We start from the raw sequence: 131,635 nt of genomic DNA on the forward strand, positions 1-131,635 counted from the left end.
TTAAATCACCGGTTTGGATCCTGCTCACTTCCGGTTTAATTCTATCATTTTATTTATACGGGAGTCAAATTTCAATGAGCAATAATAGGTCAATTAAATTAGGGTACTAGGAAACACGTGCAAACCCCATTAGGATGTTTTGCTGCCACGTAGTAAATAATCTTAAAATGACAAATTACATAACTGTGGAAAAAGCGGCTTTCTGTCGGTGTTTAATGGCGCCACCACCTGGTCGTTAACCTCAACTACAACGTGAGGTTTGTTAAAACAGGAATGAAACTCGGGTTTTTTCCTTCAAAGTTGATGTGTGTGCGTAAAAAAAAAGGAAGCAAAAATAGAACGTCGTGTAAATTCAGTTTTTAATCAACATTTGAAAACAACTTGGGCAAATGAAACAGTTTTTGCCTTTATATGTGGGGTTTTTGAGGTTCATTCAATAAATCACATTTTCTCAGAATAAAAAAAAAAAAATGAGACATTGACGCCAAGAAAGCAGGTGTAAGAAAGTAGTAAAATCCTAAAATATCAGGAATAAACCGGTCAGCAACCTCTGGTAAAGTGAAATCAGCCTGACAGATACGTGGTCCTCGGAGTCATGTGACCATGGTGGAGATGAGCAAAAAAAGCTGATTTTTTTTTTAAAAATTGCTTTTGGGTTATTACCTTCTTCTCAGGTATCAGGTATGAAGTCACCAGTGTGGAACCGCTTCCAGTCTGAAGTACGACATGAGTCGTGGCTATTATTCATGTGTTTATTTGGTCTTGTCAAAGTGAGATGCTCCATCAAAAAACAACAAAAATAAAATCCAACACATCTAACAATCCAAATCTACTGAAAAACAAGAGTAATGAGAGTGAGCCGTGAACGTAGAGACGCCTTTCTGTGAGGGGGGCCAACCCAATTCCTCTTTGCAAATTAGCGGGATATTAAGGCTTTTGGTAAGGAAGAGTGGAAACCACCAAGAACCAGACCAATGAAACGAATCGGCATTTATTTCATCCCCCACCTGAAACCACGGCGGGCCTCGACCGTTAAAAGCTGCGCACGGCGCCGTGTCGGGGAAGAGAGAAAGAAATTAAGAGACATCCAACATAGTTTGTGTTATTCTGTGGCCTGGATACAGAGTGAGATTACAGCTGAAGTCTGAAACTACACACAGTATTGGAACGATTACAGTTAACATTCATATAGAGTCGGATGAAAATGATGATAGAAGGAGAAAAAAAGAAAAAGAGGAAAGACAGTCTTTCTAACGAGGGCACGACTGAAGGGGGTGTTACGGCTACTCAGACGGCTGAAAACAGAAGAATAATTCAATCATCTTTTCCTCCAAAACCTCACTCCAGGGTTCCATCCTTCCCCACCCAAATAGTCCAGTTAGATCCCCACCGAGGCTCCGTCCCACTAAAACAGGCTCCCTCCGTTTAAATACAACCCTTTAGAGTGTGGCGCCCCCCCCCCTCCCCGCTCAAAATGACATCCTGGTCTCACAGAGTATAAAAAAATGGTTGACCCCGACCTGGCCCTAGAATTACACACATTAGTCAAAATTCTTAACACCCCATCCCGCCCCAATGCCCCCCTCCCCCCCACTGGACCCCCCCACCCCCATTTCACATGATAACTTAACCAGATCTACTTGAAATAATCAATGGGGGCTGATCTGGACCTCATCCTAAGCTGCTCCCCCCCCTCCCCCCCTCTTCTTTTTCTCCTTTACCAGAAGTCCCGGCGGTGATACGCGTCTGGGTCGCAGTACTTGGTCACCACCACCCTGTTGGCGAACTTCCTCCCCGTCAGGCCCTGCATGGCCTTCTGGGAGTCGAAGACGGACATGAACTCCACAAAGATCTGAAAGGGGATTAAAACAAACAAGCGCGTTACTCGGCGTGCTCCTCCCCGCCGCCGTTCCCCCCCCCCCGGGAGCGGCGCTCGGTACCTTCCCGGTGCCGGGCACCTCCAGGCCGTCCACGGGCCGGGGGATCTCGATGCTCTTCACTTGGCCGTATTTGCCGCACTCGTCCCGGACGTCCTCCACGATCTCCTCGTACTCCTCGTCGTCGAGGAGCTCCTCCGGCGCCACCATGTTCATCAGGCACAGCACCTCAGTGGGAACGCCGCCCATCTGGGTGACGGAGCTGTTCAGACCCGGGACCTGCAGCGTCACCGGGGTCTGGTTTATACTCGTCTGGAAGGACGGACAGAAGGGCTCAGAGCAGCAAGCGTGTTACATGGAAACAGATATCAAGTGAAACATCGGAGCCACGTGTTTATACTGTCGGTAAATTAAGGGCTTATGTGATTTCAGAGCCGCGCTGTGAATGTTTGTGTTGCCAGAACCACGGTCCAACACGCGGGGAAGTGGTGACAGTTCCCGACCCACGAGGCGAGAAGCTCAGCCGTGATCGTCTTACAGGAGACATTGTTGGAAATGGATGAAGTGAAGATGCTTTTGATGTGCTGATGAGATCATCCGAGCTGTAACGTTAGCAAACACGTGCGTCTCGGGAGCGGGACCGAGCGTTGAGAGATTAGCAGATAAATAGTTGGTCGGGAACGCCGTCAGCGTGTCTTTCTTCTTAGCAGCTCTGCAGCAGGATCAGAGACGGTGTCCGGGCCCCCGCCGCCGTCCCCGGGCCCCCCCCTCACTCACCAGGGTGGCGTTCTTGGATCCCACGCTGGCTCTCTGCACCAGCAGCTTCTTGTCTCCCAGCTGCATTCCGTTCAGCCCGGCGATGGCCTGGAACAACACCGGGATCGTGTTTACCTCCAACAACAACGTCACCGTCAGAGTAAACGTCGAGACTCACCTGGTCGTTGAGGTTGACGTCCACGTACTCGCAGAAGGCGTAACCCTTGGACAGGCCCGTGGCGCTGTCCTTCACCAGGTTGAAGGCCTTGAGGGGCCCGAAAGAGGTCAGCAGCTCTTTCACCTGCCACACAAAACAAAAGAATGACACGACTCTCCAAACATCCCACCCGACGACCGAGGCCCCCCATTCTTCTCAGCCGTAGGAAGCAGCCGTTTACAGCGGGGGAGGGGGGGGAAACGTCAAGGTTAAACAGCCTCAGAGCAACAGAGCGCCGCCGCTCATTAATGCAGGAATATCAACCTGGTCATCGTTCAGGTAATTCGGCAAACCGCCGATGAAGAGCTTGTGAGCCGAGTCCGGCACCACCGTGGACACCACCCCTACAGAAGCAGCACAGAGAAGATCACACATGGTGGAGAAGGGAAACAGGTTAATGGAGCGGCTGATTGACAAATGAAGTCTTGTGAATGATGTCACAAGTACTAAAAAAAGTTAAAAACCATGAACTGTCGTTGTACCAGGCACATAGACACTGGGATTCTCGCTCATGCCAGGCAGCGGCTGGTAATCGTGGGGACGGCGGATCTTCAGGCTCTGGCCTTGAAAGATGATGCCGTCAAATGCCATTGCCTGTGTTGTTTCATCCACTGAACGAAACTGCACACACACACACACACGCGCGCACACACACACACACACGTGTAAATGACGCACGTTCCTCTAACGGGGGCAGAAAGGACGACGCGTTCTCACCTCAAGGAAGGCAAAGTTCTTGTCCTGGTTGATCTGAACTGCAAGAACAGGGTTCCCAGGTGCCTGCGTGAGCCCCCCCAGACGCATCTGGGCATTGAAGAAGTCCATCATGGACTCCTGCGCACGAGAGAAGCGTGAGTTGTGGCGAAGATCACCGCCGACGCGTCCCACCGACCCCCCAGGTTGATGCTGCTCACCTCTGTGATGCCAAAGGGGATGTTGCCCACGTAGAGGCGACGGGCCTGGCGGGTCATCTGGCTCCCCACCACGGGCACGGGGGTGGGGGTCACCGCTAGGCCGTCTGGAGTCATGGTGGGGAGGAGGGCTGTGGCTGGGATCTGGCCTGCAGCTGGAGACGCACCACAACAGGAGTCAGCATTCGTTTAAAGGCGGACGAGCTCGTGATCGGGGGGGCGACGCGGTGTCGGAGAAGAACGTTCAAATAACCAGAGCGCGCCCCGAGAGGGAAGCCTACGCTGCCCCCTGCTGGGCGCGTCACTAATGGACGACGACGCCGGAGTCACGTGACACTCGCGGAGGTTTGGCCTCAGCAACACCGAAGGCGCCACGACCCGACACGCGTGCGTCTCTAGATGGTAACCGGGTTCCGCCGGTGCTGTGAAACCACTTGGTCGCGTATTTAAACCCGCTTTGGTACCTTGCATGGCTTTGTACTGCATTGGAGTGATGTGTTCAAAGCCTGGTGGGGGGACGTCCCAGTACTTCTTCACCTTCTTCTTCTTCTCACGGTGAGGAGAGCGACTGTGGGGGGGGACAAACAGATGTAACACACCGCATCAAAGCTTCCTTCATATTCAAAAGTAAACAACTAAATACACATTAGGGGTCACAAAAACAGATTAATATTACGTTTCTCGTACTTTGTTGTGTATTTAAATGTTAAAAAAGGGGGAATCTGTGGAGCCGTGGATGTAAAAACAGCCCGTTTCTTTGGCTGCGTGTGAATATTTCAGGTCTTCTGAAGAGAGAGCAGAGCAGCCCTGGTTTAGCCTCAGCCAGGATAGCGAGCGTGCACATCTGGGCCAAACGGCACACAAACTCTTCCCAGTACCGATGCGCCAATGCAATACTTTCATCTCTTTTCTCGAGGGTTGTTACAGCTACACACGACTGCGTCACTCGGCTCGACTTTGTGTCCGTTTGCTTCATTACCTTCCGGCGTTGTCCTGGGGGTAGTTGGATGGCGAGCTGAAACGACATTGGCAGGGGTTCACTCTCCAAAATCAGCCACATTTACCAACATTTCCAGTTCACACGTTTAGCAGATGATTCTACATCATTTCTGTGGCGCCCTGAGGAGTCACGCCAGAGCTACACGGAGGCGTTTAGCTGTGGCCATTTGAAACAGAAGGTCTGATAACATTGTTCGAGTGAGGGACAGGCTAAATTTAGGCGGCAGGTTCGACGTGCGTCTTCGCCGTGTCACATGACGACGCGGCCGTGCACGTAAAGACCCACCTGCGTCTGTGTCGGCGCTCCTTGCTGTCCCCACGGCGATCTCTGCTGCGTCTGTCTCGGTCTCTGCTCCTCCTCTTCCTCTCTCTGCTCCGGCTGCGAGAGGAGGAACGGCGGTGGTGGCGGTTCTCTTTGTCCCTTTCCGCTGCAACAATTGGAACCATTAATAACTTAAAGGGAAACGGTGAATGGAAATGTGAAATAACGACTGGCCTTCAAAATTTGCAAATGTGGGTGAAACTACTGGAAACGCTGCTTTGAATAAAGATAAAAAAATCAGGATTTGATCAACTTTATAAATTAAAAAACCCAGTCAGTGTGGCTTGAAATCAGGTACAAATACTGGTCGTGTTCAGATTCACTTTTGTGATTGTTCACATAAAGAGGAGAATAAAATGATGAGAATTGTTGCAACTTAAGGAGAGAATGATATTGAATCAGTGGCATCATTCTTGCTACATTTAAATAGATTTTATTGTTAAAATTAACGCTATGATAAAATCAACATGATAAAATCAATCATCGTGGCTTGAAATCTGTCTGAACAGATACTGTGTGCAAGAGTTAAGTCTCCCCAATTAAAGTATACATTTAGGAGCATATATTCATGAAGGGCTAATGCCAATGAGAGCTAGGTGTCACGGCTATTGCATTAACTTCATTTAGGGTGTCATTTAATTGTGCAAAGGAGCAATTAAAAGCGTGGATCTCACAGAAACGACACGCTGCAATCACGCAAATCGCCCAGCTTAATGGACGTGGTCGAGCACTTCGACACGATTGCATGACAAACGCCGCCGACTTAAACCACAGCGTCCTGATTAGCACAAGCCCGTGGGCTACGGACGTAGCATGCGCCAGTAAATAGACGTATCCCAACCTAACTTAGGAATTGCGACAATTTATACAAGCGTACACTGAACGTTTTTGGCGTCGGTTCATTTACCTTGTTTGTTTTCAGATAGTTGTCTCTCGAATTCGTCATAATCCGACATCTTTGTGAGTAGAGGAGTGCTACTCTTTCAGCGACGGCGTTGTTCAGGAGGCGACGGCTAGCTTAAGCTAGCTGAAAGTGAACAGTTTTCAAAAACAATTGCTTCGATGCGGAACCTCAAATACTTTTGCGCAAAGCAGCTCCGAATTTCACGAAACAATGACTAAATAATTAAAACGTGGACATGGATCGGTTGTGGGGTGTTCATTTACACCGAAACAGAAATTCACTGGAAAAAAGAAAACGTGTTCGCATGTGTTAGCCTGCTAACATTAGCTAACTAGCATGTAGCAAAGTCCAGAAGAATGGGCCCGCTTCTCCACACACTGGTATGGAGCTTGGTAGCTAACGCTAGTTAGCTACTGCAAAATCCTAATGAATTAAGACTTTTTTCGAAAACCAAATGAAAATACCAAAAGGCCGCCCTTCCGTAACGCCCGATCACTCGACTACATAGGTCAAACGTACACGTTATAATATTTTAAGGACGAGCGAAAACAACGATTTCGGTGTGCCCGCTTTTTTGCTCGGTCTCCCAGGTTTCCCGTGACACCGGAAGTTGATATGCAACAAGCTTCCGGTCTGCTTCACGGGCGAAGGATGGGGAAATAAAGCCAATAAAAGAATAAAATAATTAAATAATTAAAATGAAATTGAATGTTTATTGTCTTTGCACCGCGCGTATTTTAAATGGCACATTCTGTCTCAGCGTATAAATGTGTCCTTTATATTCTCTAGGTTTCACCTAAAATACTCTAAAAAGCTCCAAATTATGTTTTTACTTTTCTGTAGAACAAAAAAAAACGTTTTAATTTTGTCATTGTTACCTTTTATCCTAAAAGGGGATAAAAAGTGATTTTTTTCTGTCAGGAAAACAAATGGCGGTTTCATCGCGAATGATCTTTGACATAAAAACAATGATTCTGCTCAACAACAGATGTTTTTGGCTCCATTTACAACATAAATAGCTCTACTATGTTTTAACCAGGAAGGTTGTTACCTGGTTAAATACCTGGTTAAGGCTATATTAAGGATAATATAGCTGATTTAAATCTGAAATGCAGAACATAAACCGGTGATTGGGTTAATTCACTTATTTTCCCGACTTACATTACTCGGTTTTTATATTGCAAAATTAGTGACAGTTTTTTTGTGGACGCTTTTAAACGGTTGGTTATGATTAACCAGTTTATATACCTGAGGCGCGTTTTTCTCTTTCCAAACTGCGGATCTAGTTTGCATGTGTGAAATAGTGAATATGGAAATAGACAAATCTTCAAAACCAAGGTTACACGGCGAGTGAACCCTAGATGATGCAGTTTCAAATACTGCATAGTTTATTCATGCGGTAAAATAATAACGTAATTAATGCCCTATTTTAGAGGCTTCTTTGGTCTGAACACGTTTGACAAAGTTAGTTTAACGCGCGTGTTCGTGTGCAGAGTAAAAGTAAAGGAGTGGAAACGGAACTAAACTTTGGGACACGCAGGTGGTCAAACAGCGCCATCTTCTGGCAACACGTGGTACTGCAGCACCTTCCAGCGGCCGCGCTGTCTCATGCACAGTACGTGCACAGTACGTGCATGAGGTGCCGCGATGTCGATAGGAGCATCACAATGTTTAAGAGTGCAGAATTTCCTTGTAGATAAATGGACCAATGCGGTGTTCAGCCAGAACTGAGCTTCCCCTCTTCAGAACATCAGCAGGTTCCGTGTGCAAACATCAGGTGCATTTAATGATGCTGTTTTTCATAGAACCACAATATTTACAAAAATCCACATTACAAATACTAATGCCACGGCGACCCCTAGATTAGGTTGATTAGATGAGCGTGGAGACGAGAGGCGTCGACTCACCGACGTTAACTGCAGATATGCCACTTACAAATAGTTCATATTTATAAAATAAAACTGGTGCAACCTTTGGTGAAAGGATGCAAGACGCTTCAAGTCTCTGCCTGCCCCAGTTCAAACAGCAGAGACGGAAGGAAAACAAAAAGAATTCAAGTTATTGCACAAGAAAAGAACCCACAACTGCTGCTTGTCTCCCGCGTGGAGATTATAAACGGCAGTGAGGCGGGTGGAAAGTAAAAAAAATAAAAAGGGTTAAAACCCCAACAAAGTCAGTTCCGAGGGTTCTTTCTCAGCGTGTGGTCATGTGAGAGCTATAGGTTACAGAGTAATGCCAAAACACACTGGCTTGCTGCTCCAGCAGCACCAGTGATGTCAAACTTTCTCCCCGTTCTCCAGAATTCCTCCTCCAGCGTGTCGCCTGTGTTTGGGGGGGTTCGTGTGTTAAACTAGCAGCAGGATTCAACGTGACCGCCGAGGCGCCGGGGTTGAAACGTGACACTGTCCAGGACGGGGACGCTGCGCTGGAACGGCTCCTCCTCCATCTGGTCGGGGCTCATGGGTGACTTGAACAGAGACAGAACCCCCCCCCCCCCTCAGTGTCTGAACCTGTAGGAGATGGGCAGCAGCAGGTTGTTCTTCTTCAGCGCCTGCACCCTGCTGAGCGTCTCCTCGTCCAGAGCCGTGTAGCATCGCCGCGCGTAGTCCAGCAGCTTCTCCTTGGACGGGTCGAACTCCCCGACCTCCGCCACCTTCTCTGGGGCGACCAGCAGCAGCTCGGCGATGGGCGTGGTGGAGGCCACCGTGTTGCGGTCCACCCCGTGGATCTGAAAGGCCTTCGACATGTTTTTCAGGCGCTGGTACGTGAGGAGGATCTTCTTGTAGCGCAGCAGCACGCCAGCAGCATCTTTCACTGTGGAGACGGGGGGGAAATATCGTCACTACAGGGATGGTTGTTAAAAAAAACAAGCCACTTTAAACAGGTCCCACCTCTCTGTCGCTCCCTCGGGGCTCGATAGAGCCGCCGTCTCTTTCCTGGTGGTCTGTTGCTGTTAATGGTGACGTCGGACAGAACGTCTTCGCCTGATATCAGCTCCTCCTCATCGAGGTAGGCGTCCTGCTCCAGGTATTCCCCAGATTCTCCCACGAGCGACAGCGGTTCGGCTAAAAGGAAGGAAACGCGCGCTTCAGCTCCAGTTTTAGTGAAACGCAGCTGTGGGTGATCTGTGTTACCTGGACCCACGCTGCCATGTCCGCTCATCTCACTCATGGACGACCTCTGGCCGCCGCCGCCGCCGCCGGCCGAGGCGCTGGAGGCGCCGTGACCGTGGCCTTGCAAGAGGCTCTGGGACTGTGCAGAGTTGAACAGGGCATTAATAGAGACCAGCTGACTGGTTAGTTGACTGGGGACGTGGCTTTTGGGGGGGGTCATGGTCGGAGGGCCGGGCCGTCGCTGGATAAACGGACGGGACGGAAAATGCTGCGAGTTCGACTTCTGCTGCTCTATAAAGAGAAAAAAGACATTTATTGGAGGAGCTGTTATTTACGGGCTGAAAGGGGCGGTCAAACGGTTTTTACAGACCAGCAGGACGCTCATCCTCCCGTCTTGCCCTCCAAGTGAACCGTCTGGGCTCATAACCTACAGAGGGAAATACCAGCAGAGTTTCTTTGGCACTCTTCCACTTTAGAGAAAGGAAAATCTCTAAAGATGTGTTCTCCCTCCTCACCGTTACTGTACTGGCTCTGACCCGGCTCCTGTCCGTGGCTCTTGGTGGAGAAAATGAAACGGTCCAGCTGGCAGCGCAGGAAGTCCCTCTCCTCCTCCAAGTCCTCGATTCTTTTCTGCAGCCACGAGTTCTTCTCCAGAGAGATCTGCAGCTGGGTCCGCAGGTTGGTGATCACCATGTACGAGTTGTTGATAGGCGACGGGCCAGCAGATGAGGAGGCCTCTTTATGTGACGGGGTCATGTGGGCGACAATGAGGCAGAAAATGAAGAAAGTCTGCTCAAAAACACATTTTTTATGCGCTAAAGGCATTTTGGTTCCTCCAGTAATGTGAAAAACAACAACTCCAAAACAATCCTTGTGTCCCATCATAACATACTTTGATGCATTATGATTTATCATTATTTCTGCGAAGGCCTGCGTGAATAACGAGTTTTTACATTTATATTAAGACTTACCATCAAAATTCTGATCGTTCTGGGTAAAAAATCCCTGTTGCTCAAAACTGTTCTCTTCATAAGGGATGGCAATCTCATAGGTGTCCTCGTTTTTCAGACCTAGGTCAAAGCATTCCGTTACCTAGTTGTAGTTAACTAGTTGTAGTTAAACAGACAGGTGAAGCCATACTCTGCAGGTGGATGGAGCCGCCGTGGCTCTTGGATGTTGAGGCAGCATCGGTCCTATTCCCGTCCTCCATCTCACTCTCCAAACCACTTAAAGAATGCCAGTTTATAACACATGTGTAAGAATGTTTCCTTCCACGTTAAACAACTGACTCCAAAGATGGGCGTGCTGCATAAACGCTCATCTATACTCTATTACAGTCATCATGGGGGTCCATCGTATTTTATGGAAAACGTAAGCGACCCTATTGTGAATGTGTTGTTTATTAAAACAGAGCAACAAAACTGATTATGTTAGTCAAATGTTTAAGTTTGTAACGCCGTGGGGAAGGGTTATTATTAGTTAGCTCCGCCGCAATTAGCCTGGCATAATGTTAGCAAGAATTGAACTGCGACAAAAACATTAAACCTCAATCCTTTTTGTACGATCGGTGTTTATTGGCATTTTATGGACAATAGTCTACTTTGCGTCTACCGATAACTCGTAAATACAGATCTTTACATACCAGCTTGCGTTTGTAATAACTCAATCGGATACATGTAATAAGACGTTATTACTCTGTCATATCTCCATTCTTTAGTCCGACCGCTAGCTAACAAGCTAACAATAACAATTACGGTCTTATTTCCCCCACTGCTGACGTCATTTCCGGACGAGAGGAACTTCACGCTGTTAGAAAGAGAAATAAATTCTTAGCACCATTGTTTTATTTTATTTATAGCACCGTTTATTTCATTTTAAAAGAGTTTATTCATTGATATTGTCGTAGAGATGCGTTCATGCTAAGTTGTATGTATATATTTTTTAATTGACCACATTTGTAGGTTCCGTTCGTATATATAAATAATCTAAAATAAGGTTTATTAAAAATATGTTAATAAAAATTTAAAAAAATGTTTTCCATCCCAGTATTGACAAGCTTTGCCGCAGTCAGGCTGCAGGACAGGTGGAACGGGCCAAACAGGTGCGCAGGTGTCAAGTTTCAGTCTCGCTCGGTGACTTCATGAGGAGAATCTAAAAACCCGAAGTCTGTTTGACCACGTTTCAACTCTCCATACCCTGAAAAAACTAGATGGAATGGTAAGTACATGCAAACATGTTCCGTGTCCTGCTTTATTTCTCTCTTTGTGGGTATTTTCCTCTTTGAACATGTAGAAACGTACTGCAGGTGCGGCACTTTGGTTCAGACGGAAGACAGCAGCCACTCTTACACCTTAAATCACCTAGTGTGCTGCTTTGAATCTCACTGGTCCTATCTGATCACTTCCTGACATGATCTCTGATGCTTTCATGTGCAGCCATGGCGACTAAATACGACGGCCTGTCCCACTGTAAGCTGGCTCTGGTGTTTGCTGTGCTGATGGACCTGCTGGGGGTCATATCCCTGCTGCTGGGAGTCTTTGCCCCCCTGGAGATCCAAGGCCAGGACTTTGGAGATCTGTTGGTGTACTCAGGAGCCCTTCTGGTGCTCCTGTCCTTGGCAGGCTGGGTGATGTGGTACAGCGGTAACATCGAGGGTCTGACCTCCAGAAAGGAGTTGGGGGGAACGGTGGGTAATGCCGTGGACCGGCTTGCCCGCTCCCTGAGCCGCCGGATACGCGTCCCCAGGACTCACAGCAGCCCGACATAGATGGCAGGTCTCAATGAAAACAGCAAATAACTTGTTGAAAGACAGAGGACAACAGCCTGGGGGGAGATGGGGGGTGCAAGCTGTCATTCTCTTCATAATTCTGACGTGACCTTGCTCAAAAAGCATGACTGAAATGTTGTTTTCTTAAAGAGACAAAACGTGAACACAACGCTGTGTTTTATTAGGTTGCAGTAATACGATTTCACTACAAGTTGAAAACACCTTTAACAGTAAATCACATTGGCACAAGGTTGAATCACAACTCGTGTTTAAAGTACATTTGAAAGAAAAAAAAAATACTGATGTGCAATGAGTTCAACTTGTGTGCACAAGCTTGTAATTACACCCATGTAATTCAGAGAATACTGGACATAACCTCTCTCCTTATTTCACAAAAAGAATTGATTAAAAAAATAAATGATTGAGGAAATAAATAACATCTTGAAGGAAGCAGTGAAGGCGTTTATTTCATTCCCTGTCAAACGTGTAATTATCTGTAACAACAGTGTTTCTGAGGACGATTAAAATGAGCGAAAACCTAGAAAAAATTCAACAGGACGAGCAGAAAAAAGAGCGATTGTCTTCAAGGTCGAGAAAAGACATCAGTAGACTCCAGTTAATCAATGTGTACAGTTCCAAGAAAACAATTAACTTTAACTTTAGAATCATGGCAGAAAGAGCCGTAACCACTTTGGTAGAAAATGAGAAAACTAAGATATGACTAATGCAACATAAGACCAACCTTGAAAATCAACTGGATTACATATAATAGATCCACAATCAGGCGTTATGGATTCCTACTCTGACTTGGGTAAACATTTCATTTGGTGTTGAAGACCCCGACGTTGTCCCAGGTGTTCAGCTCATCTCTGCTCCACCTTTACCTCATCTGAGGAGGGGTCAGAGGGCACAGCTGGGCACGGCGGCGGACGGGTTCCGCCAGATGATCATGTGACTGCGTTCAAAGCGCTGAGGGGTAATTTGGGATAAATCGGACGATCCGTCGTTCGCGTCATCGCCTGGAAGCGTTGGTAGAACTTCAGAATTGGACAAACCGAGCCGAGTGAATGGTTGCTGGCCCTTAACTCACCGATCCGGAAGTTGATGTAGCCCTCTCCTCCGCTGAGAATGAGCTGAGACGGAGTGAGAGCGCTGCTGCCAGGAGAGGTGATTAAGCAATCTGTGGAGCAAACAGGATTATTCAAGTCAATCATTACATCAGAGGCACCTAATTGAATTAACAAGTGCATATATGTTTAGAATCTCTGAAGCCAACTCTTACCGGGAGCAGCAATGATGAACCTGACAGCTTGCCTGTGTCCATGGTAACACAGCTGGGCGGATCCAGCAGAACAGTACGGAATGGAAACCTCCTCTGAGGCTAAAGATGAAATAAGATCATCACTATGGTGACTACTGATCAGAGCAACCTTCATACGGGAGGAAACCCGCCCGCACGCCGGACTAGATGTAGCTTACTTATGGATAATGGGATGGAGAACAGGGCGCCCCCTCCAGTCCCCACCCACAGACGGCCAGAGATGACTGCGAGAGAAGAGATCTGCAGAGGTGACAGTTCCAGGAAGCCTGAGCCTACGGAGAGAGACGAAGCACGTGCAGCTCTTCTTCAATTTTGGGACAAATATTACCTATTTTTGAACTTTGGTTTGCAACGAATGAAAATACATTGAGATCATTTTAGCACCTAATGCTTTGGTGACCAAAGTACTGAGATCCAGTTCCTGCAGCGGCCGTCCTGTAGACCAGTCAAACAGTCTGAGCACCGGGTCAAGTCGACAGGACGCCCAGACGCCGCTCCCAGCGGCGCACAGGAACCGAACCTGCTGCTCGCCGCGCTCAGAGACTGTGAACGTTTGCTGTGAGGTGAGAAAAACGATCCGAGACAGGTAACCTACGAGGCCAGCGTCACACACGTTTTGAGTGGTTCTGTTCCTTTGTTTGATGGTTGGGTTTACCTGAGTCGTCTTGCTGTCCAGGTCGACCACGTGGACTTTGTTCCAATAGCCCACCCACAGACGGCTGCTTTTGAAGAGACAGCAGCGAATCGGCTGCACGGTGTACGATCCAAGAGACATCGCCAAGTGTGACTGTAGGTTCCAGCCAGCTGTCAATCACAAAGGCACAAAAGATTCACATATTGTGCAGTTTGGAAGTTTTTTGACCCGCATTATGCTGCGACCTTATAATAAAGAAAAAGAATCAATACAATATTCTCCCATCGATCCGCCCTCAGTGCCCCAGAACGACAAATTCAAAACATAAAATCTAGCATCATAGCAAAGGGTCTGAAAACCAAAAATCAACATTTCTATCAGAGTACTTTATTGATCCCTTTAGGGTCCATTAGGGAAATTAGCATCTCCAAAAAAACGTACAGCACTGTACAAAATTACCCACCACCATTACACACCATAAAAACCTATTAAAGATAATAAAAATAGAGTAAAATAAGAAATAAAATGGAATAAATTAAAAATAGAATATAAATATTAAATATAAAAATGTAAATAAATGAACTGAATGAATGGATGAAAAAAAGTTTCTAAAAGTCGGTTTTGACTTTTCAACATAAGGCTGCAACATAACACGTTTAAGGGTGTAAATACTTTCACCGTATATAAGCTGAGAACCAGCTGTCAAACACATTTGTAGAAGAGGAAACCGTCACCTGAACTGTGTTTGAAAAAGACCAGCGTCCCATCAGCTAAACCAGCGACGACCTGACCCTGAGAATATCTGCAGGAATGAGCCAACAGGAGATCAGCTTAAACACAAAGACTTGGGTTTCACATCAAAACAGACGTAAACGCTGAAATAAAAACCTACGACTTCGACTCACACGAGCGAATAAACACCTTCAGGGAAAGAAACGGACTGCAGACAGTTTTTTCTTCCAGCCGAAGCCGAGTGCACCAGTACGCTGCAAGAGGAGACAACAGAGGACGTGTCAAAGAGGAGCTCCGACAGAGCCGTGAAGTGACCCGTTCATCGGAAAGGCGCTACCTTCCTTCCTGAGTTCCGATCCACACAGTTCCTGCAGTGTTACCTGACCCAAAAAAAAAAACATTCCAGATGTTTCTCCTAAACAATGACTATGGAAGATCCAGAGAGCAGCGGAATACAGCGGCACTGACCTACTGGAGGCACAGCACAGATGCAGAGAGCTGGAGCTGTTGGAGGGAGGCTGAACTGGTCCAGTACTGCGTTGGGCCGTGCCGGATCGATCACCGTGATGCTGCTGTTGCAGGCGGGGCCGGAGACCACCCACACGGAACACTGAGAGGGGAGCACAGGTGTGCAGGGAGGAAAGCAAGTGGAGTGAAACCACGACCAGATGACAGGAAAAGGCCGGGAACGGCGGCGGACTCACTGTGCTCTCGCCGGAGATCTCAGGTGGGACCGCGACAGCACAGTTCAGCTGCAGAAAATCAAAAGCATATCAGAATTCCCCCCGTGACTGATCCAAAAGAGGGACGGCACGGCGGGGTCAGCGTGCGGCACCTTTGCTGTCGAGTCTCTGTGATCCAGCAGCCTGAGCTGCACCAGGACCGGTACGTCTTTAGGGGCTGGGACAGCTTCAGAGGACTCCTGCAACAATGAGGCGTAGTCAGGATGGGCGGAGTTTTAACCATCGGAGCTCAAAGTCAGATAACAGCAGTGCTGCGAATCAGTTACAGTCTCCACTTTTGATAAATGATTGTACTTCATTGGTGTTGGCCAGCGGGGTGCTCCAGCCGTGCATCTGCTGTTTCCCAAGGGATCCCCAAATGTGCGAGCGGATGTCACGGTACAGCTCTCTCCTCCTGATGCGAGGGGAGAGAGCAGCGGCGGAGCAGATCTAGAGGGAGTGGGGGGGGGGGATCAGCTCACTCGGCGGACTTTCAGGATTATTTCATTTTGTTGCGCGCGCGCCACAGGCTGGGACTTACTCAGCGTGGGTTTGGGTGACAGCTGGCACTTGTGGGGGGCCTAAAGAGGATAGATTAAACGATGCAGTGCTTGATGGGGGAAATGAAGGAGCGGGTGGGGGAATAAGGGGCTCCTTGCTTAGACCAAAGAAGAGGTTAAACCTTTGAACATACATTAAATATACATTAGGGATAACACGTAAACCTCATCTGGAACATGTGACAAACATAGGCGACTCAATAACTGAAGTTTAACACTTACTTCTTCCAAACGCTTAATCTCCTGTCCTCAGTTAGTCTCACCACCTTTGTGGCTCTATAAAAAGAATAAGTCAGTTAAAGAAACTTGAAAGCGATGATAAATGAGCAGCCACCTGAGCATCTCGCTGTGTCTCAACGCCTCCTGCAGCTCAAACAGTCGCTGTTTGTACTGGTTCTTTTCCATGACCACACGAGCCATTTCCGAACGGGAGAAGGAACCCGCGGAGGTGGCCCCCAAGCTCTGAATTGAGAGATACATACAAATTGAATAAAAGTCCCGATGCACTTCTCTGGAAGGATCGAATCTGTCTTCTTACATCAGGATCCTCAGGTTGGCAAGATTCCAGTTCTGTCTGAAGTCTGGAGAGACATTGCATAGAAATGTTTATTTTTAATCAGAAGTGTCATTTAGAAGAAGAAGGGAACGAACAGAAATAAATATATTTCAGACCTCTTGGTTTCCTCTTCCTTCTCCTTAATCCGTCCTTCTAATCTAGAAACACTTTCCTGTAGAGAGGACACTTCTAGTCGAAGGGTAAACCGGTCGTCCGTTAGCTCCACCACCCGCCATATCAAGGTCTTACGCGCAGTGTCAACTAACTCACTGAACCATAAAAAAGGAGAAAGAACGGGTGATTGTCTCATTTCTTATTACGGCTCAAAAGACAGTTAGAAATAAATAAGTTTGAAATCTTTTTGGAAAGTCCCCTGAACACAGTCTAAAGAGGACTCACAAGGTGGTTCTCAGTTCCTCATACTGAGCCAGGATCTCCTCAAACTGGTCTGTGCTGCCTGCAGAGAGCAAAGCAGACAAACGTCCACATTATTCTGATAGTTCACATCTGAGGAAATGTCGACAGAGAACGGTTCACTATTTATCAGAAGCCTTTCGCACCGAGGAAACACACATCCCACAACTCTGCTATGACATAAAGGGGTTAGGGGTTTACCTCTGACCCTGGCCCCTCGGTCGACGCTCTCCACGAAGTCGTGACTCAGCTCCGACAGCTCAGAGAACACAGAGTCAGTGTTGCGCTGCTCCAGCTCCAGGTCGCCCTCTTCCTCATCCTCTTCATCTTCTTGCCTCTCCCCTTCCTGCTCTCCGTCTTTCTTGTGTTTCTCTTCTCTTTCCTCCTCCTTCTCCACGTCCCCGATCTCATCCTTCCAGCTGGGATCCAGCTCTCCTCTGCCCGGTTCTTTAGCGTTCGCTCTGGAGACGGGTGTGCTGAGGGTAAAAGGGAGAGAGATGTGAGAATATGATGGATAAGATGTGTTTTCCTTTTAATGTCACAGAAACTAGCTTATTGGCTCATACCTTGAATCCATATAGCCTTCAAAATGTCCAAGCTCCGGGGTGGAGCTTATAATTTCTTGAATAAAGTGATTAGAGACGGGATCCATAAAGTCGTTTCTCTTTTCCCCGTTGGCTGATACGCCATCAAATCCAGATGGGAGAGAATTTGAATGAGGCCTTTTAATGATCTGTGGAGAAAATGAGCAAACTACTAGTCAAATCTGCAGTTCATCAGCAAATTCTTTCACCATAAATTCAGACGAGACTTTACATGTGCACCGGATGCAGGTAAGACTTGGTTTGATGTGAATTCAGCATGCTTGGGCCTCATGGGTGTCCTACATTCGACATGGAGACAAAATGCCAGAATCAGTATGTATACTTTTCTTTTTTTAAAACAAACTTGTTCTACCAAGTGAATATTGCGATTTGTCAGAGTTCTGCAGAAATATGCAGTTTATATATATTTAAGTGTTAATTAAAACACAGCAACTTGTAAATATAGTTGTCGATACAGTGTAACCTCCAATTTAAGGCAAAATAAAAGTGCTGAAATGAAACCACCTCAAAGATGAATCTCTTTCAGAGTCCTTTTTCTTGTCCAAAAGCTCCTGATACAGATGTGACAACTAAAGGAGAGGCCAAAAGTGATTTGCAACAGGCACAATTCTAACAAATACTATATCATGATATGAGTTTTACGTTGGAACGGGTGTCTGACCTTGTTGTGAGTGTGCCTCAGGGAGCTCAGCTCTTTACTCAGACTGGCCCTCTGCTCCTCCAAGGCCACCACTGGAAGAAAACAGAGCGTGCAGCTACAGATTGTAAAAGCAGCTTTACAAATAAAAAAAGCATCATTTAATGCAGAGCAAAGCCTTAGTAAATGTGACGCTTAAGCTATTAGGGCTGATATACTCACGCTGATCAGCCTGTTGTCTTGCCTTCTTCTCCAGTTCCTTCTCTCGCTGCCGTCTCTCCTTTTCCCTCCCCTTCACCGTTCTCCTCTCCTGTTCAATTTGATCATCCAGCTCCAGATATTTCTAAGACAACAGGAAGAAAAAGGGTTTTTTGCGCAGTTGATGAGCTTTCATAATCATGGATGAAAGAATTCCTTATGACAGCAGAGCCAAAACGTCCTCCCTTCCCACCTCCTGACATTCTTTCCGGAGAGTTCTTTCTGCCTGGTACCTCTCCAACAGATGTTCTCGCTCACTTCTCTCCTGCTCCACCTCCACCTCCTTGTCCCTCAGCTGGGTTTTGCACCTGGCCAGCCCCTCCAGCACCCACACAAATATGGGTACCACTGACTCCACGGCACCCTCGCCGTGCGTCTGGATGAGAGCCTGTGAGCGGACGAAGCAGCGGAATGAGACAGATGCTAGGAAATAACAATAGTGGAATGAGTTACTTACCTGTAACTCTGTATACAGCTTTCCTGCTTCTTCACTCACAATGTTTGGGTCCATCTCTACCTCTCCTGTTCCCGTCAGAACATTCTCACCGTATTCCATCGTCCAGTTATTTTATCTGCTCTATGAGAGAGTTGAAGTGCTTTCTCTGCATCAAAGCATCTGGATTTCTACAAATCATGAATCCAACTTGGACACTTTTTCCAACTAATACAACTAGTTCATCTAGTTTTCTGACATGTCTGCGAATATTGGCACCACCCACAGTCCACAGACTAAATCTTCCTTTAATCTGAGCATTTTAAACAGTCCTCAGCTGGCCATTTGTGTGTTTTGTCATTGTTTGATGGTGCAAAATCCTGTAGACGAGAGAGAAAAGTACATGAAAATTATGGATATATTTTTTCTTCTGTCAAATGTGTAAAATTTCTTTTCTATTCCAAACACTAAATGAACCCTCTGCAGTTGCTTTAGGCTGCATCAGTACAGCCTGAGAACAAAACACAGATAAACATGGATGCATTTCCCAGATTGTTTCTCCCTTAACAGTTGGAGAAAAGCAGCCGATTATCCCGTTTGGGTACCACCAAAGAATGCCATTTTAATTCTGCTGTTTGTTAAAGTAGTCTAGTACAAATATCTCATATCTAGTCATTAAGCTGTTTAAAAACAAAAATCAGATTAAGTGACAATGCATAAATCTATAAGTTACAGTCTACACCCCCAGGAAAGTAACACTACATTTTAATAATGATGTGCTAAAGCTCCAAACCTGTGCATGTTTGACTTGAATGTCTATGGACTGCAAATATGTACATTTACAATGCAGACAGAAAGCCAAAGTAGAAGCATATAGTGTTGAATATTGACACTTTAGATCAAGTTGAACAAATGGCCCCACATTGCCCCAAAACAATAGCAGATAATCGGTGCAAAGTACAAGCGCACTCGCACAACAACCTAAAGACTGCAGCATGTTACGTGCATCTATTAAAACACTCACTCGGCTTATTTTCTATGGATAAAACACGAACCTTCGACAACGTCAAGCTTGACCGACCTACTGTATAAATTAGTAACATGACTGACAGTGGACACCTTGTGTTCTCTGACAGCAAGTTCACAAAGTTACAGCCAAAACTCACCGAAAACGAACCGAGTCCTGGCTTTGTCAAACGCTGCGGTTAAACACAACGAAGGTCCATCCTGTCATTTTCACTCCTTTGACGTAAATGCTCCAAATTCCTGTCTTTTCCCCCCCTTCGGAAGGGATATCGTTTACACAGAAACAAGTTTCGAGGGGGCGTGGTTTAGTTTTGACGAACCCGGAGTCTGGCGAATCAGAGCGCTGCAACCGTCGCAGGTAACCAATAGGAGAGGAGAAGGCGGGACTTTGGAGTTTAGTTTTCACTCAAGGAGAAAAAAGTTTCCTGAAACTTGAGTGATGACACGTGACCAGTGAAGTGGCGGTCAGGTGACCCGAGAAATACCTGAATTAAATCTAATAAACCAGAGTTCGCACGCTTTTATGAAATAAGGCAGAAGTAGGTGCAGGTTTTTAAACTTTTAAAGCCTTTAAGCCAAGGCGCGAGCTGTCCTTTACCCTATTATTGTGTTTCTGTTTCATGCTTATTTTTGATGTATTTGATTTTACATTATTTTCCATCTGTGCAGCACTTTGAAAAGCTTCTGCTGTTAGAAATACGCAAAAAATAAAGTAGAGAGGACTTGTGTTGTTGTTCATCTGTCAACTTAAGAATATTAATGCCATTGTTGAATAGAAGAATGATTTATGATCCTTATACCGCCCTTTACTTTTAGTATTAATAGTATTAACGTAATTAGATGGGAGGTGTGAAGGCGCACAGGATGTTCCGAAGGGAAACCGGATAACGTTCGGTATTGCCACCAGCAGGGGGCGGTATTACCGTGTATCCGGTTCTTTAATAATTTCTTCCAAATTCTTTTAGGTTCTTGTCTGTTCTGAACCAGCGTTTTCCCTAAAACAGCTCGCGTAAAACTATGCTTTTCGTTTATTGGTGTTAGATTAGATTTTACATTTAAACATGTGCCATGCACACTTGTCACCACCCAGAGAATAAAAAAAGACCTGGCTGCATCGAATGTACTTTATTTTATTTTACAAGATTCATCAGAACAGCTCGCATTCTTAAATGTCCATCCCGCCAAGCCCTTAATCTTTATTTTGCAGAAGCAATTTTTTACAAGCGTGAACAAAATGCTTATTTACCAGTTGACTCCAAGTCAAGTGGCTCAGTGTGCACTAACCTGTGGGAACGGTTAGTGCACACTAGTCAGGTGGGTTTCTCTTATTCACACAGTGACCTTTTTGACCACCCTGCCGCGCTCCACCAGAATCTCTTTCCCGTCTTCGCTCTCCTCTCGTCTCATCGCTCTTTTCTTCCTGGTCAGGAGGTAAAACGCCACCACACTTCCCACCACCACGAGGCTGAGGGCCAGAATCACCAGCCCCAGTCCCAGCAAATGAGACGTGCTCCCTTTCGACTGGCTCAGCTGGTCCCACAGTCCCACGGCGATGCAGCTGAAGCCGATGAGAGTCGACCAGAACGCAAACGCCAGCATGCAGGATCCACAGGACAGCTCGGTGCCCCCGGTCACCACGGTGACGCCTGCCACCGAGACGACCCCCTGGGGTAAGACCACCACCTCAGACCTGGGGTCATACCTGACGGATGGGGCGGCGTCTTCTAGAGCAGAGGGATCGAGCTGCTCCAGCTTGGTTGGCATGGTTGGTTCCGGCTCCTTTCGCGGATCAACTGCTTCGTTTTCACTCCTGCATCAAAAATGTTGACGATGTTGTGATGAAATTGACCCTTTGTGTCAGACTTTTGTTTAGATTAGACAAACTCAAACAAGAGAACCTAATTAGCACAAGTTTGCATCATGTACACGAGTGCTTTGGGTTTACTGCAATTTAGAATTGACCTAATGATAAATAAGGAGTAAATAATTAAACGGTCAGCTTCAGCTTTCAGTAACGTGTAAAACTTTGAATATGTGTACATGATGTTGATTGTTTCCCTCTGATCAGACGACCCGATATCAGCAAATACGCCGCTTTTAGTTTGGAGACGATAAATAAAACCGAGTCTTCATCAAGTTCTGTAAAATATGCTGATTGTTAACTGTTAAAATGTGTAAGAATTAGTGTCGCTTACCTCAGGAACTTAGAGAAGATGCTGAGAGCTGAGTCCAATGCACCAATTTTGTAAATTCATGACCTTAATGTTGCTTTTTTTCCTCCCAGGTATTGTTGTGTATTCAGTGAAAACCCAAAAAGGGACGTTCTCCCTGGGCAGTGGGTGAAGAAATGGCAGCAGGGCGCTCCGCTGGCATTACTTATCGTCTATGCTGACACAATTGTAAAGACTCTTGCCATTGTTTGTTTGTTCCCCCCTTCCTATGTGTTCAGTAGGAAACCCTTGTCTGTCATTAAGCGTCATTAGAGCCCATTAGCAGATATTTATCTTGGAACAACTCCCTTCCTTTTCTCCTCTCTTCCAGACTTCAGATTAGAGTTGGGTCCCAGCAGGGCATTGTTTGGGCCCAGAATGGAGTGGGGTTTTTAAAAAAATAAAATAAATAAAAGACATTCTAACCACCCTTGTTTTTCCCTCTCATCTGTGAAGCCTCTGAGCATGTGTTGGACTGAGAGTTTGATTTGTTACCCTGTTATGAAACCATTCATAGGGAAGAAGCCTGGGTGGCCATGATGACACGCACGAGTCTCTCCGTGCTGACGTTGAGCTGACCTGTGGATTAAAGCTGGAACGCAGGTGAAGTCTGTTAACAGGCTGTACCGCCAACGCGCCAACTGGCGTGACGACAGTGGCGGTGGCGGATATTCTTGGACGTGTTGATCACTCTTGTTGGCTAACTTTCACCATCTTCATTTCTGCATATTGTACGTCGATCCGCACGAAAGGGGATTATAATCAGGGTGAAGCCTCTCGGCAGTTGCTTTTGGATGCTGGGAGCCTGATTATGTCTGAACCTTAGCTACTGAACATGCTATAAGGCATACTTTTGTTCCTAGAGCCCAAAAAAAGGTACGCTATAATTACAAATCTTTACTAGTTCAGGCCTGATCGGGTTTGTAGAGTAGAGGTCAGAAGGCAGAGATCATGGCTTTATGGTGTAGGCGGAGAGGGGAGGTAATTCTGCTGGCTCTGCCACTCATGGGATGATGATGCTAATTGGCTAAGTGTTGGATTGGGTGGTATGGGGCAGTGCAGGGCATTAGTAATCCAATAATTGGACTCAGAGAGCAGATTTATGGAGCATAGAAAATCCTGCGGGGAAACGGAATGAATTTTAAAAGGCGCAGCGGAATAAAGACATGAAAGAACCGAGCCCGACCTCCTGCTGGGTCCAAGAACACGGGGACATTTGTCACAGGCCAGGAAAGGACTGGTTTTAACAGAGAAATGTTTAAATGACCTCATATATATAGGACAGGATAACTGTCACGTACAGAAAAGGCTGGCAGTGACGTATAAGTGGGAAGGTGGGAAGGTGTGTGTGGGGGGGGGGGGGGGTGGACAGATGGTAGTCTGGATGGTGGATAAACCCACCGAATGGGCTCTGGGTGAAGAACCTGACCCCTGTTTGAAAACCCGACTGAGTCCACAGTTACAAAGACTGTGAGAACACGTCTGTCAATCTGAAATGAACAAATACGATCGGTTTCTGTGTCATTTAAACACCCACGAAACAGGCAGGACTGCGCCTCAGTCGACTTATTTCACAACACAAACACCTCTGTTATCCAGATGGACAGTAGCATAATTATCCAACAAAATCAGAAATTTCCCAGCGAGAGTTTTGAAGATCCAGGACGGCTCTTTCCTGACCTTTTGACATCAGGAGCTGGGGGAGGAAATTAGAACCCTGGAGTTCATTTTGGTCAAGAGCTCAGCCACCTTAAATCCCGCATTAGCAGAATTAACCCAGTCTACCAATGGGAAGGAGGGTTTCCCCAAGCATTCATTTCGCACTTCTTCAGTCTTCAGAGAGACACGGAATTCTCCAGCCAGCCCAGGTAAGAGATCCCCAATTGTCCCATTATTCCCACGAAGCCATTTCCGATCAAAAGCCACCAAAGCGGACGGCTTTCAGAGGTTTATCGCAATGTCCTTCGCAGGGTTCTACAGTCACAGCCGACGCAGACGGTCGACCTCCAGGTGAGCTACAGGTGGCACGGCGCAGGGGCAAATCTGGTGGCAAAACATTTGCCGGCGAGTTTGTGAGAATTGAGACGTTTTAGACACGGAAAGCATCCGCCATGGGGAATACCACCAGCAGCGCGCTATCAAAGGAGATCCTGGACGACCTGAAGCTCACCACCATTTTCACCGAGACCGAGATCTGCCAGTGGTACGAGAACTTCCAGAAGCAGTGCCCGACGGGGCGCATCACTCCCGAAGAGTTCGAGCAGATCTACACCCGCTTCTTCCCCGAGAGCGACGCCGCGAGCTACGCGCGGCACGTGTTCCGCTCTTTCGACACCAACGACGACGGAACGTTGGACTTCAAGGAGTACATCATTGCGCTGCACATGACGTCCACGGGGAAGACCACCAGGAAACTGGAGTGGGCCTTCTCGCTGTTCGACGTGGACAAGAACGGCTACATCAGCAAGACAGAGGTGACGGAGATCTGCCAGGTGAGGATACCTGTGAGGGATTGTGTGTGGGGGGGGGGCGGTTCTCGTGGAAAGAAGCACTTTTTTATGTTCTCCACTCATGTTTCAGACTTCTGCTTTGATGCACTTTGAATTCCATCGCTTACGGTCCTCAGGGAAAGTTTTATTCTTGGTCACCAAAGCTGCAAAAGAAAAGACAATAAGAGGATTACTTGACAGCCTGACGCAATAGTGCCGCAGAAAAACCCGATTTTAGCATTTCAATGCGTAGGTTTTTCCTTTTTCGACCAATTGATTTGATCCTTTTTTGATGAATCGCTTTGAGAGTTCCTCTGGGGGTTCTAAATGAATGTTTTTGTCCATTTTGTTGTCCACGTCATGTGAATTTTATGTACTGGAGAGACCATCTTTCTTCTCAAAATGCAAAGGTGGAGGCACGGCCATTTTTAGCCGGCCCATTTGGGCCTCAAACTCTTGGTAATCCATGTTATTACAGGTTTAGCACTCCAATAAGCCCAGTCCCACTCTTAAGTAAGGCCTGTCCATAGAGAGACTTCCCAGCATGCCTCAGTCGAATTCGGCAACTTTGACTCTTGACACTTTCAGTTTATTCTAAATTTATGCTAATGGCTGTGTCAGAGCTGGCGATCATTGTTTTTATGTGGTCAAAACTCAGAGTCTGATGAACGCTGCAAAGTTTAAAGTCAAATGAAATAGAATTGTAAGAGGTTTAGACAGATCAGCTGAGGGATCCAGCTGGCATTGTAATGGGATTTAATTCCTGGCCAGCTGGCCCGGTACCATATGCATCATGTTTACAACCAAAGCACTAAATAGCCACATTCTACAAGTCAAAGGTTCAAAAACTCGCAACAAGGGTTAAAAAAGAGTTTTAATGTTTCGGGGATGTGGTTTGATTTGTGGTTTAAAGTAAGAAGGTGATAATATTTAATGTTCAGCCCGAGTCTGTCGATGAAGGTGTGTTATCATATTTAGTGATTACACTCGTTTGGCAGAGATCAGGTTGATATCTGTACGCGCACGCACACATGTGCACGTCTGTCTTGCTGAAGGACGAAAATGAGGGCGTCAAAACGCAGCCGCGTCTCCACGTTTGGCCCGTGGCTCCAGCCTTGGCGCTAATCCACGTTAATCTAGGTGTCTTAAATGTGGGAGATGAGTGGTTCCTCTCTAAGTGGGACACATTTTAAGACCTGAACCTTAAGTGCACATTCGTCTCCCATCCACTCGGCTCCAACGGGTCCGTTGCAGTCTGAAAAATGACCAACAAGTCCAGGAACTAATGTTCCGCCTTTGACCACATGATCATCACTTAATTGTGCATTTCCACACCAGTGGGGCCTTCAAGGGTATGAATTTGCCTGGTTTTTCTCGGCTTTTCCTGCGAGGATAACGCTCTATTGAGCCAAACTGCAGCAAATATACACCTCCGAGATTTTTTTTTTTAAAAAGACAAAGGGGAAACGTAGTGATTCACACTTATTTGTTTGTGTGCTGCTTCTTCCTAGTCTATATTTAAGCTGATCCCTAAGGAGGAGCAAAGCAAGCTCCCGGAGGACGAGAACACGCCCGAGAAGAGAGCCAACAAGCTGTGGGCCTTCTTTGAAAAGAAAGACAACGGTGAGGCAAACACACACATCAATGCATGGCACCATAATCAAACGCTCCTCCGTGCACGGCGGGCCCGTGTGCTCATCACATGTCTGAGAGGGTGCACGGGTGTAAGCCCTCTGCTACCTCTCCTCAGCAGATGTTCTCATATCCGACGGCCCAGATTATGTTTCACAATCAGCTGTTTGGCTTAATAACAATGCGAGCCATAAAGCCACCTAGTGACAAATCCCCACGTACGCTCGCCTCATGCAAGCTGTCGTGACATGCACGCTGGCGATCCTCGAGTGACTCCCCCCCGGACGCCGCCGTGGCGCGCACCTGCACAAGCCCACCCCCGCCCCCTGTGATTTAACCGTGTCCGATCCATCTCCTTGGTTTGCAGAGCGCCTGGCCGAGGGAGAGTTCATCAAAGGGGTCATCGAGAACGAGAACGCGATGCGCCTCATCCACTACGAGCCGGCTAAACAATAAAGAAACGTCTCTTTTTGTACCTCCCCTCCCACTTTCCCTCTTTAGACTCTTTCCTCTTTGCTCAGATGCTTTCTCCTCCCTTCCTGGACACACACAACCCCGCCAAGTAAATACTCTTTGCTTTTTCAGTCATGTTCTACCAGTGCTTTCAATCACTTTCAAAAAAACTCTTATAGAATTGACTAAGAGTGATGGTGAGAATATTCATGCAAACACATATACATATATCTGTCTACATTCCATTATGACAGAGAAATTGTTAATACATTTAATAATATATATGTATTATAGCATAATAACTTGGACGATGAGTAGGAATTACTTTTAAGCATTGCAGGTTACTGATGGCAGGTTTCTGCAACCAGAAATTTCTTTAACCCCTTAAAAAAAACATTCTTTATTATTAAGAGTCGGTTTTAGATTTGAGGTTGTTTAATGGGTTTTTTTTTTACATTGAAAGTATTGCTGTGTATGTGTTTTTTTTCCAACACACCCCCTCACATTTCTGTCTTTGTGGGGACGTCCATAGACAATACTTTACCCAGCCCCCGACCCTAACCCTGACATTAACCTAAACACAAGTCCAACCTCAAACCTCAAACCAACGTCTTAACCTTCAAACAGTTGTTTTACACTGTGGGGCCCAGCGAAATGCCCCCACTTGGAACCCACGGCCCTGCTTTGGTAGTAGAATGAGGATTTTGGTTCTCAAAGTCTCTCTAAAATGTCCTCACGTTGTGGTCAAACCCGTCTCCTGGTCCCCATTATGTAGCATGGACAGGAACACGAACACACACACGCACACACACACACACACACACACGCACACACACACACACACACACACACACACACACACACACACACACACTCCGCTCCCTCTCCTCCTCCTTTCAAATCCAACTCGGATTACGTGTTTACTCATAATCTTCTGTTCAACATCTGAGGGCAGACTTTCTAAAATCTCTGTAATCTTTCCATCTCTACGTGTCTATCTTTTGGAGTTGCAGCAGCAATGAGACTGTTTGGGGGGTTTTTGTTGGCTTTTTTTTTTAGGCAATTTTTTAGGCTCAATGTTCAACGTGTTGCATTCAAATGTCAAAAGCGGAAGCTGGGAAAACAGAAATGTGTTGAATTGCTGAAAGAAGATTAAGTGTAATAAATATTTATACTGAATGACAGATGTACTGTAGCATCAACATCCATTCTGTACATTAATGCAGTCCATAATAAAAGTGTGATATAGACATCTGTATACATCCCTTACTTTAACTTTCTCTCTACAAGGATTTGACAAACAGCCACACACATCAGTCCGGTGTGTCTGGGATTTGTCCGTCTCAGTTTGTAGATTCCCGGAATCACTAAAAGTCAGACGTAAAGACGTTTAACACGGAGAATCCACTCGGTCCATGGCCTCCTCCATCTCGTCCATCTCCCTCTCGCAGTCTTCACAGCCCTCCGGTCCGCAACCCCCCACCAAAACCAGCGTAGGCACGTCCCCGTTTCCCACTCCGACCACGCTTCCGTTTGGGGCCCACGCCACGTCGACCATATTGTCCGGACATGGCAACAGTCCGCTGACGGAGTAGAGTCCGCCACCCGGAACGACCTCGTCGTAGGACGGGGCGTGGGTGGTGGCCCGGGCCTCCTCCAGGCGGAGCCTCTGTTTGCGACGGAGCTCGATGATGGTCTTTGTGTAGGAGTTGAGCGTGACCACGGCGGCCCCCATGCAGCAACTGAAGGACACCCAGGCGAGACTGAGAGAAAAAGCAGAGCATTTCAGCTCCACGCACGATTATGAAACACATCTCCCACAGGAAAGCTGTTCCTCTAAGGCCCTGGACCGGGTTTAGAATCAAAGGAGGTGGCCCTCACCCTACCCCGCCTTACATTAGGAGTGTTACCACCTTTCTCATAGTGTAATTTATGTTGTAAGTGCAGCATAAATTTGCAGTAGCAAAATAAAGTTCATGATGAGCCTCTTACGCAAACGACCAGCCGTAGTCCCAGGACTGAGGCCTCCAGTCTTTGGGGCCCACGATGACCGTCATCTGGAACACGGTGGTGTACATCATATGAGCGACCATCCCGAGAAGTCCTATCAGAGAGGTGACGGTCGGTAAAAGCACAACTATGCAGGCCTGGGGAGACAGTCGGGGGGGGGGGCGATCGGGCTCACCTGACAGCACCGTACAGATGGCTGCGTACGCGTTGATTTTTAATGCGTGCATCTCCCTGTGAGAGCACAGGACCTCCAGCCACATCAGTAGGAAGCCCATCCCCAGCAGCCCGATGTACGTGAACTCTGACACGACGGACAGCCAGAGCACCCCTGCAACACGCAGAAACAGGTGTGACCCCCGCACACACACACACACACACACCACACACACACACACACACACACACACACGCGCGCGTCCGTGTGCGAACACAGCACAACACCGAGGCACAGCTCACCCTGAGTCTCACCGGGCGTTAACTCGATAAAACTGCGACATTTCTCGCCTGAAAACAGAGTCAGAAGAGAACTAATAATGAGGACAGCAGTTGGGGGGGGACGGGACTCTCAGAGGCGGCGCGGGACAAGCTCTCACCGTCGTTGTGTTTCTCGCAGCTTTCCCAGAATCCCGTGTGGAAGTACCGGAAAGCAAACTTGTCCTCTCCCGTCTCCCAGATGTAGTGAACGGCGTTGGCCAGCTGCCGCTGCCTGATCTTGGCCAGCTCGTCCCTCCTGGCGGGGGACAGCGTGCGGTTGTAGGGGTTCTGAGTGGGGCTCTCTGGCGCGACACAGAAACCACCAGAACATTTTAGTAACATTACCTAAATATCACACCTTTGAATGCAGTTTGATGCGTTAAATACGGACATTCAAACTATGGCTTAAGCTCACAAGACTGCACGGAATCCACCAGTGTAGAGACAAATATCCTATAATACCTATTGTGCAGTAAGAGCTTTTAATCTCAGCAGTTCCAACCTGATCTGGATAAAGTAATAAACCTCCCAACCTCCCTTTAGAGCCCCTGTCACCAGCCACAGAATTAAACCATCACCGAGTTCAGCACAGCTCAGGTGTGGGTGAGTAAAAAGCTGCTCGACAGCAACGGTGCAGAGAACTAACGTGACCTCGCTCACTGATCCGATGCACAAACACTCAAATATAATAATAAAATAATCCTAACGTGCACATGCGGGTATGGGGGTCCCGGTCTGGGTCTTATGGATCTGGCAGGGATCAGGTTTAAAGACATCAAAGCAGCTTGGCTATTACTTCCTTTTCCTTTTATGACTGTACACGTCTGACAGTAGCAGAGAACAACAGCCGTCTTCAGAGGCTGCCAGGAAACACGAGCGCTTTTCCACGGCAGTAATGACCAGTATTTCCTGCGCCTGGGCTCGTCTTTAAAGGAGTGGAATTTTAAAGTCAGCCTATAAATTCACAACAGACACCGCTGACAACGATTTTAACAAACACATACGTTCATATTCAAGTCTGTTCCATAGAAAAATGGTGGAAATAACAGCCAGTGTTGCAGTTGCAGTCCTGTACACTATAAAAATCACGTTGTTTTATTCATTTTCTAAATTTTAGCGGTATCTGACAACGATGACATTGAAAATAGGTTCATATGAGACTTCAGCTCATTGTTTCATGTACCTGTGGTGTACGGCTCGCTGTTGTTCTGTCCACAGTTCTTCATTTTCACAGGTGACAGGCAGAGCGGCTTGACCACCTTGTGGGTGCCCTCGCACCAGTAGGAGGTGCAGAGAGCCAGGATGGAGAGGGCCAGGGCTAGAGTGGTCAGGGTCAAGGAGAGCAGGGAGCGAGAGCGGCGGGACATGTTCTCCAGCATGGCTGCACGGGGGCCGGCAGAGAGGAGCACGGGGAGGGCCCAGGGATCAAATGGAACAGAAGGTGTCACCGTGGTTACAGATGGAGCCAAGGGAGCGGGACAGATGCTTTTGGGAGGTTTTAAAACTCGATGATCTGCCAGATCCAAAGCACAGATATATGTGACGTAACAGCGTGACGGCGAAACGAACCGGAACAAAAACAATACAGCGAAGGGTGATTAAAAGAGAGGATGATGGAGAGAGGAGGAGAAGAAGGAGCTGCGGACGGACAGATGGAAACAAAATACACGGGGGAGGATTTAGCTGGGTGATGTGGGGAGAAAGAGCTGCAGAGACACCACAGTTTTCTGATCAGATCACTTTAAAGTGGTTACACATCGCCTAACCCCACCCCTTTGTACCGTAACCACGGTGACAGATTGTTTTTAAAATATCCACATAAAGTTCCATTGAATCACCTGACAAGAAAATGTGTTTTAAAGACGTGAGGCGGGTTTTCCATACGGTCCCCTTTAGGGAAACTATCCGAGACTTCCTGATGTGCGTGCGGGTGTGTGTGGGCTCATGTGTGACATCGTGTGTGTGTCCTGGTCAACACACTCCGGCCTGATGCTGTGGCTCATCCTGAACTCCACAACGAGGACATCTAGGAGGAAAACAGAGAGGACCAAAATCACGGCTTTACTTTTTCTCCTTCATGAAATTATGGCAGATAGTAGATTTAAATTAATGTTTTGTTTTTTTTGCCTGGTAATCCTCTGTAATCTGCTTAAATCTGTTTGTTAGGTGTGTTTTAGTGTCAAGTCTCACTGTCTCACACGCTGCCGTGTCGCCCCGTCTGTGAAGTCCACACTAATATACACACACACACACACGCGCACACACACACACACGCACACACACACACACACGCACACACACACACGGACAAAAAGAGATTAACATCTCAGAGGAAAATGATTAAAAACAATAGATCCAATTGTTTAAGGACACAATAAGTCAGAGAAAAAGGGGGAATTGACCGTAAATGTCCTGAATGGCATCATGTGTAAGACAAGCCAAAGTTTAAGTGTGGAATTTACACGTTCAGGCTTAAAGTCAAAATAAATAGCCAATTCATATTTTATTAAATGTTATGAACAACTGTGTATTTGGCTTTAAACAAGGTTTGAAAATAAAGCCCGGCATCATTGGACGTCTCAACATTTTGTATTCGGTTTATTAGAATTAAGAAATCAATATATTTAGTAAAACATGAAAAAATAGTTTCAATAGCTTCATATTTACAAAGCAACGTATATCCGAACTATCTTTATTCTCTGTCCACTGCAGCCAGGACAAATCACACAATTCTGTCAGAACTGTCAAATCAATTCAATGGAAATTTGAAATTAATACTTACCAAAGAGCTTCTTCTTGCCTTGTGTAGCACCTCAGTTCAAACATGAAGTCACTACTAAAATCAGACTAGAAAGCCTCCTACATTCCGATACCACCTGCAGTCTGCTGCGGTTGGCTTTGCCCCGAGTCCAAAGTCTCCGTGGCAACATGATTTTAATTGCTCTATCTTGACTCTCTGTGTTGTAACCCTCTTCCTCCTTTTGCCTCCATCATCTGTCCTCCTCCCATATGAGCATCAGTGACCCTCACTTCTGCTGCTCCAGCCCTCCCTTTAATCCTCCAAGCCAATCGTGGGACAAAGACGCCCTGCTGGGGGGGCTCTGTAAGTATCCGAATCCACACAAATCTTCAGTTTTTCCTTCTTTCTTAGGAATCTATGCAGCAAACCCACCCTGGCCAAGGTAATCCTTCAAGGTCCATCTGTTATTGCTGTTCCACCGCTTCCTGTCTATCCCTTATTAGAGAAGGGTTCTTCCCACACCACATCCACCAGTTTAAGCCTATCACCAATGTGAGCGGATTTTCATGTTACATACTGAACATAAAACTTCCAACCAGGCTATCTAGACACAAATGTAATTTTCCCTCCCTCTTTAATCCTCGCTATGCTGGACAAACCAAGGAGTGACGACAGGAGACGCCTTAACCTTCTCAAAAAAATTATTTATTTACAATATGTGTGTACAGACAGGCAGAGAAAGAATTATGTGCAAGATTAGAATACAAATTAACAAGAGGAAACGGTTTAACCCCAGGCTTGAGATTTACAGTAATGTAGGACCAACTTGCCATCACTGCCAAAACACTGAAAAAAAGGAATGTGAGACACAGAGATGTAGGTTAGATAAAGGTATATGACGTTACAGAATGGTTGTACAAGGACTGAGATGACTGATAAGAGCCCGTCGAGCAGCGAGAGCTGAAAGATAAACAAGAAGCCGCAGAAATCTGTGCTTTAAGATCTTTGCCGTTTCCTCCCAAGACATTAATCAGTACTTACACAAATTTGGCATGTGCTTCTCTCGTAATGCTCCCTCTAGCGGCCAAAGCATGACATGCTTTATTTAAAGTATGCGAGGACAAAACTTTATCTACTGCTTCTCCTACAAACTTATCAAATAATTAAGTGCTAAAGTGAGAGGTACAGTAAAAAAATGCTCTCTTTCCTATCCCTTTTCTTGTTATTAAATGTAGGTCACTGTGAGTACTCACATCAAAAAGGACTCCAACGTCCTGGTCTGGTGAAGGGGCGAATGACTGGTTAACATAAATGAACTGTGGGGTGAAAAAATAAAAATAAAATATACAGATGTGACGTGGTATGATCGGATTTTTGCTTCTTTGTGAAACCAACCAGCTTCATTCTCACCAGTTGTTCACCGGCATCCAGTTTGAGGAAGCGAGAGATGAACTGAGACAGGGACTGCACCGTCCGCCCCCGCTCCACAGCCCACTTCTTCTGCTTCATGATCGGGGTATCGCCCACAGCCTTCAGCAGCAAATCGACTGTGAAAATGGAAAAGAAAAACAGTGAATCCAGTCCAAGAGGAGGTGAGAGGAACAGTTCAGAAGAGTATCTGGATAAGATGCACATACAATAAACGGTGTTAATATTCAAAACTGACCTAGAAACAGGGAAAAAGGATACATTTACAGAGAACTTAATTCAATTGTAAACTTTATTATCAATAATTATACCTGGTCACATGCTACAATAAAAGCAACACAATAAATATAAAATTCTCAATTTGTCACATGAAAGTCCTTATTTACATCTACGGACTGTTAGACTTGTTATTTTTAATCAAATCCCAAACTGGAAGCTCAACTTGGTCATTTCAAACGTTTACAGGAATAACTAACATAGAACCAACTACAACAAGTAAATATCCTTAAGCCATCTAATTAAAACAAAAATTATACATATATATCTAACGTTTTATGACCAAACTTAAAGAAAAGTTAAGTCTTATTAACATGACAAAAACAACAGTTTGAGTGTTATGCTAACCGGAATTCCTTTCGTAACAATTTACGACAGAGGTTTGTATTTTATACTACATCCACAATCGCATTAAAAACTATTACAACAATAGTTTTCTCTACAGAAAAACGCCGTTTTTTTTTTTAGAAGAAAATCTTTAATTTACAACATTAACATTAGCTTTAGCTTTACCAATTTCCTATAGCTGGAGTGTCACGTGACCCTAGGTAACCGCTGATTGGTCGAGAAGTGAAATCCCACAATTCTATTGGCTGGAATCAATGTCAATCGCACAAACGTCACACCTTCTGAATTACGTTGCAGTGCACAGCACAGGCATGAATTCTTTATCACATCATTTTTTGCCAGATAAACTAGATTTTATGTATATACATGTACACGTATACGCGTGCCTACTTTTTTTCTTCTGGTCATTTGTCGTCGAGTCCTCTGACGCTGGTTGAGGCTCCTCTTTTTGCAATTCTGCGGGGGATTCTGCATTGTCTGACATGTTCGACCACAGCTGAGTCAGTTTTGGGTTCCACCCATTAAAACAACGGACGCGATTCGCCGGATCCGCTGGCTGACGATTGGTTCAAGCGAACGTCACTCACGCATCATTGGTCAATGCACTTCCGGGGCGGGCGGGGAATAGTCGTCTCCATAAGCGACATCTTAGCTGTACACTGGGTGAGTTTGACAAGTTAAGAATTCCTTGAAAAGCATTTTCCCTTAGTTTACTTGTTCAATAGATAATGTCTTCGCATATTTCCATGTTTAAATGGAGGTGTGATTTTCTTTTGTCTTGAAACCACGCAGGAGCTGAGTGAAGTTGCACCTTGTGCAGTCATATTCAACCTCTGACCTGCAGGCATCGTTACCTAAAAAAGCAAGTTTCACCATTTTTATATTTTACACATTCTGAAACGTTCCATGACAATTATTTCCATTGCAATATTCTTCAAGATGGATTATACTCTCTCTTGTGTCAAAGTAAATACATAGCTTTCTGTGATTATTTTTGTTGTTGCTCCTATTAATTGGTGATGTATTACCGTTCAGTGACCCTTTAAGTAAGTCCCAATTGTCCTTCTTCATTGCTTTGGTTTTGCAGTGGCAAAGCTCGGTAGACTCTCCACCAAAGATACGGTGCTGTTCCTCTGTGACATGCAAGAAAAGTTCAGACCCAACATTTTCCAGTTCCCCAACATTGTCAGCAATGCATCCAGATTGCTCCAGGTTTGAAAAAAAAATAAACAACAACCCCCCCCCCCCCCCACACACACACACATTCCCATAAGTGACCCATTTATATCACTTCATTTGCAAGACATTGTATTTGATCAAATGCCTCTTCCTGTATCTTTCCTCGCAGGCTAGTCGCATTCTTGGCATCCCCCCAGTGCTGACGGAGCAGTACCCTAAAGGTTTGGGTCCCACAGTACCAGAGCTTGGAGCAGAGGATCTGAAAGCTCATACTAAAACTTCATTCACTATGATGACGGAGGAAGTAGAGAAGGAGCTGCAGGCCCTGGGCAACCCCAAACAGGCTATACTGTGTGGCATAGAGGCACACGCCTGCATTGCAGTAAGATGGCAAAACATCTACCGCTACTATATTGTCATAGTGGGCTTTCTTCTTTTATGATATTTGTTTCATAAGTGTACTATTAATAAAACAATGTTGCAGTTTATTAACATTATCTGCAGGGGTGGATATTGTTATTACACTTCTTCACATTTTAATCCTCTCCACAGTGCACAACATTTGACCTGCTAGAAAAAGGGATGGAAGTTCATATTGTGGCTGACGCCGTTTCATCCAGAAGGTATATTTAGCTGTCCTACTCCCGCTGAAGCTCCCTCACATATGAATTTGGGTCTTTGTGTGTGTTGAAACATGTGACTTAGCCATTTTTGTGTCCCCCCCTCCGCAGTCAGACAGACCGTTTGTTCGCTCTGTCACGACTGAAGCAGAGCGGTGCTTATCTCACCACCACCGAGGGCGTCCTGCTGCAGCTGGTCCAGGATGCAAAACACCCCAAATTCAAGGAGGTGCTGCTTTCTGTCTTGTTACCGCTTTAATGCCACATATTACAACTCAGTTCAACCTTAAACGCCCCGTGTAGAGCGCTCCCTCTCTACACCAGAGATTTTGGAACCCAGTCCGTGACGGCTGTATTCCAGCCAGCTTTTCTGCCCTTCCAGGCTGAAAGGGAACCTGCTTGTCTACCTGCTAGATCAGAAAACCTGGTTGGACTGTGGCTCTCGAGGGCTGACAGTCAGTTTCGACAGTCAGAGACTACTTAATGTATTTGGTCGCATGAATGTGAAATATTTTGAAATCCAGTTTACTCTAAACAGCTGGTTTTATTTCTAGGAAACAAAGAAATTTAAGACTTGAAACGTATTTTTCCCACAAGGGGAAATTTGCAGAACTACAGTAGCAAAAGAAAAGGGAAAGTATCATCACTCTTTCTCGCTTTACTGTTATTTGCATCACCTACATACTGTAGTGTATGCAGTATGTATGGATTCTGTGTATATTATTGTATAGCAGCATGGGTTGAGCTTGTTATACAAGCTACCAGCTGGACAGAATTGGCCCTCTTTCTGTGATGCTGTTGCCTAGCAGACTATTCCATAGATGATGGCTGGTGCCAGAGTTGTAAAGAGTCCAGAGGAGTGGGCCTTGCACTCCAAAGGGCCCAGTTTCCCGAGCAGGGAGTCTGAGCGTCAGTCCGCTCTGTTGTTGATGTGAACCCGAACCCTAACCCTATCCTGTCATCCACACCTGTGATGAGGGCAACAGCCACAGAGTCAACGGAGAACTTCTGGAGGTGACATCATGATGTGTTACAGGCAAAGTCAGCAGTACAGAGTGTGAACAGAAATGGGGCCGGGGCTGTTCCCTGAGGAACACCAACCCTGCCAGCATCGCCCACCCCCATGCTGGGTTCATAGAGGAGCTGCAGCAGGTCCATAAAAGAGCTGACCGGCGTGCACAGGTGGTCCAGGACCTGCCTCTAACACCTCTTTCTTGAAAGGGTCTCTGGAAAGATCTTATCTGTGGATCTCTGAAGAGATCCACAAGGTTAGGGTCTCAGTTCTGGGTTCTGCGGGGGATTCTGAGCACAACCGGAAAGGAGAAGCTGAGAAGTATAAACAAACCGGCAAGTGTCATGTGGGTTTGTTTATGAGTCTCCACTGATCTGATAAGATCCATAGAGCGAGCATGACATGCTGGTTTGTTTATATTTCTCAGCATCTGCTTTCTACAGGAGCAGCTTCAACTGGTTTATGGTGGTCAGACTGGGCCCAGTGTGTTTGAGGCAACGACGGGCGCAAACTCACCTCCGCTGTTTATGTTTGTTCATTGGTTTAAATGTCCCACGACGAGGAATTGTCTGATTCATGTCCTGCGTCCAATATCACTGATGCTGTTAGGAAAATAAGACATCTGAGGAGGCACAAACAAGAGCCCCGCTCAAGCTCCTGCTAAAAATAACTTTGTGCCGACTCATAAAAGTGATAAATGAATCTACTTTCCTTTCAGATCCAGAAACTTTTAGCCCACCCATCCCCAGACACCGGCCTCCTTGCCTTCTTCAGTGCTCTGTAGGGAGAAGATCAACAGCCAAATGAAGAGTGTCAATAAAGCTTCTGTTATTCAAATCACAACTCTCTCTGCAACTGTTTTCATGGGGCGGGTTATGGTTTTTTTTGTTGTTGTTGCCCCAAAAAGCCCACATGAATGCAGGAACCTGAGAGGGAAAGAGGTGGGAATAGACTCCAGAGGCGGGTGCAAGAGCCTGAGCTCACAGAGGGGGAGGAGTGAGTGATGTCATTGTGGCATATCCAGGAAGGGAGGGGAAGGAGGGAGGGAGAGAGAGAAAAAGGAAACTGTCCGATAGGTTTCTGTGTATATTCCTCCAAAGTTACACAAACTTTCGCCAAGCGCGGGTCTGAATGGAGGCCTGGCGGACGCCGACATGCTGAAGAGACAGCCCCGGGGGGGGAGATGGGCCGCACTTTGGCTGCAGTTGTGCACAGCTGATGACAAGATCAAATATTAACTGACTCCAAGGCCTCGGGCCTCGGGTGACCACCGAGAGCAAAAGTAAGTTGCTGTTTTTGCTCTTAACGAATGTGGAAGGCTGTTTTTATTGTGACATCCATGCCATTGTTAGTTATCAATCTAACCAGACGGTGCAGGACGGCTGGCGTCTCTGCTCCTGTGTGTGAGTGACGCTGCCTGGACATGCACAAGCACACTGGCAGATATTGTGAGACGGCTCAAAAAGAACCCTCAGCAGCAGGATTTGCCATATCTTTGACAAGTGTCCCAAGTAAACGATACGTGAAGGGTGCTTTGATGCAATGTCTGCTGTCCTGATCCCACAGATCGAAGGAAAAAAGAAAGCAATGTCCTCTAACTTGGACTCCAGTCTCACCAGTATGGACTGGCTGCCTCAGCTGGGAATCAGCAGCCTGCGCTCGGGGAGAGAGCGAAGACGTTCGGGGGAGAGGGACAGAAAAAAAGACAGAGGGAGGGAGAGAGGAGACATTCTACCCTCGGTGCCTGACCCCTCCTCCTCCAGCTCCAAAGGCAAACCTCCCCACAGCTACGCCACGCTCATCGCCATGGCGATAGCAGCTGCACCTGAGAGGAAGTTGAGTCTGAACGACATCTACACCTGGATCAGCGACACCTTCCCCTACTACAGCCGAGCTGGACGCGGGTGGAAAGTAGGATTTACTGACCGTAACGTGACAGCCAACCTGCGCTAGGTCATCAAACTAGTTCTCTATTTAAGATTCTGTCTTTTCCAGAATTCCATTCGGCACAACCTTTCTCTGAATAAATGCTTCCGGAAAGTTCCACGGCCACAGAACGACCCCGGCAAGGTGACGACCTTCTCATCCTATAAAGACATGGTTTGAAGCTTAAATCCTAGAATCCTGTCCTGTGCTGTAGGGCTCCTATTGGACGATGGACGGACCCCCAGAGGTCAGTCCAGTGAGAGCTCCCAAGCGTCCTTTCCCAGAGGACGAAGAAAAGAGAAAAGATGTACCGGTATGTTGTTGACCGTTATCTTGAATTTGCCTCCAGAGTTTCTCCAATCTCAGTGACCCAAATCACCACTTTATGTGCAAATATTTAAAAAGACAGCGATGAACAAATTAGACAAGATCAGCAGAAGGTCTGACTGATCCAACTGGTTTTACAGACATCATTAAAGTCTCCTCACTACCCAAAGTGGCTCCGAACGCACCACAATGCTGCCATAATGCCACGAATATGACAATCTGGAGTCTCTTTAACTGTTTCTGAACTTTAAACAAGGTTTGGCCTTCAAAACTTTCCCCCAAGAAACATTTAAACTAAAATAACTGAGCGCACAGGAGACATTTAATGTTGCTGTTGGACGTTACTGATGCAAATTTGCACCAAAGTCTGGGACACTCGGTCACTCCTGCAGACGTCCCCAGTAACTCTGTGCTGTTGCAGGGGACACGAGCATCCGCAGAAGCCTCCCTTCATCACCCACAAGGGACCTCCCACGCAGGGCACCAGCTCGTTCACACCAGCCCGTCGCCCTTGTCTGCCTCCCTCTCTCCTCCCCCGTGCAAGGTAGCGTCCCGTCTAACTTCCTCTTTAAGGCACAGAGATATTCGTGGTATTAAAGTCTCCTTCCCCCCCACAGCAACCGTCACCTTACATCCCAAGCTCGCTGTCGACTCTTCCTGTCGCCTCAGCTTCTGCTGGACTCCCACCTGCTGCCCCCATGTCCTCCTTCGACTCTCTTTCCCGCCCTCCCACACCTGTCTCGGCAGCCTCTGGTGTATCCTCTGGAGCCCCTCATCCGTACCCAGCACACACGGGGCCCTCGCCTCTTCCTACCTACTCCTTGGCGCCTGTCTGCACCGCGTCAGGACCGTCTCCTCCATCCGTGTCCGTCGCCCCTCCGACCGCCGGCGCCCCTTCGGTGGTTCTGTCCAGCTCTTTCTCTGACCTTCCGCTCCGTTTCACCTTCGACGAGCTGAATTTGCCAGACTTGTACGCCTCTTTTAAAACGTTCGTCAAGACCGTGCGAGAAAGAGGAGGCTCGCAGTGTGAGTAACCTGCCTCTGTCCTTCGGTTAATATATAATTATAAGCCTTTTTTAATTAGTTCGCCCATCAGTGATAGTGTAAACTCCCCACAAATAAGCCATTATAAACGTGTTATAGCATATTCTTAAGACATAAAAGTTCACACTATCTAGTGAGCTGTGACAGTAAATAGAATGACTATATTTTTTAAGGGTAATTAATGTTGTATCAATATTCCATTTATATGCAGTAAGTTTACATCTACAGCTCTGCTGAGCGTCTCTCTCTGTTCTGTCCAGCCGACGTTGCTCCTTTAGCGGTTCCAAACAATGACACGACCCCTCTTCACACTCCCACTCTGCCGCCCATGTCTCCTCATCCGGTACCTGCGCCGCCCGTGGCCGGCGCCGCCCCTGCACCCCCCTCTGACACGGAACGACCTCCGCACTGCAGTGAGTCTCACGCCGCTTCACCGGCTCCACATCAGTGTTTTCCCAATGAAGCTCCTAAAACTAGAGATATTCACCGGTTCTCCACTTCCTTTGCTGCAGCGGTGCCGCCCGATTGGTTCAGTAACCCAGGTTCCCTAAAGGAGAGCTTCCGGATCGCCAGCAATCTGGACTGGGCCAACATCGATCTCTCCGGATATCCTGGTCAGTTGTGCAAAAATGGAATCTTCACCATTTCTTGGTTTTCGGTTCTGGGTTTAGTTCCAGACTCTACCAGAACTCTGCCTGCCTGCATGTGTGTGTTTGATGGACCGTCCAGGCTGCGCGGTGTCTAAATGTCAGAGCAAATGAGCCTGTCCTTGTCCATATATCCTGTCTGCAGAGCTGCTGGAGAGCATGCGGCAGGCCGAGCTCTGCGACTGGGCCCTGGACCCGGCGCTCTTCACTTCCCTCTGTGACTCTCTGAATCGCTTCTTCACTCAGAGGGGCATGATCAACTCTGCCAGTAACTCTCCATTACCTGCCGGTGCCCCCTACTCCCTGCAGTCCCCACAGTACACCAGCAACCCCCCTCCTACCCTGGCGAGCCTCACCCACCCCTCCCCCCTGCCCTACTCCCCTTTAGCACAGCCTCCACGCAGGCCTCTACAGATCCAAGGACTTCAGAGGCCGCAGCTGACACAGCCTGGTAAGATCTGGACTTCATAGTTTCTCTCTCATCTTGGGGGATTTTTAGTTGCCTTTTACGTAACGAGACTTTTCCCACATCTCAGCCGGGATGCATCCGCAGCCTATGGCGCCGCGGCAACGCCCTCCATTAAAGAACCTGCACAGCAACAGCGAGGAGTTCCAGGACGACTTCGACTGGGACTCTCTGGTTTGTTAACCCCTGCAGAGATGCTCCTTTGCTCTTCTCTTTGGTTTCTTTGACTACAGCAACATAAACGTTTCCTGTCCAAGGCAGCGAAAAGGTGCAGAGAAATATGAATATGAATAACTCCTCAGCAGGACTGTGATTGAGCACACATCACAAAAGGCAAACCCGCTTCCTGTGTTTTACTTTTATTTCATAAATTCCTTTTAATTCTTTTTCTCCATTGCGCTTTTCAAATGTGAATGTTCAGTCATCACCACACGATTCAGCCTTACCAAATAAAAGATTTTTCTTGATATAAAACAATGAAAGTAAATTAAAAGAACAGCATGAAGCACATTGCCAAGTCCGTCTCCTTTTCCTTTCGTTTGGTGAACCGTTTTTAAAAGCAGCAGCATGTCCGTGTCCTCCAGGGTGTGACGGATCACACAGTGGCGCTCCTGTTGACCAGGCGTCCCGGTTGAAATGTGATTGGAAAATGCTGATTTAAAAAGAAATAAAATTGGCAACTATGTGTGTCCTTGATAAAACCTCCATTCCAATCCTCACTACATTGTCTTCATACGTGTGAAAATTGTTAAAAACAGTAATGGGCTCCATTTCTTCCACTTCGAGCGGCCGAAATAAGATCAAACACAAAAAATGAAGACGCACTGATAGATATACGGAGAAAACGGCATCTGCATTGGTTCATACTCAAGTGCTCATTCACACACATTTAGACAAACATTTGTCAGATGTCACAGCTCGTCTCACATTTCTACAACAAATCAAGGGGAGAAAAAAAAAAAAGGATTTGATTTAAATGGCATCGAGTGATCCTCCTTGTTTATTGTTTCCCAAAAATTTGAAAATAATAGAATAAATTACACTTAACATTCAATTAAATTAAAGTGAAAGAGTTGACCACCTTATGTCTGAAATGTTAATGCGGGTTTGTCAGTTCATGTCTCAGTCTGGAGTTTGTTAAAAAAGAAATCTTCATTCAAGCTCACGAGGGGGAGCGACGGAGGGAGAGGTCATAACGTCGCTCTCCTCCGCCCGATTGTGGCCGCGTTCGCTCGTGCAGGACTGTTAGAGTAAACGCACGTGACAGAAGCTCACCTTCATCGCAAGACAGCACTGAGAAACACCACATGAAGAACAATACAGAACAAAATGGAATTTAAACAAAAATAAATAGATCTCTATTTCCCACCCAAACAGCCCAACTGAAATGAAAGGAAATGAAATAATGCTTCTGAGGAACAGAAAAGCATTTTTTTTTTAGATTTTCTTTTCTTTTCTTTAAATATAGAGATGTCGATGTTTTTTTTTTCTTTTCAGACACACTGGATTGGGGGCGGGGGGGTGTTGGTTGATGTGGGCAGCAGGTATGACTTGAAACAAGTGGGCAAAGTAGTGGTGACACTTCCTCAAAGAAGAAACGGGTTGGTGCCCGCTCCTGTCGTCGTTGCGCCTCCCATTGATCCTCCCGCTCCCATCATCCCTCCTGCTCCAGCAGGCATGCCCAAAATAGGCTGGGGGGGCACTGCAACTCCAGGCCCCAACAGAGACGAGCCTGCGGGAGCCAGAGGCGAGTGCCCGCTGTAGGGGATGCCCATGGGGCTGGCCTGCATCATGCCCAGGCTCATTCCTGGAGCCCCCATACCCACATTCATTGGGCTCAGGCCCATTCCGGGTTGCACCAGGCTCAACATGGGATTGGGAGGCACGGGACTGGAGCGGAGGCCGCTCAGACCAAGTGATGAGGGCTGTGGTGAGATGGAGGTCATGGACGGAGCCACGCCGAAAGGGTTGGAGGAAGCAGGTGTCGGAGAAACCCCTCTACTTGAGATGGTGCTGCCCGGAGTTACCGCCATACCAGGGGCTGGAGAGGAACCTGCAGGCCAAAGGCGAACACAATCACAGTTACTCCAGCTATGTATTATCCCGTTTCACACCCTTTCCTAGACATTTTTCCTCTTCCTTGGGAAGGCTGGCTATCGAGGCTTTAGTTGAGAGGACTCAGTTGGCCCGCCCACTGATCAGAAATCAATTATTTCTGTTTGTTGTCAGTCAGGGTCTGATGGCAAGGTGGCAGTGGATCAGATTTAGGCTCTAAGTGTTGATTTGTGATGTGGTGCGTGGAGACTGGAACCTTTCCAGGACAATATCCCATGCCAACACATTCTATAATGCAGAGGCCGAAACACCGGATGAAACCGAAGGTAGCTCGTTTTAGTAGATGCCGGATTCTGATTAATGAAGTAAAGAAGGAAGCAGTTTGGACTGACCGGTGTTCTGGAGAAAGGGGTTGTTAGTTGAAGATGTAGAGATGGAAGGAGGTGGAGGCTGTTTTGGTTTGGGTTTAGACGACAACAAGGAATCCAGATCCACTAGGGCCGCATTGGGGCCGAGGAAGGACTCTGGAGTCTTACGAACAGGAAGCGAGGAACCGAGTGATGAAAGGTCAAAGGGCACTGGCGAGCCCGAGCTGTCGCAGCCCAGTGCTGGTGACTCCCGCCACTCTGGGTCTCCTAAAGAATAGAAAGAATAGCTGATGGATAATATAACTATACATTTGCAGAAACGGGGGAAATGACACTTAAAGTACTCGTCAGACATCAAACAGACGTAAATGAAAGTCTCCTCAAAGACGACAACACTGACATTAATGATGCAGACACAGAGGAGGGTGAAATCGGAGACGATGGTGGATACACCAGTTTGCTCTCGCAATTCCCCATCACAGGAGCAGAACCAGCACCTGAGTATTGGTGAATCCGTAATGGGTGAAATGGGAATGTACCTGTGCCGTTAGTGTGTTTGGCGGTGCCACTCCAGATGTCGGAGGTGACAGGGTCAGAGGCGGGGACAGGCCCGTCTCTCGCCCAGGGGTCTACTGGGCCCCCCGAAGAAGTTGTGCTGGGTGGCACGGGGGGCCCCCAAGGGTCGGCACTGGGGGGGGTCACAGCTACAGGGGAGGGGGAGATGCAGGGGAGGGTTAACACAACACTTCACGAGTACAATTCACAAAAAAAAAATGGAGGGAACAGGAAGCTGGGCTGGGATTCTCTCCTCGACCTCAGTCGAATCAAACTGAAAGCTGAGAGCAGAGCCGCTTTTTCTCTACAACGTTCTGATTTGGCCGTTTTAATCGCTGTGGCTTAAGGAGATAAAGGAGAGATGAAAATTAGCAATCCAGGGGGTGTCAGACGAGAGCTGTGGTAGCGACTCGGTCCTGGGTAAAAACGAGAGGATAAAAACATCCGCGGTTCAGACAGGGAGAATACATTCATACATTCAGCATGCTTGCTTTTGTCGTTACAAAACGGAAGCATGTGAGCGTGCACGGAATGATTTGAGAGCATGATGGTCAACACGTGATGTGGAAATTTACAGAGAATGGGCCGGTGGGGTGAGGAGCAGGTCCACGAGCCGCGTCCGGTTCCTTCCACATATGAGGTGATGAGCACGTTCCCAAAAACCCGACTGGCTGCAGAATTCGTTTACCTGAGCTTCCCCAGGGGTCCACGTTGTTTACTGCGTTGTTAGTCTCCCCCCAGGGGTCTGGTGGGGGAGCTACAGAGGGCGGCGGGGCTCCCCCACCCCAGGGGTCCGTGCTATTAGGAGATGTGGGAGACGCTACCCCCCATGGGTCTGCGGAAGCTGTTCCCCAAGGACCCGATACCCCATGGGCCGATACCATGGGTGGAGGAGAGGGACCAGCAGAGCCTACAGTGGCAGCTGAGGCAGAGGCCCCCCAGGGGTCGACGGCGCTTAGTTCCATCAAAGCCCCCTGTCAAAATAATAGACATCAATATTTATACAGACTGAGGCCATGATGTCAAGGCGGACCTCAGAGACCGGGGAGGAGGCCGAGGTTCACACGTACCTCCTCAGGCTTCAGCTTCTCCCTCTTGCTCTCTTCGATGGCCATCTGCAGTCTCAGGTCGTCGCCCCTGCGCAGCCGCTCTTCCTGCCAATTACAGAGACGCCGTCAGCAACCGCCTTGTCACCTGACTCGGGGATAATAATGAGCCACACATACATGTGACTGGGGGCAGACTGCAATTTTAGAAATGTCTTCTGATTGAAAATAATCGTGATCGTAAGAAAATCACTTCATTCTAACTTTCTGGGAACTCTTCAGGGAGAAAATGAAAACATAAAAATGTCCCAAGATGGTTTCCAAACAGTAAACCTCTCTGCTCAAGGACCAATTATGTTTGTCAAAACTGGGTGATTATTACAAACTATGGTGGACACACGTGTGACTAAGAGAAGGACGCTGCTGACACAGGCACAAATCATTTCCCTTATTAGAGAACACAATACACGGATGTTTCAAAAGAGGAAATTTGTAAAAGATAAAGAGGAGTCGCTACTCATTCTGCAGGCATGCCATTAAAAAAAGAGAAGAGCAGAGAAGGATAATCAGTCCTTATAAAGTTGAATTTAACCAAACATTCGTCAATTTCAGACACATTTAAGGCTCCAGTTAAATGTATCGTTGGACTGTGATTGGACACTGTTCAGATCGAACCCACTGCTGCAGATGATAACAGATAATATACGAGGGCTGCACAATATATCACAATCAGTGGCCTGATCTGTAATAAGTGCTGATATTCCAACGGCCACATGAGTTTTATACAAGAGCATTTGGCCAATCAGACGGGATCTGAGTGAGTTAGACGTTCGAGCACCTGTAGAAGCTACAGGAGTGAAATAAACACCAACATGGTTTTTATTTTAGATGATCAGTGCAATAAACCTCAACGATGTTGGGTTTTCCTGATATTGTGCAGCCCTAATACACAGTTTTCTGAACGAAAAGAAAGGAATTATTCAAACTGAAGCAAATTTGTCTTGATCAAAATGGCATGTTAGGTATGATTTTCCTTGAAGGATGACAACTCGACGCGTGCTTCAGAAGTTAAAATCGACAGACAGACAGATTCATGGCTGGCTGGGAAGTCACGTGGGCACACACTCTGCCCCTGACCTTTTGCTGCAGCTCTTTGCTGAGTGTCATAGCATAGCGGACCTCTGCATCCTCCAAAGTGTCCATGCTAGTCTGGGGGAGGTCAGGCATTACAAAGTGAGAGCAAAGCTAGCTGTACATTCAGAAACAAAAAGCCTGTGATATCCTTTTCTGTACGCATGGAAAAACTTTATGGTGTTACGCTTTAATCCAAATCTAAGAGAGCGGTAATCTGGCAGAACCCTTCCTGTCCACGTTACCTGCTCTGCTTCCTCTTTACTCATAGCCAAAGCCAGCTGGAGCTGCAGATCTTCCTCTCCAGAGCTCTGTGGCCAGGCCTGATCGGGGTCTGCACCTCCTGATTGGGAACCCGCGGACAGGCTGCCCCCGATGCTGGGCGCTGAAGGAGCTGAGGAGGCTAGGGAAGGAACCAACAGAACCAACGTGAAGCGCTGCCGGATCATTAGAGAAAAACATGCTGGGCGCTGGTCTCACCACTAGAGGTCTGTGCCATCTTCTCTTTGGTTTTGAGGGCGTGGATCCTCTCCTCTCTTAGTCTCTCTTCATCTTTCAGAAGCGTAACCAGCTGTTTGGCTTTTTCTCGCACGTTCACCCCCTGGAAATATACACTTTATTTACTCCTTAATTAAGTGACGGACATAAGTGCACACACAGACACACACACACACACACACAGAGTGTTAAACACACGTTTAGCTATCAACAATCCATAAATCCTTCCTGTAGGACTGTGCTGAACGTGAGGAATCTGCTTAAGTAAGCAATGACAAATGTGCTTTGTATGTTTACTCTAGTCTGCCTGTATTCCCTGCTTGTGGACATTCTTTTTTCTTTTTAAATACATGGGTGTGTTTGTGTACCTGGTCTTTGCCGTCCCGGTCTATGTACTGAAAATCCTTGAGGGTCTGGACTGCGTAAATGTTTTCCCGGCATTGCTGAGCAACGCGTTCTGAACCGGTCTTGATCAGGTATTCCATAAGGGTCATAGCCTGTGGAGAGGTTTTAAATCAGTCTTTATTTATGTAGCGTCTGTAACAATCAAAATTGTCTCTAGGCCCTTTCCAGAATCCCAGGGCCTGACCCCCAACAAGCAACAGTGGCAGGAAAAACTCCCCTTTAACAGGAAGAAACCTTGAGCAGGACCAGGCTCATATGGGGGGACCTGAAGCTGATAAATACTGGTAGATCCATTAGGATCTAACTAAACTAACATGGTGTTTAAAGGTACTGAAGGATGGCCCGATTAGATAAGAACTCAATAAAATCAAACAGAAAACAAAACTTGAGACGAAAAACCATTTTCAAGAATCACAATAATGTAAACGTCTCTTTTCAATCACCAAAGAGGAGAAAATACAAATCGAGGTGATTAGGCCTGAGTCAACACACCAACCTTGTACACGTGTCTCCAGTTCTTGCCGTGGTCATTGAGGCGCTTCCACACCATGCTCATGATTTCTGAGAAGGCCACAACATTGTAAGTGAGGTCGGCAATCTCTGACATCAGAGAGCTGCTGGGGCCCCATGGGTCATTGGACGTCGCCTCTCTAACCTTGGGATCGACACACAGCGTTAACCAAGACACGGGTTAACACGTCAAAGTCATTGAGACCAGCCCGTCTGTATCACGGGGGAGGGCGCTGGGGGCCGTAGAAAATAAATATCACGTTATCAGCAGCCGTCAGGTATGCTGAAGGACGCGGGGACGGCTTTTAAATCACAGACAAATGAGAGCGGGGGTGTTGAAAATCCAATTAAGCCGAGCAAAACACAACCTTGATTTCAGCCTCCGAGTAATTGTGGACGATGTTCTTTACTTGTCGCCGTAGCGATGAAGTCGACATGGCAACGGTCTGGCCGTCGGGTTCTGATGCGATCTGATGGGCGGACAGAGAGGAAGGGTTTTAAAACACAACCAAAGCTCAAGGACAAACGAGAACGGGATGCTAAAAATCTGTCACGCCCACCTGTTACACAAGAATGAGGCAGAGTGGGGGTCTTTCATTCAGGAAGTGATGCGTCTCTGTTCATCTGTTGCTTCCTGTGGCAACATTGGGTCGCATATGTCAGGCCTCAGGGGATGGATGCTGCAGGAGGAGCGACATGGACGTTAAGAATCGGCTGCATCTCCACGAGGAGGAAATAAGCAATCAAAGAACAAAATTCCCACCCAGACCAGACTGAACATCACCCCCCCACCACGCCGGGGGCTTGAACCAAGAACTTCCCAGCCCAGCCTCCTACAACCTGAGCTGACTCTAATCATCTCCCATCGATACACACACAACACCCCAGAATGAAAGCAGACTTCCTCAAGGTAATCCCTAACCTGTCCCCCCCCCCCCCCGCTGAGAGGGTGGAACTGGAACGGAGATGAGAGGTGCCTGCGGAGTTAAGGTTAAAAAGTTCCATTTCCGCTTCATTTGACCCACGCTGTCTGGTTCTGTGAACAAGATTCAGAGCAAATGGCTGCGACGCGTCACGTGGCAAACATGAAAAAGAAGAGGGGCTGAAAACATTCCAACGGTACATGACTAATCCGTTATGCTTCACACGCAGTGGCGTCTGCATATGGTATTATCCCAGGCTGATCCTCCCCGTTACTGTCCATAGAACGGCGCGCACGGAACATTGCTGAGCATTGTTTGTGTTGTGCTGAAAGGCCGCTGCTGATACGACGCGTCCTTTATCATCATCCTCATCATCATCATCATCAGCAGGTCTGGACCACTCGCTGGGCACGTCACCCAGGAAACGAGACAAGGAAAGAAACCCCCGACCACGGGTGGCGGGGAGACGTCGGCCAACTGTCCACACCTGCCGTAGACGCAGACGTTAGCACGAGGCGGTCAAGGCCAAGTGTGGCGTGGAGACTATTAATTAAACGAGCACATCAACGATGTATCATTTCAACGCCGTTAAGCTGAGTGGAGTTGAGGCTGATGCACAAATGACCATTATGGCGGCGTTAACAGAGGCGCTGGGATACACAGCGGGCGGAAATGATCAGATATGCAAAATGGTCAAGACAGCTCGGCTGCACGCCGCTGCCACTGAAGCACATTGGTGTGGAAGAAGACAGTGTCAGTTTGGATCGGATCCCGCAGGCGCCGCCTTCCCTCTCCAGCAGTTAAACTCTCAACCTCTAACCTGTCCAAAGACGATTGTTGGATTTGAGATTCTTCCAGGAGTCAATAACTCACTCTTCTCTCAAGGACGTTTTCTGGAAGCACGAATATTAATGATTCATCTCTAATTGCCCATTAGTAAAAGATTAATCGAAAAGATTTAATTGCCCTAGTCTCATTCAATCTTCAGCATTAATTCCATCTAAACTCACAGATGGCATACACAAAACTTTGACATACACAAAACTTTTTTATTCTTAACAAATGTCATGAAGACACACAAGTGTATCACCTTTATAATATCAGCCTACATTCCAATATGCTCATATTGTCTCTCTTTTATCAGCATGTGCATATTACTAGATTCTAGTCAACAGGCCGCCCTACCAGCCCAAACCAAGAGCATTTTTATGCACATTTGCAGGTGGGATGTTTAAATTTGTAGGTCGCACTAACACATGTTGCGCAACTAAACATTGCGCAATCACCGAAGTGCCAAAGTTCAGACCTGTCCATTTATCTTTAATAACCGAGCTGCAGTAACGTGCACAAACGCTCACGACCACGGGGGAAAATCCGCAGACAGCTGTTTCACCCACATCTGCACCTGTTCATCAAGACAAGACTCACAAGTTTGACACAAACTGCTGCAGGAACGGAGAGTCGAAACCTCGTCTAACGGTGACTCAGGCGTCCTCTTACCGGCATAAAGTTGCAGTCAACATCCCCACCCAGTTCAGATGCCGACAGATAAGGTTAACAATCGTTGTTCGTCCACACGCTTTTCCTGGCCAGATTAGCTGTTAGCCGAGTTAGCCCCGATAAACGACCATCTGACCCAGACGTGTCACGCCGGCTGTTTCAGACAGCAAAAGGCGCTTTAGCAAGGTCGAGACGGGGCTCCCGTCCGTGAGCAAGAACCTTTACGGGAACCTGACATTGGCCTTTACCGTCAGTCGAATAACGAGGCTGGCGGAAACTTCCTCGGTGTCCGCGGAGCTATTCGGAGCACTTGGCCAGGTTTGGGCAAGTCTGCCCAAAGTATAAACAGGGCTAAGTTTGAGAAGAGCGCGGGTCAAGCCGACAGGAAGGGGGATAGCGGAACAAGACTTGGGGCGGCGTCACGACACCGACCCGGACGGTCCGAAAGAAATGTCAAGCTTCCCTGACAGTTTGAGCACCAAAAACACAACACTTGGTGCTGTGTTGCAAGACTAGCCAGGGTAGCATCGGTTAGCCGTTAGCAGCGGCTATTTAGTTCGCCGCTGGCAACAGGCCCGGCTTCAATGAGAACACGCTCGGCTCCGGAAGAGCAGAGATCCCCCAGAATTGAGTCAAAAAGCCGAAAGTGCACACGGAACAACGACAACAGTGCGCCAAAAAACAGCCAAATCAAGTGAGAAATACTGACCCTGTACCAGCCTGAATGTACGAGGAGATGGCCGAATTTCCGCTTCCGTTCTGGGCTGGCAGAAAGACCGCACCCCCTCCAGCTTTGTTTTGCTGGGATGGGAGTAGCGTCATGAATAATTGATCAACTCTTTCTACTTTCATCTGTAAAATGAAGGCGTCAAAGTGAAGGAGGGCTATAAAAGAGGCCACGTTTTAATGACACAAACGGAAAGCACCTTAAAGGTTTTGGTTTTATTTTGCAGTTCGAAACCATTTTTTTTATTGAATATGAGCGCTAGATATTAAATAAGCCACGAAAAGCACCCAGCAAAATAGTTACAAGCGCTTATGTATTAATTTCAGTGGTCTCTACACTGATAGGTTAATATAAAACAGTTCTGCAGCGCCTCCCTTTAATGTAAAGTGTTACTGCAGGGATGAAGAAATGCTATTTTATCAGTAACTACAGACAGAGCACTCAGCAAGTGCAGCTCGTATTGTGATGCACCTAGATGTAGAATCACCAAAATTTAATGGGATCTAACTTGGCCAACTATCAACATTTCCTGTCATTTTCATTAAAATCCAACCACAAAACATTTATTTAGTTAAGAGAAAGTCAAGAGGCCAGCAGGGCGGCGGTAACGTTGCAGCTAAAATATTTAGGCCTATACAACATTAATAGTGCTGGACATCTTTAGCTGTTTTCAGCAAACGACATCAAATCCAATAAAATTAATAACTTAAACTTGAACTCATTTTCAAAGTCACACATTGAGCAGTTCTAAGCTTCCTTGCTTTTGACCTGAAAGAACTGCATTGCAGCCACGTCAGGAATTATGGCTTCCTCTTACATAAAAATAGCTTTTTTTTTTACACTAACTATTATTCAATGCCATCGTAAAATTCAACATGAGCTTCATAAGTCCTGTAATGCAAAACGGGAGCCACAAAGGGGCATGATTGAGCTAACTCGGGGAAAAAGTGCAGGCGCAAGAGTGTCAAAGCTTTGGAACCCTAAATAAAACATGATGAGCCTCAGAGCAGAGCCACACAGAGAGTTGGCATGTGTACAGCGTATGTTCTAAGCTCCCCCCTTTGTCCCGTATCACTTTATCCTTTTATCTCTGCCTTCTGTCCATGGACGGGGGAGGAAATGAGGCAGCACCATCAAAACAAACTGTTACTGTAATGCACTGCTGCACTGCCTTGGAAACACTAATCTCGTGGAGATACACAAAGAAAGGCAGGCTATTATGACAAGCTTTAAATCCACTTTAACAGGTGCGGTTACATCAGAATCGTGCCGTATTTCCTCGATGTTAGAAGCCATATAGAAGGCTGGTCGGCGCACAGAGGCGCCAGTTAACCTGGAAAATACGTCTGAGAACAGAATCAGTCTTCAGTAAATCTAATCCACAAAGTTTCCATCGCTTCTTTCATTGATTTAACTTGAAATAAAACTATATCCTAATTCAATTATACAGACAACTTGTGTCGCTGTAACTTATCTCTATTGTTTCATCGTAATGATCTGCTGTTATTTCTGCATCCTATAATGTAATCAGAAGCAAACATGGTTTTAGTCAACGTGATGATTGAGTCTCCTTTTAAAAAGAATCATACCAAGCCTAAGACCTAATAATCTGAGTACTAAATGTTTGAGATTGTGATGCCAGAAGGGTGTGAAGGTTTTAAAATAGATTGGACCGTGTTAAAATTCCCCCTTGAATCAAATCTCGTCATCTAAACTTTGGCACTGGAGCAATTGCTAATGGACCCAATGGTTTTGTGTCCAAACTGGCTGCATATTTAAGCGTCGCGTAAATGTGAAACATATGCTCTGACCGGTGCAAATCTGCTGCAAATTTGCCCCACAAAACAGAATCGCATCTCGCTTCAAGAGGTTAGTCACTGTATTTAGTCACTGTAACTTTCCGGGTTGTGTTTTTTTGTTTTTCATTTCCTGCCTGAAATATGGTCCAGACTTGAACTGATGATCAAGAAAGGATCAGGAATCCCTGGATCAACATAAGAACTGACATAAGAACTGACAGGAAACAAATGAACCTTCCTTTGATGTGAAATATCCTCTTCAAAACCTGTTCTAATATCACCTTTCATCCCTAATATGAAATACATATTGACCCCTAAACTTACTGTACAATGATGAGTGTCTTTAAAGCCCCGCAAACGTGTGCACGTGATTCTATTGATACCCAAGACCGAGATTCCTGAGATTGACTGCGGTTGTAATACAAGGCAACATGTAACACTCATCTTGCTTTGATTCAACGCCCCTTTGATGTGTGAACAATCATTGATCGTTGAAAGGCCAAAGGCAGATCCAGCCTGGGCCGCTTTGATGCACTGATGTAGCTCATCTTCCCAAATTGGACACTTACTGTGTGTGATCAGGCGGAGACGATTCCGAATGCCAGAGAAAACAGCTGCCCCAGAAACAGAGAAGGTGTTTAGAAGGGAAATGGCAGTAAAATGGGGTTCTGAGAGATGTGAAGAGTTCATTAGACATTAAACACACACATTAAAAGTAAATCAAACCAGGATAAGGTCCGTACAGAAGAGCAGCGGAAATGAAACCCAGAAACGGAGGCTCTGATGTATCCTCTCCCCTTTGTTGTGATCATTATCAATGTAAATTGAAACGGATTAATTCTATTCACGGTGTGAATGAGCTTATTTGTAGAGCGTAAGAGTTGAACAGACCACTTCCTAACATACTGGTGTGCAAACATTTCTTCAGATAAACCTGCTTGTATTGCAAGCAGTGATGTGAACAAAAATATTGTCTTTGTTGCCGGGCACTTCCAACAATGACATTCTTTCATTGCCTGGCAACAGTTGCTCAGTATGGAACAAGTGAGATGAAGCGAATCAGTAGAAGTCTGCAGTGTGAGTCTGCAGAGGTGACTGTGTGTAACCGTACCTTCGCTGTGCACTAGACGTGCTGAAGAAGAGACCGAGAAGGCAAAGTGTTACGGTTTCAATTCTGGATCGGAAAATGACGGAGACGAAACCTGGAACATTTGTAAATCAGTCTTTAATAAAAACCCAAACGATGGAACTTTGACGACCAGCGGGTGGTAGAAGGCAGGCGAGCCACGAATTGGTCAGCGCTCCAAGAACCCGGGATGGCTGAGGAAGCAGTGAGGCAGTGGAAAAAAGAACAAAGGCACGTTAGCTGCTTAAAAGCCAAATTAACAGCTAACGCTGCTGGGGGAAAAAAGGCACGCAGGGAAACAGATTGCAGGAGAAAAATGCACGACTCAACGAGATGGAAATTATGGAACGAGGACCAGATTTTTATGGTGATGAGCGGAACACTGCAGGGAAAGAACACGATGGAGGACGAGGAGAGAGAACTCAAAATCCCAACACACAACTAAAAGCTTACTTTGACCTTCCTGTTCTGCTGTGTCTGAACCTCCCCTACAGATATACCTTTATATATACCTTTATAGTGCCCTTTAATTATCTTGTAATTCATTTGCTTTTTCGCCGCCGTAAATAAAAGGTTTCCCCGCATTAAACAAGACTCTAGCGCAACATTTGCGGCATGAAATTTAACTTCTTCAAACTTCAAATTCTGATTCCACGTGACGCTTCCAGGAAACGTTAGACGCACTTTTCTTTCATCGCCTGCAATCGATGTCCGTGTTGGCCCGCTCAAAGAGTCGTGTAACCAAACCCAAATATGAGCCTTTCATAACTCGTCAGTGACAGTCAGCGAAACTGTCCCGAGCGAAACGGCGAACCTCCACACGTACGTGCGTACGTGCACGGCCCACTTTGCACCGGCGTCGCTTAATCTTCAATCGTGTTCACGTTTCAAACGCCGGTCAAGTGGAACCGACAGAGAATGAACCCTCTCTGAGAAGAGAAGGACGACAGGCGTGTTGTGGGGGTGGAGGTTGTCATAGCAGAGGCCCCGAGCACCCTAAAGCGCCGGCACAAACCTGGACACAGATATTAGTTGTTGATTCCCGGCCAGCCGCATGACCTGCGCGGTGTTAGTAACCCGAGGAGGAAACAGACCGTTGTGACAGCAGCCAGTGTTTGCGTTACATAACGGACAGTGTGGTGGGGCAATAATAGTCTTGTAGTGTGTAATACCAGGGGAAATCCACCCCAGCGAGCAGAAAGAGAAGGAGGGCGTCGAGGCCCCGGGGGGTGCGGGGGAGGTCGGACCTGGGGCCTGTGTTAAGTGGGAAATGGAGATGGCATGTAGACGGCCAGGGAGGTGAAGGTGCTTTGCAAGGCAAAGGTTCAGCTGTTGGGTATGCCAGGCTGTGCTGTAACGTGCACTTGGAGAGATTAAAGACGTTTTATGAGGAGAGAGTGGCGGATGGGAATGGCCATGGTGATGAGGAAAAGAACAGATGAGAGTCCCGCAGATGATAACGGACCTCGGGCACGTCTGACAATAGGACAGTTAGGAGAACATGTCGGAATTTACGGTGAAATCGCACAACCAAAGGGTCACGGCTTACTTAAGTGTACCCTGTAATTCCAGGCAGATTGGGGGATCACCGGTACAGCTCGTTGGCCTGTTCCAAGCATTCCGGCATACCTGCTGATTACATGAGGAATCCCACACTGTGGATGGAATTCACCGACTCGGGCTGGCCGAGAGGGTGAGAAAGTGCCGGAGAAATGGAAAGAGGAGAGGGAGGAAGGGCCTTTGTGGCAGCTGAGGAGCGGGGAGGTGGCGAGCGACGGGTTAATGTGAGCGGGCTGACTGACAGATTGGAAACTGTGGGATATCAACACGGGGGGGGGGAGGAGAAGTTTGTCATGCCTCGTAGCTGGTTTGTGCATAATTGCCAGAATAACACCTGACAGGGGCAGAGAGACAGACAGACAGACAGACAGACAGTTGGCACAAGAACAGGAAAAGAGAGGGAGAGAGTGCAGCACCCAGCTAATATCCTGATCTCCAGCGAACATCTATTGGGCTCCACTATAAAGCAGCCGTTGCTGTAAGGAACTGTGGGAGCTAAGACTAAGCAAAATTAGCAGCCTGGAGAAGGAAGTTGAGCTCCAGCACGGAAGCTTCTGGCAGCACCTGGTCTGAAGGCTTCAGATGCTGAAAAGACCTGAGATTAACTGAAGTGAGACGAAGCAACTGATCAGTAAAATGACCGTAAGTACGGCCCTGCATTCGACTCACGTGCACACTTTGTTATTTGTAACGGAGCAAAAAAATATATAAAAAAAATGGAATGCAACTTTTTCCTTTACATGCAAAAGTGTTTGTGCACATTTGGGAGTGTGTGGTGGGCTGTATAGCAATATGACAAGATGTTCTTACAGCTGTGGTCACATGATAGACAGGTATTCTACAAATGCATTAACAGATATTTCCTATTCTAGACTTTCAGCCTTTAAACACTTGGTCACTGACTTCAACCTTGATAATCACTTCTGTTCCTGTGGAGCTCTCGACAATCTCCAATCCACTTGCTGCTCTCTGTCATTTGCTAATTGAGGATTAAATAGTATTTCGCCTCGGTTTACAGGGCAAATATCAAGACGTTCCGCGCTGGAAATGACTGGGATGCATGTGTCAGGATTAATTACTAGAGTTATTAATTAACCCCTCGGCCTGTGGCTCAACAAAACGTCTGCATTTCCTCCAAGCATAAATAATTACACTTATTTATCTCAGAAAAGTTCAATGTAGAGCCGATAATGATCTCCCCGTGAGCTACCAGGCAAGAATGAAAGGGGTTTTTAATCCAGATGTTAACAATTATATAGACAGCACTGGGTTAAAACCTGCATCCATCCATCCCAAGTGTTCCTTCTACGTTGCAGCAGCCCATCATCAGCTCTATTTTAAACAGAGCTGTCAACGTCACATTTGTGCTGAGAACACTCAAACTGGTCGAAACCTGCCGTCTTATTTTTGGCTGCGCGTCAGATTCCTGTTTCGTTGTTGAGGAACAACTCAAACCTGAGACCTTTTAACTGTATAACTTGTTATAAAAGGTGGAGTATCACCTGTGACCTCAATTTTCGATTTCCTATAAATGAAACGCTAAAATATGGCGTGCATGGAAGCTCATCTCCAATTTTCCAAAAAGACAAACGCTTCCCATAAGGTTCAATCAGTTGTAATTATTCATAATTGCTATGAACACATGGCAGTCACACCGTAGATCACCTCTCACTTGATACCAATGAAGCCGCCAGCAAACGGAATCACAAAATGACACCGTCTCAGGACGTGTGTGCACACCCGTGCAGGTTTTTATCATCTTTCAGGGACCGCACACAAACGCCTGCTCGACGGGGCCTTACGGGGACCTGATATGTGGGGTTTTTTACGCAGACTGCAGCGGCGGAGGCGCTCGATGAGCAGTGTTTCCTGACGGCGCAGTCCATGCAGAGCCTGAACATATCTGAGCACTTTCAGCTGGTGAAGCTACTCGGAGAAGGGACCTATGGGAAAGTCATGTTAGCGGTGCATAAAAAGAGAGGTTGGTCTGTTTTCTATCCACTGCATATTGCGTCTTCATCTTTTTCCATATGTAATCAGAATACAATATTCGTTGTCATTCCCATTAGGAACGCCGATGGCGCTGAAGTTTTTCCCTCGCCTGTCCACCTCGCTCGCCTCCTTCCTGCGTGAATACAACCTCTCTCTTTCCTACTGCACCCACCCATCTCTGACACGGGCCCTCGGCATTTTCTTTTCCACGCCGTCCTACTATGTCTTTGCCCAGCAAGCGGGTCTCTACGGTGACCTCTACAGTGTGATCGTGTCAGAGGTCAGTTTGGCGGATTTGAGGGGTGAAAGCGTTCATGCCAGGCATGGTGCGGCCAAGCTAGCATAGCAGACACTTGACAGTGTTTTCAACAGGACCACAGTTTAAAAGGGAACGCCACGCCACATCCACGTGCGTGGTGAAGTTTTTTTTGCTCGCACTTTTAAGCCTTTAAAGGTTTGTGCCCTGGCAGATGGATTTGCTCATGCAATGCTGAGAAAGCTGCTTTAGGCCACAGTGACTTTCCAATAGGTGTTTAATGGAAAATTCTACAGCTGTTGTTTGATAAAGGTTCCAGCTCCCCCCGTCTTCCATATCTGTGCCAGTAACACAGCTGTGCACAGTGCACGGATATGGAAAAGTGCGCTCTGCTCTCGCTGATTAGACTGGGACAATGTGAAGCAACGGGGAAATTTCCAGTCTGCGTTCCAGTTCCCTAATGTGACGCAGGCTCTGTCTTCCTCAGGTCGGCGTGGATGAAGAGTGCGTCCAGAGGGTGATGGCCCAGCTGAGTGGCGCCGTCACGCATCTTCACTCGCTAGGCTTCGTCCATCGTGACATCAAACCCGAGAACATCTTCCTGTGCGACAGTTCCTGTCGCTGGGTCAAGCTGGGCGACTTCGGCCTCACCCGGGCCATCGGCTCCACCGTCCGGGCCGTGTGGTACGAGTCGCCCTTCTGCACCCCGGAAGTGGAACCTGCAAAAGAGGCAGGAGAGCAACGGGAGAACTGTGGGACTGATGAGGAGATGGAGGACATTTGGATAACAGTGGAGCCCTGCATTGACAGCTGGGCGCTTGGCGTTCTGGTCTACTGCCTCTTGACTGGCTGCTTCCCGTGGGAGGAGAGCACCCACGAGGACCGCGGCTACCGTAGATACGAGAAATGGTTCAACCGCGAGGCTGAGAGGGGGAAAAAGGAGAATGATGGAGAACGTGTCGATGAACAGATAAACACTTACACGGAAATGGAGGAAAACCTAAGGGACAACCCCCCTCCTTCCCAGTTTGCGGGCCTCAGCCCACTGGTGATGACTCTTTTCAAGGAGCTGCTCCACCCAGAGCCCAAACACAGAGGAAGCCCCGAGGAGATCCTGAGCTACCTGGGGGGCCCCTGGCTGATGGAGACCGAGCGGGAGGAAAAGAGGAAGGCAGAGGAAGCCGAGAGAGAGGCCAAGAAGATACGGGAGGAGGCGGGAGTGGCCGAAGAACCGGCGAGGGAGGGAAGAGGGGAAAGATGAACTTTGTTGGGTTTTTAGCAGGACTTCTCATGTTTGACATTATGTTGAAATGTTATTTTTGATGACATTTAGATCTATTAGTTACATTTTACAAGGTGCTGTAATTTCCTATTTTTATAAACATCCTTGCTGGTTAATAGTGTACTTTATATGTGTTCATGTGTGTCTGAAGGAAGACGAAAATAAAAGAAAGCTGATATTTGAAACTAAAAGTTGTGATGAAAAGTGTTTTAAAATGTTCTTTTGAATTGAACTGAATAAATAAATCAAATAAAAATGTTCTCCTGACAGAGGACTGATTTCACTGAACGTTTCTAATTAATATGATGCCGATTTGTCTTTTATTACACAATTAATCAGAGTGTCTGCAGTTAAACATGTGCCGATTATTCGCTGTTGCTGTTATAATCGATATAAGTTTAACGGCAGACACTCGTGACCTTCAATCATTTAAAACAGCCAAAACTTCTTTGATGCTTACATAAATCAGATAAGTATGGGATGAATTGTAACGGGAGAGAAAACATTATAACTCTTTAAAGAGGAATTGCAGTGTGGTAAACTATCCAGTTAATGTTACATTTTCAGAAAGAATTTAGCATAATTTTGGCATTTAGAAAGGTGACAAAAACAGGATGGAGACACATGGAATCGAGGGACAAACGTTTTAATGTTCCTCCTGTAATGATGAGTGATCAATTCAGTCCTGTAAAAATAGTCGCTGGTGACTCTAAATCTCCATAAACACTGTCGGGAAATCTTTCCGTGGAAAGATGCGGCGCATTTGACGTGGTGAAGCAACAGGTGCTGCAGAACACATGAAGCACATCTAAAATTGGACTGAACAATACAACCCGATAGCGATGCCGGTGGGATCTGCGCTGATTGTCTGATACTGACACCGTGTGAGCCACTGTGCTCCGCATCAGCCTGTTCCCTGGACCGATCGATTGATACCATCAGTTTGTAATCCTCGTGCACGGCTTTGACTGATTTGTTGATGCGTTGAACCCTCCGCACGCCGGTTGGCCTCCATATTGTCCTACTTCTGTTGCAGAGGACAGCAACTGGCTGAAAAATGAAAGAGCAGCATTTGGGCTGACAGCCAATTCCCAGCAGCCATCCCAGATATGTCATTAGCAGCATCTTAGGGAAGGAAGGAAAACCGCATTGCCCAACACATCCTGAACCACCCGTGTGAGGTAAAATGCACAATATTTGAATTTCTGGAATCACTTCCTTGTGGTAGCGAGCTGCTAACATGCAGGGCGAGTGCGTGCGTATGCGACTTGGGCCGGTGCTAAACCCGGCCAAGGGCCACTCCAGATGGATTTAAAAATAGACCCCAGGACCATCTATTTACACACCATGCACATCATCACCTCGCTCTGACTATCTGCACTCTGTAGCCCTCCAAATGCTGAAGTCAGGCCGCCTTGGCGCCCGCAGGCCTTTAACAGCACAATCTGAGAGAACATGGCGACCCATCTTCCCTGATATCTCCCACGTCTCTGCTTTCTTTTTATCGACGGCCATCTCGCTGATTGATTTTCCCTGGTGTGGCTCTTCTCACGACCCCTCTGCTCAGTTGTCTCAGTTTCATTTATTCCCGATTAGCTTTAGCTTGACAGTGTTTTAGTTGAAACTCTTTTGGAGGCAAATGCTCATGTGACTCTGTGGGTGGAGGGAGCCTGACAAACGGTGACACATGGTGCCGGACCTCAGAGACAATGGAGCGCCAACACGAAGATGCTAATGCAGGTGTAAATCTGGTTTGAGATCCATGAAGACAGCGGGGACAGGAGAAACGGGGACAGTGTGAGGACGGCTTGTCCTTAATGAACCACAAGTGTAATCTTTAACAGTGAATTTTATTTTTCTAAGTTTAGTAATTTGTCATGGGGGTTTGAAGATAGGATGACAACGTTAGCCAGGTTGATGAAGAGCAAAGTACAGCGTGTTCATTTCACCATGTTTTGGCACCACATGGGGGGGGTCAAAACTCTCAGGCAGCACTAAAAAGTCACTTGATTGTGTCCAGTGTGAAAAATAAAAATTTAAAGACAAAAAAATCCAAACTACGTCCAGCCCAGTGGATCTGGCTGGTGATATATTTATACGTTTGCACTGAGCCACTGTAGAGCAGCAGTCTAGCAGCCATTAATGGACACTATTTATACAAGTATCTAGTATTTGTATAGTGTACATACGGATCTCGCTCCTTATTAAAAAATTAGTAATTATTTTTGGACTGTTTTAAAGTATATCTAAAGGTAAGTGGGAGATTTTTGGGTCTGTCCTGAACCTCTGATAATTGATAGTCTTTGCAGCCATGGCTGAGTCTCAGATTATCACTTGGAGAGTGAGAAGCACTAATTAGCAACATTAGATTTTTCCAGGTCAGTAGTGAGACCTCAAAATGGCAACTTGCAAATGGGAGAGTTCACTCTGACCTTCAGCCCGAAGCGGCTGTAGGAACACGGTCCACAGACGCCCCCGAAGTGCAGAGTTTTCTTTTTGAATTACTTCACACATAGTGCGCGTTAGTACAGGCGTTCAACATCTATTTGTGATGTTCTGGTTCAGGTTACGGGCCAGAGAATGCATTGTGCCAACTTGTGTGTGTGTGTGTGTGTACTTGCATAAAAAACATGTATCAGGTGCTGAAATAGAAGTCAGGGCAGGGGAAGGGGCGAGCGTGTCAGGGTGAAAAGGAGATGCCGAGTCGGACCGTTACAGACCTCGCGTGCCTCCTGGATTCAAGCTCAGCTAATAAACAAGTGTTTACTATCTGGAATGACAGCCTTAACCATTTTACATTACTTTCCCACTCCCCTTCCTGGCTCCCCTCTCGGCTGCGGCCTCTTTTGGCCTCTCCTCACCTCGGTGTTCTTCCCCTCCTGCCAGGGCAGCGTGGCCAGAGTGGCAGGTTGATGTGCTTTGAAGGATTGATCATCCCTCATGGCTCATCTCTTTATCTTACACTGCCGCCATCTGTCCAGCTGTCATCGCGTTCGCCCGGCGACCTTGTTAGGGCCACGCCAGCGGCGGCTGACTTGAATCCCGCGTAACCCCAAAATGTCAGACGGATGATGGGTTTCTCCCTCTCGAATTCAGCCCAACCGTGGGGGCGCGAGGCATTCGGACTTGCTGTTTGTGACTTCGGGGGTATGTGCGGCAACATTTATATCGGCCAAGCTTGAACGCCACCGAGTCAAGTTTCTCAGCCAGGACAACGAGTGTCCGAGGGGGTCAAGAGCAACGGCCTTGATAGTCACTCTCACATTTGGATGCATCTTAAACTCCTAACTGATGGACCCAAGCACAAACGGCGTGCAAAGGATGGATACATTTCAAGATTAGAAGTGATCATTATACCGCTGTTATTCATCACTACAATTAGATCCTAATCTACCAGCACAGACAAGCACCTGCTGAGTGTCCTTGTTTATTGAATCAGCAGAAGAGCCGATGTCAGTTTGTGGCCTTGTTTTCCTCAGGTTTTATGTGGAGTGTAGCTGTTCGTGATAATGCAGCACTGATTTATTTGTTTGTTTATTTATTTATGCAGTTAGTGGTGACGTTAATCCCCAGGATTGATAGCCTTTTTTCATTCAGGCTCTTTTTAAGATGGGATCCTTGGATTCCATGATTCAAAAACCTCTCACATTTGATTCCAACACATTCAGTCATTAACTGGTATTAAACAGTGAGATCAGAACATCGACGCGTTTTCAACTGTTTTCCAATTGAATCGAAAGTAACTATTGAAATATTGTGTACCGGTAATATTTTGAAGTAAAATCTAAGATATGTATAGTTTTCCTGAACACTCCGCGATTAGAATCATCAGCAGTTTGCTTCTTCATAAGTAGGATCTTTGGGACAAGAGTGGGCTGATTTTACATGTGAATGATTTACTGCCACTGTTACAGATATTTGGTACTAAAATTATGAACACGTGTGTGAAACACACTCACGGTCTCTGTAGAGGCCTGAGAGCATTTCCACGTGGAGCGCGCCCCCTGCTGGTCAAACAGGTAGTGCAGCAGCCCAAAATGAACAGGACTACTGATGGGATGTCACGTCAATCCTATTGCTTTCTTATTTCAGTTTCAACCACCAATAAATAAAGCAGATTAAACAAAGGTTGCAGTTGCTGCTCTAAAGGAGGACGGAAATAAATTAAATAAAGAATCAGGTGTTAAACACGTTAGGCTGGGTGTTATTTTGTAGGAAGGTCTGCTCATCTTTGGGAGTGACGGCTGTATTTAGTGGGGACGATGGAAGCCTTCAGGTGCTTTATGTGACAACATGAAGGGGCAACAACCCAGTTCATCCACTGGCTTAAGAAGATGGAGCAATGGATCCAAAGTGAAAATAAGTCGAGAGAGAAGAGAGATTCGAGCTGCATGCTCTCTTCTTTTCCCTGGATTGGGGCAGGGGAAAAAGTGAAAAGCAAGAAAGTTTTTGGGAAAACGGGGGGAGGAGGAGGAGAAGGAGGGGAGTGAAGAGAAAGGAGGAAGAAAGGAGGGGAAAGAGGAGACAAAAGATTCATAAAAGTAAAGCAACAGTGGACGACAGCAAAAGTTGTGAGTACAAATCCAGTATGCTTGTTTTTGGATCTGACCGATTTGTAGATTTCACCTAGTGCAGAATATCTCACATCTAAAGAGAATAATGTACATATTTCCTTTGTAATATATAAATGTGGAAGGCGTCATTCATGCGAATCAGATCATTCACTCAGGAGCCGAAACTCCTCATTATACAGCTCAGGAAGCACAATTTTTTTGGGGAAAAGAAGTCGTCAAGCTCGCAAGGTGGCATCGAGTTAAACCAAGACGGTCTAAATGTTTCATATGTGTACTTGCAGAAACATCCGTCTGCCATTATCAGAGTGGGGGGGTGGGGGGGGGGAGGAAAAGACAACTTAAGACAAAACAATGATGCTCAGAGGGGCCAGAAATATCATACAGCCAGAAAGCTGTGACATGTTCTCGGAAAAGCTGTAAAAGAATGTGCAACTGTAACCGGGGAGGGGTGGAGGGGTGGAGGTGGGGGTGCTCAAAGCGGGCACAAAAAAAAAAAAAAAAAACACACATTCTTGAGAGAGAACTCACGTCTTGGACTCCAAAGTTACACTGACACATCAGGAGAGGAATGATGGAGGGCGGGAGAGGAGGGAAGACGGGAGGAAAGGAAGCGTGAGGAGGGGTGGGGGGAAGAGAAGATAAAAAGACAGTTTTAACCTCTGTTTAAAGGTGTTTTTCCTTTAATCTGGTCGCTTCTAATCGCTGCAAGTTCTCCTGCAGAACACATTAACTAAAGCAGCGGCCAACACCTCCACCGCTCCCCAAAACACGGCGCGACTCTCTGTGTTTATAGGTGGAGCAGAACTTTAGGGAAAACATTACAGTGACCTGGAACGCCAGCAGCATTTATGTGCGAGCAGGTTGAAGGAAACATAAACAGTGGCCAGATCATGAGCGAGGATATTGAACAGTTCCTCAGTGTGAAATCACCCCGACTCTTTTCCTCTTCGGCTTCCTCTAGCTCGTAAAAGTATACCTCTTACAAGTTGAAGGAATGGGCAGCCTTCCAGTGGTCCTGCTCCTCTGCAGTTTCCACGGTACGGCTGCCAAACAGAACACACAAATCATCTTGTTTAATTATGGTTGAGTCCCTGCGTGTTTGTTTTTATGCTGCGAAACACTCCCCTCATGTGGTTTCTGTTCCACAGCGCTCACAGCTGTAGCCCAGGAACCACAGCCCGGTGAGCCTCCTCACAGAGTCACACTCACAGCCGGCACACGTTATGGCGCATGACTTCCGTTTCTCCTGTGGCTGGTTTCACGGGTTCCCACTCTCATTGTGTCCTTTCCTTTCCAGAGAGCACCGCGGCACCTGCAGCCACCGTACCTCCGAGTGAGTCACGGGTCCCACAAGATGGTGGCCGCCTTGTCCGCTCTCACTGACTGACCTTCTCCATCCCCTGTCTCTGCAGACTGCAGGGAGGAGATGTACCCCTGCACGAGGATGTATTCGGTCCACAGGCCCATCAAGCAGTGCGTCGGCGCCATGTGTTTCTACAGGTGATGCAGAACCCCGACACGAACCCCAGCCCTATAAAGTGCAGGTTTAAGGTCAACGTGTGTGTATATTGGGTGTGTAATAACTGAGTAGTTACTGTCTTTGCATTCATTTAGGATTTAAAATGTTCATTTAATAATTGGTGCAGGTGGTTTACCATCACTTTCGGCTCAGTAAATCAGGGTCTCTGACGTGTTAATATTCAACTCCTACAGTCTATATTCTCACCACTAGGTGTCACCAAATCTTGCTGGACCCTTAAATATTGAAATGTTGCTCGTCGTGTGAAACACCAAGTTCAGTGAGGAACGGAGATTTCATAGTACAAAGCGCATGTTTGGGGATTTGAGTGCAAATGTAATAAAAGGGCAGTTTTAATTCCAGGCAGTGTGTAACGCTACCATGGTGGCATCGCACCAGATCCCGTGTCCCTTGTACAATATCCCTGATGCTGTTCTATCTGTGATGCAGTCTCCCCCGCGTGTATGTGATCAACAAAGAGATCTGCATGAGGACGGTGTGCCCGCAGGACGAGTACCGGAAAGGTCAGAGGTCAACAGTTAGAAAAACAGCATCTGTCTGAGCCAACAAACGTCACAGAAACATCTTTTGGTCATTACAGCTGAGCGATGCCGAGAGTTGTCCGGGTGGCCCAGGCGCGTTGAGAGATCGACTAAGAGGAATGACTGTCGCCATCGCCTTGGTAACACCAAAACCTGGGCAAACATGGCCTGATGAGACCACCCTCGAAGGTGGAGACCAAATCCAAGAGCTGTGGCCATAAAGAACAGACCATAACACCATAAATCCACCACCTGGGGTCCCTCTTGTACGCACAAGTGTGCACACACATATCTACATCTATATATTAGTCCTTTGTATGTGAATATTGGAGAGGTGCTTATTTTACCTGTGTATTGTTGGACCACGGTCATGCATTTAATGGTTTCTGACCGTCTTTAGGTGCTGTATTAATGGGCCTATAGCAGCCAAATGCTAGTTCATTGTAAAAAGAAGCAGATTTTAACTCCCTGTATTACAGTATGTGCACCAATGTATCAAAAATAAATAAAAAAAACCCCACGTGGTCAACAGTTGTTGCATTATTGTTATTTATTCTGTTGCTTTAGTTACCGGGGGGGAGGGGGGGGGCTCATTTACAGTCAGTTAACTTTTTCTTTGCATATTTATGTCCAGGTACGTTTCTTTACATACATACAGTGAGATAACAAATAACAGGAGGAGGGAGGGAAGCAATACCTCAGACAATGATCTGCACCCTTGTGCCTGTGATGCGAGTGCAACATCACTCCTGCCTCCACATGGTCCCACATCACAACAAAAACACTCCCTGGCTCGGCCCCAGAATCACATTTACCAGAATCAGCACGCACATTCAAAATAACACGGAAACAGGCGCCTCAGTTTGATCTCATTTCTACGCTACGACGCGTCACCAGTGACGTCAATGATCGGCTTCTTAAAAAGAAAACAGAACAGGGAGGAAACAACCCCCCCCTACCCCCCATCCCCCGACAGTGCAGAAACACAGACCGATCCATCAAGCGGGAGACGGGTCGCGACCTCGGGCGTCTCGCTCCCGGGCCCTTGCGGCTGCACTGCGTGGAAACTACGCACGTCCGTGTCCCCCTGAGACCCGACAAAAACACTCGTTCCTCTCGTTTCTTCGTCAACACCCAGTTGCGTCCGACACCCATTCGCCTCCGTCTCCTGCCGATGTCCAGCTGAGACAAAGCAGACGGCCCTGAAGACCCGTCCCGGGTGAAATTAAGCTTGCCTCGACATCTCTAGCAACATCAAGACCTCCCCTCGAGAGAGCTGGTCAGCTGTAGCACGTCAGCCTCTTACACGTAAACTAAATTAGAAGTGCCGTCTCAACGATCGCTGCATTAAATGCAGACTTTATGCCTTTTATCTCCAGACTGTCCCAGTCGGTGCATGCAGTCAGTCCAGCTGCTGAGGACAGAGACAGTACAAGTTACAGTACATACAGGTGACAACACCAGTGACAGGACCTAGCAGCTACTGACAATATATACATTAAATAAGTATTCTCTGTACATTAAATTCACTCATCACTATATATTATGACTCAGAAGTTTCCCTTTATCGTAGTTTTGTAAACTCTAAAATGAAAATCAGAAAAACACAGAGGCGAAGTCAATTTAACAAAAGGGGGAATGGATGCGGAGTGAAGAGGTATTAAAAAAGGAAGGAATGATGGAGGGAGGGGTGAGAAATACAGACTGTTACTGAAGGTTTAGCTGGCCAAAGAACAAAACCCACGACGGACCCAAACTCTACAGACGAACAGATGTTTGGCAGAGAGAGAGAGAGAGAGACAAAGAGAGAGAGAGAGAGCCCAGAAAGTGCTGCATAATAAGAGCGTAAAAGCAGGTCTGATCCTCGTCACTTTGGGGACACGGGGTCAAAGTCTGACCACAGGTCAGCGCTGGGCGTGGTGGTGCTGGAGGTGTTGGATGGAGGCGCTGAGTTGGAATTACTGCAGTCCAGGTCAAGCAAAGTAGCTGTCGATCAAAATAAAAAAGGTTAATCCACGTTTTGATGGCAAGTCTTTGTCTATTCGATTTATGAAACTGTAGTCACAAATCGTGGATCTAGAGTCAAAAAAAGACTGCTGGTATCAGTCACTGCTTCCATGAGGTCTAAAAAGACTTTTTTCATTGGCCAACATGGTGAAAGAGACGTCTATAACTCAGCAAATAAATATATTGTAGCTACATCAACCTTTTTAATTGCCCTTATTTAAATCATTCTTCAATTATTTTTTCTTTTTCTTCCTTCGTGCATCACAGCAACAGGACTGAGCCTGCCTGCACGATCATGTGTGATACATCCAAATTAGCGACTGCGTGTTAATTCTGAGCAATTAGAAGCTTCATAATCAACATTTAATTATCTCAGAGGAATGAATATTCACAAAAAGATCCCCCTCACAAATACCTACCAGTGTCACTTCCCCCTGCAGATGGTTGTACAGCATGATTGGTCGATCGAGACGAAGGGGGTGGAGCTAACTTCCCCCCAGGTGGAGGTGGCAGAAGGCCGAGCCCACCTGAACTTTGGGGACGAGTCCTGTCTTTCTTTTTTGATTGCTGGAAATGACCGAAAAATGAGACGAGAGAAAAATGTTAAATCAGACAACGAGCGTGAGATTTATGGCACAGTTCTGCATCTATATCATTTAGTGCGCTAAATTAAGCTTAAAAATAATTACCCCAATATTGAGAGTAATAGTCTGTCCTTCTTTGAAGCCCAAGTCCAGTTTAGGAGTGGAGTCTGGAGCCTGGGCCTGCTTACTAAACTCACTCTCCTGTTTCACCCACCTAGATAAAAAGAAGATATTTAATAATGGACTTAATGTACCTTCCCTAATAAAACAACCAACCACTAACAGCCGCATACTTGAAATGATCCTGAAGCGCAACGTTCAAATCAAAGGCATCGCAGCGGTCGCCGAAGCCAATGCCTATGAACGCGCTTCGACCTGGAAAACACAATAACAACAATAACAAGCGGTTTCAACCATTCAGGGGAGGAAAAGAAAATCACCGTGCTGAACGTCTGCTCTTCGTCATACGCTGAGCAGCTGTTCGCTCGAGTGATTGTTTCCAATCACAAAGCTTTTACTCACCGCTGTCGTCCTGAATGCGAAGCACAAAGTAGCGACTTGAGTCACTGACCGTTTCCACGGCGATGCCAGGGAATTCGGTCACTGGGGCTTGGGCAAACAACTCCCCTGTTGTTTGGAATAACACAAAAACACGATTACCTGACGCAAAAGGTACGGCGACTAAAACTGCCGAACTCCCACTAAAGTTAAGCCACATTGGAACCCATTTGATTATTTTCCAGGCGACAAATAAATAAACAATGTAATAATCTAATTATAATTATCAGCTTCGAAATAACCCGCCTGGCTGGACGCAGGCTGGGTCACCTTGGAACAGATGAGTACCAGGGAGGGGGTGGTGGAGGAGACTATACAGTGACAGCGCAGTAAACAATGACACTGCCCTGTCTGTCTGTCTGTCTGTCTGTCTGTCTGTCTGTCTGTCGTCTGTCTGTCTGTCTGTCTGTCTGTCTGTCTGTCTGTCTGTCGCTCACCAGAGATCTTGTCTTCCAGTTTCACGTAGGCCACTTTGCCCCGCGCCGTCAGCCGCATTCGCCCCGTCCAGTCGGGGGAGTCCAGCTTCCAATCGGCGGCCCTGGTGTACAAATGTGGGGGGGGGGGGGGACAGAGAAGCATGACAAAGGTGAGGCAGGTGATTGAGACACATTGAGGGGAGAAGAAGGAGACGCCAAGGGACCTTTGTTTGTGTTTGTGCCACCAGCGTGATTCACTCCACGCCCACACACGCTCCGGCTGTATTATTTTCTATCGGAATGGAACGTGACTAAGTCGCCGGGCAGGAATTTTACTGAAACCTACGGCAGAAATGTTACATCACCACTGTTACTCACTATGCATATGATCACTAGTGAACCAAAGGCTGGGCCCCATGAGGCTCCGGCCCAGACTACAGCTGGTGCCGGGGCCACTCAGACAATGCTGCACCAGCCAGTGGCAAACAATAACCTGCAAACATAATATATATGTAACAATACGTGCATATTAAAAGTTGTCTAGTTGTACTACATAAGCTGCTGTTCTTTTCAGTCAAAGACGCAATTGAGGGATACTTTAACATAATTGCGTGGAACTACGACATTAGAATCAAATGGACTTTGGAGAAATGTCAATATTCGTCGTTTTCATTCGATATCGTGAGTGTAAACAAACCGAGGGGATTAAACCCGGTTCCGCCCGTTATCCCTGTTATTGTGCGTACCGCTGTGTTACGCATTTTCCGTAATGACCTTGTAATTACACAGCAAAAACATACGCCCGCACGAAAACTACGGCCACCTGACCGGAGGCTGCGTGACCAGCGGATGGGCTCGGTGCGTAGGTCTCCCGGCGGTGCCGCTGACGCCGCCCCAGCGTCGGGCCTGCCCCTCTCCCCCTCACCTGATAGCCCGGTTGGATGCTCTCGGTGGTATTCGGTAAACGTTGACCTCGGGTTTGACACAGAGGACCGACTCGTACTCGGACTGACCCTCGGTCGCCATCTTGATTTGTACACGGTCGGTGCACGCCGGTGCTGAGAGCTGTGTCCGTGCGCCGTTAACATCGACGTGACCGTAATGGACGATGTACTCGCGCAGCAACTATGTACCACGCTGGAGGATGTGTTATTATTAAAGGCAGAGTCCACCGTTTGTTTATTTAGTTATTTAAACGGGGCAATTATGTTCCCATTAGTGTACAAAATCAACATAGTTGAATCATAAAGCAACAATTAGACCACTGATCCAACAAAGCATCTGGCTAAATCAAGCTAGCACTACTTTACATTACAGGCACCACATGTGAGCATCAGTTACACTTATAAGGAAGTAGGTCATCAGGTGTGTGTTGTTTTAAAAGGGCTGCATTATTAACATAAAATTTAATGTTACATAATAGTATTTATCCCCAAAGCTCAAAAGCTGCTTATCTTTTTTAGTCATCATTCTTCAGCTTCATGATGAGTCAGTGCTGGTTAAGCTGCACTTCCTGCACCGTTGAGCATCACCTTTGCTGCATCACCTTCAGGTAGAATAGTTAGTGGTCGATGTGTTTCATTTCCTTCTTTATCACCGTGTTGAGGCTCATTGTGGTTTGAGAAACTAGCACAGCTCAAATGCTATTTTTAAACTGCCAATTAGATGCTTCTTACTGCTGCTCTTCCATCACTGTTCCCATTAACTGAACCATGATAAAGATAGATTTGCACAGCTCTCCCCTTGTCTTTTTTCCTTGTTTTCTCCAGGTTTGCTTGAAATTTATAACATCACCACTATTTTCTGTTTTAACCTCCTCAGATATGACCAATGATTTGGCTCCAGATGAATGCACAATAGACAGTAAGTCCAGGCATGTGATTTTATTTCACAGACATTTCTACAAAAACAAGCAGCAACCTTACATTTCAAGCCTTGCTCCAACACAAAAGTTATTTTTTGCACTTTTTCACATTCTCAGGTTAGCAATTGTAGTGATGGACAGACACCATTATTTATGAAAGAGCTGACGAAGACGAGATGACGAAGATGAGGCCATGAAGTAGGTTTCAGAATCCGAGGAGCTTAAGAGCATCTCGTAAGTCTTCTAAATCCCAGGCCTGGAAAAGCAGGGGGGGAAAAGTCAATGAAAAAGTTATTTTCTTTGAAAAGTGCTGTTTTTTTCTTTTCCAAAAGCAGCTTTGGATCTTCTACCTGCAGAATGCGATTGAGTTTGCGGGTGAGGCGTACAGAGTTTTGATGCAGCTCTTCCCAGGCCTTGAAGTTGCTCTTTTTGCAATCCACAAATTTCTGCCAGCAATAGAAATAGTCTGGAAAAAAAAACATAAACCCATTATCACCAGCATCCATATTTCCTTATATAGATAAAATGACTTTTGGTGCTCTGTGCATCCACCAGCTCAGGTGCTCATGTACCCCCCCAACCCCAAGCCCACCACCGCCACCTTTGTAGCTCATCACTGAGATCCTCACGCCGGCTTTGGTCAGCATCCTCAGGCCTTCTCTTTCAAGGCTGTCCTCCAGGTCACAAAAGTAAAGGCGAGAGACAAAGATCCTGAGGCGAAGGTTGGGGGTTTTATTGAGAAACTGGCAGAGTTGGATGGAGCAGTTGACACAGGGAGACCAGGAGCAGAACCAGGTAACGGAGTAACTGATCCTCTTCTCTCCGGTGGCTCCGTAACCCCACAACCCAGGGCATAAGGCTCCCAGGTAACGCAGGAAAAGCAGCTGTATTCACATCGCAGACAGGCACATTTAGATTCAGTCCAGGTTCTGTCCCCTTAACCTGCAGCTCTTACCTCTACGTGGCAGCCACTGCGATTGCGGAGGTGTCCAAAGTCAAAGGTTAGTGTGTCTGGGCCCACTCGCCTCTTCACCACAAAGCAGAGGTAGGTCTCGTGCCGGCCCCGTGCCCATCGCACATTCTTGTAATGGTAGATGAACTTCTTTCTTGGCAAAAGCATACTGAGAAAAAGGGGCGAAGCTCATTTCACTACAGGCTAGCGTGGGATGATAGGGAAGCACGGCCTATTTACACATTCCTGGTAACTTTCACAAATGTTGTTGTTCTGCGTTTCATGTCGAGAAACCCGAGACGAGAGTTGCCGCTGTCATTAGCTGAAACAGACAGTCGGCTGATTCATCCTTGAACTTTGGGTATTAATAACGAGGTGAGCCCAGTAAACTCATGTAAAACCTGCGGTTAACCGAAACGTGAGCGATGGACATTCAGAGGGCAACTAACATTCATTTATTTTACTCCAGCTCTCACTTTCACAACTGGTCGCAGAACCGATTAATGTTGAAACTGCAATTTGTCGCGTTCTTAGGTGTCATAGAGCCACAGATAGCCAAGAGAATGCAATTGTCTCAGCCTGGTATCACCATTTATTAATGTGTAAAAAATGATTTTTGTCCACGTGCGTACAGAGTTGAGGTGTAATAGATGCATCAAATCGAAAAGTATACACGACATGAAGAGAATGCATGATTTTTGCTCACCTGTCTAGCTTGGTGATCATTTTGAAAGACGCGCTTTGACACTCGGCGGGCGGGATATGAATGTAGGTAAATGAGAAACGAGCGAAAGTGTGAGAGTATTGGGGGTAAAGGAGGGGAACTGAGAGTATATACCTCTAAACATAAACATCCTGCCTACTATAGATGCCGATTCTCATTGGATGGAAGGTTTTTAAAAAAAATAGAGTAGCTTGAAACGGGTGTGATGCACACAATAGGCAGAAATTCCCAGAGTCATTATCAGGAAATGGCTTTAATGTGCTTTAAAAAGACGTTTGCTCACAAGCTGATTCATTTGGTAGAAGCAATAGATAATTCTTATTGGGAAAGCAAATTAGAGGATACGGATTTTACTGCTTTGAGTGACCACAGGTAATTTGTGTTTGACGTGATTCGTAACCTTTGGAGTTTTTCACCGACGTCAGTAAACGGAGCCAACTGGCTGGAAATTTCCGATCATTGAAGACACGTCCGCTCAAGTGTCCTCTGGTTTTCACAGGTCGCTGACCGAAACATTGGAGCTCGCGCCTCCACGCCTGGATCGCCGCTGCCCCCCCCCCCACTCCTTTCATTTGCCAAGCGTCAGACCCCAACCGTGGAGGCTCCAGGGCCTGGTGCAGCCGTAGGCATTCCCAGACCATGGAAGCCCTGACACCTACTCTGTCCTCTCATCTGGGTTTTCCCAAACTGTGTCAAGCAAGGAGCAGAGCTGTAATCTGCCACCCTCGCACTACGTGTGCGCGAGAACAGCTGGCCGGCTCACAAACCACAAAGTTTGGCCAAATCTCACTCCTGAGACTTTGAACTGTCAGATGCTCTCACCCGCTCTTGCTAAATTAAGATGTGTTTTACTCTGCCTTTGTCATTTCCTTGGCCCCGTCTGTTCCATCCTTGCCCAGCGTGCTCATTGTATGCCGGCGTTTCGCTTTCCCATGACTCCCCCTCACCCTCTCCTGCACTCTGTGGTTTGGGGAATTCACCGTTTCCCAGGGTGGCTGTTTTTGGAGCTCATCTGCGTGCGTATCTGCGTACGTGCGTGTGTTAGCCATCTGCACGAGCGGCAAAAACACAGTCTAAATGTTACACATCATCTGGAATGAATTTATCTAATATATATATCCTACGGTGATTGTGCGGTGCCCCCCAAATTTAGAATGAATCATGTGTGTCTACCGGCTCCCAGCAACCTCACATCACATTGCATTACTTTGAAGGTGCACTGAGGCGAGCGTCAGTGCACACTTGAGCTTGTGCATGTGTCTTTTCTTGACTTCGAGAGCCTGATTACAAGCCAACTCTGTGTAACCACTTCCCACCCGGCTCTCTGCTTTTGACCACGACCGACCAAGGTCAACTACCAGTCACACATGGACGCTCACGTGCACAACCGGCCCCATTCACACTCGGCCAGTGTGCATCTTCGTCGGAGAGCACGGCCAGACATGGCTGTGCATTTTGCCCATAGTCAGGGGCAGAGGCAGGGTGTAGGAAATGCCGAGTCATACTTTCCGGACAAAAAAAAAAACCCACCCGCCCACACCCTGTACGCGCGCACAAACACTCACACTCAGCCATACCGTGCAGACGCACACGACCACAGTCACAAACAGAGTTTCTTTCCAGTGTTTGAACTCACATCTGTTTCCTGACAACAATAATAGCCACAGTTTGCAAAGCTAGAGGCCCTGTGAGCAGGTGTCTGCTCTCTGACAGGCATGAAGAAACAACTCCATGATTAAGACGTGTCGCCAGTAAAACCCTTTTTCACAGGGTGAAAATGACCTGGCCACACACTTGCTCATGCGGCATTGTTGTGTTACAGGGGACTTTTTCATCTTTAATTAAAGGGCTGTGACTTTTTCCAGTGCAGCTTGCATGATTTCACATTTGCAAGTGAAAAGGAGCTTTATTCCTCTTTTATTTCATCAGGTGAGGCCGACCTCCATTTTACACACATTGGCCTTCTAAAAAAAAAAAACGTCCCGTGGTGTTTACCTGTGGCGAGCGAACACTTGACCCACACCCATTGAGGTTAGCAGCTTCGGTAGCAGTGCAGTGCACGTGCAAGTACTGCTAACCATATTACGGTTAGCCGCAGGCTGGTGCTGTGAGCATTTCCTCACTTAGTTTGTTAACTGTCATTCACCTGCAAACCACAGAGCTCAGTCAGAATGTGTTGCCTTTTAATTGTTTTTTTAACATATTACATGCATTATTGAAACATGTTATTAATGCATTCAACATGTTTTAATAAAAAAATGTTGCTAACCATGAACAGAAACAATGGCAATTTGAAGAAGAAGAAACAATTTGCCCAAATGTGATTTTCCTCTTCATTTGGTTTTGTCATCATAAATAATGATATATACAGTAAAAACTAAAATAAAGGAAGCAAGTCTGAAGTGAAAAGATAGAGCTCTGCTTATGCAGACTCATGGAACCACAAACTGTAGGTGAAAGTTGGCAAGAGAAAGCCAGATAGCACATACAGTAAAAGCTACGAGCAGACAGACAAGATGCACATTCACACAAACCACACACACTTCCTATACAGTCACTGTACATCCTTCTACACATCTGCATTGTTTTACATACAGGCAAATGTGCAACGCATGCAATCACACCCACACACGCGGTGGAAAAAGTTTAAGAGGTGTTTTATTTCATTGCAAATGATAAGAAACAAAATTCACGACAGGAGTGGTTCTTTAAATAAGTAAACAGTAAATAAATAGCACATCAGGGTCAATTAAACAGGGATATATGGAGCCATTCAAATCCAGACGGATTATAATTGGATGATTTTCTTCACCACCCGCACGGTCATCGTCACAGGTCTTTATAAAACACCTTTGTGAGGGGGTATCCCAGGAAACCCCTCTCTGGATGCTCCAGCTTCACCTCTTCACCATCGTCCTCATCGTTCTGCTCCCCGAGCTGCAGATAGCCCAGCTTCCTGAAGAAGACCTCCCCCACCTTGGAGGGGTAGGGGACGTGTGCGTACACCCTGTCAGCGCCCCTCTGACTCTCTTTCTGTTCCAGGCTCTGGACCAGCAGCCGGCCCAGGCCCTCCCTGCGGTACCAGCTGCCGATCACCAGCCTGCAGATCCTCCTGACGCCTGCCCGACTTTCACTTTCCCTGAAGATGCAACCGAGGATATCCCCCTCGCAGTCTGCCACCCACACCTGCCCCGCCGTCTGTTCCCTCTCAGGGGTGATCTTCTCTGTCGACTCCTTCTCTTTGGTTCCGAGTCTGCGTCTTGGCTGAATAAAAGAATAAAAACTATTTGACTCTGGCATTTCTTAACGAGAATAGACAAAAAAATACAAGAAGTGCAGACTTACCGCTTTAGTCACTGGTGTCTTTCCACTGATCCGAGCATAGGGGTTCTGGAGAGTCTCATCCTGGGTTCCCCTGTAGCTGCTTCCGACATAGTCCCAGTAAGGGCGGCTGCTGCCCAGAACCCCCGTGGACCTCGGCATGGTGATCTTGAGGAAGACAATCAGCAGGAAGACGGGAATGGCAAGAGCAAGGATGAAGGAGTGGACAAGGCATCGCAGGATGGAAGACAGCACGGCCAGGATGAAAAGGCAGAGCGGCCGAGTGAGAATGTGGAGGATGAGTCGGTTCTCTGTGCCCTCGCAGCCCTCCTAAAGGAACAGTGATGGATGTTTTAGACACTAATCTGCAGGAAAGGAACAAATTTACCATGAACATTGTGGGATTATGCAAACCTTGATGAGGGCTTTGACTGCTTCAATATCATCCTCCCTCATCCTCCTCATCACAACTTGATCCAGCTCCACTCTCACCATCTTTAGGGTGTTTAGGATTCAACTTTTAACTCCAACATCCACACATTTAACAAATGGACCTAGGGACAAATATAATGGCAAATATACAGTTAGACTGCAAATCTAACTTTAGGGTAGTTGACAGACAAATCATTGCCAAAATAGGTGTAATCTGCATCACGACTGTGGTTTCTTTTTTTTTTTTAAAGGGTCTCTTATTTTAGCTTATACAATTAAAGAGGCTTTAGCTGGTTTCCGACCGATGGGGATTATAAATGCTTTATATGACGCATGTTACCAGTAGTTCAGCACGGAATTCTAAGTGTTAGGTTCAAGTCGAAAAAATCGTGATAATCAAAACGCGTATTTGAAAGCATTAAGACCCTGAACGCATCCTTATATGGTTACCACAACCGCTGCGGTCTGTCCTCACACGTTTTGGCCCCGTGTTCCGGTTCTAACCCCCCGTTTCCGCTTACCTTTGTCGCCACGGAGCTAAAATATCCATATAGCGTGAGTTTAATCGCTCTGGACCTTATGGATATATGTAAAGTTTATGCAGCTTTTGCACCTTTGATTGAATGGAAGATTCGTTTATTGCGGAAAATAGGAATTCCAGACATCGACGTACGCTCGCATAGGTCGTCCGGCTGCCTTCGAGACGTTCCGTTATACGCCATCTGCGTATTTACGACCCACGCTGCGCAGGTTGTACGTGAATAGCTTAAGCAACGTAAACCGCGCTTCAAACGTTGCGTTTCTAAATACAATTAAAAGAACACCACATAAGACCAAAGTTAATAACATATTTATTAATTATTTGGTTCTATTCGCTATTAACATTGTGAAGAAAGTTCATGTACAGCGTATATCCACATAAAGTAGTTAAACAAACTGCTATGGCAGCATCATTTTAACAAACATATTTATCAATATTTAGTTAGTAATTAGCATATTTCAACGTATATGTGGCACCTTGAGAAGACATGACAGTCCTCATCTAACCATGTGATTCACCTTAGTTCCAATGGAACTCAAACTGACTAAAGTGCTAGTATTAAGAGTCCAAAAATAGGAACCCGAACTATTCACTTATCTTCTTTCACCACACACACCGACTGGTATTAGTCAGAGAAATGCATTTCTTTCTCATGTAAAAGTCCATTTCTCATTGAATCTTCATCTGATGTCTGTATTTGTGCATTATCTGCAGGATCGTCTTCCTTTGTCGATGTTTCCTTTGCCTCTACCGTTTCAGTAGTTTGGCAGATTTCCCTGCCCTCTCCTCTCTCCATCCCACCGTCTCTTAAACCACTGGTGCTGACCTCAATGATGACGATTCCCTCCCCACTCTCGAGTTGAAATATACCTTCCATGGCTCCTCCGTCCTCTGCAACCCCACCAGTTGCAGAGCTGCAATGAGCCATTTCTCCTGCCATTCCGCCTTCATCCCCTATCAGGGCGATCATCTGCATCCCCTCTTCTGGTGCCTGCTCCATCTTGGTTCCACCCCCCAGTTCAAACACCACCTCTTGACCATCAAGCGGCACCAAACTACTCGCGTTGCGTGTGCAGGTAAGCTGGAGGCTGGTCTCCTGCCCGCGGCTAAAGGTGCCACTGGTTGCACTGCTCTCTGCCTCAGTGTGAAAATGCAGAACGTAGGACTCACCCTGGCTGCTCTCCTCCCCCGTCTGCCTCCCACCCTGCTTTTCCTCACCCCAGTCCTGCAAAAGAGACATCATAGCTCCCTTATCCCCCTCCTTCCCCCCATCTGATTGTCCATTTGTCTTGATTTGCAACACAAGTGAATTTCCCTCTCCATCCACTGTCCCTCCCGCACCACCGTCTTCAAACTGCAACACGTAAGACCCCCCCATGTCTTCCTTCGATTCCGCTTCATTATCAAAACACAACACAAACTGTTTCTCTGCCATGGTCTCCTCTGTCCTAATTTCCCCCGATGTGGTTTGTGAATTATTTCCAGGCGTATGAGACACAGGAGGAGAAACCTGTGCAGTGGTTATAGTGGTGGCTGGTGGAACCATTGTAGTGCTTGACGGGGGTCCAGATGTGCCCACTAAGGGGGCTACAGTGGAGGAAGTTGAATGAATTGAGACAGTTTTGCAAGATGTTGACAGGGGACAGAGTGACATCATGGGATTAGACGAGGTCGATGACCCAGAGGTGGTGTTAGCAACAGGACTAGCCCCAGCTACACAGGTCACATGACTGTTGGGTACTGCTGGAACTCCACCTGTATTCTGAGAGCCTGAGGACTGAGATTTCTGAAGCGCGGATTTGGGTTTGCGCCCACGTCTACCCCCCGTCCTTATTGTTCTCCCCAATATGGGTTTAGTGAGCAGAGAGTTGGCTGAAAGAGTCTGCGTTGACATGGCAACAGAACTGTTAATGTGGTTATTATTATTGCCAGTGATTATGATCCTGGTCTGCTGCTGTTGTGCTAATGTGGAAAACTGGGAGATCTGAGTCTGTGGTGCTTGGTTCAGGGCGGACGGCACCGACTGAAAGGACTGAAGCATGGGGAGGGTCTGGGGCTCCTGAGCTGCTGGAGGATTGTTTGCTGTTGGGACGAGGATCAGGCTGGACTGGCTGCCGTTGTTGGAGGGACACTGGAGGAGGAAATAATTTTGGGGCTGGGCTGGTGGTGGCGGAGGAGGCGGGGGTGCTGGCACAGGGGATGACAGAGGAATGAGCTGCAGGCCGCTGGCTGTCTGAATCATAAAATAGTTCTGGGAGGTGTTGGGGGGAATATTAAGTGCTGGCTGGGATACAATGAGGCTGCCATTGTTTTCATTCGTTTCAAGCGTGATGGGGTTGAGCAGGGTCGTAGTGGTTGTTACTCCCCCGACGTTGGCTTTGACGACCACTCCGTCTTTACCTTCGCCACCAGAGCAAGGCAGGGAAACACCGCTGCCATGGGTGCGGATGTGCCTCTGCAAGTAGGAGTGCATGACAAACTCCTTAGAGCAGTACGGACATTTGAAGTCTTTTCTTGTGGAGTGCGTGCGGAGGTGAAGCTGGAGGTTGGACGAGTGCGTGAAGCACTTGGTGCAGTGCGTGCACTGAAAGGGTCTTTCTCCAGAATGGGTGCGCTCATGCTGCTCAAGACAAGACAAAACAAGAACATATTCAGTGCAATCACCCAAACAAACAAACAAAACAACAGGTATAGAGATTCCCAGCGGAAGCTTTACTGACCTGTTTGAGGTTGGACGTCTGCGAGAAGGACTTTGAGCAGATGGAACAGACGTGAGGCCTCAGACCAGAGTGCATCTGACTGTGCCTACGCAAGCAGCTGGTGTTTTTGAAGGACTTGCCGCACTCCTTACACACGTACGGCCTCTCGCCTGTGTGCTGGCGTAAATGGTACTGGAAGTGAGAGCTCCACTTGAAAGTCAGAGGGCAGTGGGGACACTGGAATGCCCTTACGCCGGTGTGAACCTGGGTGAGACAAACACACAAGGAAAATGCTTTATGGGATTGTGCTTCTTTTAGGCTAAAACTTTTATCAACCTATATTCCAGGTGAACTTAAACATTGCTAGTATACTGGGAGCCATACCCTCTGATGGATTGAAAGGAGCGAAGACCTCTTGAAGCTCTTTCCACATTCTGTGCAGCGGTAAGGCCTTTCCCCAGTGTGATCTCTCATGTGGTACTTCAGCCCCGATGAGCCTTTGAAGGCTTTTCCACACTCTGAACAGCGATATGGCCTCTCTGGATGAAAGTACATATAAACATCATAATGCAGTTCCTTATTCCCCCACAATATTTTCTCTGGTTGCTTTTCAGTTAGGATATTGCAATTATTAATATTTTTTTTACCTCCAGGGGGAGTGTTCTTTGTGGCGCCAGTCTTTTTTGGGGTTTTGATGGGTTTGGATGGCTGTTCCTCCTGCTCCTCGCCGACAGCTATGATGTCAACATGGATCTCTCTCTGGCCTTCCGGCTGCTTGTCATCTTGGCTGGGAGAGGAGGGAAGTGGGAGAGACAGCGACAGGGAAGGGGGACACACGATCTCGGCCTCTGCCTCGGCCAAGAGACGTTGCTCAGGGGTGTGGGAGTGTTGGTGGGTCAGGAGCGAGGACAAAAGGGGGAAGGAGCGATCGCAGGCAGAGCAGCTGAACTGGGAACGCGCCTGAGATGAAAGCGAGTGCATCTGGAAAAGCAAAACAAGGAGAGCATATAAATTTCACGGTCGACAGCAGTGAACTGCATTAACCTGCGCAGTCTCACCAGTGAGACATGTCGGTTGAGGCCTCCACTGGTCTTGAATGTCTTGTTGCAGTAGCTACATGACAGTGCGGTCCATGTGGTTCGGGCCTCTGAAGGAACCGGCTCGGAGCTCTGGGTTACCTCAGTGAAGGTGTGCAACAGGTCGAACTGGGCCTGCGTCGTAGCCACCGTCTGAGGACAAAACAAAGAAGTGATGCATGTCGGAGTTTGGACGCATGATTTGACCTGCAAGAGTGGAAACACTGCATATAATTAACTAATTTCGTTTGTGTTGTAGTGTTCTGGTCACTTACCGAGTTGCTGCCGTCCGCTCCGGTTAGACCCAGAAGCATCTCCGCCGTCTGTCCATTTTCAGCCACTGTCGTCGTCTCCACCACCTCCTCAAAATCAGCCAGTAGGTGGCCAGCTCCTACCAGCCCGTCTCCGACCTCTATTGCCGCCCCAGGCCCTGACCCGACGCTGGCCCCATGTTCCTGTGGAGCCATGTGGATGGACTGGTGATCCTCCAGCTCTGTTCGCGTGTCAAAGGTGTCGCTGCAGCTGCCACAGCTGTAGAGCAGCATGCTAGCCCCAGTATCTGTGCTGAGGTGAACTTCGGTCCCAATCGCTCTCGATGCACAGACGTCACCCCCAGAGGAAGTCAGGGTGAGCTGAGGGAGGAGGCTCTGGGTCTGACTGGATGGAGCAGTTGACAGAAACACCTCCTCCATCCCCACTCCAACCCCATCTGCTCCTTCTTGGCTCACAAACCTCACCATGTCTGTTAACATGGATGAAGTCACTTCTTCTCCCTCCACCACAACTTCCACGACACCATTTCCTTTGCTTGCCCCCACTTCCCTCTTTCCTTCTTTTACTGCATTGATGTTGGAGTGCGAGTTCTTGTGGAGGGCCAGGTTTGAGGAATGAGTGAAGGTTTTTCCACATTCGCTGCAGATGTAGGGCCTCTCGCCTGTATGGATCCTCATGTGCTGCCTTAGATTGGTAGACTGAGTGAATGCCTTTTTACACACTGTGCAGGTGTAAGGCTTGAGACCAAGGTGGACATTCTTATGTCGTCGGAGGCTGCTGGAGTTCTTGAACGCCTTCGGGCAGGTGTCACAGGGGTACGGACATTCTCCAGTATGCTGACGCAGGTGATACTGGTAATGAGAACTCCATTTAAAGGTCAGAGAGCAATATGGGCACAGGAAGGTACGCACTCCAGTGTGGACGCTCTGATGAACCTGGATTTTAAACAAACACAGAAGTTAATTTTGTATGCCCCCCCCCCCTTTTTTTTTGCAAGCTTTAATTTTGTACTTTTTTTAAATTACCTGAAGCAGAGAGGAGCGTTTGAAAGCTTTGCCGCAGTCCTTACATTTGTAGGGCTTCTCCCCAGAGTGGGACCTGGGAGAGAAAAGTAACCATTGAGGAGACACAAATTAGTTGAGTACCCTCCGCTGTTTAATAAGTGTTAAGAATAAAAGGTTTGACACATGTACCGCTGGTGATAGAGCAGAGCAGACGAGCCCTTAAAGGCCTTCGGGCAGAGGTTGCAACGGTACGGTCTCTCGTTGTTGTGGCTCCTCTGGTGGTGGGTCAGCCTGGATGACCACCTGAAGCACTTCCCACAGTCCATACACTGGAAGGGGTGGTCCGACTGTTCCGGAGGTCGCTGCACTGGGCCCGACACGGATGACGAGACCATGTCGAGGACCACCTCTTCGGCACTCTCGATTTCTGCCTTGTTTCCATTCTCCAGCTCCCCTCTGTCCCTGTCATCCTCTCCATCCTCCCCGGAACCGAGCAGGGATTGGAATGGAGATAGAGAAGCTGTAGGCTGAGGTGGCAGGAGTTCTGTTTGGACCACTAGAGCCACCGAGTTAGCCATCACCGAGCAAGCTAACAGCGGGTGATGGGATTTCTTGAAAGAGGCGTGAATTAGTCTTGAAGAACTAGTCTGCTGAACATTTTTCCTTCTTTCATTCTTCCTGTTTACATTTTGTCTGTGTTTTTACAGATTCCTTCCCTTGCAGCCAGAGAATTTGTCACTCCTAAGCAGTCGGTTTAGGCCAACTCTGATGTAAAATGGAAATAAAATAAATACAATGCTGTAAATTAGTAGGAATATCCCTTTAAACTCCACCTCCCCCCCTCCCTCCAGTTAGGAATCTATTCCCACTCCCTGCTGTCTTTCCTTTGGCTGTCAGTCTATTACTGTCCGTCCCCGCAGTGCAGTGCTTTTTACACATACACAAACAGAGACTACGGCCAAGTAGCACATTAAGCTACTTCAGAAATTGCACAGATATAAGTTGGTCAGCTGTGCAAACCAACACAGAGAGAAAACTCCTGGTCTTAGTGTGTTAACAAAAGCAGCTACTGGCCTTCATTGAGAGCTAATGTAGCCTCGGTCAACGCAAAATTGACTCGATTCCAGCTCGATTAGCATGCGCATTCATTCAGGCTGTAGCAGTACTCACCGAGCAAGGCTAAGTCAACTTAAAAGTCTAATTCTGGTATTATGAAAAGGAACTGGCCACAGCAGTGCAAATCCACACAACCTTAACAATAAACATAGCACAAACTAACAGCAGTTCTCCACCCGATGCCGCCTCCTAAGAACAACGACGGCGATTGGCTGTTTGTTACAATAGAAGCGCTTCTACCATTGGCTGGAACCTTCAACAGACAGTTGGACGTTTTTATTTATCTTAGCCAAAAAAAAATTTTTTTAAATTTTATTTTCTCTGGGAAATTGTTTATTAGTCGTTTGTCTAAAGACTGAGTTTTTTTTACAATAATTCATTCTTAATTTTATTATTAATAATTTATTCCTTTCTCATAGCCCGAGTTTGGCGCACGGACTTCTGGGTAACGTAGTATTGTGCGTCTCTTGTACGCCCGCCTCTTCTCGTTTACTGTATTAATTACGTGGGTTAGTAAAGACACGGTGACATTCAAAGTGCACATTCTTTAGAATTTATTTCACCAAGGTACAAATTTCACATTAAGGCCAATCAGTGTGTGGAAGAGGCATCTTGATGTCGCAACAATAATTTAAACATGATGGCATAATAATAGTAAATAAGAATTAAAAATTGTATAAAAGTACAAAATGAAGGGAGACTAGCTCCTCTGCAGCATACAATAAATAGTTCCACCAAGTTACTTAAATAAATAGTAAATACTGTAACAATAAGAATAAGGAATAATATTAAGCAAAAATATTGTGATAAAATTGATAAAGTATTCTGCATTATATTGTAGAAAACAGCATAATACACATAACTGCATACAAAAATTTACATTCTTGTACATTTATGTACACCTGTACAGAACATAATGTCACAATACATAGTATTTTAATGCTTTGGGAATTTACCTAAACATAACAAAATTTTCTACCCCAGAGCAAGTTCAAAATCAGCCCTCTCACTCAGCCAAGAGGCTAATCCTAACAAGGTTGTGCAAAGTATCTAATCAGGTCCATCAGTGCTCAGTATCAGGGCACATTCATATGAGTTGACCACAACATCAAATATGCCTCGCCATGCAAAGCAGGAGAATCAGGCATTGAAAATAGTAACTCTGATTGTGGTGCAAAAAGAAAACTAAATCACCTCTCGTGGCGATTTTAGGTAAATCTGATTAAATTCATAAGTCATTTGATATGTTAAGAGTATTTACCATACATAGAGATAATGTTAACATCATGAAATCTATTTCTTTTAAAGGCACAATGAGTGACAGGTATGAGAAATTTTGGTTGACTGAAATGTGCGCTACATCTACTGGAAGAATCGTTCGCTAAAAAAAATTAATGGAAGTAAAGAAGATTAACGTAGTTTTAAAGGAAAGCCGTTTCCGGAGCTGCTATGGTATAAAAGTGCTGCTATGTTTTTCTTGAGGATTAATGAGACACACAAAAAAAGATTACAGGTGCATGGGCAAATAAATTCGTGTTAATACAGAAATAAAGATAAGAGTGACACATTAGAACGTCAAATAAATAACATTAAATAAATTACTAACAATAAATAAATAAATACATAAATAACATGGTCATGAACAAGGCCTATTGAGGAGAGTGTGGAACCTGTAGGTCAAATGGCAGTTTGCATAAAACTGGAATTTCGGCGTTGTTATGCATCCTGGTTGACTGGTGGAAAGACACACTGTTCAAGACATCGGTTGATATTTAAGATCTATTAAGGGATGATGGTGACTGCAGTCGCACACTGTGGTGGTCCTAATTCCCTTTTGGCAAGAGGTGGAACTCCACATATGCGTGTCGCTTTCTCTTCAGTGTCTGACTGCGCAGCCGAGCAGCAGAAAAATGATGCTTGGATTATCATTGCACCGCGGCATTGACCTTGGGCTTGAGGCTGAGAAAGGCTCTGTACGCCCAGTCACAGAAGAGCTTGAAGTGTTGAAGGAGCTCATGGCTGGACTGCAGGACGTCGAACTGATAAGGGAGGTGTGGTGGCAGGGAGGGGGTCGCCGGAGTCAACCGTGGCGCTTCAACTCTCAACATCTGTAGGGGTTGAGGCAGGCAAACAGATCAGCTGTTTTCTTACGACTGCACTGGATGAAAATAAAACTCTGAAAGCAGCTGAGAGCTCTTTACCTGACAGTGCAGTAGGTTGATGAGAGATTTCATTTCCTTGATCATCTCCACCAGTTTGGGCAACGCGGGGTGGTGGTGCTTCTTGGAAACCCTGTTCAGCCACTCAAAGTGGTGCTCATACAGCTTCAGGTCAGCATGCAGCTGGGAGAGAGTGGGCTTCAGCTGGAAGGAACACAGAAACAGAGGATTAGCATGGTCACATGTTAAGAAAGTGTCCCACCTCTGTGGATCGCACGTTTGGTTACATTATCAGAGCATTACCTCAAGATTATTGAGACTATGGGCCGACCGATTGCTCATTTCTGGCAGAGATGTGAACCTGTGGGGCTCCACATCTGAGTCAAAGGAGTGCTCCTTCTGTAAGAGAAATGGAGATACACAGAAGAAACTTAGTAATTTTGCTTTTACTCATATTTTACTCATCCCAGCTAGTTATGTCAACACGAGGAAAGTCTTAGTCCAGCATCACGGATGGATAACGGGTTTCTGTACTTAGAAACAGTAGCACTAAGGCGAGTGCGGTCGATTGGGTCAGTGTGAGTTCACCAACATTCAGCCACCCCAAAATGTCAACAATCCGAGTAAATGACCAAAAGCCACAGGATGTTTTCTACAGGGAGCGACGATAACGACATATGCAGTGACTAAGAAAGCTCCAAGTGGGACAGGCAACAGTAGGATGAAGGGAAACTCCAGGGTCACCGCTATAAAAAGATATGGAATGACGCAGTGCTACCGGTAGGTTGTAAACGGTGCCTACCTGCACCGCTCATAGTGGCCACTAGAGGGAGTAAACAACCTGACTGCAGGTTAATGACGCTCTACCTTATAACAGCATTAGCTGAGGAGAAGAGGTGCACAGCACACTAAAAAAATCGGAATAAAGGTGGATGTGCGTCATCTCCCACCAGTAGGGGAACATAACAACAATTAGGATAATGACTGCTGAGAAATATTTACGTAAACAGGTAGTGAGTGGATCTACCTAATATTTCCTTAACATGTTTTGCACCAGTTTCTCCACTCTTCTGTTTGCCTCTAGTTGTTTGTGTTGACGTTGGTGCTGATGAGTGTGCCACAATGCCTCGCATGTCTCTGCATCCGCCTTTCACAACAGCTCACCAATGTTTTGTCTCTTTAGCATTTGCCCCCTTCCATCCCCTGCTTCCTTTCTCCTCTCTCTCTTTCCCCTCTTTCATCTTCCTCACTGTGTTTCGTACCAGGTGCGCACACACACACACACACACACACACACACACACACACACACACACACACACCCCAGTGGCTTGTCATCTATTTGGCGCTGTGATCTCTTCATCTCTTGTGGTTTCCACTCCATCTTTCTCAGCCTTTAATTCTCTCTTTTATCCTCCTCTTCTTGTTCTCTCTCTCTCGTGGATCATGACCTCACCTGACAGAACTTAACATCCAGCTTTTGTCTTCCTGAATGCAAATGTTGGAATGTGATAAAAACTTTTTTTTTTTTTGGATTTTTATCAGGTCACTTTGCTGTGGCGACCGAAAGCAAAACACTAACACCACACTTACACAAGCATGACTATTTACAGAATCCTCAATGCAGACACGACCACAAAAATGCCTACACACAAACGCATGCACACACGCTGCATGGATGCACGCACGCTCGCTCAGACACACATATACACAGTTGCACTGGAAAATCTAAATAGACCTATTTTTATTTCTCTCTTTAAAGCATCAGTTTGATTGCTTTTTTGCAGGGACTTTCCGCGCATCGTGTTTATCTTCGGCAACATTCTCTGTTACTTAGTGACACTGGGCTCTGTAAAAATAAATAAATTGCAAATATCCATTGTAAATAGTCTTTTTGAACACTGGCCTCGGCAAGACTAGAGAGAGTATGTGTCTATTTTTAATACCACCCTCTGAACAAAAGGGTCCAAAGTTTTGCATAATGCAAAAACGGAATCTTGATCAGTCGCGTTTCGCCAGAACTGCAGATACGATCCTGCTTTCTTTTCACCTGTTGAAACGCATCGTTGATGCGAGATTTCAGCACTTTGCAAATGTTCTCTTTGCTTCTGCAGTATAGTGCAGACTCCCCACTCCCTCCGCGACCACATTACAGCTTCTGTTTCTATGTAAACGATGGCGTATTATCATTTGTGGTCATTTCACAGATGTTTTGAAAGTAGCTTCTTATTTTTACTGGGCTGTTTGATCTGTGAGTTTACCCCCTTTAGAGTCCATGTCACCAACATTTGTGGTTAATTTCAACGCACATTTGCTAGACTGGAGTCCAGTCACCAGTCTGGCCACTGGCCTCCCAGCACCCGCCACCAGTCAGGTGACCAGGTGACTGACCAGGAGGTTGCTGAGTCAGATATCCCTTCCGTGCCCAGTCGAGAGTAGATTAAAAGTGAGATCACTCAGTCAAATCTCCCCTGGGACTTTTGCTGCCCTGATGTAATCACGTAGATGGACTCCTGCCAGTCAATAATCAATTAAAGCAGTTTACGGGAACTAAATCCTAAGAAAACCCAGCAGAAGTGCACGACCTTTCCGCGCAAAGACAACCAGGATCAAGGAGGGGAGACTCATTAATCGTCCACCAACGCATCAACCGACACATTTTTTGCCTCCAAAAATCAATATCCTGGCACTCACCAGCAGTTCCTGGGTGAGTTTCATCAGGTGCTTGGTCTGATTGGACAGACGGTCCATGTCACTGGGCCTCCGGTGCGGTACTGGGGAGGCAGACACGAACACGGGCAGCTGGGCCAATAGCAGCGAGAAGAGGAGCGACGAGGAGGAGTCGAGGAGCACTGCGGGAGGAGAAAAGGGAAGCAATTAGTGGAGAGAGGCGCTGTCATCTTGCCATGATGATAATGACCTCAGGCCCCGGCTGTCAGCTCCGGGGGAAGATATTGCACCATAATATAAACAATAGATTCAGACTTGGCAGCGAGATCCTGGAGAGCTTCAGTGACATGTCATGAGAGAGTCATGTTTTCACAGGCTGGATGCAAATCATTACACGAAATCGAGTTCTGACACCGACCACCTTCACTAGCGTCACACCTGTACATCTTTACCTGACATTGAGCCGCCAAGTCAGCAGAAATCGAATTCAGTATTTTCCTTTCAAGTTTAAATACAAATAGGCGAAGTATTAAAAGAGAGCCAGGGTGCTGTTGACGCGCCGAATGCCCGGTGATTACAGGTGAACCACAGGAATCGCAGCTAGAATAACACCGCTGGAGCATCTGGGTCCCCTGTTCAAGTTCAGGGACCACCGGAGGATACAGCGGTGCCCAGCCGCTGTCAGACCATCACAGCTCGATCCATTTCACCCGCAAGTGGAGCATGAAACAGCCGTTTACAGTCATATAAACCCGCACCGGGTAGTTTTAAACCTAAAAAAAACTAGATGTGTAAGAAACAATGAATGACACTTGAGCAAACACTTACATTTCATATTGATTCGGATCCAATGAACCAGCAAAGAAACGCAGATAAATGGGAGGACAAGTAGGAGGAAAAAAAAAACCTATGAAATATGTGGAACTCCGGAAACTGTCATGTGCTTCGGCTGCTGGTCTTCGCTGCCGCGGAGAGGAAAGTTGTCAGGACGCGAGAGAATGAATGAGCGCGCGGCAGGAGTGATGGCTGAGGCGCACGGCCAGCAAACAACCCCCCCCAAAAAAAGAGTTGGGAAGAGGCAGGCAAAAGTCAGATGGCTTCACAACTTTCTGCCTTTGCTAAAGTTTAAGATGAGCCCTTGTAGAATTTATGGAGTGCTGGAGACACTTAGACAGTTTGGAGAGAGAGAGAGACACACACACACTCACACACACACAGCGAGAGAGAGAGCGAGCGAGAGAGAGGGAGGGAGGCAACAGAAATGCTGAGAGAGAGATGCGAGTGTGGTAAGTCCAATTTTTGCGCGCAGTGAAGTGTTTAGGCTTGTTTAAAACTTCCTTTATAAAGACCTCGGGCCTATGACACATCGGCAGTGACTCACTTCATTCATAAAAACACATACACAGGCTCTCTCTCTCTCGCTCTCTCTCTCTCTCTCTCTCCTCTTCCTCCCTCTTTCCTCCTCCCCTCTCCGCTGCTTTTGCGAAACTTTAAAAAAATGTTCCGTTGTTTGTTTTTTTTTGTTTTTTTTTTTAACTTTCCTCTAATCACTTTCTCCCGTCCCGCCTGTCGCTATCTCCGGCGCTTCCTCCGTCGCATCTCGTTCTACCTGCGCCGATCTGCCTCTCTGCTTCTTTTTTTTTATGATTATTATCTGCCCATCTGCTCATCTCTTCCCTCTCGCTGCTCTCTATCACTGCAGACGTTTAAAAAGCCCATTGTTTTCACGCCTATCAGCGCATCTCGTGTAACCAGGCTGCTTTTGGAGCCTTTACCTGCTCTTTCTTCTTCTCCTGCCGGCTGGTGTCATGTTCTCCATTCAGTGCAGGGAAAAAACTCCAAATCACTCGAATTGTCTCTGTTATTGCGCTTGTTTATTTTATTTTTTGTTGCCCTTATGGACAACGTATGTCACAATCCCTGTATTCTATATAAGATGCACAGCAAACACTTTTTCTCCCCCCCCCCCCCATAATTCTCTCCCTCCTTTTCTCACCCCTTGCTCCCTCCCTCCCTCCCTCTCTCTCCCGGAGCCCCTCCTGACAGCAGTCTGTTATTTCCACTGCCCCCCCACCCACTTCTTCTCTTTTTTTCACTCCCTCTCTCCAGGGTGAAGGAAAGAGTGAGGAGTGAGAGACGGATAGGAGCAGGGGAGAGGTGTTGTCCAGACCAGAAGGGGCCTCTGAAAGTGTTGCATAGAAACTGTGAGCACACACACACACACATACACACACATACACCTTACGCAGCCACACACCAATCACGACAGTTGCACACACATATAAAAACACACAACACACAAACGAACACTGGCTTAACAGACCAAAAACACAGCCGGCTCCATGCACCAGCACTCAGAATTGGGACATAAGTGTATCATTTGGCCCCTCTGGCTCCCTGTTACACACACACACACACGCACACACACACACACACACACACACACACGCTTGTAGAGCTGGGCAGTCTTGGAAATACTCTGTCAGGTGCAGCAAAGCGTGGCCTTCAGTTGCAAAGGGCAAAAAATTAGTTTCCAGTCACGGAGGGAGGGAGAGTTGATGCATCAGGCTGGTATACATGCGGGTATATTTAATATCATCGGGGAGGGTCAGAAGGTGCAGAAACACCGGGCCCGCGTGGGGCAACACAGCGGGATGTAGCGCTCTCCACATCCACAGGTCACGGAGAGAAACTCTCTCAGGGTCCCTCACACTCTGGCCCCCCCGACCCACAATGTTCATACAGCCATATGTGTGAATTCATCGTTCGGTTTGGTTCAAATTTGGTGAAATAACATTTTGCTGTGTGCGGGTGGAAAACTGGCTACAAACAAATAAACAAAGGCAGAACAGGCGGAGCGAGTAAAGGAACAAAGTGCTCGTGAGTCTGGTCGTGAGATTAGGAGAGACCCTCATTCACAGACGCACACTCATGGTGTGGTCACGAAATAATTAGTGGCAGGTCCCGTGTGGCACAATGATGCACGTCGCCTGCACACGCACAGTTGCCAGTCCAGCGGTGGAGCGCAGACAAACAAACACCCTCCAAACTACTGAGCTCCCGGTGGCAGCGAGTGGGTGGCGGAGTTGTTGTGGTGGAGGAAAAAAGGTCAAACGCTCTTTTCTCGGGTCAACAGTGGAGAAGAAAAGCAGGCGAAGGAGGGGGAGACGAGGGGAGGAAATAGATGAGTGCGGCGGGACGCGGGGAGATATTGACACACTTGCTCTTTTTTTAATTTCCCACATCAAAGGAGCGTTTGAAGGCACAGCTGGGGAAAGAAGAAAAGAAAAAGTGAAGTTAGTCACTCTCCCTCATCCCCTCACGTAGCCGCCTCTCCCGATGGGGGTCTCCTGGGTGGTTCTGAGGTGCACGCTCTTCCGGGCCTGAGACACCAGCGCTGTCGCTAGCTCCATGACGAACGCACGGTGCCAAGCTGACTGACATGTTTAGACTGTGTGTGTGTGTGTGTGTGTGTGTGTGTGAGAGAGAGCGAGCACACACTGGCATATGCCTGTTAGCGAAAGGGGGAATCCAGAGTTTGTGTAAATGGGTGTGCGTACAGTATATGAGTGTAATTATGGGTATGTGGCAGCGTGAGTGCGGTGTCTGTATATCGTGCATGTGCATCAGTGTTTGTGCATGTGGCCCCGCGCACGTGTGTGTGTTTGTGTGTGGCCTTCATATGCTACCCATTACATCACCAATCTGTGTAAACCACCATAAGAGGAGAAACAGAGTGAGACACTCAGACTACGACCTCAAAGACATGAGAGAGGAAGGGGAACCTGTGACAGGGCCCGCCAGGCATCGCCGCCAGACGAGCTTTACTCACACAGGCTTCGGTCCATTTTGTCATGCCCTACACTGGCTTTCCTCTGCACGCAGCCTTCAAATCATCCAAGCGCTTTACACTCTCTGCTCGCTGTTTGCCAGGTTGTTAATTCACACAGATGGTGATTCATTCGCCGTTTGCCCGACGTTGAGAAAAAACTCTGAAAGGAAGTTCGGAAGAAGTATTGGTTGTATATGTTTCGTGGGATATTTATCTAAGACGGAAGACCTTGTGCAAGACAAGAGTTTTTATGCCGGGGATTTTTTCCCCCCCAATGTTTGCTTTGGTGCCATTAAGGATGTAGTCTGATTATGAGACCAAATACCAAATCGGTATCTTCTGTTCTTCTGTCAATGCGGGGTTTCCCATAAATGTTTGCTGTCAGAGCTTCATTTCCACATCCAGGTGGATTATAAAGCAATATTGTAAGTTTTAGCGTTGAGCCGCATGTCGCAGCACCGAGAGTCGTAGCAACACCGCAAATGTCAGCCGTGACGCATCTATAATTGTTTTGGGTTTTTTTTCTAAAGAAAGAAGCAGATTATGGCAGAAGGAGCATTAATAAAATCATCATTTTTATGTCGCTCCCTCATTTCCTCCAGGGAATTCCAGCAGGGCCTGAGCAAACACACGCGACGATTTGGTTCAAAGCGAAAACACCAAAGGTCCGACCTATTACTGTTAATATTTACACTTCTATAACAGAACACTTTCAAGTTTCCCCGTGACCTCCTCCACCTCCTTTCCTCTTCCTCTCTACTCCGTCATTCTGTCCCTCATTCATTTTCTCCAGCTCCCTGCCAACGGTGCGATTCTGGCTGTGTATCCTGTATACGAGCTGGCACTAGTGGAATGTAACTAAGTACATCTCCTCAAGTACCGGTACACAATGAGGGTCCTTGTTCGGAACCAAAGGTGGCTTTTTTTCTCCTGCCACTTTTTACTTCCTCTGCTGTATTTTCAGGGGGAGAAATATGTGTTTGTTTACTCCCACGACTACTGTGTGAGAGCTTAACAGACATTTTTTTTGCATCAGAGTTTTGATTTTTTTGTGTGTGTGTACAATTTGCACGCCGTTGCCATGCAACCCTCATGGTACAATGCTGCTCTTATATCAATTATTCTCTTGGTCAACCATAGATATGCCTGTAAAAACAAAGTGGCAGTTTAATGTACCATTATCAATAACTACGTTACTCTTATATAGGGTCTTATATTGTCATGGCAACCCCCCTACCCGCCACCACCATCCTAACCTGGCATGGCCACCATCTCCCCCTCCCCCCGCCACATCCCTTCCTTATTTCAACTTACGTCAAGAGACCAAGCGAGTGTGTTAATGGGTCAGGGGGCACTGGAGAGAGAAACAGACACACAGGAGGGGACGGCAGTCATTGGGTCATAAAGTGACGTCTCAGCCTGTCCTGGTCTCCATGCCGCTGTCTTCTTTCAAGCGGGTACATGACAGGGACCCTCTCCTCAAGCCCTCGTCCATCCCTGCTCCACTGCCGAGCCGCGGATTCAAGTTACCAATTATGCGCGTCAATTGCTCCCTTCCTTCTTCATGTGATCTGCCCACTCGAGGCCGTTATGGCTGCTGCGCATCTGTTGCTTTAACTTTTTTATTAGACCATTAATGGTGCGCATTAAAGGGCATCATTTTTGCAGGTTTCCTCCTCTGGCTCGGCTCTCGGAGCGGTGCAGAGAGCAGGCAGCGGGGATGAAAGGGAGACGTCTCTCTGGCAGGAGCGAGAGGTTTGAATCAACTCTCCATTAAACACCATTTTATGAGGCGTATTTTGTTTGGAGGCCAAACTCTATGGTATGTGACAAAACACAGTGCATGTGTGTGAGTGCATGCGTGCGAGGGCGCACGCGTATTTGACCCCGGCCCTCCCTCGACTCCGCGTCACTCACCTGCTCACGTTCCCCCGCCGGCAGCGTCCAAAGAGTTTTGTGTCTGCCAGTCGAGGAAATCTCTGAATGAACTAGTTGAAGTAATAGTTCGGAGGCAGCGGTGTGTGTGTGTGTGTGTGTGGTGTGTGTGTGTGTGTGTGTTGGGGGGGAAGGGGGGGGGGGGGGGCAGAGGGAAGGGAAGCGAGCAGCCCACGCAAAAGGAACTTTTTACTGTGCAAACACACTTTCCATCTCTGCTGCATGCTTCCTCGATCTCAGACTGGTGTTAATACACTGGAGCGTCCAGACCTGTCTCAGAGCTCCTGCTCTCTCCTCTGGTTCTCCCTCCTGCTCCTCTCACTGCTATTCTCAGTCCCTCTAAACATTCTTTCCTCCTTTGTCACTGCATGTCCTGTCTGCATCCCTCTCTCCCCATCTCCTGCCCGCTTTTCGGAGCACGTTCCCTCTACTTGCTCGTCCGCAGACGTGCATGCATTCGCTTCTACGTCCTCTCCTATGTCACATGTCCTGTCCACGTCTGCCCTTTTCCACCTTTGTGGTTGGCCTCCACGCGGGTGTCAATGCACACCTGTAATCAGTCCTGGGATATTATTGATTTACGACCTTTTCCTCTCAGTGAAAGATGAGAAGAATGAAGCTGAAGGCGCATTGTTGGTGCATTCTTCAACATGCGGAAAAGCTTTGGAACTTGTTCTTCGTCTCTATGCCCCCCCCCCCACACACACACACACACACACACACACACACACCGCCCGTGTCACCGTTTCTGTGACCAGCCCCTACTTTTCTGCGTGCGTGTCAGCGACTGATGCGCGCTGTATCAGAGCTGACCACTACTTGCCGTCGCGCCGCGTGTCTGCGTCAGCCACACACTGAGTCTGTTGTCATGTTATTCTACGGAAGCTGAGAGCTGCTGACAAACTCTGGGGGCGAGGGGGGGCTGCGTGTGTGTGCGTGTCAAGGATGGGGGGGCTGCCCCTTGAGAGACGTGGAGGAAAGAGTGAGGGGAGCGGGAAGACAAAAGGAAGAGGGCTCGTTTGACGTCGCTCTTGGCCCCACTTGGAGATTTTGTCAACGTGACGCGACCTCAGTCACATGGAGGGTTGGGAGGCTGCCCTTTTTACAGACGGATGGACACACACGCACATCGGCGCACGGACCATTTCAAGGAAAACACACATATGCTTACGTCTGCTGAGCAGTTCTCTCCATTATTTAAAACAATTTATAACCCACTACCCTCTTGAACCTCAGATGGGCCGTCTGCTTCTGTGAATGCTGACGCACTTCGGACCCCTCCTATCGCTGGACGCTCATTAAACCCGCTCCATAAATCAACGCACCACTACAATAATTGCAGATAACGCAAGTTGGGGGCCAGCTGTATTGATCCTGCCATCGCCGCGCCGGCCGCTTCCTGTGCGTCAGTAACGCGCGGTGTGTAAATTTCATCATAACCGAGAGCAAACAGAGGGAAGGAAAATTCATATCCGCGTGTTGTCACTGTTTATGTTTTGAAGTAATGTACGTGCGCGGGTCTCTGTTTGTTGAACACAACAGTTTGGAGAGAACGCGCACTTGAGCGTGTTTGTAAATCCAAAAAGTCTTCTCTTCCACACACACGCACACACACACGCACACACACACGCACGCAGCGGGCTGTGCTCAGACCGCACAGGGGTGGAGGCAGAGGGGGCCGTGGGGGGGTTGCAGACCTCAAGTTCACTGAAATGTCAGGTTTGGGTTTGAAGTGAATTTAGCTTTTATTTATCCGCCGTCGCCACGGTCGCACAGGTTAGTTTGCGTTATCTTCTCTTCTGGCAAAGTGAAACTATTTGGGTTTATACAAGCTGCAAACTATTACTCCCTCATTCTTCCTGGCTGTTTCTCTGGTAACTGATAGGAACACGAGCGGTAGGAGGTGAACAGGCTTCTCATCAGCGGCATTATCACCGAGCTGTGCGACCGGTCTCGGCCGCTGCGTCTCTCCGGTCTGCTTCTCTTGGACGTCTTCACTGTGGGAAGTTTTCTTTTGTGGGCATTTATTGAGCCACCTCTGTCCTTGAGGGTTGTGACTAAGAGGAATGAAATGAACACTATTCTAATCCCTCCATTCTGGTCCCTGGTGTTTGAGTGAACTTTGACCCCCAACCCCCCCACCCCCCCCCACCCCCGCTGTTCCCAATTAGCCAGGATTTATTTCAATAAATGTTCAACAGATTTTGAGTCAAGAAAGTAATTTGGAATGTTCTATTTTTGGAGTTTGCACCCCCCTCCCCGGGAGTCTCTTTATGTCTCCCTGGCTTTCTGCTCATCAATCACTCGGGCCATTCTCATCAGAAGGTCACTGCCGAATGCATGAATGGTGTCAGTCGGCCTCAGCGTCTGCCTTGTATTACAAACGCCTTCGCATCTGGCTGGACCACTGGTAGTCCTGGGAAGCGGGCCAGGAATGCAGGGAATGGTCCAGTGGACGATAAGAAGGAAATTTCCCGCAGCACAGCGTAAGCTCAGAAACAACAGTGTAATGGGCAATAACTGGAAAAAAAATGAAAGGGATGACGACAAAGAGTGGGATGGAACAGGATGCCTGGACAGACAGAGGTCTAGGTTGACACAAAGACAATAAACAGTGTGACAGCGGCTCTCCTTGGATGACTGATGACGAAGATGGGGTGGTGACGCGTGATGAGAAACGAGCGGGATGGGTTGGGCCGATTGGTGAAGGATTGGCGAAGCAGTCACGGAGAAAGGAGCTAATAAGCAGTGGCGACCGCACAGACGTAAAACAAATGATCACCCTAAGAAAAGGGTGTTTGTCCAAGAGCGACGGACAGTCTCAGGGACAGGGACAGGGCCCACAGATATGGCTGTGTCACAGGAAAGGCGATTCCCTTTAATCACCCGTGATTGGGAGACAGCGAGTGGGAAGAAGAGGACACACACGCACACACCTTGGAGGCAGATTTCTGGTCGGTGACTCCTTTGATTTGACTGACACGCTCTTTGTGACTCACTGACCTGGCCTCTCTTTGTCTCCCACACTGAACCATCTGCGGAGGCTCTTAAGCGCAGTTTGGAGCGGCGGCAAACATTGCCAAACCCTGATCCAGATTAGCTCCCCCCCCCCACGGTCATGGCCTGCTAAATCTGACTTTGCTCACACGCCAACTCTGCATCCGTTTTGTCTAGCTCCTGGTGCTAATTTGGAGGCAGTCAGTCAATAATTGTTTTGAGCTGCTACGCCGCACCGGGAGAGATTAGATTACTTACCACCAGGGTAGCCCCCCCCACCCACCCCCACCACCACCACCGTTCTCGTTTTCCCTGAATTACATCAGAGTTCAGGCTCCTTCATCTCTGAGTAAGCACATACCGCAGTCACACGGGAGGCTTAAAAAACATACCTGACGTGCTAGGGGGAAAAAGTGGACAATGGGATGTATGAAGGAGGACAGGAAGTGCAAGACAGCTCTACCTGTGTCTCCATGGGGGAAGATAGGAGGTGCCGGTTGATGGTGCTCGGGTTTCTGTACGCAAGCTCATGTGCGTTTGCCTGCTTCAGTTTCCTGTCTGGGCTAAACCCATTCGGAGCAAATTCAGGTCATAAATAATGAGCTGAGGAGGAAGTGAAAGATTATCTTTATACGGCTCCTCGGGGTATTTGGTCTTGAATAACGATGATTCTTTTTTGTTGTTGTAATATTATAATAGCAACAGCATAACCCTTGCAGTGACAACACAGCGGTAGTTATCCAGGGTTCCGTCCACAATCTACACTTTTCTCCGAACGTCCACACGAGATGATTTTCAAAGGGAAAAATCGCTCTCGGATGACAAAGCAGAGAAGATTTTCCCAGCTCAGGCCAACATTTTAAAGCTCACCAATAATACAGAAAGTGCATAACAGTGTGGTGAGCGGCAGCGCGGGATACTTTATTTGTACTGTTGGTGTGGTTGTATAGAACAAATTAGGGTCAGAATCGGATCCAGCGAGTGCAGACAGTGCTGCTTCTCTCTTGTAGGTTTGGTTCAGAAACCTCATAGAACGATTCTGTGTGGTTCCCTGGCTTTTCGACCCATCTAAAACAGCTGACACAAGGCAGACTGGTGGGTGTGTAGGTCTTGAGGTGAGGCAGTTTAAAGCACAGGCAGACAGGCAGAGGTAACTGTTTCTTTTTTTTGGTAACTCCATTAAATTGAACCCCTGGGAGGTTTGGAGGACTGACAGCTGAGGTGGAGCTCGGGGCAGCCGAGCAGGAGGGCCAGTGTTTTCGCGTGTTTACGTGTTTTCCTTTACGACGGGGCTTTACATATATGGCTGCAGTGTTGTCTCTTTGGTCCACGGCCGAAAGCGATGAGGTTCACTCGGGGGTATAGGAAAAGGCTCCGGGTACGACCTAAGGAACACCCCCGGTTTTCTCAAGGGAGCAATGCTTTTGAGGTGCGGTCCCCCACCACCTTTCAACTCCGATGTGGCGAATCAGTGGACGGCACAAAATCAGCGAGTATCCCTGACACTAATATGGAAAAAAGCCTGTTTGGAGCGAATATAAGGGCAAATATTATTCTTCCTGAGCGTAACCACGGTGAGCACCCCTGACCTGGCAGTGAAAGTGCTGAAACAAAAAGCCCAAAGACTTTTTCTGCTCCATCAAAGGGGAACTGCATAAAATAAACACGGCCATCAGATTACCACGCTGAACACGGGGCCGCGTTAGCCCGCGCCGGCCGCCCTGCCGCCCAACCCCATAGCTGTATGGGAGTTAAGTGTGGGGTCCGCTCAGTCAACACCATGACGCAAAATGGAACAAGACTCTGACAGAAGCCCCAGGCTGATGGAATAAGGCCCCTACCCACAGGCCCCCGGCAGCATACTGAGCGAGAACGAGAGGGAGCAGCAGGAAAACAGGAGGACAGACAAGGACGGGAGGCAAAAGGTATTTGAGGACATTTCTAAAAAGAAAAAAAGAAAGACCATCATTTCCAAAGTGGTTCGGCACAGAAGCTCCCGCCTTACAAAACTGCCAGCAGCGGCAGGTTTGGACAGATAGCAGCCATGTTTTATACACAGTGGGTGCCGTCGGCAGGGAGAAGGGCAGGGCAGCGGTTGTTGGTGGTGTCTGTAGCTGCCAGGGAGACGGAGTCTGCTACACCTACCAACAGTGGATAGTCTCAGCTAATGTGGATCTGACCTCACAGGCCTTCTTTCATATTCGGGCCTGTGCGAGTCTGTGAAGGGAGCCAGCTTACGTGCGGCCCCAAAAAAAAAAAAGAAAGAATGTTTGCGCATTAGTTTGTGCTCCTCGCATTCAGGTGACGTAACCAGAAGCAAAAAAAAAAAAGAGATCTTCCCCCTGAGGAAGACCAAGACTCTCCTCTTGGCCTTTTATCCCCCCACCCCTGTTATCTAACAGTGGCCCAACACAGGAGGAAGCCAGGCACAAAACGTCACTGTCACACCCATGAGATGGTCCATCAGTGGATCCAGTTCTGACCTTTTTCCTCACGTAGGGCTTCAGATCCCTCTTTATACTGAGGGCTTCAGGATGAGGCAGGGCTGAGGTGAAGTTTTACCAGATCCCACACGGGCGCAGGGCTGGCCTGGGCTGTAGCTGTTAGTGTTAAATGTGGGAGCCTCGGGTCCTTTTCTGGTCCCCCCCCCCAAAAAAAAAAAAAACAGCTCCCGTGTGCAACAACAGCGAGCGCGCTCACTGTGGTCCGCTGGGCCTCACACTAGCAGCATTGCATTACCACACATGCCTCCCTACTGTTCTCCTTTTCTTTTCATCCCTCTCTCTTTTCTCCTCTGACTCAGCTGTTTTGCTGGAAAATCCGTCTCTTTGAAGAAGGGCAGAATCTTTCATTACTCGACAGTGGGCAGAGAGAAAGAATGATAGGGAGAGAATAACCACGCCGTTGTCTTTACACACACCTCCCAGCATCCACCAGCGATAATTGTGTCGAGCTAATCACAGAGCGCGGCTCCAACAGGTGTTGTCCCTGCACCTGGGAGAAAAAGACACTTGGCTGAATGGGCATGTGTGTGTGTGTGTGTGTGTTTGTGTGTGTCTGGGAACAGTCAGAGGGTTGTGTGCGTGGCTGCAATTTGTAGTGAAAGTGTGTGAGACTTTTTTTTTTTACTGTGTCAGTGATTGAGATCACAGAAAAGTGTGTGTCACGGGCTTACTCAAGCTTGCTTGATAGCACTCACTCTTTGGTCACTTTATGGTGTCACACACACCGCTGTAATATAATACGATCAGTGTAGCGCCTTACCAGGCTGAACCCCATCTGAGTTTAATTATAAAGCTGCAGACTCCATCTGTTTGATATTACGGGAAAGTTGAAATTAGCGCACAAACGCGGCCTCACTCTCACTCATACACCACACTGAATTTCAAATGAGAGCGATTACAATCACCTAATTGATAAATGTAACCACAGGGAGCCTCTTGGTGTGATTCATGTTCTATAACAAGCCTGTCTCAATGGTGTGTGTGTGTGTGTTTTTGGGCTTACGCTAAGATATTGGGGCGACAGCACTAGAGGCGATGATGTCAGCAGGAGGTCTCTCATGGGATTGATGTTTTTACCGTTAAGGAACTCTATGCTGACCAGAATAAAGGAAGCTGTTTTTTTCCCCCCACAAGACCCAGAGGAGGAGCCTGATAGCATGTGGATGTCGAAACATTAGAGCTTTACTGTCAAAACAAAGAGAAGGGGTTTCTGGAGCGGTCTGGCTGACTAGACAGCGACATTGACTGGACATTGCATATTTCCGATTGTTCAAGTTCAAGCTAGGCTGTTACTCACTGATGATATCATCTGTCTGCTGTCTGTTCACGGCATCCAGTAGCTAACTGTTGCTTCAGAAGTTGGCCATTTCTGCTCAGGCAGGTGAGTGATCCACATTAATGAAGTGGAAATCTCCCGAGTGTCATGTTGACCAAAGGGAAATAAAACTCACCCCTTCGCTTTCAAGACGCGGGCTTTCGTGTTTACGACAGCCGACCTCGGAAAAGTCGTGACAGCATCATTTGCTCTTGAGTCACGGCCCTATGTAAAACCCCGCCATTATTACAGGAAATGAGAAGGAGCCTTCGGAGTGGACGATAATGCAGCGCTCACCTCCTATGTGCAGCACTTCTACCTGCAGACTCATCACGGATCAGCGCAGGAGAATGAGCTGTATTGCCACCTTGTGGAATGTTCCTCGGGTGGTTAGACTTTAGGTGTCGGGGTCAGGGGGGTTCTGCGTTTGGAGACAGAACTGTTCTACTTTATTCTTTTATTTAAAAAAGTGTTCAAACAATGCGAACGCTCACATTAAAGCATAACCTTGAATGGTTTATTAGACAAGGGCTCTTTACTGGTATAAAATCTATAAAGACGTGACCATTATATTTTCCATACTCGAAAATATCTAAAAGAGTACATGACTTGATATGTTTTTGACGTGGAAGAAAGAAAACAATCACACAAGAAAATGTCAACAACGCATGAGCAGTTTGCTTTTTTTGATATGGTGGTTTGATATGTGTTTTAATAGCTATCCTTAAAGTCGAGTCCTCTGATTGGCGGGCAGCTCATCTTGGTCAAGGCCCCATAAGAAGGTGCGGAGACGGGTCACCTCCTTCTGCAGCTCTGGGCTCGGGATTGGCTGGGAGAGGTCGAGGCGAGGAGTTTCATTTGGGAGGATCAGAGGAGGGTGGTCCAGGAAGCTTTCAAAGATGTCTGAAGATAAGATAAGAAACGGATAAGGTCACTTGCTGGCATGTGTCATTGTGTGTATTTGCTAATTGGAATGTTACCTCCAGTCAGCTCTGTGGCCGGAGGAGGGGCCCAACTTGGCGGGGGGGCTCTGGTCGGACCCAGTTTGTAATTAGTGAGGAGATGGTGCAACTGGGAAGGACTTAACAATACGTGCTCCTCCTGGAGACTGCTCCAGGATGACTAGAAGGCGAGGGATTGATAAAGGGAACAAAATTACTTTCTACATTCGCATCAGACTCAGAAGATACACGTCAAATGTGGACACCATTACCTGGATTAGCCGAGTCTTGGGAATGCACAGGAAGTTGACTGTGGCTGACAGTTTTTTCATAAACTCAGAGGCAATGTCTCCCAGTCCAGCCCCCTGCAGCCAGTCCAGAACCAGGTCCAAGTTTGTACGGATCTGGACCGCTCTGGACCAAGAGAAGAGTCCATCTTGGAAGGAAGAGAACGAAGAACCGCGTCAGGCATCACAAAACATGTCGCCGATGATGTAATTCTGCGATAGATTCACGTCACCGCTCTATTCACAGCGGCTGGTTTTGACCTTTGACCTCTCACCTCTCTCTAGCAAAGTGTTGAGCAGGGAGGTGTTGGTGAAGAAGAAGAGGTAGCCGAAGGTTTGAGAGGTGAGGGGCGGAGACAGACACGCCTCCCGCGACAGCATCAGGGAGCAGCGGTACACCTCCACCAGGCCCGCCACCTTCGGGGGCAAGGCGGACACATCGTCCACCTCTCCTTCCCCTCGCCTCTTCTCCTCTCCCTCCTCACCCTGAGCTCCATCCTTCTCCTTCTCCTTGTCCTCGCTGGAGAATGGGTTGGTGTCCAACAGAGCCGGAAGGAGAGAGTACAGGGTCTTTGTGGAGCAAGAGAAACGTTAATACACCCATGAACCAGTGTGAAATAAATTTGTATAGCTAAAATATCATTTTTCCTCCCTTGAAAAGGGGCATAATAAAGATACCCAATGCTAACTTTACCCTGATGAATATAATCAAAAACATTATACAGTCAGCAAACTGAGACTTAAAAATCCAAATGTCATAATGTTCCTTTTAGAACATGTTAGAAACTTTGGTGTGGGCCCGCTTGGTGGGTGCTGATGTTGGTAAATTGGTAAATCAGGCCCATTTGCTGGTTTATATTTTTAGCGTGCGGATGGTTAGCACAAACGGCGACAAAAGGCAGAAGAGTAAAGCTGAAGGCACGATTAATATCTGCGATGTTCAATTTGGCTGCGATGCACGCTGTCCTCCCCGAATGTAAAGCACAAAGGAAACAGAGGAGCTGCTCACAGCTGGAAAAAATTAAAATAAATTGTGGGTGGTGGTGAGACAGCTCCAGGAAAATCATGGAAATAAAAAAAAAAAAGTATATTAAGCCTTAAGTAAGTTAAGTTTTGCTGTCTCTGTGAGCACTGGGCTTGACTCAAATCACACATTTAAAATAATAACTTTTTTGTCTATTAGCGTGCAGAAAGTGTTCGTCACCTTGGTGAGGTGATACACACACTGTTGGAAGGTGTGCATAATCACATCGTCCAGCTGCGCCAAAGCTTCCGAGCAGGTGTCCATGTCGGCCGTGAGAACCGGGTCCCCCGGAGCTTTTATGGAAATTTTTGAGATAAATGAAACATTTGTGTCTGCTCTTGTTTTTACATTCCAAAGATTCTGCGAGGCTTCACGCAACGGTCGGATCCTCTCACCTTCAAACTCCCACTCCTTCTCCAAGGCCTCCACCTTGACCTGGAAAAAGTTCAGGAGCTCTGTGGCATTTGACATCCAGAACATCAGAGGTCGGAGGTCAGACGAGAGCTTGAGGACATTGGGGGTGCTTATCTCACCTTCCTGCTCTGCGGAACTGGACACATTGACGCAATGGCAAAGTTATTTCAGCTGTAAAAACCACTGTGAGCATTCCCCTGTCATTGTTTTCTCTACGTTGTAAAAGAGAGACACGCCATTCCGGGATTATAAATAGACAGTTGTCATTACTCAGCGATATTCCAGTCATTTTCCAGCATCACCGTGTTGCAATGCTTTTATCATACTGCAAAAATTTGGACAGAACAGGCACCGGCAAATGTATCATGAATCACTTAGCAGGAAATTTCTAAACAGAGGAAACATGACGTAGAACAAAAAATGTTCTTACTTTTGCGTGGGATGCTTATCCCCAAATTCCTTAATGTTATCCTGTAAAGAGAGTTGGAGACAGAAGAGAAGAGAGACATCTTGGGTTGGTGTGGGGGTGGAGGAGCGGGAGCGGAGTCTCGCCCTGCAGCCAGGACAATTACGGCACATTTTCCAACAGAAGGGCAGTGACATCAGCTCATCCTCGCTTCTGTTCACAACCCGGCGGGCCACAACAAGGGACACATGTCTGCTGGGCTTCGAGTGTGCGACGCGCTCGGGCCGACGTGCGCGCCGGCCGCGGCGAATCGCCAGCTAATCGGCGACGCTGGCTCCGCGTTTCCTGTCGTGAGATTTCTGTCCCGTGTCAGAATGTTTAGAAAATGGAAACCGCACGCATGTATTTATATATCATGCACACTAATAGGCTGTCACGCTCTGTGATGGCAGCTGTGGTTAACCATTCCTTCCAAATTGCCCAAAGTTTTCAAAAACCCGGGATGAATCTGTCTACCTGATGCGTTCGACCGTGGCCGCACTGTTACGCAAGAGTATCCCAAAACAGCGCCGCTTGTTTTGGACTCCACAGATAAACCTCCGAGATGCATCTCCAGAATGCGCCATATCTCCAAGTTAGGTTTTGTTGCTTGTTTTACTTACCCAGACGATTTCTTTAATCAAATTGGCCGACTTGAGCAGTATCTGTGGTGTGAGGGCGGGATCCAGGTGTTTGGAGGCGTGATCGATCATGAGCGATAAGAGATAAGCAGGAGCTAAAGGTCCTCCGCCAGAGTCCGGAGAGGAATTTTTGGAGATTATCTCCTAGGAAGTACATGAGGTACACAGATCTGTCTATGAGACTATTGCCGCTGATAAATATGTCTTTTCCTTTTCTGCCTCACCTGCAGCAGAGAGTCGGCGTGACGAGGATGGAACTTCAGCACCGCGTCTGTAGATCCCAGATACTGTCTCAGCGCTTCTTGTCTGTCCACCAACCCTGAGGGACAGCAAGCGATGTCTGCCTGCCACGGCAGGGTCAAGGCCAACGGCGGAGCGGGAGTCACGCGTGGGTCACGGTACAGGAAGAGGAAATGGTCCCCCATGCCGATCACGTCCCCGGGCCTGAGGACCGCCTCCCTGTAAATGGCCGCTCCGTTGTGCGTGACCGCGCCTCCTCTGAAGGGCCGAATCAAAGCTAACGCAAAGGCAAATTAGTTTTCGGAGGACTGCAACACAAGGTTGATGTAGGTTCTCATGGGAAGCGGTAGTACCTTGTCCAGTGGGCGTCCCAGGAACAGCCGAGTCTCTCCTGACCAGCAGGTGTCTGGTCAGGAGGTCGGGAGCAGAGAGGAACGTCTCGACCTTCAGGGGCCTCTTCCCCTTCCTCTCCCGTTCCCGGTCCTTCTCCCTCTCTCTCATCGTGGGCTTTCGTCCAAACACGTGTGTGTGCCCCACCATGATGTACAAAACAAAATCCTGAAGCACAACAGAGGAGAGCGGAGGAAAGTCAGGGAGGTCTGTTATCGCTCAAGTGCCGCGGTTGATATCGAGCTTCCATCTGCGAGATGCGAACTAGAACGCGGAGTGGGTGATAAGGTCTGAAGTGTGTCACAGTTTGCTACAATGCAGACCTGACTGAGGCCATTGTGTGTGTGAGCGATGCACACAGAGGGGTTTTGTCCTCTCGTTGGATAGGTTGTTGAGGTATTGTGCTGCTCTGAAGCTGTTTTGTGCAGGAGGCTGAATGGGAGAGGCAGAGCGGTGGAAACCCTGATGGTATGTGGCGATTATGGACATGCAGGTATGATGTCACCTACAGGGTGTGCCTTCATCTCTATTACATGCCCTCTAGTTTACATACATTCGCATCGGTGTGTTTGCTCTTTGTTGACTGTGTAAACATCTGTGCGTGTGGGTGCTGTTTGTCAGGATTGGTGTGCGATAGGATCTGTCAGCGTGTCTCGCCTTGCTCTGGTCGTAACCCTGCAGCAACAGGAAGTAAGGCCGGTCCGTGGGTGGAAGGATCAAGCTCTGTGACATCACTTCCAGGTCACAGCTGGAGCAGTCCCTCTCGTCCTCCACCGGCTGGTTCGTCCACCCGACTTTTGCTTCGGCCTTCGGTGCTCTGATCTGGAGATGGGGGGGGGGGGGGGGGGGGGGGGGGTTTAGAACCTGCCACCAGAGACTTGTGGACATGTCTGCCACCGTACCTGTCCTGGCTGCGGGTTGATCATGCTCACAATGTTCTTCCTGTCCTGCACCCCTCCATTGTTGTTGCTAGGCCGGTTACCAGGGCCACTTGGGTCTTTGCTCGTGTGGTTTCCTTGGCGACGCCGCAGACTCAAGTTCATGTCGCTGATGCTCCTCCTGAGCTCACTGTTCCTAGCGCGGTGACCCCGCTCAGCCTCCTCCTGCCCGCCTCCTGAGGACATCCTGCTGCGCCGCCAGCGTACGCCTGTTGATGCGTACGGGCCCGATCAGTCTGCTTCTGCATGGTGGAAAATCTGCATCTGAAAAAGTCGTAAACTGACCTTGGCAGTTCTCTTCTTCCCTCTCCCACTCCTTTTCCCTGTCTCTCTCTTCTCGCTCATAATCTTCCTTCCTGTAGATTTCAAAGCGCCGCTCGAATCCATCTTTAGGCCGCCACATGTCCACCAACAGCAAAGGACATTCCCATGGGGCAACACTTCTCCGGCACTCTGTCTCCCATTTGATAGCTCCATCTGGCTGCAGGATGGGCTTTCCGATGACATCACACAACAGGAAGTCCTCTGGGCTGTATTTCTGGACAACTACAAAGTAATGGAAGAGAGGGGGAGGGGTGATCATTCTTTTTCCATAACACTGCAGATTATTTTGTATTAAGTCATTCCCGTCAGGTTTAAAAAAAATATTGAGAAAACAATTCCCAGTAATGGGTCACAGCAGACTTTCAAATGAGAGAATTCTTCCCTCTTCGATACCTGCGTCATCCGCCTCGTCTCGCTCCCTCTCAATGTACCGAGTGATGACCTGCGCGATGAGATATCTGGCTGTAGAGTGAACACTGGCCAGCAGGGAGCGGTAGTTAGCCCCGCTTGACAAAGCATCCCCATAGATCTTTATCAGGCCTGGAGCGGAGGAAGAGGCTGGGGGCAGGTAGTGATGGGTGGATGGTGCAGCAGAATGGGCCCACACCTCCCTCTCCCGCTCCCCAACTGCCCTGTCCCGGTCGCTGTTGGAGCGCCCCCGCAGGAAGAGGTGGGAAAGACGCTTCGCGCGGGACTGGGGCCCGGCGGGCCGCGGCCTGAGAAAGGCCGGGGACGGAGACGGAGACGGGATCGGGGAAGCCAGCGAGGGAGTAGAATTAGAAAGGGAAGAGGAAGGAGCGGACGGGGCCTCGTGGAGGGAAGCCGCGTCAGAGCTGGTGGTCGACCTGGGAACAACAGAGGAGAGTGGGACAGATGGACGAGAGAGGAAGGAGAAAGGAAGGGACCAGTCAGCTGCGAATTATGACAAGGATAAACAACTAGGACTAAAATAAAATGGGGGAAAGGTTGCAGTTGGACGGATGCTGATGGCAGTGGAAGCAAGATAAGGAGACACGAATGCAACAACTCTGTCTTCAACAGTTTTATCACAGAATCCGTATTTAGCATGACCAAGGTGAAATGGCGCCTGAGCTCAGAACAAATCAGGAGAGATAGCAATAAAAAATATAAGGTTGCTTTAGAGACTGACTTCACAGAGATAGCGCTTGGCCAACGGCCGCCTAGCTTAGCGAAGTGTTTCCTGGGAGAGTTGATCCACAGACCCACTGGGAAATGAAGCTTTCTGGAGCGAGGACTCCCAGACCCCTCCATCTGACACGGGGACAAAGACAGGTGCAAAGACATACATAATCGGTAAATGCTTATCAAGACAGTCTGTAGCGAGGGGACGAGGGGTTCCATGATGAGGATGGAAAACAATATAACAATGGCATGATGTCACCACCCAAAAAATATCAACAGGAAATGTTCAACGAGCTGTCAATACGGCGAAAACAAACAGGAAGCACGCCAAAACACTCCAATCAGGCTGTGAAAATCCTGGCATTAATTCCAGGCAGTCAAACAGGAAGCATCTTTAGGGGGCTCAGATCCAGCGGCTGTGGAGTTCCCGGTTGTTTCGCTGTGTTTACATTATCATCCCGATTGAGGAGCATCTGTCCTTCTGCTCATATTTAAAGGCCTAAAACAACCACGGCAAATCACTACAAGAACAAATCGTTTACAAAAATTAAAGCCCCAGGGATAATGAGTCGTTTAAAGCTAGTTTCAATGTGTGGAGCCCTAGAAATAGAATGTCTAATGAACTTAAAAACAGATACTCATATAAAATAGTAAAAAATGAATATGATTCTAAAATCTTACCCACAATCACTTCTGATTCCTCTCGTTTATGATGGTTCTACGCCGAGATTCAACCAGGCAGCTTTAAACTATCTAACTGAAAATGTTCCCTTTTCCCAAAAAATAGAATTCCATCGTCGAAATGCCTGAACTTGTCATACATCTACATCCTTCTCGACTGGTTTTTGAAACCTATCGTTGTCTAACTGAAGCAGTCTTTTCTCCAACCCGAACGGGATCTGCTCTTTCCTTCGCTCTGCCTCATTCTGGGTCTATAGATAGAGAAACAGGGCCCATTGTTTTAAGTGACAGAATTTCCTTCCTTTGCACTGGACAACACCTATATCCTGACTGAACGAGGGAGAGAGAGGGAGAGACACAGAGAGAGAGAGAGAGAGAGAGAGAGAGCAAGAGATAGATATGAACCTTCGAGAGCCATCTAAATATCTTGAGTTTTCTCTTCCATGTCTGGATTTATTTCATTTATTTATTGGGTTTATATTTCCAGTTTGGGTTTTAAACAAAGATGAGTATTTAAAAGTCAAAATAGCTGCGTTACAGAAGATGGGCTTTGTTCTGATTTCTCTGGAACCGATTTGCACACAAGGGCCATTTTTAGGTTTTGTTGAAAAGAGGAAGAAGGAAGAGAACACACACACACACACACACACAAGCACGTCGAGGCAGGAAACCAGAGGGAGCAACGATGGAGGAGACACCTGTGATCTTTGCCCTCGTCTTCAACAGGAAGAAAGCGGTGGAAAGAGAAAGGGGACTCTCAGCGCACCCCAGATTTGTGGAATATGTCATCAATGTTTCTTCCATTTATTCCTGACCAACCTCTATAGTGGGGAAGAGGCACCAAAAACAACAGATCAAATCTTCTGAGAAGACCAAGATAAGAACTTTATTGATCCCACTCACTGGTGATTCGTGTTTCATCAGATATACATATCAGTGCCAAAAAATACAGTGTATGGTAGATTTTAGAGAAATATATGAAGTTTTGACCACACACATAGAAAAATAAACATATCTTTTCATTTTCATTTATTTTTTTGGCCATTTTCAGTATAAAACATAAACCCTTCGAAACAACTCGCAGGTTATAGTCACTAGAGACAATCTTGTGTGAAAGAAATAGCACTAAAATCCTTTAAAAGAATGGTTTGCACATTATTTTCCTTGTGTTGCCACTCTGTACCTGGATCTTGCTTCTTTATCTTCTCCAACAGGTCCAACATGGTCATGTGGAAGCCAAGCTTTGCACCTTCAAAAAAGCAATAGCAGTGATTTGTTATAGATGCTCTGATCAAGATTTTAGGGCTGATCACTGGAAGCAACATCCGTCATTAACCAGTAAAAAAAGACAGATATTTCCTAAGCCAGGGATTTCTTTAAGGCTCTTTATTGCTTAATCATTTTTATTGTCATATTAATAATAATGGTAGTATCCTTTACTGCAGTTCACTTTGTTCAGTCATAAAGAAATTCACAAAATGCACAAATTATATAGAAGAAATGACTTGAAATAACATGGACGATACCTTTGCAATGGATGTGGATGTGGGAGATGAATATTGAGAGCCTCTGTAGGTGGAGACTGACAGCAAACCCCTCTGGTCTCTGGTGGAATTCAATGAGCATAAGTTAATTATGAAGGAAACTTACAATCACAAGGAAGTCTAAACAAAGCCAGTGAACTAGAATTCCATGAAGTCGAGGTTTTATTTTCATTTTACCAGAGTAGGAATCGAGCTAGTCTTTCAGGTCGTTAATGAGCATCTTCCCCCTGAGATCCTCCAGAACGATGATGATGACCCTAACCCAGGCCGGAGGAGTGGTCCTGGTAGAAGCAACGGATGACCAACCTAGACGTCTGAGGAGGGTGACAGACGGGGAGATGGTGGGGATGACAAGAGATTTGAACATAATGAGGGTCATTGCGTGCAGTGTTTGCTACTCACAACGTTGGACACAGGCAGGGGCTCAGCAGGGTCTGGGACAAGCTGGGAACGGTCCAATGACAGAGCCTTCTGAGCCTTCTTTGAGGTCTCAGTTGTCCTGGTAGAAACAGGCTACAGTAAAGCATAGAATATTTCGGTTTTATCACCGTGCATTACAAAATACACCGATTCCTTCGCACTCAGAAAAGAAAAGTTGTGTCGTGTGGCGTTCGTTTATCTTACAGACTCTGGTGACATTTGTACCCGTTGGAGGTGAGCTGAAGAAACATCTCCATCTCTGGTCCTCACCGTCTGACCAGTGTAGTCAAAGTCCTCAGGCTTGAAATGTCCCCTGGCAGAAAAGCCTTGCCTCCTCCCAGCAGGATCTTATGGAAACCTATACAGTAGGGAGAAAGTTAGCCAAGCACATAAAATCCATACAAAATAAGGTCGTTGTTCAATGGCTGAATGAATGAAACTGCACCGGTATATATGTATCCACAACTATAATGCTATGTTACAAATGCAAAATCGTGCAGAGTAAGGGTCAATTACGATCAAAGGTAATCTTTAAGTCTTACCGGTGAAAGGTAATTCCCAAAGAACCGGTGTGGACGCCTAAACGGTTCGAACAACTCCATGCAGCCCATTAACGCTGCTTCTTGCCTCCAATATAGTTCAGCGCTCGATGTATAAAAGTATAAAGCTGGGTGCCGGAAGGCCTTCTGATTTTATGATTTATGGTTCTTGCTGCTTGGTCTGTTTGGACCAATGTTATGACTGATGCATGTTTGTTGCTGAATACTGTTGTTAAATGATTCGTATTAAAGTAAGAGGATTAAGAAAGCCTGACGGTGTTGCGAACTTCCGCATTCCCATCGTCCTTTGCGGTGTGACGCGGAAGGACATCGTTCTGTCAGGAGCGCACCGAGGACACACGCAAGAAACGATCCAAGGTTAGCTGCTGTTCCGAGGTTAATTCGGGTTTATTCTTTCACATTTGGGATTGACTTTAGTCTGACATACGGTTAAATGTCTATTAGTGCTCTTGGATAACCCACCAATCGTAAAATACGATAGAAACATACAGAGCAACAGAAACGAATGTAGCATCGAGCTAAGGCTAACCTTTTGAACACAGCTAGCTTTGGCTTAGTTAGGTATTATGTTTATGTCATGGATTCAACTGTATTACTTTTTAGTTTAAGTAGTTGAGTAGCTATTTTAAAGTAGCGCTGAGACTAACTCAACAAAACTATCCCATAATCAGCAGCCGTAGCAGGGTTATTTTTAGCTTAACCCACACATAAAAGACTTTACGTGCACTTCTTGACACCTGTATTATTTTTCATCCTTTTCTTATTAATACAATACATAATATTGCACCGTTCTCACTGTTTAGACGTACATCCTAAGCTCAAACAATGGCTGAGAATATTCAGGATAAGATCAAGGGCTACAGGACTGCTCCGTTTGACGCCAGGTTCCCCAACACCAACCAGACCCGCAACTGTTTCCAGAACTATCTGGGTGAGGACTCAATCATGTATTAATTAATGTATTTATAATATGATCCTAATCAGGTCATTAACAAAGAATGCGTGGTGGTGGCACTACGTGTTAGTCTGGCTCCAGTGACTTTGAATATTCTTTATGCGGATTTTTAATGCATAAATGCCAATAAATAGAAGAGATTAAAATGAAATAGTATACTAGCTTATTCTGACATTGTACACACAGGTGACGTCTGACCTTCAGTGTCTTTGTCGATTGTTTATTTTTTTTTTGTAAGAACATTATGCAAGATTTTTAACCTTGAATTCTATTGTGCCTTCTTACCTGCAGACTTCCACAGGTGCAACAAGGCCCTTTCAGCCAAAGACCAGGATGTGTCTCCCTGTGACTGGTACCAGAGGGTTTACAAGAGTCTCTGCCCCATGAGCTGGGTGAGTTGTGTCCCCTGTGATTTTGACTCGGTTGTTCTGTGTCAGCAACAGACAGCATGTAAACCAATATGCAGTTTACATTCGAACTTTCGTCTGGATAGTATGTTTGACGTTCCTAAGACTTGGATGTCTTTGACTGGAGCAGTGGTTCTTGCTAATAATTGATCTTTTTTCCCCTGTTATTTCCCAACAGGTTGCCAAATGGGACGAGCAGGTAGAGAGCGGGTCTTTTCCAGGGAAGATCTGAAATCCCCAGACTGCTGCTGACCAGGACAGTCTACTACATGATATTCTGTTACGCGTCGTTACTACCCATAATACTGATAACTCCAGTGATGTTCACATCAGCATCAAGAGTGATGTTATTAATAACATAAATACACACAACTTTTTACCTGACTTGTCAAGGTGGAAAGTTACTTGTCCTGTTTCTTTTGTTTCTTTGACATTGGTTAATTAATAAATACAAAGTGGATTTTAAAAGGTATTAATGCTTGTGCAGATTCACTGATTTTAGAATTACATCACAAACTTCAATATTTGTTTAATGTAATAGGGGAAGGCAGCAATTGAAATGACCTTGTTTAAAGCAAATATTTTACATATTCTAACTGATATATAGACCTAATTTGTTTAGCCAAACTTCGTTTTATAGAGGTCTTCTGAGCTATAGTATTTAGTTCACTTCTCTCAATATCCTTCAGATGTTGTAGTACAACAAAAATAATACTGCATGGTACACTAATTTACAAGAAACAAAGCACTCGGAGAGACAGATGATGATAAAGGAGGTAACAACTTTGTCAGAACAGCTTTTCGATGGCAGTGAAATCAAATGTCCAGCAGGTGGCGGTAGATTAAACTGGAGCCACGTGTAACGCAAACCCTTTCCACACGGTGGCGCTGCATAGACAGTCGATCTAACTTTGGTTTTTGAATTGCTTTGTTTATTTTAAAATTATTGTTTAAGGCCCTAAAGGAGTATTACACATGGAAACCAGAGGATATTAAATGATTTTTAACTGACAGTAAACGTGTTTAAAGCGGAGAAAACCCCTTAAATAATTTGAAACATTGTGTAACATGTATATTTTACAAAAAGTAAGGCCTTCTATGGACATTAAGTTACAAATGATGTATTTCTCACAAAAGTATTTATCATTATGAAGTATTATCTGATGACGTGCTGCATTCCAAGCATCCTTTTCAAACACATTCTTAATAGGTTTGAAATTATAATTTAAATTGGTCCACAACTGTTGGCGCCAGTTAAAGCTAATCCGAAGATCTTGGTTTCTTAAACGATCGGATTGCAGCCGAGCTCTACTTATCTCACATCCTCTGTAAGTGCCCTCAGATATGTGTCAATCTGTCCTGACATGTCGGGAAGGTGTGTTCCCGTTTTCTGAACCAAACCCTGTTCTGCTCATTGCTGTAACCAATAAATCAAACTAATCCGGGGGGGGGGGGTGCAATAAAAACAAAACTACAAATGAAAACATTAAAATGAGGTGTTGAAGTCGTCATTGTGGAAGTTCGGCGGGAATAACCATCCACAATGTGGTGCTGTTGCTCTAAAAAGACACAGCAGTTGCTCACCGGACCTGGCGCAACGCAACAGGGCATTGTGGGATATGTAGTTCTCCTGTCGCGAAATGACCAACTTCCGTCTTTTGTATAGTTTCTAGGAGATCTTTTGGGCCGAATGAAATATTATGTTGTATAAAATATTCTAGCAACTTATTGGTTCACAAGATCACAAAGTAATGTCTTTAGTTTAAGTTTTATTTGGCATTACATTGAAATTGCAATTATGTAACAGAAGCTTGGTGCAATAAAGCATGGAAAGAAGTTGCATAAAATATGATGGTCACACATCAAACGTTACAGACAAACGTTAAGTGCCTGTTGGACACTGGATGGAACGATAATATCTCTTGTTTCCTCCCTCCATCTCCTTTTCTGTCCTATAATCCAATTGAACAGGTCACGTATCCTGTAGGTTAGGTTACCCTGGCAACAGCTGTCAAGCTAAAAAGGAATCTAAACACGAACGCAGGGATGCGTTATTTCTGTTGCTTCCCTTTTATTTGGTAATTTCAAAACTGAATAAAATAAACTATTGCTTCAGTTTCGGGAGAACCCATTTAGTCTCAACAGTCCTTAATGTGGAACTAAGTGCAAAGGCGTATGATGGGGGTTGGATTAAACCTGACCTGTGTGATCTTTCTGAGAAATCTGTCTTCCATCTCCATAGTTCCGCCTCACTTTCTAGTTTCAGCTGGAAGTTTGCTCATTGTAATTATAAAGGAACCCTCTCAGGGAACATATAAAACTTTGGCCGTATTGTCTGTGTAAATTCTCAGTCATCCAGGTCATTGTATCCAAGGTAGTTTTCTCTGTCAACTGGACTGGGTTTCTTCTCTTGAAGACGTTTGGCCGTATTAACTTTTCCTAAAGAATTGTTCAAATTCCATACTTGGATTAAAAGTGGGTTTTGCAGATTACGTTGTGAAGAATTAGGAGTTCTCTCTGTTTGTTTGCCACCCACTGAGCCGGTCTTATGATTTCTGCGTGACCGGGCTTTGTATCTCAAGTGCGTGCGCGTCGCCCTTTGTTTTTGGCGCACCCGGTGGGCAGCCAGCGGTCCAGCGGTCCAGCAGCGGCGGTGGCGGCGGCCTCACAGAGACCCCATTCACTATGTGCTCCCCGTCACTGCCTCTCTGTACGCTCTCTCAAGCACGTCCTCCCTTCCCCACGTGCGCCGCTGCCCTGGCAGCGCGAACAAAATTCTCGGTGATTCAACAGGATGGAGCGTTCTGCGTATTTTACGCAAATGAGCAATGTTGCAACGTGCCGGCGAACGTGTACGCGTGTGTATAAAGCATCCAGACAGGAGGGAGGGCAGAACATTTACCAGACAGAGGCTTGAGGACAATATCGACTGACCGGACAGATAACACCCCACCATAACGGTAAATAGACATATCTTCAAGATGCTGCGTGTGAATGTGGCACATTTTTATCGTACTTTCTTTCTTTAACAAAAAACAAAACTAAAAAAAAACCTAAGATGCTGATGTCAAACAAACTTGTGTTTTATTGATTCGATAGAAAAATGTCTGCCTAACGCTAGAGGATTACACTATTTCTTTAAAAGAATGAGTCCTTTCATCAGTTTTCCATTAGGAATTCAGAGGTGAATCCGGAAGCAAAGGGAGAGGTTTTAATCTCAATTTTGAAGTCTTTCTGAATAAGTGAAAGCAGCTCTAACCCTTTTTTGGAAACACCACATTGAGCTCTAGGGGCTTTCAGAGAGTCCTTTAGTGTCTGATGTATTTGTCCAGACTCATCATATATTCCACCTGTGTTTGACTATCTTCAGGTTTTCCTGCTGAGTGTTTGCACAGAGGTGTGTTACAAGCAGTACGAGATCGGAAGTGTACCATCAGAAGTGTTTTGGTTACTCCTGAAAAAGGCACAAACATGGAGCGAATGGCAGAGGAAAAGGTAAATTTGGCATTCTTGATTTATTTTTCATATTCCTACGGCTTTTTTTTAATATCCTCTCCATTGTGTTCCACTTATATGAGTTTCCTGAGGAACCTTCTGCCTCGCTGATGTGATTGCGTGCTTGTGTCTCTCCTGTGTGTGTGGTATTTACCAGTCACAGCCTGGCAGTTCTGTAATTTTCCTCTCTGGCTGGAGATGTGAGCATTTTAGGACATGGCAGAGACGGGAACAGGGTTGGCAGGCGACAAGTTGGAACTTGAGTGTTTTTAGTTTCCTGCTGCGATGTGTTTTCTGTGATGGGAGGTGTGATAAACGTTCAGGTGTGTACAGTTCAGGGGCCGCCATTCTGGAGTTTAACGAAGGTTTATGGACGTTGCCGGAAGAATGGTCGGAATGGCTCCATCTGTCTCGTTAAATATCCTAATTGGAGTTCCTTCATCTGTTACTTAAGTTGATGTCATCGACAACACACACTGCGCGCGTTAGCAGGAGCTAACTTAGCATTCAACCTTTAAAAAAAAAATGGCTCCATCCCATCCAGCCAACCACTGAAACTCAGTTAATAGAGTGGAAGTCTAAAATATATAACCGTGTTTTAACCATAGCTTGCCTAGCCTATATTAGCTTCCTTCTACGCGGTTCCTCTCTCAGCCTAGATAACCAAAACTGCATTAGAATTAATGCTGCTTACTCAACTGGCCACTCCCCCAAGTCATTTTGTAAGAGAGTGACTTAAAATGACCACGCTCGCATGACTCAGCATCAGCAAATAAATCCCATCGAGCTGTGGGGTTGATCATGTCTGGTTCAGACTGTCTGAGGTGATCTGGTGTTCTAATAGCAGCATTTATACCTGTAAGTTTCTCATCATTTATATGATATCTTTTTTTCTCTGTTAACTCTTTTCTATGTTAACTCTTATCTTTGTCTGTGTAAATTCTCAGTCATCCAGGTCATTGTATCCAAGGTAGTTTTCTCTGTCAACTGGACTGGGAAGGCGAAACGTCTTCAAGAGAAGAAACCCAGTCCAGTTGACAGAGAAAACTACCTTGGAAACTCTTATCTTTGTTGCAACATTTCCTGTGTCTGACACACTCGTGTGTGTGTGTGTGTGTTTGGCTCTTATTACTCCTTATATGGACACACAAAGTTCCCCTGAGAAACACGCTGTGGTACTTCCAAACGATTATTGGCCAGACAGAAATTGTGTGTTAATTCAGTTAAGATCTCTCTTATTCCTTAATAAGCACCTAAAGGAGCCACTCCAAACAACAACGTTCTTTAGGAGATGGAGAGAAAATGTGAGAATTGAAGAAACGGTGCAGCATATTATTCTGAATGCTCTGTTTTGAGATAAAGCTGCTTCCTGACGGTTGTGGGGATGGGGGGGGTGGGCGGGGGCAGACCAGGGTGCAGACCGGTGCCCACAGGAACGTCAGTGCAATACAAGACACAGTTTAAATATTCCTTTTAGTGTATCCTGATCGGTCATGACTGAGGTGGAATCATTGCATGAAATAACGCACTGCAATTTCAACGTTATGCACGAGATGTCGAGGCAACGTCCAGCATTTTAGGCAGGAGGAAGATAATGCAGATCTGAGATGAAAGAAAAGACGCTTTCGCTTCTGCATGAAATGCAACTGGCACAAAACCACCTGTAGTTGGTTGAGTGCGTCATACGATGTAACAATGTGGGTGTCACGTCTAAAATAGCCTTCTCAGAAATGTCTCAAAATGTTAAAAAAAAAAAAAAAAAACCCTGCAAAATGTCAAAGGGTATATGAGTCTTTGATCTTTTTAGTGACCAAAGGGGCCTAAATTCCAGGCAACATCCTACAGATCACATGTTATGTGCAATATTACAACTGTTACTGCAACTATATCACTAAACTATGGAAAGAAACACAAAATCTGTGGTAAGATGGGTCAGACTCCGGAACAAACCCCTCTCACACACATGCACACACCAAAGCTACGTATAAAGATATTGGCAAAATGATCGTGCGTGGGATATCACACGTGGGCTGACGTGCGCTTCAGTAATTATGGGTTTGATTCATTCATTGATACAATGTAAATCTCGGCGCAAGCTGACAGTTTGTTCCCAAAACTCTGTGATAGCTTATCAGTGACGGCATGTACGACCTATTCTGAGCACGACTGTCAGGAACAGATAATAAAAATAGAATCTGGACATGAAAACGCCTGCAAATGTCCACAGTTTATGTTTGCAACAATAGGAAAGCCGTCTTCGGTTCAGCCGGAGAACCAAAGTAACATTTAGGGTTTTCCCTTTTCGGCTAATCTTAATCTTTACGATGTTTTCTGTCTTTTGAGCACTCGCCGTGAGGGTTAAGCCCCAAGTTCTGATCATGCTGTTACGCACTAAAACCATTTAAATTAAAAAAAAAAAAAAAAAGTCCTTTCACAACAGGATTCTGTTGTCTTGGAGTGGCTTTGCGACTTAACCTCAACGAAGACCAACCCCACGAACCCTCACAGTTCACCTCTGTTGTCACACCTCGCTGCGGGGGGCAACATCGGGAGAAAGACGCTTTGTTTGTAGCTGCAGCGTCGCTGTAAACAAGAGGAGCTTTGTGGAGTAGAGAACAGGCCTCCGCGCAGTCATGATCGATTGAGGACATGATTGTGTGAGAAGTCTTTAATCTGTTCTGTCTGTTTGTGTCTGCAGCCCAAGAAGAAGATCACATTGTACCTGCTGTACAGTGTAGCAACCGCCGTCATCGGATCGCTACAGTTCGGTTACAACACTGGAGTCATCAATGCACCAGAACAGGTTTGTCTCTGTCTGCCTCCATCTGTGTGTGTGTCTGTCTGTGTGTGTGGGTGTGTGTGCAGGACCGCAGGAGGAAATGAGAACTCTGTACCCACCATTTCAGCTGACATTTGCAAATGATAAACGTTACCGCTGGTATATATCACAGTGTAACATGACGTACATATAAATAGTAAGTCTGTAAGGATCATAACTAAAAAATACAAGAATGAGTTTTGCTATTGCACTGCTGAGTGGCTCTGATTCAGCCGTGAATTTGTAATAACCGTAACAGAAGTGTGTGGGGGCATCGTCTGGGTGTGTTCTTAATTGTGTGACTCATAAATGCTCCAAAATTCCACGGAAAGGCTGCTGCTCAGCTCTGCAACATGACGACACCACAGAGATTGCGCAAGGCCATTGCTTCTGCGGCAACAGCGCCCCCACGTGGATTCCTTAAAATAATAAATTCATTTGTTCGTTCTAAATCCAAACGCATTCTCGCCTTCTGTCGGGCAGAAACTGCGCAGGTTTTTCCAAAATGTATCGATGGACCGGTACGGGGAGCCTTTCAGCCCAGGTGCCAACACCATGGTGTGGAGTTTTGCTGTGGCCATCTTCAGCGTGGGAGGGATGGCCGGGTCCTTCTCTGTGGGCGCCATGGTCGACAAATTTGGCAGGTGAGACGAAGGCCACCTGTTTTTCTTGCTATTTGCATATTATTCAGGCATCATTTTTGGACAACATCGTTTCCTTTCTTCCTATAACCTTCTGCCCTCACCTCCCCAGGCGTAAATCCATGCTCATCTCTAACATCCTCGCTCTCCTCGGCGGCGGTCTGATGGGACTGTCCCTCCTGGCTAAATCCTTCGAGATGGTCATCATCGGCCGGTTGATCATCGGCGTGTTCTGCGGCCTGTGCACGGGCCTGACCCCCATGTACGTGGGCGAGGTCACACCCACCGCTATCCGAGGGGCCTTCGGCACCTTGCACCAGCTGGGCGTGGTCATCGGCATCCTGGTGGCACAGGTGAGCTGCTGCGAGCATGGAGCATAGCGAAGCAACGTTCTGGAAAGCCTTGGGTTCGTTTTCACTTCCTGCGCCGCCTCGTCTTGGTTAGGTCTTCGGTCTGGAGTTCCTGCTGGGCTCAGAGACTCTGTGGCCTCTGCTGCTGGCTCTCACCATCCTGCCAGCCTTGCTGCAGTCCGTCATGCTCCCCTTCTGCCCCGAAAGCCCCCGGTACCTGCTGATCGTGCTCAAACAGGAAGAGGAAGCCAGGAAAGGTCGGTCTTAAATATTCCAACAAGATGGCGGCATTACACTTTAATGAGAGCGAATGGACTGAAAGTTTGATGACAGATGGGTTGTCCCAACTTGCTGTATGATTTATTTAACCTTTATTATGCGCGGGAATAACGAGCCGCCTCTTTGCAGCGCTGGTGCGTCTGCGAGGCTCTGAAGACGTGAGCGACGACATCCAGGAGATGAGAGAGGAGGGGATGAAGATGGCCCTGGAGAAGAAGGTGTCCATGCTGGAACTCTTCCGCTCCCGGAACTACCGTCAGCCCATCATCATCGCTATCGTCCTGCAGCTCTCCCAGCAGCTGTCGGGCATCAACGCTGTGAGTAAATATGAAACCCCCTCCATTTATGATGGGATGCCGTCGCGTGGGGGTGAGAGGGAAGCTGTAATTGCTGTAAAGGAGCATTAAGGAGGACATGAGCAGAGATGCTTTCAGGCTCCAGGCGACGTGAGACTGAGAGGAGTAATTCAACCCTGAGCGTCGGCGGAAATTCACTTTTTTAACTGAATGAGTTGACGTAACCAGGAGGGACGCGTCCCTAAAGCCTATGTAACCAGGAGGGACGCGTCCCTAAAGCCTATGTAACCAGGAGGGACGCGTCCCTAAAGCCTGTAGACCTGAGGAGCAGGGCCAGACGGACCGATCAGCCGGCCCATTCCAGCCACTCACTTTTCTTCTGTCTCCAGGTCTTTTACTACTCTACCGGAATCTTTGAAACGGCCGGAGTTTCTCAGCCCATCTACGCCACCATCGGCGCCGGTGTAGTCAACACCGTGTTCACTGTCGTCTCTGTAAGCACCTGAACAAAGTCCACATGTCTCCTATCCTGGGTTATCAGATCTCACTCTCCTCTCCTCTCCTCTCCTCTCCTCTCCTCTCCTCTCCTCTACTCTCCTCTCCTCTCCTCTCCTCTCCTCTCCTCTCTCTCCTCTCCTCTCCTCTCCTCCCCTCCCCTCCCCTCCCCTCCCCTCCCCTCCCCTCCCCTCCCCTCTCCTTTCCTCTCCTATTCTCTCCTCTCCCCTCAGCTCTTCTTGGTGGAACGTGCTGGCCGTAGGACGCTGCACCTGATCGGCCTGGCTGGAATGGCCGTCTGCGCTCTCATTATGACCATCTCTCTTTCATATGTGGTGAGTGAGAGTCCGGTGGGCTCGGATACTCCCGAGTGTCCCCCTCCACCTCGTCTCATTATGCCTTCACTTTGTTTCCTCTTGAGCAGAAGAGCAACCAGTCCCTGAGCTACCTGGCCATCGTCGCCGTGTTCGGCTTTGTTGCCAGTTTTGAGATGGGCCCTGGCCCCATTCCTTGGTTCATTGTGGCAGAACTCTTCTCCCAAGGGCCCCGGCCTGCCGCCATAGCTGTCTCCGGTTTCTCCAACTGGACTGCCAACTTCCTGGTGGGCCTGGGTTTCCCTAAACTGGCGGTATGTAGACTATTCCCGCGAGATCTCGGCAGCTCCTGATCCACCGTGGCCAACGTGTCCCCCTCCCTTTGCTTCCTCAGGAACTTTGCGGCCCATATGTCTTCATCATCTTCATGATCCTCCTCATCTTCTTCTTCATCTTCACCTACCTGAAGGTGCCCGAGACCAAAGGAAGAACCTTTGACGACATCGCACAGCAATTTGCCGCCAGCGCGGCACACCGCTCCCCGCCCCCGGAGGAGGTGGTGGTGGGTCTGTCTGAGGGCAAAGATGCTGCTCCCGTGTCCCCCACAGAGAAGGTTCCCATGGTAGCTCTACCAGAAAAGCACTGAGCATCCATGTGGAGTCCAAACACACAGTTAGGCTAGATGTCACAATGGACATGAGGTGTCCTTAAAAAATAAAAGCCAGGTCAGTGTTTTAACCTTCAGATAATATTATTTTTCAAGGCTATGTTTTGTAATATTTATCTTTTTAATAAAGTTGAGATTACGAGTGAGGAAAATCAAAGTGTACTGTACGCCAGGGTCAAGTATTTGTTGACATACATGAAAATCGCCTTAAAAATAGATTAACACATATCCCCCCCCCCAAAAAAAAGGTCACAGGATTTGGAGGTCTTATGTATTGGGGTCATGCATGAAAAGCCGGGTTTGGAGCCTGGTAGTTTGACCCAAAAAAGAAGAAAAAAAAGCCTGACTCGGCGTCCTGAAGTGCCTTTGAGTGTGTGTGTGTGTGTGTGGGGGGGGGGGGGGCATCATGCCTTGACTGAAAGAAAGGAGGTGCAGCAGACTGGAGTAAAATAATTAAGCAGGAATGGAGATCAGGCTGTGCAGCAGAGTGCTGGGGCTCGTCCTGCTGCACAGCGTGACCAGTTACAGCAGAGGTCACGTTTCTGTGCGCGCTCTCCTGACACAAGGCGCCGCAGCAACATCTGCACATTCCGTCCAAATACACCTTTTTCCTGCTGCATCATCCCAGTCGCACCTTTTCCCGGGTCAGCATAGCCCCCGCTTTAGGAAGTCTAGGCAGAAAAGAGGGAAAACGGGAATATCACGTGCATGTGAACACGTCTTTTCAGTCCAAATAAGCTTCAGAATCTCTGACCCAGCCTGTGGCTCTGGAGAACCAGGAACCCACCTGAACTGCGTCGTGTTGTGCTGGTATTGGTTCTGGAACATCAGCGATTTAAAAAATGGGCCTTTTCTCTCAGCCTTTCATCTGATGGATGCCTCTTGCCGTCGCTGCCTGATATTTTACAGCAGTATATATGAAGAGCAGCCCTGCCGAGGCGAGCAGCTGCCCTTCAGAGAGGTCTGAGGCGAGCGTGGAGGTGAATCACAACCGCATTTGTCTGCATTGTTAAAACTACTGAGTAGTGGCTGCGGCCCGATTCAGCCCCCCGTCTGCCTCGTCCACGTCTGAAACTGATGTCTGAATCTGTTCTGATTAGTGGAAAAACCTCCCCCACATGTCTCAGCAGAAACGGGAGCGTCCACGTGGGGCGGCGTCCACTACAGAAACTAAACTAGCTATTTATTTTAATGGTTACTGCACATAACTGTTATCAAATGTTGAGTTTATTTGCAGCTAAATGTCTGAAATCTGATTGTATATATTGTAAAATCAGCTGCATTTGAGCTGCTCTTCAATGTTGCGCCTCTGTTGCTCCAGAGCATTTTCTTGAGCTTGGTGACTTTTTAAGTTGCACTTTGACAGCTGCACTGTTTTAAATCCTCTCTTGTACTGCTCAGTCGCCTGTAAATACTGTCGGGGTTGATGGTTACAGCGCTAACTAGGCTAACTATGCTAACTAGGCTATTTAAGACAGAAATTTATGAATTTTAGTACGATGAGACATGGTCTGTATGCGTATGGGATGGCATTTAAAGGTTTTTCCTTGGTTCTCCTGCTGTATTAATAAATGCCACCCGCTTTGAGGAAATGAAATAAAGAAGTTTTAATGTTGCAATGAGTGGAAACCAATTTCATGAATGTTTAATTGAAGTCTGAGGGGAAGTGAAAGTGTGAGAGCCCATGACTGTTTTGTCTTGTGCTTCCACATGCTGCCACATCTCATTCAAAGCAGTTATCTGTGTTTTCTCCTCACTACTTAGTTTAAACCGACACACTGATAGCAGCAGAATTGACGTCTTTCCTTTTAATGGGCACCACAAACCAAAGATTGGACCACTTCAGAGCCGTTTGACTCCAAACAGGAGGTCCTCTAAAAATGAAAACTAAAAGATTTTTTGAATCCACACAGTCTCCTCTGTGTTAACATCTGGACATAAAACAGCGTCACTGCTCAGCTGCAAACACGTTCGAGCATTTTTATGCGTTTTCCTTTAACATTATCACAAGTGGAATTAATGAAGCGTCAACATTTGATGTGAATACTTTACCTTCTGTATGACGCCTCCTCGCAGTAAAGAGCCCCCAGCTCTTTGGGAATGGGGCCATCTAACTGTGTCAAAGCAGCGTGCAGCATCTCTCTGAAGTCATTGTGGCGAACTGGAGCATGAAAGCGCATCAACAAGCTGCAGTAGCCGCTCTGACCGGGGGGAGGCGCGCGTGAGCCGGGGAGATGCTCGGCCATGTGCGTGTCTCGAAAACTGTCTGGAGAAGAAATCCTGGGAAGGGGACAAGCCACAGGAAAAGATGGATGGAGAAGGATGGAGAGCGGAGGCCAACTCGTGCTTGCGTTCCACCAAAGATTTAATTTGAGAGAGATCAGGAAGGAGGTGGGGGGGGGGAAAGGAGTTGGACGCGCTCTCATGCCACAGCTTGGAAAAATACAAGTTAGCGCTGCGCGCGGACGTGTGCGCGCCTCCACAGACTGGAGCGCAGCCTGCCAGGACGGCCTTGTAAAAATATGTGTGAGGATTTAGAGGATCTGGAAATGACATCGTCAGACGGGTCCGGACAGTTGTTTCCTAGACCAGGCGAACTCGTTTATTAATCCCGAACCTCTTTGTCGTCACTCCCTCCTTTCACTTTGGAAAGAAGAAAACCTCTCATTTTACCCCCCCCCCCCCCCCCTTCCCCCTCATCTCTCTGACAACCCCGCTTTGTTTACATCCTTATTGTTTCGTAATTTTCTTCTCTCAATATTTTCCTCCTTCCCTCATTCAATCACCTCTCTCTGAGCCAGCAGACTCCACCCCCTCCCCCCACCCCGTCTCCCTCCCTCTGCCTCTCGCTCCCTTACACACACACACACACACACACACACACACACACACACACACACACACACACACACACTTTCCCTTCCGTCACGCTCTCTCTCTCTCGCTCTCCCTCCCTCTGTCTGTCAGTGTCATTCCGTAGTGGAGATGTGGAGGGTCTTTCTGCCTCTCTGTCTGTTTTTCCAGCCTAATTCAGCTGAGGAAGGTAAGGAGCAAACTTTTCCCATCTTTGCTGTGGTTCCCTCAGGAGCTGTGGTTCCCCATCGTGAGCTTCCTTTCTGGAATATCTGTCAGAATGCGCCTCTCTGGAAATGACTCTGACTTTGATTCAGGCTCACTTTTTTTTATTCGGGCGACCTCCAGGACCACTAAAACTGTTTCACCTTCTCAGTACGTGTTCGCGTGCGTGTTGTGTTGCGCACGTCGCATCTGCGTGTTTGTGCGTCAGTGCGCGCTGGAGTCAGACCCCGACTGCTGCCTGTTCTCTATCGGAATCTATCAGGCTCCTGCAACAAAAGGATATGGAAATAAGGCGGGAGATGGAAGAATAATAAGTTGTTCTTGCAGTTTCACCCCCCGCCGGGTGTGCCACTCACAGACCCTCCACCACACACACACACACACACACACACACACAACTTTCCCCCCTCGTCTGTATACTTTCAGATTTAATGGCTCCAATTGAGTCAGCAAATGGGTCGTGCAAGTGCATCAGAGGGGCTGAAGTCAGAAGTCTGGCGGGTTCCGTGAGCACTCGAACCGAATTTAAACCCCGCGCGTGTGCTTGTACACCAGCGTGCATCATTAAATGTGCACGCTTCGCAGGGTGCTTCCTGCAGGAGGGTTGGGAGCAGGATGTGTCTGGAGTCGGCACGCACGCGGTTACTTTTGCGGGACCGGAGCGCACGCTGGATAGAGCCGCACCTGTTTGCGCTCGTCTCCCAGTTGGCTTTCGTGTACTGGGAGTTGTGGCTCGGCGCGTGTGTCGGTTACAGTCTGGAGCAGAGGTAACTTACACGTGTCGGTCCGAGCCGCGTTTGTAACAGATGGCCCGCATTAACGTGACAGAGAGGCGCGGAGCGCGCCGCGTCCGCGGCCCACTGACGGACGTGTGATTGAAATAGAGCCCCTCGTAATACAGTATTAACCTAAAATGGTGACCTCCGCATAAAGCCATAGAAATGGGGGATTTGTGTCTGCCGTTGGAAACATGTCTGCCGGGTTTACTCTCATAACCAACCGTATTTCCTTTGTTTAAAACCTCAAATCACCGGGGGGAAACAGCGGGAGAGTCAGAAACCTGCGAGCAGAGGTCGTGACACTGTCGCACGCTGCGTGTTGAGGTGTTTGCCAGCATCAGTTGTGCGGTGAGATATAGTGAAGTGGTGAACAGTGGGATCGGGGGTTTGCGTGCACGGTGCACGCGAACGCAGCACGCCTCTGCAGAAGGCACACCTGATGCCCCTCCAGCTCATCACGGATGAGCAGAGATGCTGTGATGCGGCTCCCAATGAACCCGGAGACATGGAGCAACCTGGGAATTCTTTATTTCTTTCATTATTCTTACACTCTTACCTGAAACAGACAATCAGCCGACAGCCACATTTTTTCCGACACCAGCTCAGCCAAACTATCCACTACCTCTTGGAACAGAACATCCATCACAAAAAGTCTCGCCAACATCTCTGTTGACCAAACACTGAGTCATTATCTCCCAAAATGTCAGCCTGGCACATGTGCCAAACCACGTGTTCGCGTCCTGACATTTGGGATTCTGGTCCGATTCCGGATCAGAATCTGATTAAACCCCAGGAATGTTTAATCCAGACAGACGTGACTGTCACGGTTCATCTGGAAACAGGTTTCACAGTCACACACTGGCTTTAATTTAAAAAAATAGAGGGATGATCCCAGAGAGATTTTTATTATCACCTCCTGCCAGACAAACACAGCAGACCTGCTGAGCCAGCATCCACCTGTCAGAGAGCAAATACCCAGTTTATTCCTCGGCTCTGAGGACACGTTCGGGTTATTAACGTCAAACTATTGACTGAAAACATCAAACTAGGTATTTCACATATTTACTTCGTTATAATGCGTTATGCTCCTGAAGAAAAGGATCTGATATGGACGTTTTCAGAGATCTGCTGATCCTGGGATCACTCTCGGGTCCCTGATGGAGCGATTCATGGATCCAGTTTGGTGCTTTATGGAAATTTGCACTATTGTATCAGCGGGAAAATGGTGGTGGTGGTGGTGGGGGGTGGGGGGGGGGTAGTAGATCCAGCTTGTTTGGCATAAAGAGCCCACCAGGCTGTATAAAATGTGATCTGTTTACAGTCTCACCTTAAGGTCATCCCAAATCGGCAGGATTTAATTAGACTGATCATTTTCCTAATCCCGGGTGTGATAAGCTGCCTTTTCAGACTGTAAACCAGAGAAAATGCCTTAAGAAAACAAACAGCACGACAGTCCCAGCAGGGCCATGGCAGATGCCACTGAGAAGCCAGCGGAGGGAAGCGGGCGCCGCAGCCTCGCCGCCGCTGACACCGCAGCACTTTGCTGTGACCGCGCGTTATTTTTAGCGGCGTGTTTGCCCGTCATTTTCAAACGCGCGTTCATTTGCTGCCGCCGGGAGCTTCGGTAAAGACATTAGGACCACTTTTCCCTCGCGTGATTCACATATCTGCCATTCGCGATACGAGGGGCCGAAGGCCTCAGGTGGCTTCGCGCCAAGACTCTCTGCTCCGAGTCAGTCAATGTCATCGCCACGGCTAATCCGCCCGGGCAGACGGGGACCGACTCGGAGCCAAAATGTAGCGGGGAGACGAACTTTGTGGTGCGGGCCATTACAACGCGGCGGAATGCAGATTCCGGTTTTGGGTTTCAAATTAAAGCTAATCTTAGCGGTTTGCGTGCTGGCACCATCCGAACGGGGCGAGGGCTTCGATGGCTCTTCCTAAATGTCACAGCGAGCGACTCCAGCTCATATTTACTGTCTCGCTGAGGTGAGATGAGGTTAGAAACATGTCTCGCAGCAGCCAGGTCTTCTCCATGAGGCGGATTAGCCTTCAAACGGAGGGAAGCGCTGGAGCACGCTGTCCAAACGATTTCACTGCAGTGGAATTTACAGGGTCTAATTACAGACTGGTGACTGTTTATTCAATTTAATAATACCCACGTTTTTACAGTCCTGATCATTTGTGAAAGTGTCCTTCCTGGGGACAAATGCTTAGAATAACTTCACCTCCAAGCTTGCTATTGTAATTAGCCTTCGATAGCTTATCTTAGCTATAATTCCAGTTACAAAACCACAAATCTGCAAGTTTTTCAGTTGCTACATACCAGTGTGGTGGAATCTTATATTTATCTGATTTCTTCTTCTGTGGTCGTCTTTCTTCTACATTTTCCCTACATATCCAGGAATTCCCTGAAGGTGTATTTACCTGGGAACGTTTAAATAAAAACCATAATCAGTCACAGCAGAGGTCTTCATTTCAGGATAAGAATCACTTTGGCTCAGATCTGCTCCTGCCTGTGCTTGTTGCTGCCTGCTGCAGCCCCGCCACCGACTCCAGACCTGTCGGCTGCATCTGCGCTTTCATCGAGCTTAATCGCTGCAGAACTTTTTCTCCTTCGTTTCAATAACTCCCTTTGACACGTGCATGCTTATTCCTGGAACCACGTTAATCCCCTTCCTGTCTCGGTCTCCTCCCCACCTCCTCCTCCTTCTCCAGCCTCCACCCTGTCTTGGCGTATCTCTCTCCCTCTCTCTCATTGCTGCGGTGGCCTGTAATGATGGTTTGGGGAAGGCCTCGTCCTGGGCCTGCTCACTGTGGGTGGGAGCAGCTGGAGCGCACACGGAACGATGGAGAAGGGTGGATGAGTGGACAAAACACACTTTAACCGCAGACCAAAGTGCCTGCGGGCACTCTGGGCCTTTTTGTGAGTGAGCTGAAACCTGTCGTTACCTGTGAGCTCGACGGCTCCCGTCGGTGTTAAGTTCTATTTCACGCTGGCACCCACTCACCCTTCCAGCCTGTTCGTATGAACGCCGAAATTGAAATCCTCTCCTGAGTGTCAAGAGGGCTCCATCGCCTGGAAAACGATGGGGCGAAAGTGCCACGATGGCGTCCGCGTCGCGCCCGTGCGGTGGAGAGCGTCGGCGGCGGCGCTCCGGGAGGCCAAAAACGCTCGCAAAGAGTGAGAGGGAGGGGTGAGGGAGCGCTGGGGGTGGGGAGGTCGCCCAGCTGGAGCGAACATTCGAGTGGCAGAGGGGAGCGTCAGGAGGAAACGGGTCAGCGCTCCACAACGCCCACGGCGCACAGGCACAGAGGCGCTGGCGAACGCAGCGGCGTCCTCCAAAACCGGTCCTCGTCTTTGCGTCTATTGTCTTTGGTTCAGAGGAACATCAATAATGGAGCGTTGGATATATGCTCATTAAACGTACAGCGAGGCAGCCCTCCCGTCGCCACGCTTTGGATGAATAATACACACGTGCACGGGGGGAGATGAAAGGAGCGGGAGGTATCGGAGTAAGAGGAGCAAAAGGCCGGGCAGACGTGAGAGACGAGGTGCATTAATACAGCACTCAGGTCCGGATTGCAGACTCAGCGCTTCCCCGAAACTGTCGCGGACAAACTTTGAGTGTCTTGGCCGGAAGATGGACCAATAACGGAGACGCTGAGTTAAATAAAGGGGCTTTTACTGCCAAGTGTCCCTGTCAGGAGTCGTCGCTCTCGTTCGTTCATCACTCACACACATAAACACACACATAAACACACACACACTCCCATCCTCCGTCTCAGCGGTGCTGACTTTCATTGTACTTTTATTTCAGTTTAACCCAAACTCTTAACCCTGAGCCTTAAACTTAAATCTCATCTCGACCCACAGTAACCCCTGACAGGTGTGTGTGACACCCCCACTCGACGCGCATCTTAGCACGCCATAGTGAATTTTTCAACTTGCTAATGTCATGAAATGAGACACGCATGGAGCCCTCCGAACGCCCGTTCATGTAAACCTCGTGTACAGCAGGAGAGAGCCGAGGCGGCGCGAGGACCGGTGGTCCCCGGGGCCCCCGCGACAAGAAGCTAAATTGTAGAGGCATAAATATTCATGTCAAAATAGTCAAATATATATTATTAATGCATGACTCTGCCCTGAAGCGCAGGGTTAATTGAATTTGTGATGACACATTTGCAGCATGCGTGTGTGTGCATGTGTGTGTGTGTGTGTGTGTGTGTGTGTGTGTGTGTGTGGTCTCATCTGATATAAATAGGATGGTGCCTAATGAGGTCAGAAAACACGTTATGTATGATTGGTTGTGATTCATGCATGATATGTTTAGATAAGTAATTATCATTATTATCATGCTGACAAATGACAGACAGCAGATAGAAATCACAACTGTCAACATCTGCTCACACACACACACACACACACACACACACACACACACAGACACACACACACGCAGGTGTTTCTTTTATGAAGTCCATCCCTTGAACAAGTCAGACTAAATTAAAAAACAGAGGTTGAACTGGCACAGTTCCATTGAGAATGTGTGTGTGTGTGTGTGTGTGTGTGTGGTGTGTGTGTGTGTGGTGTGTGTGTGTGTGCGTGGGGCGGCGGGGGGGGGGGGGTTGCATTATTAACTGCTGCCTTGTATAAGACCACTTTAGTTCAGTTGTTCCTAATAAAGTGCTGATGGAGCGTCCGCAGATGCGACGTGTCGAACAGGGAAAGGTGTGTCACTAATGGACGTCGTCCTCCTCCTGGCCAACACCCCGGCTGGCCGGACTTCTGGGGCTTTTAACCCCCCCTGGGCCCAGCGAGTCCAGCAGCCAAGGCCGTTGCGCCGGGTACCGTCCGTTCTGCCGCCCGTTGCTGCCTGTAAGCCGGTGCTGTCGCCGAGCGTTTGTGATCCCCTCTTGATGCGTTTGATAACGTTCCAGTTTCTGGAGGGACCTCCTCAAAAAATGTGTTGTGGGGGGGGGGGGGGTACAGACGGGAGGAGGTGGGGGGCTGGGAAAGAAAAAAGAGTAGGATTTGCTGGGTCTCCATCTCTAAGTATAATCCTAAAATAATAGACTAATGGGCAGTCAGAGGTCAGAGTGAGCGGCTGCCGTGCAAAAACCTCCATTTTGTCGTGAACTTTGTATCTGAATGCACACGGATCTGATCCAGGACCAGGATCTGATCCAGGACCAGGATCCAGGACCAGCTGAGACAACAATATGGCACCTTATGTAGTTCAGTCAGGGGGAGCATGAAAAACAGAAATAAAAGCATAAAAATGCATGAAAACGGAGAATCATTTATCCACCTATGCCCCCCCGCGCACGTACGTGCACACGCCCACGCCCGCAGCCCTTCAGGTGTTTTGAGTTTTGCCTGATGAAAGCTGAAGTCCATCTGGGTTAGGGTTAGGATTATCCTCAGACATCACGGCGATGTTTGTTTTGGTTTTGCCACCTCTCCTACGCCCAGGCGGCGTCTTTCAGCTCGCCGAGGACAGACGGAACATCAGCCGCTGCAGTTTTGGAGCGATAATGGAAAAATACGCTGGCTTCGGTCTCGTGTGTGAAGCTGCCATGTGTCAGCACTCAGCGCGCGTGTGTGTGTGTTTTCTCTGCCAATTCGCCTTTCAGAGCACTCAGTCCGACAATTGAATTAGGTGAAAATTCATTTCGACGTAACAGCCGCACACTTGTGCGAGAAATGGGTCCAGGCTTGTTGGAGACAGAAGAACAACCAAAGTTCCCCTGAACCCAAAACAGGAGGAGCATCAACGTGCAGGGTTCTACCAGATCTGACTGTTTTGGCCTTTTAAAGTTACAGGATTTGACCTTTAATCCTGACGATCTATCAGGTCAATAAGTTAAAATTCTTTAAACTCGGGGGTCTTTGCGCCAACACGCGTCGTCACTCAGATGAGGTCTGACAGATGTGCACAGCTGGAGCGCCCCCTAATTTCCTCACACGGGGGAGAAGAACGCGCATTCGCGACGGCTCTTCAGCAGGTCCCTGTTTGTGCTCCACGAAACGGCTGAATGAATGATCGCACCACTGTGTTTAATATTTCTGTCTTTGTCTTTGTCCCTCCCACCTGTCAGTGATGCTGCTGGATACAACAGAGTCTACCTCAGAGCTGGGCTGGACCACCTATCCGGACACGGGGGTAAGCATCTGCCGGAGCAAAATCCTCCTTCAGCAGACGATGGCGCTGCCTTTCGAACACTTGCGAGGCTCTACTTCATCATCTCTGTTGCCATCTGTTGGAGTTGAAGCTGCTTGACAAGTGCATCTGTGTCACATCCACCCCCAGCGCGCGTCAGTCTTGCCTTAATGGTCTCATGTGGGTATTTAACAGGAAGTGAGGTCAGGAGGTTCAGCTTTGTGACACGGTTTTGGTCTTGGTGGTTCCAGGACTGGCCCCATCCCATAGAAGCAGCAGATTTGAAGGTACAGGCTCAGGTCAACTGCAGCATGTGACCTCCTGACATTGATCGGTGGGGCTGTCGGCGGTTGGCGTGCAGACGACCTTGGCCAACATGCGCCCCCCTCGTGTTAGGGCGTATTCCTGTGTGACGTGATCGGGCCGTGGCTCTCTTACTGTCGAGCTGCTTTTCATTCAGGGTTGATGCGTCGCCTCGAGACGTGGAAATACGGCACACGGGTGTGTGCGAGGG

The 131,635-nt window shown here is 47.3% G+C and overlaps 22 protein-coding genes and 1 long non-coding RNA gene across 42 annotated transcripts in view; 10 read left to right on the forward strand and 13 right to left on the reverse strand.

The window, feature by feature from the left end:
- Positions 1-1,665: 1,665 nt before the first annotated feature.
- Positions 1,666-6,613, reverse strand: u2af2a (U2 small nuclear RNA auxiliary factor 2a). 2 transcript variants are annotated; one of them, XM_057046027.1, is made up of 12 exons: positions 5,990-6,613; positions 5,047-5,188; positions 4,741-4,776; positions 4,226-4,329; positions 3,765-3,916; positions 3,568-3,684; positions 3,333-3,471; positions 3,115-3,194; positions 2,812-2,934; positions 2,655-2,741; positions 1,941-2,189; positions 1,666-1,852 (listed from the first exon to the last, which is right to left on the reverse strand). In XM_057046027.1, the coding sequence occupies exons 1-12, from the start codon at positions 6,036-6,038 to the stop codon at positions 1,718-1,720; spliced, it is 1,413 nt and encodes a 470-aa protein (XP_056902007.1). In that variant the 5' UTR covers positions 6,039-6,613; the 3' UTR covers positions 1,666-1,717. The 2 variants fall into 2 exon arrangements, with proteins under 2 accessions (XP_056902007.1, XP_056902006.1); XM_057046026.1 differs by having other exon boundaries at positions 3,315-3,471.
- A 1,131-nt stretch (positions 6,614-7,744) lies between these two features.
- On the reverse strand, positions 7,745-10,868 carry ccdc106a (coiled-coil domain containing 106a). Its single transcript, XM_057046080.1, has 8 exons — positions 10,742-10,868; positions 10,240-10,325; positions 10,071-10,169; positions 9,615-9,836; positions 9,470-9,526; positions 9,121-9,390; positions 8,878-9,051; positions 7,745-8,800 (listed from the first exon to the last, which is right to left on the reverse strand). The coding sequence occupies exons 2-8, from the start codon at positions 10,307-10,309 to the stop codon at positions 8,484-8,486; spliced, it is 1,209 nt and encodes a 402-aa protein (XP_056902060.1). The 5' UTR covers positions 10,310-10,325; positions 10,742-10,868; the 3' UTR covers positions 7,745-8,483.
- Positions 10,392-12,316, forward strand: LOC130533059 (transmembrane protein 238-like). 2 transcript variants are annotated; one of them, XR_008952465.1, is made up of 3 exons: positions 10,392-10,470; positions 11,146-11,316; positions 11,535-12,316. XR_008952465.1 is itself a non-coding variant. In XM_057046203.1 (2 exons), exon 2 carries the CDS (start codon positions 11,537-11,539, stop codon positions 11,864-11,866), a length of 330 nt encoding a protein of 109 aa, XP_056902183.1. In that variant the 5' UTR covers positions 11,146-11,316; positions 11,535-11,536; the 3' UTR covers positions 11,867-12,316. The 2 variants fall into 2 exon arrangements, 1 of the variants encoding a protein (XP_056902183.1); XM_057046203.1 differs by lacking the exon at positions 10,392-10,470.
- si:dkey-17m8.1 (C-Jun-amino-terminal kinase-interacting protein 3) lies at positions 12,027-20,087 on the reverse strand. The gene is made up of 28 exons (XM_057045861.1): positions 19,905-20,087; positions 18,763-19,118; positions 18,499-18,693; positions 18,270-18,390; positions 18,072-18,142; positions 17,915-17,979; positions 17,622-17,688; positions 17,372-17,538; positions 17,007-17,281; positions 16,791-16,848; positions 16,508-16,660; positions 16,374-16,416; positions 16,170-16,297; positions 16,058-16,111; positions 15,817-15,957; positions 15,563-15,725; positions 15,389-15,475; positions 15,258-15,305; positions 15,022-15,163; positions 14,891-14,933; positions 14,727-14,807; positions 14,556-14,623; positions 13,843-13,991; positions 13,572-13,743; positions 13,346-13,459; positions 13,149-13,247; positions 12,957-13,046; positions 12,027-12,885 (listed from the first exon to the last, which is right to left on the reverse strand). Exons 2-28 carry the CDS (start codon positions 18,859-18,861, stop codon positions 12,767-12,769), a joined length of 3,012 nt encoding a protein of 1,003 aa, XP_056901841.1. The 5' UTR covers positions 18,862-19,118; positions 19,905-20,087; the 3' UTR covers positions 12,027-12,766.
- Positions 20,088-20,874: 787 nt separating this feature from the next.
- On the reverse strand, positions 20,875-22,147 carry LOC130533049 (transmembrane protein 100-like). The gene is made up of 2 exons (XM_057046187.1): positions 21,960-22,147; positions 20,875-21,574 (listed from the first exon to the last, which is right to left on the reverse strand). Exon 2 carries the CDS (start codon positions 21,526-21,528, stop codon positions 21,094-21,096), a length of 435 nt encoding a protein of 144 aa, XP_056902167.1. The 5' UTR covers positions 21,529-21,574; positions 21,960-22,147; the 3' UTR covers positions 20,875-21,093.
- A 1,334-nt stretch (positions 22,148-23,481) lies between these two features.
- On the forward strand, positions 23,482-27,798 carry rcvrn2 (recoverin 2). The gene is made up of 4 exons (XM_057046182.1): positions 23,482-23,842; positions 23,945-24,466; positions 25,975-26,086; positions 26,463-27,798. The coding sequence occupies exons 2-4, from the start codon at positions 24,086-24,088 to the stop codon at positions 26,549-26,551; spliced, it is 582 nt and encodes a 193-aa protein (XP_056902162.1). The 5' UTR covers positions 23,482-23,842; positions 23,945-24,085; the 3' UTR covers positions 26,552-27,798.
- On the reverse strand, positions 25,943-32,358 carry si:ch211-149k23.9 (germ cell-specific gene 1-like protein). 2 transcript variants are annotated; one of them, XM_057046104.1, is made up of 9 exons: positions 31,815-32,358; positions 31,223-31,264; positions 30,871-31,058; positions 30,216-30,545; positions 29,152-29,334; positions 29,015-29,062; positions 28,734-28,886; positions 28,541-28,652; positions 25,943-28,311 (listed from the first exon to the last, which is right to left on the reverse strand). In XM_057046104.1, exons 4-9 carry the CDS (start codon positions 30,409-30,411, stop codon positions 27,939-27,941), a joined length of 1,065 nt encoding a protein of 354 aa, XP_056902084.1. In that variant the 5' UTR covers positions 30,412-30,545; positions 30,871-31,058; positions 31,223-31,264; positions 31,815-32,358; the 3' UTR covers positions 25,943-27,938. The 2 variants fall into 2 exon arrangements, with proteins under 2 accessions (XP_056902084.1, XP_056902083.1); XM_057046103.1 differs by having other exon boundaries at positions 30,216-30,738.
- Positions 32,359-32,455: 97 nt separating this feature from the next.
- atg12 (ATG12 autophagy related 12 homolog (S. cerevisiae)) lies at positions 32,456-34,350 on the reverse strand. The gene is made up of 4 exons (XM_057046202.1): positions 34,215-34,350; positions 33,183-33,319; positions 33,026-33,088; positions 32,456-32,618 (listed from the first exon to the last, which is right to left on the reverse strand). Exons 1-4 carry the CDS (start codon positions 34,306-34,308, stop codon positions 32,559-32,561), a joined length of 354 nt encoding a protein of 117 aa, XP_056902182.1. The 5' UTR covers positions 34,309-34,350; the 3' UTR covers positions 32,456-32,558.
- On the forward strand, positions 34,351-37,478 carry isoc2 (isochorismatase domain containing 2). The gene is made up of 7 exons (XM_057046180.1): positions 34,351-34,487; positions 34,617-34,686; positions 34,912-35,036; positions 35,173-35,385; positions 35,556-35,626; positions 35,735-35,852; positions 37,354-37,478. Coding segments are annotated over exons 2-7 (594 nt in total). The 5' UTR covers positions 34,351-34,487; positions 34,617-34,685; the 3' UTR covers positions 37,420-37,478.
- A 178-nt stretch (positions 37,479-37,656) lies between these two features.
- On the forward strand, positions 37,657-41,562 carry foxj2 (forkhead box J2). 2 transcript variants are annotated; one of them, XM_057045962.1, is made up of 10 exons: positions 37,657-37,917; positions 38,202-38,546; positions 38,631-38,705; positions 38,776-38,874; positions 39,310-39,432; positions 39,506-39,914; positions 40,193-40,345; positions 40,445-40,546; positions 40,725-41,030; positions 41,116-41,562. In XM_057045962.1, exons 2-10 carry the CDS (start codon positions 38,223-38,225, stop codon positions 41,226-41,228), a joined length of 1,704 nt encoding a protein of 567 aa, XP_056901942.1. In that variant the 5' UTR covers positions 37,657-37,917; positions 38,202-38,222; the 3' UTR covers positions 41,229-41,562. The 2 variants fall into 2 exon arrangements, with proteins under 2 accessions (XP_056901942.1, XP_056901941.1); XM_057045961.1 differs by having other exon boundaries at positions 40,193-40,546.
- Positions 41,389-50,895, reverse strand: epn1a (epsin 1a). Of its 5 annotated transcripts, none has more exons than XM_057045950.1 (13): positions 50,746-50,895; positions 48,174-48,293; positions 47,982-48,083; positions 47,600-47,664; positions 47,067-47,195; positions 46,681-46,801; positions 46,446-46,603; positions 46,207-46,278; positions 45,094-45,177; positions 44,712-44,997; positions 44,008-44,172; positions 43,493-43,735; positions 41,389-43,098 (listed from the first exon to the last, which is right to left on the reverse strand). In XM_057045950.1, the coding sequence occupies exons 4-13, from the start codon at positions 47,657-47,659 to the stop codon at positions 42,632-42,634; spliced, it is 1,785 nt and encodes a 594-aa protein (XP_056901930.1). In that variant the 5' UTR covers positions 47,660-47,664; positions 47,982-48,083; positions 48,174-48,293; positions 50,746-50,895; the 3' UTR covers positions 41,389-42,631. The 5 variants fall into 5 exon arrangements, with proteins under 5 accessions (XP_056901930.1, XP_056901925.1, XP_056901926.1 ...); XM_057045945.1 differs by having other exon boundaries at positions 47,600-47,758; XM_057045946.1 differs by lacking the exon at positions 50,746-50,895 and adding an exon at positions 50,037-50,298 and having other exon boundaries at positions 47,600-47,758.
- A 4,559-nt stretch (positions 50,896-55,454) lies between these two features.
- sbk3 (SH3 domain binding kinase family, member 3) lies at positions 55,455-59,061 on the forward strand. The gene is made up of 4 exons (XM_057046093.1): positions 55,455-55,890; positions 57,082-57,229; positions 57,318-57,520; positions 57,984-59,061. The coding sequence occupies exons 1-4, from the start codon at positions 55,885-55,887 to the stop codon at positions 58,755-58,757; spliced, it is 1,131 nt and encodes a 376-aa protein (XP_056902073.1). The 5' UTR covers positions 55,455-55,884; the 3' UTR covers positions 58,758-59,061.
- A 4,148-nt stretch (positions 59,062-63,209) lies between these two features.
- mfap5 (microfibril associated protein 5) lies at positions 63,210-65,933 on the forward strand. The gene is made up of 7 exons (XM_057046193.1): positions 63,210-63,349; positions 64,314-64,389; positions 64,501-64,533; positions 64,650-64,685; positions 64,765-64,852; positions 65,322-65,395; positions 65,473-65,933. Exons 2-7 carry the CDS (start codon positions 64,347-64,349, stop codon positions 65,583-65,585), a joined length of 387 nt encoding a protein of 128 aa, XP_056902173.1. The 5' UTR covers positions 63,210-63,349; positions 64,314-64,346; the 3' UTR covers positions 65,586-65,933.
- Positions 65,934-65,945: 12 nt separating this feature from the next.
- Positions 65,946-70,091, reverse strand: LOC130533026 (adaptin ear-binding coat-associated protein 1-like). The gene is made up of 7 exons (XM_057046148.1): positions 69,904-70,091; positions 69,000-69,100; positions 68,527-68,631; positions 68,298-68,379; positions 68,110-68,218; positions 67,840-67,987; positions 65,946-67,399 (listed from the first exon to the last, which is right to left on the reverse strand). Exons 1-7 carry the CDS (start codon positions 70,002-70,004, stop codon positions 67,281-67,283), a joined length of 765 nt encoding a protein of 254 aa, XP_056902128.1. The 5' UTR covers positions 70,005-70,091; the 3' UTR covers positions 65,946-67,280.
- LOC130533065 (uncharacterized) lies at positions 70,017-75,804 on the forward strand. 2 transcript variants are annotated; one of them, XR_008952468.1, is made up of 7 exons: positions 70,017-70,343; positions 70,442-70,530; positions 70,800-70,841; positions 70,960-71,076; positions 71,178-71,708; positions 71,791-71,887; positions 75,561-75,804. It is a non-coding gene; the product is annotated as an uncharacterized LOC130533065 (long non-coding RNA). The 2 variants fall into 2 exon arrangements; XR_008952467.1 differs by having other exon boundaries at positions 70,017-70,530.
- aicda (activation-induced cytidine deaminase) lies at positions 70,847-72,607 on the reverse strand. 2 transcript variants are annotated; one of them, XM_057046175.1, is made up of 5 exons: positions 72,501-72,607; positions 71,798-71,963; positions 71,444-71,726; positions 71,193-71,308; positions 70,847-71,098 (listed from the first exon to the last, which is right to left on the reverse strand). In XM_057046175.1, the coding sequence occupies exons 1-5, from the start codon at positions 72,518-72,520 to the stop codon at positions 71,048-71,050; spliced, it is 636 nt and encodes a 211-aa protein (XP_056902155.1). In that variant the 5' UTR covers positions 72,521-72,607; the 3' UTR covers positions 70,847-71,047. The 2 variants fall into 2 exon arrangements, with proteins under 2 accessions (XP_056902155.1, XP_056902154.1); XM_057046174.1 differs by having other exon boundaries at positions 71,435-71,726.
- Positions 74,681-77,002, reverse strand: nat14 (N-acetyltransferase 14 (GCN5-related, putative)). 4 transcript variants are annotated; one of them, XM_057046127.1, is made up of 4 exons: positions 76,885-77,002; positions 76,254-76,393; positions 75,864-76,169; positions 74,681-75,782 (listed from the first exon to the last, which is right to left on the reverse strand). In XM_057046127.1, the coding sequence occupies exons 2-4, from the start codon at positions 76,332-76,334 to the stop codon at positions 75,348-75,350; spliced, it is 822 nt and encodes a 273-aa protein (XP_056902107.1). In that variant the 5' UTR covers positions 76,335-76,393; positions 76,885-77,002; the 3' UTR covers positions 74,681-75,347. The 4 variants fall into 4 exon arrangements, with proteins under 4 accessions (XP_056902107.1, XP_056902106.1, XP_056902108.1 ...); XM_057046126.1 differs by having other exon boundaries at positions 76,793-77,001; XM_057046128.1 differs by lacking the exon at positions 76,885-77,002 and adding an exon at positions 76,612-76,749.
- Positions 77,003-77,105: 103 nt separating this feature from the next.
- On the reverse strand, positions 77,106-83,179 carry znf628 (zinc finger protein 628). The gene is made up of 8 exons (XM_057045832.1): positions 82,054-83,179; positions 81,886-81,958; positions 80,863-81,795; positions 80,570-80,740; positions 80,159-80,492; positions 79,896-80,050; positions 79,533-79,775; positions 77,106-79,432 (listed from the first exon to the last, which is right to left on the reverse strand). The coding sequence occupies exons 1-8, from the start codon at positions 82,440-82,442 to the stop codon at positions 77,438-77,440; spliced, it is 4,293 nt and encodes a 1,430-aa protein (XP_056901812.1). The 5' UTR covers positions 82,443-83,179; the 3' UTR covers positions 77,106-77,437.
- A 338-nt stretch (positions 83,180-83,517) lies between these two features.
- Positions 83,518-89,131, reverse strand: il11a (interleukin 11a). The gene is made up of 5 exons (XM_057046320.1): positions 88,637-89,131; positions 87,833-87,990; positions 85,443-85,538; positions 85,182-85,343; positions 83,518-85,088 (listed from the first exon to the last, which is right to left on the reverse strand). The coding sequence occupies exons 1-5, from the start codon at positions 88,641-88,643 to the stop codon at positions 84,906-84,908; spliced, it is 606 nt and encodes a 201-aa protein (XP_056902300.1). The 5' UTR covers positions 88,644-89,131; the 3' UTR covers positions 83,518-84,905.
- An 11,702-nt stretch (positions 89,132-100,833) lies between these two features.
- Positions 100,834-110,640, reverse strand: rasip1 (Ras interacting protein 1). 4 transcript variants are annotated; one of them, XM_057045233.1, is made up of 21 exons: positions 110,366-110,640; positions 110,049-110,181; positions 109,806-109,916; positions 109,581-109,717; positions 109,386-109,464; positions 107,860-109,108; positions 107,186-107,307; positions 106,429-106,880; positions 105,997-106,257; positions 105,676-105,920; positions 105,431-105,595; positions 104,737-104,941; positions 104,368-104,660; positions 104,126-104,287; positions 103,488-103,528; positions 103,039-103,193; positions 102,824-102,936; positions 101,895-102,189; positions 101,605-101,768; positions 101,372-101,513; positions 100,834-101,294 (listed from the first exon to the last, which is right to left on the reverse strand). In XM_057045233.1, the coding sequence occupies exons 7-21, from the start codon at positions 107,305-107,307 to the stop codon at positions 101,116-101,118; spliced, it is 2,994 nt and encodes a 997-aa protein (XP_056901213.1). In that variant the 5' UTR covers positions 107,860-109,108; positions 109,386-109,464; positions 109,581-109,717; positions 109,806-109,916; positions 110,049-110,181; positions 110,366-110,640; the 3' UTR covers positions 100,834-101,115. The 4 variants fall into 4 exon arrangements, with proteins under 4 accessions (XP_056901213.1, XP_056901214.1, XP_056901212.1 ...); XM_057045234.1 differs by having other exon boundaries at positions 109,806-109,902; positions 110,028-110,181; XM_057045232.1 differs by having other exon boundaries at positions 107,864-109,108; positions 110,028-110,181.
- Positions 110,616-112,217, forward strand: LOC130532538 (cytochrome c oxidase subunit 6B1). 2 transcript variants are annotated; one of them, XM_057045236.1, is made up of 4 exons: positions 110,616-110,740; positions 111,187-111,314; positions 111,630-111,730; positions 111,924-112,217. In XM_057045236.1, exons 2-4 carry the CDS (start codon positions 111,209-111,211, stop codon positions 111,975-111,977), a joined length of 261 nt encoding a protein of 86 aa, XP_056901216.1. In that variant the 5' UTR covers positions 110,616-110,740; positions 111,187-111,208; the 3' UTR covers positions 111,978-112,217. The 2 variants fall into 2 exon arrangements, with proteins under 2 accessions (XP_056901216.1, XP_056901217.1); XM_057045237.1 differs by having other exon boundaries at positions 110,667-110,758.
- Positions 112,218-114,548: 2,331 nt separating this feature from the next.
- Positions 114,549-122,719, forward strand: slc2a3b (solute carrier family 2 member 3b). The gene is made up of 11 exons (XM_057044927.1): positions 114,549-114,705; positions 115,116-115,240; positions 117,939-118,043; positions 118,542-118,702; positions 118,812-119,052; positions 119,144-119,306; positions 119,458-119,645; positions 120,014-120,118; positions 120,353-120,454; positions 120,544-120,747; positions 120,828-122,719. The coding sequence occupies exons 2-11, from the start codon at positions 115,217-115,219 to the stop codon at positions 121,077-121,079; spliced, it is 1,545 nt and encodes a 514-aa protein (XP_056900907.1). The 5' UTR covers positions 114,549-114,705; positions 115,116-115,216; the 3' UTR covers positions 121,080-122,719.
- Positions 122,720-123,986: 1,267 nt separating this feature from the next.
- Positions 123,987-131,635, forward strand: part of ephb6 (eph receptor B6) — a 23,607-nt gene continuing 15,958 nt past the window's right edge. Inside the window, exons 1-2 of one of the 3 annotated variants that reach the window (XM_057044923.1) lie at positions 123,987-124,143; positions 131,060-131,124. In XM_057044923.1, the coding sequence (XP_056900903.1) occupies positions 124,086-124,143; positions 131,060-131,124 (123 nt within the window). In that variant the 5' untranslated portion in view covers positions 123,987-124,085. Of the gene's footprint in view, positions 124,144-124,923; positions 124,946-131,059; positions 131,125-131,635 lie in introns of those variants that run through there. The other 2 variants (XM_057044924.1, XM_057044925.1) reach the window with 2 other exon arrangements.

Source organism: Takifugu flavidus, chromosome 10, assembly GCF_003711565.1.
Source record: "Takifugu flavidus isolate HTHZ2018 chromosome 10, ASM371156v2, whole genome shotgun sequence".
NCBI lineage: Eukaryota > Metazoa > Chordata > Actinopteri > Tetraodontiformes > Tetraodontidae > Takifugu > Takifugu flavidus.

Bases quoted from the DNA above. Each gene is read 5' to 3' on its own strand.
- sbk3 (XM_057046093.1), top strand. The intron at 57,230-57,317 runs GTTGGTCTGTTT...CATTCCCATTAG, and splicing joins AGCGGTGCATAAAAAGAGAG to GAACGCCGATGGCGCTGAAG. The intron at 57,521-57,983 runs GTCAGTTTGGCG...TGTCTTCCTCAG, and splicing joins ACAGTGTGATCGTGTCAGAG to GTCGGCGTGGATGAAGAGTG.
- isoc2 (XM_057046180.1), top strand. The intron at 35,386-35,555 runs GTAAGATGGCAA...TCCTCTCCACAG, and splicing joins AGGCACACGCCTGCATTGCA to TGCACAACATTTGACCTGCT. The intron at 35,627-35,734 runs GTATATTTAGCT...CCCCCTCCGCAG, and splicing joins GACGCCGTTTCATCCAGAAG to TCAGACAGACCGTTTGTTCG.
- LOC130532538 (XM_057045236.1), top strand. From the start codon at position 111,209: ATGGCTGAGAATATTCAGGATAAGATCAAGGGCTACAGGACTGCTCCG. The intron at 111,315-111,629 runs GTGAGGACTCAA...TCTTACCTGCAG, and splicing joins CTGTTTCCAGAACTATCTGG to ACTTCCACAGGTGCAACAAG. The intron at 111,731-111,923 runs GTGAGTTGTGTC...ATTTCCCAACAG, and splicing joins GTCTCTGCCCCATGAGCTGG to GTTGCCAAATGGGACGAGCA.
- znf628 (XM_057045832.1), bottom strand. From the start codon at position 82,442: ATGGCTAACTCGGTGGCTCTAGTGGTCCAAACAGAACTCCTGCCACCT. The intron at 81,796-81,885 runs GTAATTTAAAAA...TTTAAAATCCAG, and splicing joins AACGCTCCTCTCTGCTTCAG to GTTCATCAGAGCGTCCACAC. The intron at 79,433-79,532 runs GTCAGTAAAGCT...TGTCTTGAGCAG, and splicing joins AGACGTCCAACCTCAAACAG to CATGAGCGCACCCATTCTGG.
- LOC130533026 (XM_057046148.1), bottom strand. From the start codon at position 70,004: ATGGCGACCGAGGGTCAGTCCGAGTACGAGTCGGTCCTCTGTGTCAAA. The intron at 67,988-68,109 runs GTAATTATTTTT...GGTCATTTCCAG, and splicing joins CTATTACTCTCAATATTGGG to CAATCAAAAAAGAAAGACAG. The intron at 67,400-67,839 runs GTAGGTATTTGT...TTTGATCGACAG, and splicing joins TGCAGGGGGAAGTGACACTG to CTACTTTGCTTGACCTGGAC.
- rasip1 (XM_057045233.1), bottom strand. From the start codon at position 107,307: ATGGAGGGGTCTGGGAGTCCTCGCTCCAGAAAGCTTCATTTCCCAGTG. The intron at 106,881-107,185 runs GTCAGTCTCTAA...TGTTGTTCCCAG, and splicing joins CCAAGCGCTATCTCTGTGAA to GTCGACCACCAGCTCTGACG. The intron at 103,194-103,487 runs GTAAGAACATTT...CAATGTGTCCAG, and splicing joins GATAAGCATCCCACGCAAAA to TTCCGCAGAGCAGGAAGGTG.
- rcvrn2 (XM_057046182.1), top strand. From the start codon at position 24,086: ATGGGGAATACCACCAGCAGCGCGCTATCAAAGGAGATCCTGGACGAC. The intron at 24,467-25,974 runs GTGAGGATACCT...GCTTCTTCCTAG, and splicing joins AGGTGACGGAGATCTGCCAG to TCTATATTTAAGCTGATCCC. The intron at 26,087-26,462 runs GTGAGGCAAACA...CTTGGTTTGCAG, and splicing joins CTTTGAAAAGAAAGACAACG to AGCGCCTGGCCGAGGGAGAG.
- si:ch211-149k23.9 (XM_057046104.1), bottom strand. From the start codon at position 30,411: ATGCTGGAGAACATGTCCCGCCGCTCTCGCTCCCTGCTCTCCTTGACC. The intron at 28,887-29,014 runs GTGAGCTGTGCC...TGCGTGTTGCAG, and splicing joins AACGCCCGGTGAGACTCAGG to GGGTGCTCTGGCTGTCCGTC. The intron at 28,653-28,733 runs GTGAGCCCGATC...CCTCTCTGATAG, and splicing joins CATCTGTACGGTGCTGTCAG to GACTTCTCGGGATGGTCGCT.
- atg12 (XM_057046202.1), bottom strand. From the start codon at position 34,308: ATGTCAGACAATGCAGAATCCCCCGCAGAATTGCAAAAAGAGGAGCCT. The intron at 33,320-34,214 runs GTAGGCACGCGT...CCATTTTCACAG, and splicing joins AAATGACCAGAAGAAAAAAA to TCGATTTGCTGCTGAAGGCT. The intron at 32,619-33,025 runs GTGAGTACTCAC...CCTTTTTTTCAG, and splicing joins ACGTTGGAGTCCTTTTTGAT to TGTTTTGGCAGTGATGGCAA.
- u2af2a (XM_057046026.1), bottom strand. From the start codon at position 6,038: ATGTCGGATTATGACGAATTCGAGAGACAACTATCTGAAAACAAACAA. The intron at 3,472-3,567 runs GTGAGAACGCGT...GTGTGTGTGCAG, and splicing joins AGAACTTTGCCTTCCTTGAG to TTTCGTTCAGTGGATGAAAC. The intron at 2,742-2,811 runs GTGAGTCTCGAC...GTGTTGTTCCAG, and splicing joins ACGTCAACCTCAACGACCAG to GCCATCGCCGGGCTGAACGG.
- LOC130533049 (XM_057046187.1), bottom strand. From the start codon at position 21,528: ATGCCAACCAAGCTGGAGCAGCTCGATCCCTCTGCTCTAGAAGACGCC.
- il11a (XM_057046320.1), bottom strand. The intron at 85,539-87,832 runs GTGAGTGCCAGG...TTTCTCTTACAG, and splicing joins AACTCACCCAGGAACTGCTG to AAGGAGCACTCCTTTGACTC. The intron at 85,089-85,181 runs GTAAAGAGCTCT...CAACCCCTACAG, and splicing joins TCAACCTACTGCACTGTCAG to ATGTTGAGAGTTGAAGCGCC.
- epn1a (XM_057045945.1), bottom strand. From the start codon at position 48,050: ATGTCGACTTCATCGCTACGGCGACAAGTAAAGAACATCGTCCACAAT. The intron at 46,802-47,066 runs GTACACAAACAC...GTATATTTCCAG, and splicing joins ACCGGGACGGCAAAGACCAG to GGGGTGAACGTGCGAGAAAA. The intron at 45,178-46,206 runs GTCAGGGGCAGA...TGTAATTGGCAG, and splicing joins GCAAAGAGCTGCAGCAAAAG to GAAGAGCGGCTGCGCAGGGG.
- slc2a3b (XM_057044927.1), top strand. From the start codon at position 115,217: ATGGAGCGAATGGCAGAGGAAAAG. The intron at 115,241-117,938 runs GTAAATTTGGCA...TTGTGTCTGCAG, and splicing joins AGCGAATGGCAGAGGAAAAG to CCCAAGAAGAAGATCACATT. The intron at 120,748-120,827 runs GTATGTAGACTA...TTGCTTCCTCAG, and splicing joins TGGGTTTCCCTAAACTGGCG to GAACTTTGCGGCCCATATGT.
- LOC130533059 (XM_057046203.1), top strand. From the start codon at position 11,537: ATGGCGACTAAATACGACGGCCTGTCCCACTGTAAGCTGGCTCTGGTG.
- foxj2 (XM_057045961.1), top strand. From the start codon at position 38,223: ATGTCCTCTAACTTGGACTCCAGTCTCACCAGTATGGACTGGCTGCCT. The intron at 38,706-38,775 runs GTGACGACCTTC...CCTGTGCTGTAG, and splicing joins CACAGAACGACCCCGGCAAG to GGCTCCTATTGGACGATGGA. The intron at 41,031-41,115 runs GTAAGATCTGGA...CCCACATCTCAG, and splicing joins GCCGCAGCTGACACAGCCTG to CCGGGATGCATCCGCAGCCT.
- aicda (XM_057046174.1), bottom strand. From the start codon at position 72,520: ATGATCACCAAGCTAGACAG. The intron at 71,964-72,500 runs GTGAGCAAAAAT...CCTTTTTCTCAG, and splicing joins ATGATCACCAAGCTAGACAG to TATGCTTTTGCCAAGAAAGA. The intron at 71,309-71,434 runs GTGGGCTTGGGG...TTTTTTTTCCAG, and splicing joins GAGCTACAAAGGTGGCGGTG to ACTATTTCTATTGCTGGCAG.
- mfap5 (XM_057046193.1), top strand. From the start codon at position 64,347: ATGGGCAGCCTTCCAGTGGTCCTGCTCCTCTGCAGTTTCCACG. The intron at 64,390-64,500 runs GTACGGCTGCCA...TCTGTTCCACAG, and splicing joins GCTCCTCTGCAGTTTCCACG to CGCTCACAGCTGTAGCCCAG. The intron at 64,686-64,764 runs GTGAGTCACGGG...CTGTCTCTGCAG, and splicing joins TGCAGCCACCGTACCTCCGA to ACTGCAGGGAGGAGATGTAC.
- si:dkey-17m8.1 (XM_057045861.1), bottom strand. From the start codon at position 18,861: ATGGAATACGGTGAGAATGTTCTGACGGGAACAGGAGAGGTAGAGATG. The intron at 18,391-18,498 runs GTGGGAAGGGAG...CTGTTGTCTTAG, and splicing joins TCCGGAAAGAATGTCAGGAG to AAATATCTGGAGCTGGATGA. The intron at 15,476-15,562 runs GTAACTGATTCG...TCATTGTTGCAG, and splicing joins ATTTATCAAAAGTGGAGACT to GAGTCCTCTGAAGCTGTCCC.
- ccdc106a (XM_057046080.1), bottom strand. From the start codon at position 10,309: ATGGAGGACGGGAATAGGACCGATGCTGCCTCAACATCCAAGAGCCAC. The intron at 9,391-9,469 runs GTCTGTAAAAAC...TTCTCTTTATAG, and splicing joins GGAGGATGAGCGTCCTGCTG to AGCAGCAGAAGTCGAACTCG. The intron at 9,052-9,120 runs GTAACACAGATC...CCTTCCTTTTAG, and splicing joins ACATGGCAGCGTGGGTCCAG to CCGAACCGCTGTCGCTCGTG.
- nat14 (XM_057046127.1), bottom strand. From the start codon at position 76,334: ATGGTGAGAGTGGAGCTGGATCAAGTTGTGATGAGGAGGATGAGGGAG. The intron at 76,170-76,253 runs GTTTGCATAATC...CTGTTCCTTTAG, and splicing joins CAGTCAAAGCCCTCATCAAG to GAGGGCTGCGAGGGCACAGA. The intron at 75,783-75,863 runs GTAAGTCTGCAC...TCTTTTATTCAG, and splicing joins AGACACCAGTGACTAAAGCG to CCAAGACGCAGACTCGGAAC.